Source organism: Dryobates pubescens, chromosome 38 (genome assembly GCF_014839835.1).
Source record: "Dryobates pubescens isolate bDryPub1 chromosome 38, bDryPub1.pri, whole genome shotgun sequence".
NCBI classification, from domain to species: domain Eukaryota; kingdom Metazoa; phylum Chordata; class Aves; order Piciformes; family Picidae; genus Dryobates; species Dryobates pubescens.
In genome coordinates this window covers 295,056-401,455 of record NC_071649.1, presented here as the reverse complement: position 1 = coordinate 401,455, position 106,400 = coordinate 295,056, and the positions used below count along the sequence as shown (strand labels likewise).

Below are 106,400 nucleotides of genomic sequence, written 5' to 3'. Positions count from 1 at the left end.
ACAGATCAGATTCTTGCAGATCAGATTCTTGATTACTTGCTGTAGTTTTCAAAAGCAAAACCAAGGAGACAAACCTCTTCTTGGATTTTTAAAGCACTCTTTTGCAAACAGCTGAAATCACAAAAAGCTTGCAGAGTGCAGTGACTGAGCTACATATGCTGAATGCATGCTGCTGCTTTGAAACAAGAACCCAAAGAAACTTCAACCCTTCCAAGATGACTTGAAATAAATAAACCCTAACAAAAAAAAAAACCAAACACACAGCACAAGAAGTAAAGGGAGTATGATGCATTGATCAGTCCTGTGTTTGGGCTGGCTTTACACAGAGGGTGAAATCACACAGAATCACAGAATGTTAGGTGCTGGAAGGGACCTCCAAACCTCATCCAGTCCAACCTCCCTGCAAGAGCAGGGTCACCTAGGGCAGATCACACAGGAACACGTCCAGGCAGGTCTTGAATATCTCCAGAGAGGGAGACTCCACAAATATTTGTTTCTATTTTGGTTACCTGCAAAGAGGAGTCCTTGCTGTCTGCTGTTTAATGACCACCAGCAGCTTTGTGCCAACAAACCCCATCTTTTATTGGATAGTGACATTTGCTGCCCACCTTCATCCAGGTGACCTTCACATTAATCTCTGGTTCTCCTTGCAGAACCTGGATCAAGACAGGGACATTCCTGGCAACTCCTTGCTGGCTCTCAGGCTGAGAGGAGCAGATTGGGAGGAGGCTGCCAACAACGATGCCTCTTCTGCACAATTAAACAGGATGAAGCTGTCTTCCAGAGTAAAGGATAAGTGTGCAGTTCAGCTTTTTGTTTAGGGAGTGATTGTGGTAGCCTAAGGACTCTGAAAACAAACCAACCAGCTTGGTTTTCACCTTTTCATCATTATTTGTATTTAATATACTTACATTCCCCTCATCTACCTTTCTACACAACTGAGGAGAGGATGCAAGCTGGCTTTCTGAGGAACTCTGATGTAAAAAGGCAGGTTTAAGAATGAGTCAGCTTTGTGTCACTCAAATGTCTATCCATTCTCTTTGACATTTCAGTAGCTCTCTATGCACCATCAGTCATTGCTTAGAAACTCTTATTCAGCTAAAATGACACCTTTGGTCAGCTGACATTTTGACAATTGCAGGGTTTTTTTGGGTCTATATTAATACAATTGTCTTGTCCTTTCTCATCAGCATGTTTCAAAGCCCTCTTTCAAAAGAGGAGTGGTGTTACCCACTGTAGCTTGGTGCATGGGGGAGGAGGCTTTGTTCCAGGTGACAGAGGAGGAAGCCACCCAGGCTGGATGAGCCCTGGTCCCAGGATCTGGATTCCTGAGCCCATTGCTTAAAAGTGAGCTCTTCCTTGCACCCCATTCAGCAAAACTGCTCAGAGCACAGCTTTCAGCTTGGCTGCTCATCCAGCCCACACACTGAGTAGCTTTATTGGTGGGAGGACTGGAAGAGGTTACTTGGGCCGAGAAAGAAGGGCAGCATTATGCCCAGGGGGAGCTCTGGCTGCACCAGGCACCCTGTGGACCGAAGGCACAGATGCACAGGCTGTGGGGCACAAAGCTGAGCAGGGGTGTGAAGCACCTCTGTGTTTTGTGTGCAAAAGAGGCTTTATGCTGGCCCCATTCCTGGCAGTACTGCACTGCACCTTAAGGTGCAGCCCTTTAATCCTGTGCATGAGCTTATTTGGTTGTCCCCCACCTTGGGGTGTGTGCTCAAGAGCCAGCCCGTGAGCTGCTGGCCAGCTCAGTGCCATTCCTCAACACCACTTTTTGCCCTGGACGTCTTTTATCTCACGGTCATTAAGAGCCTACACTTTACATTTTGCTTGCTGACCATCATTTTGGCCAGGCCAGCACAGGCAGACCTTTCCTGGTCTGGAAAGCAAAGTGTCTCAAAAGGACCCATTTATTCTTGCTGGCTGGAAGGGCCAGAGAGTAGGGCCAAGAGAAAAAGCACTGTGGTGTGCTGTTTGGTTTCCAGGTTAGCCTGCTCCCTTGACTGATGAACAGCTCAACAGCCCACAGTGCCATCAGTATCACAGCTGTGAGGACAATGTGCCATGCCAGTTTGGGAGTCACCTGCTGTTTGCTTTAGTGACATCTGTGAGGATTGGAAGCACCTGGCACTTGTAAATTGTCTTCCTCTTCCTTTCCAAACTAGGTCATGGATGGCTTTAGCCACTCCTTGCAGCAGTTGTTCCCAGCTGATTTGCTCAGTAAGGTTTGGAGTAGGAAGAATTTCTGGTCTGTTTTCTTGGGAAGGAAGACGCTTTCTTACTGCAGAGATTGTCTTCCACAGCTGCTCTCACTACTGCATCAATGCAGATCCTTGCATCAGTGCATTCCCAAAATGAACTCTGGTGGATATTTGTGTGCAGGAGTATTTGAGTGTGCTGCTCCTGCTTACTTCCAGTCTTGTAGCACGTGACAGGTCAGATAGAGGTGAGCTTCCACTTAAGATTTCTGTATTTAGGGTGATGAGAATAATGACACTAAAATACTTCTTCAGTTCTTCTCCAGCCCTTTCCTGCTGCATTTTGAGGCCTTGCCTGCTCTTTAGAGCCATGCCTAGATGCTGAGCAGGCACTTTGGTATTGGTAGCCTAAGGAAAACAAAAATCTTTCTGCTGAATGGTTGACATTCAGCAAAAAGACACACGAGAAGTATCTTCTGATGCACATTTTTCTGCTCTTTCTTTGGTGCTGATTTATTGGTTTTTTTTTTAGCTTTAAAAATTATTTTTATGCCAAAATCTGAACGTTGCTGTGAGAGTTTCTGTCCTGTTATGGAATGGAATAGAATAGAATTAACCAGGTTGAAAAAGACCTTTGAGATCATTAAGTCCAACCTTATCACCCAACACCATCTAATCAACTAAACCATGGCACCGAGCACCTCATCCAGGCTCTTCTTAAACACCTCCAGTGATGGTGACTCCATCCCCTCCCTGGGCAGCACATTCCAATGGCCAATCTCTCTTTCTGGGAAGAATTTCTTCCTAACATCCAGCTTGACCCTCCCCTGGCACAACTTGAGACTGTGTCCTCTTGTTCTGGTGCTGGTTGCCTGGGAGAAGAGATCAACCCCCACCTGGCTACAACCTCCCTTCAGCGAGTTGTAGACAGCAATAATGTCTGCCCTGAGCTTCCTCTTCTCCAGGCTAAGCAACCGCAGCTCCCTCAGCCTCTCCTCACAGAGCTGTGCTCCAGACCCCTCCCCAGCTTTGCTGCCCTTCTTTGGACACCTTCCAGCAACTCAACATCTTTCCTTTCCTTTCCTTTCCGTCTGGGCCTTTGATTAATATCATGCAGATCAGTGAGCAGCTACTGAGGCACCACACATTTGGTGTCTTGCTGTTATCAACTGCTTAGGGTTCTTTGTGTGGTTTCTAAGTTATGACAGACTCTTTCCACACAATCTCTGGTTTTACTATCTTTGGTTTTGCCAGACACATCTCCAGTGAATGAAAGCTGACTCACTGGGAACAGAGATCATTCACTTCAAATACGCTTTTAGCCAAGATGCTTCACATTTATTCACACATGCTGGAAAACTGGTTATTGCTTTTTATTAAAAAAAAAAACCAACCCAAACCAAACACTTTTATTCAAAAATATTGTAAACATTTTCTCTGTTAATTAAAATACAGACTTGCTCTCCTGAATTACACTGCTCAAGTAATTCAGAATGCTTCTATCTACACACACCTGCACGCAGGCGTGGGTGACAGCTTGGATACTCAAGAGAAAACACATCTGGAACACAATGTAATGCATCTGCTTGGTGTCTTTGTGCACACACAGAATATATTTTGTGTCCTTTTTCCTTAGTGGCACAGGATGTGTCCTGGCCCTGAGATGAAACACTTGGCAGTAGCAGGCACTTTTAATAGCGTACTAAGAGTCGGAGCGAACAAGTCCTACACAGATCAGCTGCAGAATAAAGAACTCCAGTAATAGCTCTCCTTCTGGCATAAATGACTGTGTTTTCCAAATGCAGGTGCTGATGACAAGCATCTCTCTCCTCTGCCCCTCCATGTAGGCCAACCTCTGTCTCAGACTCACAGAAACATTCAGGTTGGAAGAGACCCTCAGGATCACCAAGTCCAACTGAGAACCCTACAAGGTTCCCCCCTGAACCATATCCCCAAGCACCACATCCAGAAACACACCCAGGGTTGGTGACTCAACCACCTCCCTGGACAGCCCATTCCAATGCCTGACCACTCTTTCTGTGGAAAATATTTTCCTTAATGTTCAGTCTAAACCTGCCCAGTCTCAACACTGTGAGAAGGAAGCAGTGTGGCACAGTGCTTTGTGGAGAGCTCCTGTTACTTCTGAGCAGTGATTTGTAGGCTCAGCAGAAAACCTGCATGTCCAGCTCCCACTTTTCACATCTAGGAGACCTTCTGTCATGCTGTTCAGAAATTCTAGAGGCAGAAATCAAAGCTGGCAGTAGCTTATTGTTAAATGCATTTGCTTAGCTTTGCAAAGGTCCTGCTTTTTTGAGTTTGCTTGCTGGCGAGTTCAGTGGCTGGGCTGAAATGTGTTATAGGGCATCTTGATCCCCCGTGGACTGTGTGTGGAATGAACTGGTAGACTCAGTGTGGTAAGTGATGTGAGCACCACACCACTTGCAAACTTCTCCAGGTAACCTCCAGTTCTTAAAAAGCATCTTCAGGTACTTCTTAAATTTTTCCCCCATGAAGAAGTAGATGACGGGGTTGAGGCAACAGTGAAAAAGGCCAAGGATTTCTGTTACCTGGGAAGCATAATCCAGATTCCTGCTCATTTCACAGTCTCTGATGACTCCCATCATCTCCAGCAGTTGTAAGAAAAGAACAATGTTGTAAGGAGTCCAAAAGAAGAAGAACACAACCATGACAGCAAAGATCATCCTCACAGCCTTGTTCTTTTTCTCATTTCGACAGTGAACTAATGTCTTAACGATCATAGAGTAGCAAAACGTCATCACCATGGAAGGGATGAGGAGCCCCAGAATGTTGATTTCCAAAGTGGAGAAAAGTTTCCATGCTGTGAAATTGCCTGGATATCTCTGCTTGCAGGTGGTATAATTGTGTTCATCAAAAGATTCTCTGAAGACAAGCTCTGGAGCTGAGGCTGAGAGAGCTACCAGCCACACAACAAGGCTGGTGATCAAGCCATGGAAGGCAGTCCTTGCTTTCAAAGAAAACACTGCACGAACAATTGCCAGGTATCTGTCTATGCTCATCAGCATAATGAAGAAGATGCCACTGTAAAACCCAACCAGGTAGAGCCATGAAATGACTTTACACCAGGGAGTTCCAAAAACCCATTGGTCTATGGTGAAGTAAGACCAGAAGGGCAAGGATACAACAAAGAGCAAATCTGAGATGGCGAGGTTGAGCAGATAGACGTCAGTCATGCCCTTCAGCCGCTTGTATTTGAAGAGGACCACCATGACCAGGAGGTTTCCTAAGAGCCCAACCAGGAATACCAAAGTGTAGAGAACAGGCAGGAAGGAGGCTGCAAACCTCTTGACATTATCCTTGCTGCATGGTTTTGGAGCATCATTGTAGTTATCGTAATAGTCATAGAAAGTGGAGGTTTCAACCTCAGGGGACTCTGTACTTGAAGAGCTCATGGTTTTTTTTAACCCAGTTCCTGAGAAGGAAAGAATATAGAAAGGCTTGGTGTGGTTAGTCTGCAAGCCAGGATCACTGGTACTGAATGACTTGCAGCTCCAGCACACTTCTCAAGCACACTCACAAAATGTTGGATCTCTAAGCATGCACGTGCTTAGTCCTTTTGCAGCCCTGCAGCCTGGATGTCAAGCATGCAGAACACTGTGTCAGGGAGGAAAGCAAATAGGAATGAGAGAAATGGATCAAGAAATCAAATCAGAGAAAAGAATGCTGTGTGAAAGTAAGTAAAAAGCAAAGCCACAATTCACAGCAGGCAGGATTTCACCCACCCTTCCAATCAGACAAAGGTCACCAGGAGAAGATGACAATAATGCATCTGACTGTAATTTCTGATGAAATTACACTTTCTGAGAGCTGGCATGAGTTTTCAGTAAGTGCTGTATTCAGTGGCTAAATGACTAACAGGAATTTGTCCTTTTTAGTGTGTATGTTCTTGTCTAGTAGGCAAAGACACAATTCTAAGTGACGTTGCTCCAAGGTAAGAGGCACAGTGCAGATATATTGCTAATGTCTTACCTTGTGTGTTATTCACATCAAAGCCAGTGTCTCTTTTTAGTTTTTAGCTTAACATATCTTGTTCTAAGCTTGAGTTATGCCCTTCCCCTTTGTCTTTATGAATGGAAAGCAGAAGAAAAGTGAGGATTTGCACCTGAATTGCAAGTCAAAGGAGCAAAAGCATGGGACACCAGTGGTCTAGAGGCGACAGCTTTGCAACAACTGCACCCGGACAAACCTAGTCTAGGTTCAGCATGCACTTAGCTATTTAAAACTGAAAGCATGTGCTCCTAGAATACGTGTGCACTCACTTCTGGTGATGCAGGGCTTCTTAAAACAGCTTCTAAAATAACCTGAACCTCAAGAAACGGTAAATGCAAAGGTAAATGCACTCACACACCTGAGCGTACAGGATGCACAACTGCCCCAGCAATTCCATTTGGTGAGTTTTACCTGTTCTCCTCCTTTCTTGTCGGATGATCTTGAAAGGCTTCTTTGCTCTGAGGGTGCAGAATCACTTGCTGGTCTCCAGGTAGCTCTGCCAGGGAGGTGCTGCTCACACAGAGCTATCCAGCAGCTGCAAAAAGCAGATGTCACAGGGGAGCTGTGACTCGCACCGGAAACTTTGTACTTCCTTACTGATTTTATCACAAGTGCTTCTTCTCTCCTCTCTCTTCAGCAGAGGTGGTCCCTGAAACCCAGAAATAAAATGAAATGCAAAGTTTCCACTGAGAGCCTGATAACCGAGTTAAAGCAGCTTCATCTTACATAACAGTCATTGAAATGGAGCTAAGGAGCTCTCATTCAACTGAGACCTCTTTCTGTCTTATGGGTTGGAAAATGCATCTTGAGCTCAGAAAAGAAAAATAATCTGAGGATCATCTGTAGTGAGCAAAGAGGAGGAAGGCACTTGGTGGGTGTGTGGGAGGTGTGCTTGTAGTCTCTGGCTGCCAGGTAACTGATTTTGCAAGTTGCACTTTGTGATTGTACAGCTCTGCTTTTCTACAGATTTAGTGTGGGGAAGGCTCCTCTGACTCACTGCTGTTTGATCTTCCTACTTACCTTGCTAAGAAAAGAAATGAAAGCATGTTAATTCCTGCTACCTTTTCTACTGAGTTTTATACACAGCAATTCTACCTCCTACCACTGGCCTGGCACAGGTGGTAACAGTGGTCAAAATATCAAATAAGCAGCAGGATGGGTGCTGTGGCAGTTTTAGGCTATGCCTTTAAAAGTTAGCTGCAGATTTGGAGCAGAAAAGTGGGAAAATGTAAACAATTCACTATTGGGTGTAAAAAGGAGCACAAAAGATTATTCTAAATGAATTTCATTGGCTAGAATGTGTGGGATGGAGGCAGATGGACCCAAATAATCTCACACATTCCACTTCATTCTCATTCTTTTTCTTTTCTCCTTTGGTTCTAGCTGCTGTGGCTGTTACTGCTGGGGAGATAACGTTGGCCTCACTGTGTGTGTGGTGTGAGGGCAGAGGGTGCTGAGGATTACTGTGGTTCTTGTTACAGCAGGAAGCTTAGCAGCTCCTGTGGCTTTCTCCTGAGAGTGTAGTAGGCCCTTTCTTGTCTTTTGGGGGATCCTAGGAAAGGAGAAGAGAGGACATATGCTAGAGAAATAGGATGTGTTCGCAGCTGTGCTAGCAGCTGGCAAATGCTGCTCTCCTCTACATCCTCGAAGAGACCAGCGAAGCAGAAGTAAAAGCCAGCTCTCAACAGGGGAGGCAGCTTGCTTGTTAGCAGGAGAAACTGGTAGTAGAAAGAATCCTAGATCTCAGCCCAGGAGAGGTTAGATGTTTTCTCATTCAATCTCTAGTGTTATTCCAGACACAAATGTTCACTGATGCTGTTTGCTGCTGTCCCATAGGCCTCTGCTATTGTTACTCTGCCCAATAACTTACTGGTGGCTGAAATGTTTCTTCCATAAAAGCTTGGGCTGAAGACAGCATGAGAACTGGGATCCACTGCTTTCATGTTTCACTAGAGTAAAACAATTGTATGGGAAGCAGCTTCTCAGTCACCTTTCACAAGCTGCCTCTTTGTAGACTTTTAACTCCAGAGATGTTCCTCCAGTGCAGGTTGTTGCTCTGCAGGTCCTGTCTATCATCTTCTCAGTTTGCTAGCAGCCCTCCAAAGATGTGAGCATCAACTGAGGAGGCCACACTCTGGTACCAGATTCATCAGCTCTGCTCACAGAAACTAGTAGTAATTCCTCTTGCTGCTCTCCTGTCTAAGGGTTTCACTAATCTGTTCATTGCCATGGCATTGTCCCAGGGGCTTGAGGTTAGGTCTTCTCCCACAGTAACAGCGACAATGTATTTCCCTAAGCACATGCTTGCCCTGCTCCATAGGCATTGTTCTTTCTTACCTCAATTAATCACCATGCCTCTGCATGCTTGCCTTGTCCTGCTCCTTATCTTTTACTCCATCAAACTAAGTATCTCCTCTGAGCCTCAGTAGTGGTGGCTTTTCTTGATTTCCAGATGAAGTAGTGAATAGAATTGAATCCAGATACAATCTGTCTTCTACCCAGTGAATAGAACTGAAGCCAGATATAGTTTCTCTTCAACCCAGTCAACAGAACTGAATCCAGATATAGTTTCTCTTCTACCCAGTGAACAGAATTGAATCCAGAAACTCTCTCTCTTCTACCCTGTAAGAACCCTTTCTGTCTACGGGATGATTTCACATATCAGCAGCCCTTTGAGGTCTGTTGGCCTGTCCTTAGCACACATGCCACACTTCAGATATGCTTCTAGTCTTTCAATCATAATGTTAGCAGGGACTGAGTCTTCAGCCTTATGACTGCCAGTTTCATGTGGTGCTAGCCGTAGGAGGGACCATAGGAAAGACCTGTCTGGCACATTGCCTTTTGCTTAGTCTTTCCTTGGAAGACTTTCAAGTAGAAAATGCATCCTAAGCAGCTTGTTTTTATGTCTGCTTGCTGTCTTCTTAAGCTGCTGACTGTACCAATCATGGTGAAGATCACTCAGCTGCAGTGCTGATCACATTAGCATGCTGCTGAGATAACATAGCGGAAATGATAGCTGAGCCCAGCACAGCCAGTAACCTTCCCAGCCCAAACCAGAATGCTGGTCATGATGAGGCTGTGCCTGAGTCTGAATGGCAGCTGTGTGAGAAATGGCAGCCTGAAAACACCAAGAGAGAAATGCAAGGTCCAAGAACAGTGCAAAAACATAAGGATAAATTCTTCCAGCAGCAGAAGAGTGAGCCGGTTGCAGAATGGAGAAGTGGTTGAGTGATGTTGTTTGAAGTGGTTAACATGGGGAAGCAGGCCAGGCCAGCAAGATAGAAATGTGGCCCTTCTACGTCTGATCAACTTCTTTATTCAGTGCTTAGGCTGCCAAGGCATGGTAACAGCAGAGGAGTTTCAAAGTTTGCAATAGAAGGATGTCACACAAAAAAGGACAGAGACCTTTGGTGAGGAAACCAGCTTGCAGTACAAGAAATTCATAGATCCTTGGATCCTGATGGTTACTTGGCTGGTGGACAAGGACTATGAAGACTAGTTGCTGATCAGAGCAGGACCCTGCTGGAAGAAGTTGAAGGCTAATTTCTGTGAATTTCTTGCACTGTTTGTCCAGCAGTGCCAATGCAGCATCCTGTGTGATAGCTGCTCGATGGACACTGTCATCCTGCTGCTTACAGCCTTGGTGGACTCTGTGGTCAGGGCATTTAGACACACAAGCACTTTGGCAGCAATGAACCTACTGACAGCAATTACAAGTGTATATCTGAACTTTGATGTCAACAAGCACAGTGCTCAAAGAATACATAAGGTGGGGAAGAAGAGAGTAAGTGGCAAGAAGACCAATTACAGGCTTGGGCAGCCAGAGGGAAAAAGGAAGCAGTACAAACGTGTCTAGAGGCACAGAACATGATGAATGCTATTTGCAAAGGGACACTTCTAAACCATTACCATGATGTGATGCCCAAGACCTGAGCAACTTGCCCTGAAGAAATGGGCAGCTGGATTTAAACACACCCAGATGCTTTTTTAAAAGTAACAACTCCTTACAACTCCTTACCCAAGGTACTTTATGACAAGCAAGCTGAAGCGTGGAGGAAACAAAGGCTGGGACTGCAAGGAATTTAGAGCAGGAAAGACCTTGTTTCCAGAATGGATTTCTTTCCTAGCAGATTGAAGGATTGAATTGTGCCCATGCCTCTGGACAAGGATCGTGAAGAAGCAGTTCAAACCACAAAGCTTTTGGTTCAGAGGTGTGAGGATGTGTTGTCAGCTCAAGACTTTGAATCTTCATCGCAGTCTGTTCATACCATACCCTCTGCTTGTAGGAGCAGCTGGGGAATTCCTTTCTAAAAGATTGCATAGTCATTGAGGAGATGAAGAAGTTCATCTCAAAGGAGGAGGAGGGAAGTTTGGGGTGAGTACTGTCCAGCTGAAAAGGTTCATGAGTTTCTTCCTGCCGAGTAAGCTACACAAACATACTGCAGTAGCTCACAGATAGCTTGTGGGGCTGAGCAGGCAAATTCCTGAAGGACTGGGAGTGCACAACCACTCTTCTATTAAAGAGTGCTGAAGGAGATGGAGGAGCACAAAGTGATGCCCATGACAGTGCTCTCAGCGAGATTATCCTCACAATGGGTAGAGAAGCAGCTGGAATTCATCCTCCAGTGGGCAGAGGTAAATAAAGCAAAATAAATTCTGTCAGTGGAAGAGAAGGAAATCCAATGGAAAGCTTGCCCCCAAGTTGCTGCACACTTCATTATGCTGCTTCCTCAGCTCTTTGGCAAAGTATTCAACAGATGCACAAAAAGCAGCAAGGCTTCTGCAGGTTCCTCAGCATTATGACTTAGATGTTTATGCTACAAGAGAGACTTCTAGAGAAGTATTTGGATACCTTGCTGAGAGATGTAAAAGACATTGTGACTAAACAGTCTAACTTCCTCTAAGGCTTCCTATATCCATTACTGTGTGCAGTGAAGAAATTGCCATCAGTGGCCAAGCAGATCATGCCTGAACTCAGCTGACACAGGAGTTGATGGGACAGCTTAACCAGATACTAGATGGCTTCTGGCAAAAGGAAGAAGGATTTTGTATAGATAGAGAAGGGATTTCCAGGATACACTCTGAGTACCAGCATCTCATAACACCAAGGATCTGACCAAGTGGAATCTGTATGATGAGATTTTAGGGCTGCTGGTGTTGGAAATGGGAGGTGGGAGTTTGCCTGTTCTAGTCATAGAATCATACAATGGTTTGGGTTGGAAAGGACCTCCAAAAGTCATCCAGTCCAACCCCCTCTGCAGTCAGCAGGGACATCCTCCACTAGATCAGGTTGCCCAAAGCCCTGTTGAGCCTCACCTTGAACATCTCCATGGATGGGACCCCAACCACCTCCCTGGGCAGCCTGTTCCAGTGTTCTACTAATGATCCTGCCAGCTCTCCAGTGCATGGTTTTTGTTTTTCTTCTGTGGCAATTAGCTGTATTTTTGGAACATTCTCCCAGGGAGACTTTTTTTTTGCATTAAGAACAGAGCTGAGATGTTTCAGTCAGTTTCCTCCACTATAAGAAAAAAGATGCAAGAGAAAAGGCCTTTATGATCCTCTGGGACTGGCTGCTGGTTTTTGGAAAGCTCTGCTGCTACCAGTAGGAAAGTAGGGCAGCAAAGACTCTTTGTCAGGGCATGTGTGTGCAGCTGGGATAGGGTGGAGAAGCAATTCTGGCCCACAGTGTCATGTAGAGCAGCAGCTGTGTTGCAGAAGCCTGCCACAGCAATGTGTTTCATGCCTCATCAGCAAATGGGAAGGTCTTTGTATGGAGCCTGAGCAAGAGCATGTCTCCAGAAAGAGGAATGAATGCTCAGCCACAAAAAGAGAAGAAGAGTTGTGGCTACAGATGATGAAAAATTAGGATGTTTGAACCCCAGTGAATGAAGCTAAAAAAAAAACCACCACCCCAAAACCATCTGCCAATTCTTGGAAACAGACCCAAAGAAAAAACATCTCTGAGCAAATGAGATGATGCAGAAAATGGATGAAAGCTGCTGCTGTGAGGAAAGCTCCTGCAGTGGCCTGGAGAGCGAAAGGAAGTAACTTCCTGAAGGAAGAGCGAAAGGGAGTAACTATTACTATAGTCAGTAGTAGGGGAGCTTTGAGGTCTCCTCCTAACATGGCAGCTTGTCTTTTTTCAGCTCCTCCTTGGAGAAGAACTTGGCAGAGACTAACAGAATGGGGATGGCTGGAGACTGTGTGGTTAAGAGGAAAGGGGGAAGAGGTCTCGGTGAAATGTAGAGGATGTTGCTGTAAGCTAATGGCTTGGCAGGGGAAGGGGAGAGGAGAGAAGTCATCTTACCTGTTACTATCTAGTAAAGAGGTATGTGGTACTGACCAAATCACAAGAGTGCAGAGAGGTGAACCAAACCTGATCAGCCTGAATGGGAGGAGATGAACCTTTTATCTGGGATGGGGAGGAGAGGGCACATTCAAACCAACTGAAGGGAACGTAATAAAAGCAGAACAACCCAAGCCAGGAAAACCTTGCTTCTCACAGAAAGATGATTTCAGCCACCCCCATTTTTCACTTTCTATGGAAAGTCTTGTCTTAAGTCACTTGCTCTTCTAGAAGATGCACAAGAGTCTCACCCAAGGAAGGACTGCAGGTAGACATTTAGCTAACCCACTAGCTAGGCTGTGAGGTACCACTGATACCCCAGTGCACCATCTCTTCCCTCTGATATCAGTGTTGGCCATGGATAGGTGATTTCAAAGTGTTTGTTAGAGAAGTCCTTACACAGGAGAGGCTGACATGGAAGAGAGGCAGATGATTTACTGACATGGTCTAGTCCATGTGGTGGTGTTAGGTCATAGGCTGATGATCTCAGAGGTCTATTCCAGCCTCAATAATTTTGTGATGGTGACTAAAGATAGCTAATTGCTGCAAAAAAATCAATCTGTTGACTGATTGTGTGGATCACAGCAGGATCCAGGCTGCCAAAGTCACAGCTGGACAAACCTTTCTCAGTTGTTCTCTCCATCACATGGCCAGCTCCCCCTTGCATGGTCAGCCCTTATGTAGCTCTTCTGCAGTTGAAATGAATTGGAATTGCAGTTTGCACATTGATAGTTCTCTCCTTGCTTGTTGGCAAAGTGTTTCTGCCTCCTCTCCACTGTGAAGTTCTTTTCCTCATAGTTTTCCAGATTCCCTGAGCACTAAAGAAGGAAAGGGGATGAATTGCCTGCTTTTGGAGACAGCCACTGTCTCCACTGTTGTGATTGGATTTTCCTTACTTTTCATGCGTACTTTTCGTGCTCTGTATTTGTTCATCAGTGACTGCAGTGGCTGGTCTGGGGTGTCCTCCTTTACCATGGAAGACTTCTAAGTCTGACAGTTTAATGATGCCACCCTCTGGTGCAAATGAAAGGAGGAATTGACACAAAAAATGAGGAGAATAAATGATGGAGGGAGCTTCAGGACAGAAGGTTTGGCATGAGCAAGAGTGATTACAGACAGTGAGAGGTCATGGTGACTTGTCTGAATGTGACTTGATGTGTAAACTCTGCCCAGTGCATTCAGTGTTGTCTTTATGGTACTTGTGTTTTGTTCATCCCTGCACTGTAGCTTCCTAAAACCTGAGCTGCCAGGAGGGGCTGGAGAGCAGGGACCAGCAGCAGGACCAAGAAAAAACAGCTGAACAAGAGACCAGGTGATGGGGAGCTTTAATGATTCAAATGGGGGCTGACAGCTGATCAGCTGGCAGCAACGCAAGGATACCTATTTACTAAGATAGGTCTCCATACCTGGTCAAATTTCAGACTGCTCTAATACTCCCACTTACAAAACAGGCAAAAGCAGCTTTGAGTCTCCTCAGGCACCTTTGTTCCAGGGCAGAGAAAATGTGTTGGTGAAGGTCTTTTGCATCTACTGTAAGGTCTAGCAAAATGTCCTTGGGAGGTGCTAAAAACTGTGATTCCTGTGCTTGCTTGCCCCATTCCCCAACCCTGAGTGGGTTTAGGCACTATTTCTTGAGGCCCTTCCAGTGGTTCCTCACTGCCATGTGCTCTGGCATCTATATTGCTCAGCAACTGCCTGGGGCACAGGGGCTGTGGCTAAAGTTGGTGCAGCAGCCTGCTCCAGGTGCCTCTTAGACAAACCATGGCCTTCAAGTTGGCTCCTACCTGGTTGGAGCCTGGAAAGAGAACTGAAGCTGCAGCTCAGAGGTTAAAGCAGTTCTTACAGGTAAGGAACTGTGCTGTTATAGCAACACTCAGAGAAGCAGTATTGCAGGGGTGCCACGAGAGGGAACTCTTTGCCAGCAGATGCGTGGAGCTCTGGAGCCCTCCACTCCTGTGCTTCCTCAGCTTCCTGGGTGTCTTCTAGTGAATCCTGGAAACCATGGCCATTGCAAACTGAACTGCTGGGTTGCATTTTCATGTATAACATGTTTATGAGCCAAAGGCAAACTTCCTGTGGGAGACAGGCAGCTTCTCTCAGTTGCCTGCATCATCCTGGAGTATAGACCTGCTGGGCTGCAGCTCAGTGTGGAGCAGTGACAAATGCATGTAAATTACAAGAGACCTAAAATCTTAGTGGAATGGAAAACAGGCTGCTCCACTTCCAGCTGCAGTTGACACGTGGACAATATCCTCTGTATAGTGAAAAAGCTGTGTCAGAGTCCTTGCTTACATTAATTTACTGAATATATCTCAATATATTGAAATCATAGAATCATAGAATTGTTAGGGCTGGAAGGCACCCCAAGGATCATCCAGTTCCAATCCCCCTGCCATGGCCAGGGACACCTCACACTACAGCAGGTTGCTCACAGCCACAGCCAGCCTGGCCTTCAAAACCTCCAGGGATGAGGCTGCCACCACCTCCCTGGGCAACCTCTTCCAGTCTCTCACCACCCTCATGGGGAAGAACTTCTTCCTAACATCCAATCTGAATCTACTCACTTCTAATTTTGCTCCATTTCCCCCAGTCCTATCACTCCCTGACACCCCAAAAAGCCCCTTCCCAGCTTTCTTGTAGCCTCGTTTAGACACTGGAAGGCCACAATTAGGTCTCCTCAGAGCCTTATCCTCTCCAGACTGAATAGCCCCAACTCTCTCAGTCTATCCTCACAGGAGAGCAGCTCCAGCCCACTAATCATCTTTGTGGGCCTTCTCTGGACACCTTTCAGCACCTCCAGAGCCTTCCTGTAATAGGGGCTCCAGAACTGGACACAGGTGGGGTCTCAAATATATCCCAACATCTCACTAAATTCTCTATATTCACTAACTAAAGTCACTGTGCTGCTTTCTGCCAATCTCTAAGGGTTTGGCATTTTAGTAAATGCAAACTGTTCTCCACAAGCAAACCATTTCCCCCCCATGTCTACTGAGAGCTCTTTTACAGTGCAATATGTTAGCCATTGCCGTTTGTCTGTTGGATATCAGTGTAACAAACAAAATCATGCAGGAGCAGTTGGTGGATGGTTTTTTCCCATGCTGAAAATGATGTGTTAAGACTGACACTGCAAAACCCAGGTCCTGGGGTTGTGTGTATGTTGAAACCCAAGCTCTTAGAGTTGTTCCCAAGTGAATTAGGAAGTTCTTGTTAACAAAGGCAGCAGAATTATTGCCAACTTCAGCAGAAACTCTCTGTATGTGACAGGAGTCAGAGGCCATTCATTATTTGTGATAACTTGTTCTCAGTTTTAGCTTGGCTTACTTGGTTTGAATTTCAGAATGACAGCTCTGGAAGTCACAGGCTCTCATTAGAGTTCTGAGTGTCTAAGAGAGTAAAGAAACTGAAATGCAAGCAGCAAATCTATAGAATAGAATAGAATTAACCAGGATGGAAATGACCTTTGAGATCATCAAGTCAAACCTATCACCCAACATCATCTAATCAACTAAACCACAGCACCAAGTGCCTCATCCAGGCTCTTCTTAAACACCTCCAGGGATGGTGACTCCACCACCTCCCTGGGCAGCACATTCCAATGGCCAATCTCTCTTGCTGGGAAGAACTTCTTCCTACGATCCAGCCTGAACCTCTCCTGGCACAGCTTGAGACTGTGTCCTCTTGTTCTGGTGCTGGTTGCCTGGGAGCAGAGACCAACCCCCACCTGGCTACAACCTTCCTTCAGGTAGTTGTAGAGAGCAATAAAGTATCCTCTGAGCCTCCAGGCTAAGCAACCGCAGCTCCCTCAGCCTCTCCTCACAGGGCTGTGCTCCAGACCCCTCCCCAGCTCTAAATCCAAAGGGAATGTGTGGGTGGCAACTCCTGGTGCTGGTGTTGAAAACAACAGCTCACTGCAGAGCGATCTCCTGGGTCAGAGTGGTGCTCTCACTGCCTGCAGTTCCAAGGCTTTTGTACAAAACCCCAAGAGGTGAATGAAAAGAATTCAAATCAGCCATGATCATCTTAAAAATAAAGAAACATAAATCCTGGTACTTGGGGACTGGATGAGGCCTTGAGCACCTCACCTCGTTGAGAGGTGTCCATGCCCATGGCAGGGAGGTTGGAGTTGATGATCTCTGAAGTCCCTTCCAACCTGAGCCATTCTAGGATTTGAACAAGAGGGATTCACAATAGCACCTGACAAAAAGATACTGCTGTGCATGTATCTCACTGCAAGCAGTTTGGCTAAATATATACCTTGTTTCTTCCATTGGTAAGTGGAACATGAAGGACAGTTGTGAACCTGCTTGAGAAGGTTGGGATTCGGGTTTTATGAGTTCCTCAAACAGTAACCCAGCTGGGGAGAGATTTATGCCAAGTGTCATTGTGGTTCTCAAACAGGAAAGAAGTTGATCACCATGGACAAAATGAGATGCAAAGATAGCTCACCACCCCTCAAAACCCCAAAGCCCAATAACCCCATCCTCCAAAGGCACAGATTTCCTGACCTCTTTTTGTACAACCAAATACTCTTAGAATAGAATTAACCAGATGATCCAACCTGGCTGATTCTGTGATTCTGTGGATGAGTGTAATGTACAAAATGAGCAGAAAGCCAGGGAACTACACAGTGTTAGCTGTCATAAATCCCTGTGGATGCTGGCATGCTCCAGTACAGCAAAGCCTGCCTCAGCTGAACCCAGCCCTGCTGAAGTTTGTCACTGGTTGCCCTCAGAGCCCTGGTCTGTTCTGTGGAAGCTGAAGTTTATTTTAAGGGACAGTCATGACAGAACTCTTCCAGCTAATGCAGTCAAAATGAAGTTGTTGAGTTTGGTTTTCAGTGGATTTGCGAAGATTTACTACTTCTGCTCTGAGGAGACAGCTCCACAAACTATTTGTTGAAGAGCATAATGCCTAGAAACCCTCTCTGAAACTTTTAATGTCCTACAAGTGCTTCAATATTGAGCAATAAATGTTGCACATAGAAAATTAGGTTAGGCTGCACTTCGAGTCCTATGTCCAGTTCTGGGCCCCTCAGTGTAGGAAAGATGTTGAGTTGCTGGAAGGTGTCCAGAGAAGGGCAACAAAGCTGGGGAGGGGTTTGGAGCACAGCCCTGTGAGGAGAGGCTGAGGGGGCTGGGGTTGCTTAGCCTGGAGAAGAGGAGACTCAGGGGAGACCTTATTGCTCTCTACAACTACCTTAAGGGAGGTTGTAGACAGGCAGAGGTTGGTGTCTTCTCCCAGGCAACCAGCACCAGAACAAGAGGACACAGTCTCAAGCTGTGCCAGGGGAGGTTTAGGCTGGATGTTAGGAGGAAGTTCTACACAGAGAGAGAGATTGCCCATTGGAATGGGCTGCCTGAGGAGGTGGTGAAGTCCCCATCACTGGAGGTGTTCAGGATGAGACTTGACAGGATGCTTGGTTGCATGGTTTAGTTCATTAGGTGGTGTTGGATGATAAGTTGGACGCGATGACCTTGAAGGTCTGGTCTGGTCTATTCTATTCTATTCTATCTTCTATGTAATGATTTTCAAATACAGAAAAGTGGACAATGTTATGCTGCCAATCCTTGGAAGGCTTCCACTGCAGTGTGGCAAAACACAGACAGAAGTGCAGGTTATTGGAAGGGCCCTTGACTTGGAAGTGAAGGATTTTTGCAGATGCAATTTCACATGTTGCAGTGTGCAGAGTACCCAGGCCTGTCTGCACTGCCAAAGGGAGGTGCTGGAGCATGTCCAGAGAAGGCCCCCAAGGTTGATCAGAGGGCTGCAGCACCTCTCCTATGAGGACAGACTGAGAGAGATGGGGTTGATCAGTCTGGAGAAGAGAAGGCTCTAAGGAGACCTAATTGTGGCCTTCCAGTATCTTAAAGGGACCTACAAGAAAGCTGGGGAGGGGCTTTTTGGGGGTGTCAAGGAGTGATAGGACTGAGGGGAATGGAGCAAAACTAGAAATGGGTAGATTCAGATTGGATGTTAGGAAGAAGTTCTTCCCCATGAGGGTGGTGAGAGACTGGCACAGGTTGCCCAGAGAGGTGGTGGAAGCCTCATCCCTGGAGGTTTTGAAGGCCAGGCTGGATGTGGCTGTGAGCAACCTGCTGTAGTGTGAGGTGTCCCTGGCCATGGCAGGGGGGTTGGAACTGGCTGATCCTTGAGGCCCCTTCCAACCCTGACAATTCGATGATTCTCTGTGTGTGCTGGGATGTGCTGTGCTGGGGCTGGGTAGGCACTGGGGCTAGGCAGGAAAATACTCTTGTTTCCTAGAGTGCTGGCAGGAAGCTCTAGGCTTACACCTTCCCTTCTGAAGACAGCACATGGACCATATTGTAAAGTGCCTTTTACTCTTCCCACTCAGTAACTCGCCATGATCTGAACAATAAGGTAGCTAAAACGAGGGAGATTGCATCGCTCAGCCTGGCAATCCACCCTCCTCAGGCTGTGCTGCTGCAGATGACTTCTTGTTTAGTCTCAGAGTACCTTCCTCTTTCTTTCTGCACATCTTGGCATTTCTTAAAAAAACACCCCAAAACAGCCCAAACAAAACCATTGTAAAAATAACCACTTCTTAAAAATACCACTGGGGGAGGTGTGTGTGAGGGGTGGTGGTGGTAGGGGTGTTATAGGGACAGAGGAACTTGTTTTATCTCACTTGCTCAGGCAGGCTGAATGATGAGCAGTAACTTAATTTCAAGTGACACTTATGCTGCACCTGGTCTTAGACAGGAAGCTTGGAGCCTGGAAGTCCACTTATAGCTGGGATTTAACAAGTTGAGCATAAAGAATATATTTACACCTTGTATTCATGAGGCATTTTATGAAGGGGGACTGTAGAGTGTTCAGCAGCAAAAAAATGGAATCATTTTTGAATAGTAATGTTTGACTATTAATATTTTGAAGAATATTAATATTTTCCAATAATTTATTGATATTAATAATATTAATATTTAATTACTGCATGTGGAAAGTTGCTCCATGGAGAGGCTCTCCTCCAAGCTTTCTTACAAGCAAGGTGGTGCACAGGTCCTCAGAGAAAGCACCTCCTCCTCTCCCACTGACACTCTAGACTGTGTTGGGTGGAAAGTTTCATCAGATTTGCCAGCTCCAGCAATGTACAGAAATGGAGTCCCACTGGCATGGACTCATTTTGTAAAGCTGGTCCTTCATTTTTCCTTTTAAGATGATCTCAGCTTCATAGATGATAGGGTAGGGTAGGGTAGGGTAGGGTAGGGTAGGGTAGAATTAACCAGTTTGGAAATGACCTTTGAGATCATCAAGTCCAACCTATCATCCAACACCATCTAATCAACTAAACCATGGCACCAAGTGCCTCATCCAGGCTCTTCTTAAGCACTTCCAGGGATGGTGACTCCACCACCTCCCTGGGCAGCACATTCCAATGGCCAATCTCTCTCTCTATGAAGAATTTCTTTGTAACATCCAGCTTAAACCTCCTGTGGCACAGCTTGAGACTGTGTCCTCTTGTTCTGGTGCTGGGTGCCTGGGAGAACAGACCAACCCCCACCTGGCTACAACCTCCCTTCAGGGAGTTGTAGACAGCAAGAAGGTCTCCCCTGAGCCTCCTCTTCTCCAGGCTAAGCAACCCCAGCTCCCTCAGCCTCTCCTCACAGGGCTGTGCTCCAAACCCCTCCCCAGCTTTATTGCCTTTCTCTGGACATGTACAAGAGTTTCAATGTCCTTCCTAAGCTGAGGGGCCCAGAACTGGACACAGGACTCAAGGTGTGTCCTAACCAGTGCTGAGTCCAGGGCAGAATGACCTCCCTGCTCCTGCTGGCCACACTATTCCTGATGCAGGCCAGGATGCCATTGGCCTTCTTGTCCACCTGGGCACACTGCTGGCTCATGTTCAGCTGCTGTCAACCACTACTGCAGGTCCCTCTCTGCCTGGCTGCTCTCCAGCCACTCTGACCCCAGCCTGTAGCACTGCATGGGGTTGTTATGGCCAATCTGTAGAGCTCTGCACTTAGATGTGTTAAATCTCATGCCATTGGACATCTCATCCCATCTGCCCAGCCTGTGAAGGTCCCTCTGTCCCTCACAGTCCTTTTTCTGTCCATCTAAATGCAGTCCACAGTGCCAAGAAAAATCTTTACTCCTGCACTAGATGATGGTAGGAGCTTCCTAAGGAGGCCCCTGGGGAAGGACTCTCAGCTCTCTTGACATTTTCCACCCTCAGTGCATTGGCATTACGAGAGCAAAAAGGCTGTGTGGAGGCTGTGGAATGCACATGGCAAATGTGTCCTCTGGGACACATGAAATCTGGGTACACCTGGAGGTTTCCTGGGGAAATCAGCTGTGGTGGAGGAGGAGGCCACAACGTTTGAGGAAGGTTGTGGCAAGTGGTGGTTGTGTCCCAGGAGCTGTTGTCTATGATGGTACTGACACAGTTGGTGTTTACAACCTGTGAAGCACATCCTTACCATGCTCTGCAAACAATCCCCAGCTGGCCCATGCCATATGATTCATAGAATGCTTTGGGTTGGAAGGAACCTTAAAGATCATCTAGTTCCAATCCCCTGCTATGGGCAGGGACACCATGATCTTAAAGGTCCATTCTCTGCTTCTGTGATAGCCAGACTCAAAACTCCTGTTGTCCCAGTGTGTGCTGAAATCCTTTGCTCAAGCTGGCAGCCCTTCACTCAGCAGAGCACTTGGGGCTGTTTCACCAACCTCTGGTTTCCATGGCTCTTCCACAGCCGTGGAAATCAGGAGATGTGCTGCTGGCTTGGATCAGCTCCAGGTCAGGTCCCAGATCCTCCCTCTGATTATTGTGTGCTCTAGACACAGCGTGCAGTGCTGGCACTAGATGTGTGTTCACAAACAACTCTCTCCTCTTTTAACAGTGGAATTTTATTAGGTGTAGAAGCACAGGTAAAATATTTAATGCAAACCAGAGCCCCACAGTCATCTCCACATGGATACAGAGCATCAAAAATACAGCTGTTTGCTATCAAAAATTCCCCTTTGCTGCCAGCCAGCTGCCACTCACTCCAGAATGACTTTAGGTCTCTGTACATTTGTACCTCACATGCACACACTGACACACATTTCAGTGATGAAACTCTTTAACAGCTTCCCTGGCCTTTAGCTCTTCACCTCCTGCTCTAGGCACAGAGAGCTGCTTTGGCTTCTACTTTCCCTCTCCCTCCCTCTCCCAATCAAGTTCAGCCCCAACTTACTGCACTGATTTTGGGTTTAAAATCTTCTCTGGTTTTGAATAGTTAATGCTTTAACAAGAGGCATGCCAGCGATACAGGGCAGCTGTTAAGTCTCTTTGTGTAGGGGATGGCAGTCTCACATGGGTGGCTAGACCTGCAGAAGACATTGCCCCATCCCTTTCTTCTTCACAGAGCCTTTAAGACGAAGACAGAGCCGTCCTGGTCACTGGTGTTGAGGGTGATGTTGCTGTTCACCACGCTTTCTGCGTAGCTGGATGAAGAGGTGACCTGGTAGCGGCTGCAGGGGCCACAGAAGCACAGGCAGGGACAGTACTTCAAGCAGACACGGTGGAGGTATTTCCTGAATTTTTCCCCAGCAAAGGCATAGATCAGAGGGTTGAGACAGCAGTGACTGAAGGCAATGGTCTCGGTGAGGTGCATGGCGTAATCCAGTGATTTGATTTGGTTGCAGTTCGTGAAGAGCTCATAGTGCTTTAAAGTCTCTAGGAAAATCAGGACATTGTAGGGGGACCAAAAGAGAAAGAACACAATGACCACCACCAGGATCAGTTTTATGGCTCGTGCTTTCTTCTGGTTCTTGCAGGCCAGCAGGGTTCTGATGATCCCACAGTAGCAATAGCTGATGATACACACCGGGATGAAAAAGCCGACCATGTTCAGCTCCACATTGCAGAACACCAGCCAGATGTTCTCCAGCTCCTGGGGGAGGACAGGAACGCAGTCATTGTCCACCAGCTGGGAGAACACAAAATGTGGCACTGAAACTAAAACTGCTGTGGCCCACACTCCACAGCTGATAAGGAAGCCATGTTTCACCGTTCGGGACTTCAGGGAGAACGTCGCCCGGACGATGGCCAAGTACCTGTCAACGCTGATAACAGTGATAAAGAACATGCCCCCAAAGAAGCCAATGTAATACAGAGAGGAAACAGCTGTGCATGCAGTAGTCCCCAGGGTCCATCCATGCACCGTGTTGGAAGCCCAGAAGGGTAAGGAGATGACGAAGAGAAGGTCTGAGATAGCCAAGTTCAGGAGATAGATGTCAGTGATGCTTTTTTTACCGCCTTCTTTCACGATGGCCAAGATGACCATGAGGTTGCCTGTGAGGCCAAGAGCAAAGACTGCAATGTAAAAGATTGGCAGAAATATTTTGCCAAACTCCTGGATGTCAGTCTTATTGCAGGCAAAGGCGTGCTCATCGTAGCTGTACTCCGCTGTCGTTTCCGTCAGGGCTTCTGTCATGCTGAATCTGCTGGCTAGAGGCACCGTGGAAAGGGAAGAAAGAGTCATGTTAGAGGGAGGAGACACAGTACAACAACCCCATGCAGTGCTACAGGCTGGGGTCAGAGTGGCTGGAGAGCAGCCAGGCAGAAAGGGACCTGGGGGTACTGGTTGATAGTAGGCTGAACATGAGCCAGCAGTGTGCCCAGGTGGCCAAGAAGGCCAATGGCATCCTGGCCTGCATCAGGAATAGTGTGGCCAGCAGGAGCAGGGAAGTCATTCTGCCCTGTGCTCAACACTGGTTAGACCACACCTTGAGTCCTGTGTCCAGATCTGGGCTCCTCAGTTTAAGAAGGACATTGAGACACTTGAAGGTGTCCAGAGAAGGCCAATGAGGCTGGGGAGGGATCTGGAGCACAGCCCTGTGAGGAGAGGCTGAGGGAGCTGGGGTTGCTTAGCCTGGAGAAGAGGAGGCTCAGGGGAGACCTTCTTGTTGTCTACAACTCCCTGAAGGGAGGTTGTAGCCAGGTGGGGGTTGGTCTCTTCTCCCAGGCACCCAGCACCAGAACAAGAGGACACAGTCTCAAGCTGTGACAGGGCAGGTTTAGGCTGGATGTTAGGAAGAAATTCTTCCCAGAAATAGAGATTGGCCACTGGGATGTGCTGCCCAGGGAGATGGTGGAGTCACCATCACTGGAAGTGTTTAAGAAGAGCCTGGATGAGGCACTGGGTGCCATGGTATGGTTGATTAGATGGTGTTGGATGATAGGTTGGACTCAATGATATCTTTTCCACCCTGGTTAATAACCTGGTTAATTCCAATTGTAATTCTAATTCTGGGAGACCTCAGCACCTGCATGCCTTGGGATTTTTTGAGAGTTAGATTATGTGTGGAGGTGTGGTGGGTTGAAATTATCCCCCCAACTAATTTGAGTGGTTCACCTTCCAAAATAAAATTGCCAGGCCAGCTCAGGTGGAAGCAAATGAAGCTCTATTTACAAGCACAACTACAATCCAGAAACATGAACTGCAATGAATATGTACAAAATAGACAATATTTACAATTTATAAACAGCACAAGAACCTCCCTGGACAAAACCAGAGGGTTGCTAATAGCCTCCCCCTCTCCATCCCCTTCTCCTTGTACAAGAGAAAAAAGAAAGAGAAAAGCAGAGAGTAATTTGTTAGTACTTAGCCACAAGAAGAACACAGCCCAGGTCAGCAACAGCCAAGCTAAAGCTACCAGCCAGTATCTCCTAGAGCTAAGAGCCCAGAAAGAGAGAGAAATAGTTTATACAACTAACTTTATGTTAGTTGTATTATCAGAGCAATGTGGTTATTTAGAGCTTATCCTTATTTTCCCTTTTACATCCAGTGGTAATTTACTTACATTCTACCACTCTGTACTCAAGATCTGAGGAAAACTCCCTCCCTAGGCATCAGCCTCAGACTGCCACAGGAGGTGATGGTAGTTGCTAACAAAATGCTGCTGGTGCATGTGCTCCCCTGCAAATCAGCTCTTGAGGATGAGAGGAAATAGCTGAGAATTTCAAGGGCTGTCCAATGAGCCTTGCTGAGGGGAAGAGCAGCAGAAGCAAAGCAACAGCCAACTGAGCCCTGCAGGCAGTGCATTGCAGTGAAACACAGCGCCTCTCCTAGCCTGTTGGGCAGTGCTTGGCAGGAAATGATACCCCACACATAGCTGCTGATCAGCATTTGGTGCCTCTCAACACACCTAGAGCACAGTCTCACCCCACGTATTAACCCCAGAGAGGATGTGTGGTAAGATAGGCAGCTTGGCCAGGTCTGCGACAATGCTTGCTGATGTTGGGGGAGCAAAGCATGCACTGGGACGACCTTTGGGAGCAAGCATGTCTTTGATGGTAAAAATAATGATCACAATAATGATCACCATGATCAAGAGAAGAGAAACTCTCTTAACCCTGTTCCTCAAGCTCTGAAGCACTTCATGACTGCTCCTGCCTTGGCCATGAGGTAGTCAGAGGCTTGTTAGCTTGGAGGCTGCACCCAAAAAAATTTGAGGTGTAGATGTGTGACCTCTGGGCTCACTAGATGGCACATCTGATAGCTCAGGGCACTCATCAGTTCTTCTGTACTCCCTTGGGATGTGCTGGTCAAGTCTTTGCAGAGATTTCTCTTTGCAGGGAACCAAAATCCCCAGAGGTGTGCAGATGTTGCAGCATTTGGTCTGCTCCCTGCAGGAGAGCTCCTTGGCCTGCTCCTGGGCTCTGCTTCTTGGGATAGAGAGCTTGTGACTACCCATTACTTGCTCTTGTGGTATGAAATGAAGCACATTTAAGTGTCATGTGCTGTGCAGAAGCCCAGGGAGATGACAACATGGCCAAAGCAGCCTGTTAAAGCAGAGGCTGAAAGGAAAGGTCAGTGATAACAAGACTATAACCCACAACCTCTTGGCCACAGCATCACAGTCTCTTACAGGACCTGCTGTTGGCTGGAAAGAATGGACTCAGTTCAGTGAGCATGAGATGTCTCTAACAGAGGTCTTTACATATCCTGTGAGAGGTGTTTACATCTCCTGTCAGTGGGAGATGCAGTCAACACAGCCAATGAAGCACAGTGCATCTGATCCAACACAGGTCAGGCCAGATCTGCTTTTAGACAAGACAGACTGCTCTCCACACTGCTGACTACTCCTGACCATAAAGAGAGCATGGGCACATTGCTCAGTGGTGTATAACTAAGTGGTTGGAATTCCAGCCTGCATGTCCCCATTTCACTCCTAGCGATAGTTTTTATAGCCTCTGTTTAAGCCTTGCAAGACTAAGCATGGACACTAACCATGTCCCAAGGTGTGGAACAGTCCTCACCCAAGCCATGTCATATGCCATGATGGTAACTACACCAAACTTCTCCACTGGTGGCTGCTGGGACCATACTGATGTTTTCTGCTAATGCCTCATTGCCAGAGTGTCATTTGTGGTGTGGGCCATGAAGTTCTGGCCTCTTACGCTGTAGTCTTTTCGCACAGAGGCTTTTTTTTCCCTCCGTGTGTGCTAGTTTGAAATGCAGGCTCTCCATTTCATAATACCTTTTTATTCTGAAAGTTCAAAGCCTACAAGTGCCTGAAACATTTAAATGAGAAGTGGCCACAGTCATTAGAAAACAAACTGTGGTTTTGCACAGGAACAGAGGGCTAGAAGGAGGACTGTCTCGCTGTGGGTAGTTTCGGAGCCTGGGCACAGCATGGGGCAGGCTGTTTGCGCCTGGCAGGCACACCCACGGGCTGAGTGGCTCTTGAAGTGACTTTCCCCCTGAACTGACTGCTGAGTCTGCCTGCAAAGTCTGTCCAGCCCCTTGCTTGCAGCTGAGTTTAATTCTCCAGCTTCTGGAGATATGGTATGTGACACCAACAGCGTTAAAGGTGATGAATAGGAGATACCTAGGTGCTGGGGCAGAAGCTGACAGCAATTGCAAACATGATGCTGATTTTCTGTTGGTGAGATGGCTGATTGGAGTTGCCTACAGATAGATAGGACAGGTTCCTCATCCCTTCATGTGTCTGTCCTGTCAGTACTCTACATACCCTGTTGAGGGATACAGAAATGAGCAGGAAGCATCATGCATCATCCCAGCAGCCCATCATGTTGTGCCTTCCCAACCTGATGTTTTCTTTCTTAGCTGCTGAGTCTAAAACTATGCAGCAGATGGCTTTAAAATGAGGTGTTAGGATAGGTGAAGTTTCGTGTGAGTTGCTACACCAGCCCACACAGTTCCTTGCCACCGAGCTCATCTGCAGATCACCGGAGCTCCGGTGGGCTGTGGGCTGCTGTGCTCCACGGCCGGTTCGTAACGGATGCACTGCTGTGTGGTAGCTGAGGGCTACCAAGACGATTGGTATGGTGCATGAGATGACAGAGAACTGGGTTTGATCAGCCTCAGCAAGAGACCTCTCAAGGGGAATCTAGTGAGAAGGTGTAAAGGTGAAGCAGACAGCTTTCCTCAGACATAAGATGCAAAGGCCATGGGAAGTTATTACTTACTACAGGGGAAAACAATTTCACTGTGATGGTGCTCAGAGTGGAGCAGGGAGGTTGTGGGATCTCTGTCACCTAGAGATACTTGAAACTTGGCCAGCCCTGCTCTGACCTCTGGAAGTCCCATCCTAACTTCATGACTGCAACAATGCCAGGCAGAGGCTACAATGCCTCTGCCAAGTGGCCCAGCTGCTTCCCTGCCATGTAAGCTCCTCTTTCAGACAGGTCTTTCCTGATGTGACCAAGCAGAAATCTCATCATACACAGAAAGAAAAACTAATTGGTGCCTGCTTGTAGCCCATGGTCCCTTCCTTAATTCATGTCTACAAAGGCACCTTGTTCCTCTGGAGAGTTTCCATGTGTCTGTATAAGCTGCTGCCTTCTTGGGCACAGGAGGATTTCACATGTGGAAGGCAATGTAGGTCCCACCACAGGGTAGCCCTCAAGTCTGGCAGACTTCTGCACAGGCTGAGCCCACTGGCATTGCCTGGAGAAGAAGCTGGGCATGGGAGAATGTTTGCACAGAGGTGCAAGATATAGTCCTGGCTTTACTGGAATAAAGAGGAGCATCCCTTGGGCTGGGATGTTTCCTGAAGTAACTTTTCAGTCAGGAAATCTTCTCTAGCTCACTAATGGAAGTTGTTCACTTATACAGCAGGAACTTATTTCCTGGATGGGTGGTTGCAAAGCCCATAGTACCTATGCCAATGAGAAGGGCAAGATCCTGCCTCACACATCCAGGGGCAAGTGAGAACTGCAGTAAGCAAAATGACTTTGCCATCCCAAACTGCTGGCACAGGCTGTGGCTTGTTCACTGCCTAGCTCCTAGATTTGGTGTGTGAGTGTCCTCCCACTGCCACTCATCCTGCACATGCAGTGCCACCAGTTCCTTTTGAATATTTACCTTCTCTGCTACCACTTTGCTCAGCTTAAGCTGATGTTACCCAACAAGTGGGCTGCAAGCTCCAGAGGCCTTCCAAAACCCAGCTCACATCATAATGTGATGAAATTTTATTGCACACTGGAGTGAAGAAACGTAGCTCTGCCCAGCCTCCATCCTTGCCTGCCAGGTACCCTCTGTCAGCCTCACAAAGCCCACCACAGAGCCTGGTAGAATCTTCTCACTGGCAGCTCCAGCCCAATTCTCTCTCTTTTATCTTATGATAAATGTTCACTTCAAGGACAAAGTGAACTGAAGAGCCAAGAGGACACTGAAGAAGGACTGCAGGGCTGTAAGCTCCCTTCAGCAGACGTTTTCCCTTGCTGAGCAAAGGAAATAGTAGATTCACTTCTGCTTCTCATGGAACTGCTCAACCCCTTTGCTCCCTCTCCAGATTTCCCCAGCAGTTTTTGCTCCCCACAAACACTTCTGCTTTTAATCATGTTTATAACTCTCTCAAAGTCTGCAGTCTGCAGGACCAGCCCCACTGTTTCTCAACCCAACCATTCCCAGTGACCATATGTGCTGTATGTAATACACAGGGAAGTGAAATTATGAGAGGTGCAAAAACTCCTCTAAGCAACAGAAGCTGCATTTCAGCCTTCAAACAGCACTGGCATCAGACTGGATGACACAAGAGCCAAATCCTCCTTATATAGAATAGAATAGAATAGAATAGAATAGAATAGAATAGAATAGAATAGAATAGAATAGAATAGAATAGAATAGAATAGAATTAACCAGGTTGGAAAAGACCTTTGAGATCATCAAGTCCAACCTAGCACCCAGCACCATCTCATCAACTAAACCATGGCACCAAGTGCCTCAGCCAGCCTCCTCTTAAGCATCTCCAGTGATGGTGACTCCACCACCTCCCTGGGCAGCACATTCCAATGGCCAATCTCTCTTTCTGTGAAGAACTTCTTATGCATTTGATCTTTCCAGTTGGCACTTCAGCCAAGTGCCACCTTACAAGCTTCACTGCCAAGAAAAGGGCTCTGTGAGCACTTTGCTTCTCTGTGATGTCTCTGTGGTCACCAAATGAAAAGAAGCTAGGGTTTGGAGCACCTCTGAGGAGACCTAATAGCAGCCTGCCAGTACCTGAAGGGGGCTACAAGGATGGAGAGACTGTTTATGAAGGCCTGTAGGGATAGGATGAGGGACAATGGCTTCAAACTGGAGAAGATTTAGATTGGATGTTAGGAACAAGTTCTGCACCATGAAGGTAGTAGAACAGGTTGCTCAGGGAGGTGGTTGGGGCCCCATCCCTGGAGATATTCAAGGTGAGGCTCAGCAAGGCTCTGAGCAACCTGATCTAGTGGAGGATGTTCCTGCTGACTGCAGGGGGGTTGCACTAAATGACCTCTGGAGGTCCCTTCCAAGCCAGACCATTCTGTGAAAAGAACCAAAGCCTCTGTCAGAGGGTCATGCTTCAGCTTTGCACAGTACCCTGAAAGAAGCCTTCAAGCCTCAGGAGATATTCACACCTGAGTCATCATTTCTGGGCATGGCTGACTTGCACATTCTTCTCACATTTTCTGCCCATGCTGAGCAGGCCAGAACTGCACACTGGTGATTCAGCTGGCCCAGGGAAGCTGCAGGCTTTGTAGGAACCCCTGTGAAAACCTACAGGCTCAGGGGTGTCCTTCTCACATTTGATCTCAGCTGCCACCACCCTGCCCAAATATAAATGCTGCTGCTTTTCACAGTTGCAGCTACACCCATCTGCTTCTTGCTGACCTGCGATTCTCAGCAAGATCATAGTCATGGCCTTGGGTACCTCCACTTGAAATGTTGTAACTGCTGGTGGCACCTCTAACACATGAAGAAAAAGAGAGGTTTAGGGGAATTAACCAGAACTGGGTGGAAACTAGCAGGAGAGATGCAAGTCTTAATAGTGCTCTGGATGAAACTCTTCACCAGCCTGGTTCCAGGCAGCTACCATACGATCACCAGACTGCTACAGACATCTCTAAACATGATTTGGATGATACCCAAGACAAAACTTAGGCTTGCAGGCAATGCACTGACCAGAGATGGGGGCCAGTTTCTATTTCTGCACCCAAATGGTGTGCACTTAGCTTATCTTTCAGAGCAGGTGGCTCCATTCCTAGGGTCTCTGCCATTGCTTGGGATCATGTCAGATAACTGAAGTCAAAAGCAGGCCCAGCCCAGCAGATGCTGTTACTTGAAATGTTAAATATCAGTCATTTACTCCAGCCTGAAGTGGGGACATGTTCTCCCCAGTCCATCTCTACAGCTGCTGGAAGCAGCTGGCACAATGCCATCCTTGGAAAGTAGGAAGCAAGGTGAAAGAGCTGCTGTAAACTGCCCTTGAACTTGGGAAAAATAACCTTTGAACAGTGAAGGCTACTGCTTTAGAGAAGAGAAGCTTTAATTTGAAGATCTGATGCAATTGCAAGGCTGAGAGAGGACACTGCACAGGAGAGCTGGAGCTTTGACTTGCACTGCCTGCTTATGGGACTGAAACATCTCTCCAGCCCAAAGCAACACAAGCCCAGCAAAGCATTACAATGGGATTTGGGTCAGGTAGCTGTCAGATCTGAATAGAATAGAATAGAATTAACCAGGATGGAAATGACCTTTGAGATCATCAAGTCCAACCTATCACCCAGAACCACCTAATCAACTAAACCATGGCACCAAGTGCCTCAGCCAGACTCTTCCTAAACACCTCCAGTGATGGGGACTCCACCACCTCCCTGGGCAGCACATTCCAATGGCCAATCTTGTTTTCTGTGAAGAATTTCTTCCTAACACAGGACTCAAGTTGTGTCCTAACCAGTGTTGAGCACAGGGCAGAATGACTTCCCTGCTCCTGCTGGCCACACTATTCCTGATGCAGGCCAGGATGCCATTGGCTTTCCTGGCCACCTGGGCACACTGCTGGCTCATGTTCAGCCAGCCAGCTGTGGAGGAAGCATCACCAAAGTAGGAATACTGCTTGTTAAAGGCCTGTGGGAATGCCAAGCTTAAAGCCAAAACCTCTTCAGTATTTTCATCACTGGTCTGTGAGCAATGTGGGAGTCAGAGCTGGCAAGGGGAAGTGATAAAGGACATCGATTCAGGTAGATGTGAGTAATCTGGGGCTTCTTGGATGATTCATGATGGCTTTAATGTACCCAATGTGACTGCTTGGGAGTTAAATAACAGAGACCATGTCTCAAGATTGAAGGCACATCTGCTGGGAAAGCTGGCTGCTGAAACAGGCAGAATCTGACACCCAGCTCCCAGCCAGATATCCCAGGAAGAAAATGCAACCCCTGGTTGCTTAGAGAGGTGCTCAGTGGGAAGGAAGAAAGGAGGGATGACTTTACCATTGCAGAGCTTGAGAGTGGGGCTGTGGGCAAACTTGGAGAACACTTAATTGCCCTCTTACTTGTGTTAATCATCTTCCTAATTCAGCCCTCCCATAAACCAATGCATGGAAATTCAAGCCAGAAACATGCCATGACTGAAGGTCTCTGCCATGTGAAGGTCTCAGTCTGAGAAACTGGCTCAGGCCAGAGCAGCTCAGTGGCAGGGGAGTAATGGGTGAAACTCTACAGCTCTTTGATGAGCAGGGAGGCAGAGAAATTGGGGCAAGCTCATCTTAACAACCACTCTGTTTTGGTAATAAACAACTGAAAAAGCCACACTGTACTTTCCCTAGGTGCTTCACCAGCACTAGCTAGCTCAAATCCCAGGAGGGAGTCAAAGGTACAAAAGCATGATGCTGACAATTAGGGCATTGAAGGGGCTCTAAATAAAGGACCCTGAAGTGGAAGCTGATCAAACCACTGCTGAATAAGATAAATAAAAGCCTGAATATTGCAGAGGCCTGTGGTCCCTTTGCAAAGGCATTTTGCTCAAAGAGATTTGAGAAAATGCCCTTTCCCTGAACCACTTCTGCACTCAACCAGAAGCAGGCACTTAGAAGCTAAATCAGAAGCTGGAGCTGAGCACCATGTGAATCTACAAACTTAAACCAGTAGTTTTGAGTAAAAAAACCCCAACAAACATTTAAAAAGATCAGAGGCTTGGATCATGGAGGGCAAGAGGGGATAGTATAGAGCCCAAAGTCCCCAGGATCTCTGTCACCTTCACCTATAGCACTGGAAAGTACTTTCTCAAAAGTGCCCCATGCTCACCTGGAGATAACTGCAGGGCAGCAAGTAACCAGGGCACAAGCTTCAGCTTAAGCCATTGCATCAAAATTAGGGGTACACTGATTTATAAAGAAAACACAGACCCATGGACTTGATTCTGTCTCTGCTGGTGGCAAGGGCTTCAGTGCCTGTGCTTGAGAGCAGCCACAGAGGTGGTACTTGGAACAAGGTCTTGCTCTGTCAGTGCCTGGTGCAGCTGACTGAGCCAGTGGCCTCGTATAGGCTGGTGTTGCCACTCTTGCAGCAAAGTGGGCACAGGGGACTAAACCCTGATGCCCTGGGTGAATCCTGAACCTAGCCACATGCCTTTGTTCTGGTTTTGTCACCTTGCCAGGAAGACTTCCTGTGAGCTGTCCAGGAGGGACAGCAGCAACGCAGCCACGTGTGATTTGCTGGGGGCCTGTGGCAAACCCCTGGCAGCTCATCCCTGTGGGTGCTGAGGTGGTTGCTGGGTGTATTTATAGCAAAAGCTGTTAAGAAGCAGCTTTCAGTGGTTTCAGCTCCTTCCTTAGATGCTGGGCTGGACAAAGTCCCTCTGAGGCTGACATGGTGGCCTTGCAGAGAGTTGGTGGCCGCACACTGGGAGTGGAGCAGGGAATAGGCTCAGGTTTTGGGACACATAAAGACCCCAGAGCAAGTGAAGGTAGAGATGTCATGTCAAGCATTCCCCTTGATTCAAATCATGCTTCTGAATGGGAGCTAAGCACTGGAGGGGGGCTTCTGAAAAATCATAGAATCATAGAATTGTCAGGGTTGGAAGGGACCTCAAGGATCAGCCAGTTCCCCCTGCCACAAGCAGGGACACCTCACACTACAGCAGGTTGCTCACAGCCACTTCCAGCCTGGCTGCAAAAACCTCCAGGGATGAGGCTTCCACCACCTCCCTGGGCAACCTGTGCCAGTGTCTCACCACCCTCATGGGGAACAACTTCTTCCTAACATCCAATCTCAATCTACCCATTTCTATGTTTGTTCCATTCCCCCTAGTCCTATCACTCCCTGACACCCTCAAATGTCCCTCCCCAGCTTTCTTGTAGCCCCCTTCAGATATGGAAGGCCACAATTAGGTCTCCTCAGAACCTTCTCTTCTCCACACTGAACAACCCCAACTCCCTCAGTCTGTCCTCACAGCAGAGCAGCTCCAGCCCTCTGCTCATCCTCGTGGCCCTTCTCTGGACACCTTCCAGCCCCTCCAGATCCTTCCTGTAATAGGGGCTCCAGAACTAGACACAGTGCTCCAGGTGGGGTCTCACCAGAGCAGAGGGGGAGAATCATCTCCCCCCACCTGCTGGCTATGCTTCTCTTGATGCAGCCCAGGCTCTGGTTTGCTTTCTGGGCTGCAGGAATACCACAAGGCATTGGTCTGAACCTCTGGTAGTCAAAGTACCTTTAGAAATCTGGCCCTAAGGAGGTCAGAGCCTTAAATACCCATGTCAGAAATGATACATTTAGGAAATGGGAGCTTACAACATGGTTCAGACTCCTGTGTGTCCCCTGGACCTTAAAACTGAGGTTCAAAACATCACTGAAATAGTTCTGAAATATTCACCTGCGACTCTCAGGCTCATGAGTTTAAGATCTTGATCGTATGACCAGATCCAAGAGTCCTCTGCGGAGCCTCTGCAAGCTGAGATGGTTTCCAGGCAGTGTCCTGCCCCCAGGGGCTGGCCAGGGGCTGGGAAATTAGGGAGAGAGTCTTGAGAGTCAAAGAGCAGTATTTATTTCTGTCCTTCTAGGTGCCCTCCCAAGAGCTCTCTGTGGAGCACTGGTGTTTGGGGTTGTCACCTGGCTGGATGGTGACTGCCAGGATCAGGATTTTCTTGGACATTTTGTTTCACAGGTATTTCCTTCAGCCTGTCAGAGCCCTTCTTTGTCTCTTCTGCTTGCACAGCTGCTCCTGACACTCTAGCTTGTTTTACATGCACAGCTGAGCATTTGTTTGGTGCTTTCTCTTACCTGCTCCTCCTCAGTATTTCTTTTTTCCCAGGCCTTTCCTTCTTGAGTGGCCTTCTAATGTCTGTGGTATTTTCTGTTGAAGGGACAGTGAAAGCAGATGATTGTTTCTCACTGGGTGCACTGTTTGTGCCTGTTTATGGTTACCACTCGCTCCATCCTCTCCCCACCTCTATCATGGTGCCTGTTTACTTCCTGCCCTGAGTTAGTGTTATTATGTTATTAAGCAGCTCATATTGCTGAGGCATCCTGAAGAAATCTGAGAAGGGTCTCTAGAGATGGGAGATCTCTTAATGGGAGGTCATCATCTCCATCATTTCAGAGAGCAGCACACATTAGCCCTTCTTGACTGCACCCAGATGAGATTGAAGTCCCGGAGCCGCCAGCCCTTTCCTGGGAAGATCACATTCACTATGTGATTTTCTCTTCATTTACTATGTGTTCTCCTCTGTCTTCAGCCTCTCCCTTTTGGACTTATCCTGTGCTGCCCAAACCCTCCTCATTCGTTGCAGTTGCTGTCTGTTATCCTGTCCCCTGGCTCCCTGCCTCTATGCAGGGTTTGCCCCACCGGAAGCAGGACTTTGGAAGCAGCATTTCTGGATCTGTGTTTGTATCACACAAGCACTTAACGTGATTGCTGCCACCCAGACGTCTCACCCGAAGCAGCAGACATCTTTGTGCCACATCCTTGCCCTGGAAGGATGAGTCACAGAGAGATGCAGCAATGTGTTCAGACAGAAAGTTGAGTTTTCAAGTGTTTTGAATTTGTTCTGCCATTCTCTTGCTGGTGTGTCCCCACCAGCCACTTTCCCAGGCGGTCTGTGTTGGGCTGCCCGTCAGTGTCAGCGATGCTTGAGCTGTTGGCTCACTGACCAAAACTAACAGCAAGAAATGCTGGGGAGCTGTGAAGTCCCTGCAGATATCTATCAATAAAACCCAAAGCCACATCTAATGAGGTAGAAGGGCAGCAGTTTCATGGCCTGTGCTGCTGAGCTAATGCTGCACACTAGTCAGCAATCTGCAGTTGGCTTTAACCTTGAGGACTTCTAGCCAGGGTGAGTATTTCTCTTACCACCAGATGCTACCAATAATTGGGCACCAAGTGCAATTTCTCTGCCCTTGGTCCACTTTGCTTAATAAAAGCATTCCCCTTTCTGCTTTCACAACTTGTAAACATTACCCATGTCATCTTTACCCAAATCTAATACAATTTAGATTCCAAGCACTAAGCAGTGAAGAGTTTCCTTAAGTTCATGAGACACTATTCCTGGTCATCATGCTCTGTCAAATCATAGGTAAAATAAAATTGTCTCTTACCTTAATTCATAGCTGCCTTCAAAACCAATGTTTTCTTCAAGCAGAGCCTGTTTAGATGTCAATGTATATTTCCTCTTCTCTAATGCTCATGCCTGCCCAAGGAAACATGTGAACTATGGCAGGGCAGCTTCCTGGGCTGAGCTTCAGGGCTGAGCTGAGAAAGTATTAATGTGCTCTGCTCTGGTCCTGCTGGTGCCTTGTGAAACTCTGAGGCAGCCACTCAGAGGGGCAGAAGTGCTTGCAGAGGACAGGACTTGCACATGAAGCAGAAGTGCCTGAGAAGCCTCACACTCAGTGTGTAAAAGCTCTCACCCCCTTGGCTCTCCCTAGCCTGTGCAGAAGGAGATATTTTTGAGTGGAACACAGTGATGCAGTGGATAGAAATACAAATCTGGGATCTTGGATGGTGAGGATGCAGGATGCAGCACAGAGGTGATCTTAGAAGCACAGGCTTGATCGAAGAAAGAAGTTCTTCCCAGGAAGAGAGATTGCCCATTGGAATGGGCTGCCCAGGGAGGGGCTGGGGTTGGCATCCCTGGAGCTGTTTAAGAGGCTGGATGAAGCACTTAGTGCCATGGCCTAGTTGATTAGATAGGGTTGGACTTGATGATCTTGGAGGTCTCTTGCAACCTGGTTGGTTCTGTGGTGAAGAGGTACAGGATGAGAAAAGATGGGGCACAGACTGGAACTGGGGACCCCCCCAAGCTGTACACAACTTACTGATGGTCAGTGAAAAAAATACAGACCTGGAGCTGGCAAAGCTGAGCTTAGTGGTAACAGCCAGAACAAAGGTAGTATCTAACACACATAAGGGACACTGCATATAGGAAATTGGGTGTAACATGAGGTTGCTGGCCAGCAAAAATACAGAAGCATGTTAGGAAACACAAAACCAACCCAAAACAGATGCTAGAGGGTTAGCTAGCACTGAAACTACTGGCAGCTGGGAAATGCCCAGGCATTTCCCAGGGGAGCAGGGAGAGAGGCTCAGAAGCCACCCACATGGTAGCTGGGACTGAGAGTGACACCTGGGATGTTCACACCACAGACATCCTGCTTGTGGGGACAAGCTTGAGCAAGAGAGAAAGGCTGCCTGCAGCGCTGCTGCAGAGCCTATGGCAGGACATCCTCTGGTGCCTGTGCTGCCTGGTGCAGACACAGCAGCACAGAGCACTCTTGGAGTCACTGATGCTTCCTGGACCTATGGCACAGGTGGCTTCAGCCTCTTCCTGGGGTCAGGCTTTGTTCCCAGCTGGGGATGCCAGCGGGCATCTCTGCTTGCAGCTCACTGAGCTGCACTCCAGGCTCCTCTTATTGGGGGAAGCATTGTCCAGAATACCTGAGACATCAATGGACATCAGTGGCACAAACCACTGGCATCTCCTGCACCGGGGAGTGACATAGCCAAACATTCCTTTCAGGGTGATCATGGCAGTGCCCTGCATGGCAGTGGGAAGCCCTGTCTGAAGGCAGCACAGGAACAAAGCTAATTAGTCACCAGCCCTGGTGAGAGAAGGCAGGAAAAGGAGGAGGCAGGTGCCCAAAGTCTGCTGAGAGGGCTGCAGCTGGAGCTGGGGAGCCAGCCTGTAGGCAGGACAGTGCCTGTGCTTTGGTGCCACTCCTGCTGGCAGCATGGCCCAGGCCTGGATGATGCCCCTTTCTCACCTGCCCACTCCTTGGCCTTAATGGGGCACTTACAGTGTTACAGTGGAGGGGAAATGTGAGATAAACATTTGTGAACTGTTTCTTCTGGACAGAGCCCCAGCAAGAAACATCCTACAGGCACTGCAGACCTAAAGCTGCTGGGTTACAGCAGGGTCCTGATCTGCAGCAGGGCAGCAGGCATCATCCTGGGAATCCTTTTGGCTTAGGTCTAGAGCAGGAAAATGCTTCTCTTAACCACAAATTTCACCCCTTGAGCACCCGAGGTGTACTTGGCCGCAGCAGTGCAGCGAGAGGGGTAGTGCTGGGTGGAAAGGCACTCACAGCTCCAGCTCTGCCTCCCAGGGCTCACCAGCAGCACCTTTCCTGCAGCAGTGGCAAGGCCATCAGCTAATCTGCCTAACAGATCAGAACATTGGCTTGTTCCTGTGCTCTGGTGTGGCCACACCACTGTGCACCACGAGTCGTATCCTGTTCTGTCACTTGCTAGTCGGGTTGGTCCCTGCTGCTGGGCAGCCACAGTGACCTGTGGATCCCTGTCAAGCCCTGTGGGATCCTCCTGTGGCACAATGCATGCAGGGCACGTGCTCCACTGCCCTGGTCACAGGCAGATCATCTGGAGTGTTGTCACTCTGGGGTGATGCTGTTCAGAGCTGCTGTGGAGAGGTGTGCACTCCACAGCCCCAGCTCTGTTGGCTCTGGCATGGTGGTGGGCTTGCTACCCAGTGTGGTCACTGGACATGATCCAGGGTGGAGGGTTCCCTCCCACACTGGCAGTGTCTCAAAGCATCATTTGGCTCTGCAGAGACACTTGTGTCTTTCAGCAGAGTTACTGACACCTTTCCTTTCCTTTCCTTGTCTCTCAGCATCTGGGAAAACTGGGGGCATGATAACACCCCAGCATGAGGCACAGGAGCAGAAGGAACCATGGGTCACCCACAGAAACATTCTACACTTAAAGCCAGCAGTGCCTGGGCACCCCAGCTGCAACCACACCTGAGCAGGGACTAGTCTACACCTGGACTGGTGCAGGTAATTTTTGCCTCCCCACCTTTTTAATGAAGAATAAATGTGGCAGCCCCGGGTTGCTGAAAAGCCATCAGAGATGGGTTGTCTCCTTCAGTCCCTCTGTGACAGTGACATGAAGGCTCCCTCTGCTGGGTCTTCCTACAGAGTGAGACATGGAAATCATCCCTGCAGAAATGTGTGTGATTAGTGGTTCTGCTTCCCCTCCTCATTCATCTTCAGGCTTATTTTAAGCCAGCAAAACTCCTCCTTCTCCAGAACCTGGAGACTGCTGCTCCTGACAAGGTGTCATGCTGGAGGAGCTCTTTGGCCACTGTTGTTGCAGTCCTCACTTTGCTTGGGAAAAAAAATGAAAGTGTCCATTGTAGCTCCATGGAGAGAGCTCAGCTCTGTGCAGAAACATTTCAGGCACATCCCTTGTTTTTGTCAGCCCTGTTACAGCTGTTAGGCTCACTGCTGTGAAGAATCATTTAAACATGTTTTTACTGTCTTCAAAGCAAAGCACGATGCAAACTGCCATGCTTAAAAGTCAGAACTAATTCTGGCAACAAAATATAGACCCATAGAATTGCTAGGATTGGAAGGGACCTCAAGGATCAGCCAGTTCCAAGCCCCCTGCCATGGGCAGGGACACCTCACACTACAGCAGGTTGCTCAGAGCCACATCCAGCCTGGCCTTATAAACCTCCAGGGATGAGGCTGCCACCACCTCCCTGGGCAACCTGTGCCAGTGTCTCACCACCCTCATGGGGAAGAACTTCTTCCTAACATCCAATCTGAATCTACCCATTTCTATATTTGTTCCATTCCCCCTAGTCTTATCACTCCCTGACACCCTAAAAAGTCCCACACCAGCTTCTTTGTAGCCCACTTCAGATACTGGAAGGCCACAATAGGGTCTCCTCGGAGCCTTCTCTTGGAGGAGACCTTTGACATCCCCATAAGTGCTTGGGTACCTACCTGGTGACACCCAGCACAGCAGAAACATGCCAAGGGAAACCAGCTGAAGGGGGTTTTCCAAAAGGACATTTATCTCCCAGCCAGCTTCTTTATATGATCAATGATGATGCCTTTGGTTTATATGGAAAAGTTTTGGTAGTGGGGTGGTTTCTGTGAGAAGATGCAAACAGCTTCCCACATGTTGGAAGCACCAAATTCCAGCAAGCTCCAAGATGGACCCACTGCTGGTCAAAGCTGAGTCCACCAGTAATGCCTCTGTGATAATGTCAGAGAGGGTAACAAATGCTGTGCAAGAGCAGCCAGGAGAGAGGAGTAAGAATATGTGAAACAACTCTGCAGAAACCAAGGTCAGAGAAGCAGGAGAGGGAGGAGATGCTCCAGGTGCCAGAGCAAAGGTTCCCCTGCAGCTCCTGGTGAAGACCATGATGAGGCAATTGTCCCACATGGAGGTCCATAGTGGAGCAAGAGGTGTGCTGGGAAATGAGGCACCAGGATCCTTTTCCCCATGAGTCAGCAGGCAGAGTAAGTGAAGGAAACATAAGACAGTCAATCCCCTGAGGAGGGAACTGCATAATGAGAAAGGAGCCTCCAAAAGAGAAGAGGGAGTCCCTAATGGGGAGCTTCTGCCAGCCTCTGTGATACATTTTCTCAAGGAGGTGTTTCCCCTCTTTCTAAAGGGGCTGTCAAGCAGCAGTGCAAGCAAACAATAGCAGGTGGCTTGTGCATGTGGCTACTGCTGTGCCCAGGATTGTATTTCTAGGACTGGACTGTGACGTGTCTGCATGTGCCAACCCTCACTTGGCCAGGGCATGGCAAGCTGGCAGGCCAGATTCTCAGAAAAGCAGCTTGTGGAAGCCTCTGGGTGCTCCTCCCAGCCTCCTCATGCTTCACTGATAAGAAATGGTTGGCTCTGCAGATGCAGTGCAGACAGCCTCAGGGCTGATGTGGGTCTAAGCCAGAAGCAGCTCCTTTCAGCACCTCGCTCCTCCAATGTTTTGGAAGCTCAGCCTTCCTCTGCTTCGGGCCCAGGATGCAGAAGACCAAGTGGAAACATCAGTGGTAAGAAAGCACCAGAGATAAAGTTGTGTTTTTGAACACCAGTCTCCACAAGATGCTTGATTGTGGGGTTGTGGGAAGATATGAAGACTACTGTCCTGGTTTGAGCTACAGCAGAACCAATTCTCTGTTCAGGGATTTTACTTTTTGGTTAAGTCTCTTCCACGTGGTGGCATTTTCTGAAGTTAGTGACAGGTTTTCAGACAGTATCTGCTTCTAGAAGTGATGTTTGTAGCTGCTATCAAGGGTAAGTATGCAGAAAGGTATGGAGGCCAAGGTAGATTGTGTGAACCATGCTGGAGTGCAGCAAGTGAAGGGGTCTAGAGTCAATAAAAGGGTGGAACTTGCAAGCAGGAGAGGACAGGTGACCCTATCATGTGCAGTATAAAGCCAAGGACCACGAGGGTCAAATTCACTTCTGCAATGGCTGGTATCTGAGGAGGATTCTCTCTGTTCTGCCTCTGGTCTTGAGCAATGCGTTCTCGAATCCAGTCCCAGACTCCAACTTCTGGATCCAGTTCCTGTCTGCTGCTAAGTCCAGTCTGGGACTACCCCAGTGCCCGATGGATCGATCGATCGATCCACCCACCTATGTATGTTTATGCTCACCCGTAAGTCTCTCTCTTGTTTCTCTTCCCCTTTGGGAAGGAAGAGGAGTGAACAGACACTTTCTGTCATTCCTTTAGTGCCCTGCCTCAGCCCCCGACAGCCCCCACTAGGAACCGCCGCCCGTGGCTCGGCACCACGCAGCCGACCGCGGCGGCCGCCGGGGGCGGGCGCGCGGCACGCAGAGGGTCAGGAGCGTGCGCATGCGCCGGGCGCGCGCGCGGCGGGGCCGCTGGGATTGGGCAGCGCCGCGCGCGGCGGTCGGGGCCGCGGCGCTCAGTGGCTGCGGCGCGGGGATGCCCGGGCGCGAGGCTGAGGTACTGCCTCGTAACGGGGCCGGGGGGTGCTGCGGACCCCGGGCCCGCCTCGCTCGCTCTGCTGGCGGCCGCCAGAGGACAGCGCCTGGCGGGCCGGGGGGGGCTCGCTGCTCTCACCTTTCCTTCCGTCGTGGTGCCCGGCGGGCCTCGGGGCAGCTCTGCCGGCGGGCCCGGGCCTTGGCGGGCGGCCGTTAGCCTGGCCGCGCAGCGGGGCTGCAGGGTCGTGACGGGGTTTTTAGAGGGGTCTGAAAGTCGGCGGTGGAAGGCAGGCCTGTGCAGCTCACTCCCGAAACCACCATGCTGCAAAAAAAGCTGCTTCAGCGTGATTCTGTGCCAGGTGGCAGAGGAACTGCAGAGGTTCTCCATTAACAGAACTGCTATATGTGTTTAAAAAAGAATAAGACTCTCCACCCTGCTGTGCGGTTTGTGTCGCCAGCCTTATCACCCTGCAGGTGGCAGCCGGCGTGGGCAGGACTTGATCTTGGAGGTCTCTTCCAACCTGCTAGATTATAAGCCAGGGCTTAGCTGAGCAGGTTGTGCTGTGCTTTGGGTGCCTTTGAGCCGGGTTTGGGTGGTTGCCAGCTTTAAGGCAAAGCCCCACTAGTGCCTGCGGCACGGGAGGACCTTGCTGCGCGATGGGGAGGAAGGGCTGAAGATGCTGCCAGCAGGCTGCTGAGAGGAGGTGGATGAGTTTAGGACTAAGGATGTGGTAAAGGGGCACCCGAGCCAAAAAGTAAAATTACTAAATAATAAGGCCAGTAAAAAGACCAAAAAACAAAAATAAAAATTGATCAGGCTCTGAAAAGGTCTGAAAAAGCTTTCTGTGCCCTGAGAAGCAGCCCTTAGTATCTGGGGTCAACTCATCTTCCTATCCTATAACACACAATGTATCAGCTGCTGTATTTCCTCTTCACCCATTTTTAATTAAATGACCATTTGAAGTTCTCTTCTTTCTCCTCCAGATGCATCCAGTCCTAAAGGCCTTTGTGTGTGGCTCCATCAGTGGGACTTGCTCCACGCTCCTCTTCCAACCCCTTGACCTGCTGAAAACCCGCCTGCAAACACTGCAGCCTGCTGTGAATGGGTGAGAGTGGGGACATGGGGCATGTGGGGGTGCTCCACTGTAGGCTTCTGCCTGATTTGCTGGCTGGGACTTGGAGTTCAGGGTTGTAATTTGGATACTGAGAGCCTTTCTGAGGTAGGAGATGTGTTTTTATGGCATGGGGAAGCATTGATAATCTTGCTGCGGAAGAGAGAGAACGTCTGCTTCTGTGAATGCTGCTTTAATGTGGCCTCAGCATTTGTATTTGTCTCAGAAACTGGTGTCTGCTGCAATGACTGCCTGAAAAACTCTGTGCAGCTGTCACAACTTTCCCATGTGTGCAGCTTCTCCTGCTAGCTCAGTGTAGTCAAACACAATTAAGTCTGTTGCTGCTAGCAAAGGGGGTGAGCAACTACAAATTGCTAATGAGAGAGGCCTCTAATGTGTGTTATATGTGCTGGGGAAGCAGAAAGGGATGGGAACGCCCTGGAAAGAGTGAGTTGCGAAAGAGCCTCTTGGAGGTGCTGGGGTAATGCACAGAGACATGAGTGAAAGAGAGTACAGAGAGCAGAAGCAGGTCACCTCTGCAGTTGCTGTCTTGTCTGCCGTTCAGGTCCGGTCGTGCTGGGATGGTTACTCTGCTCTTCAGGGTTGTTCGTACTGAGAGTCTTCTGGGGCTCTGGAAAGGTGTCTCTCCAGTAAGTGGCTGTTTTAACCCTGACTTCTAAAAATCACTAGATAAACAAACATACTGTTTACTGCTAGCTCTGGCTGTCTGAGTGTAAATAGCCAACTCTTGTATAATCATGAGTGAAGCTGTGTGATTTAGTCCTATTCTGAGGAGTTAATGTGGTGAATTCCACTCATCTGGTCATGGCAGTCCCTGGGGTTTTGCAGCCCTGAGCAGCTGAACTCTTGAACACTTTGCAAATGTGGGGTGGCAGCTGCACTAGCAGTGTTTTGTCTTGGGGTGTCTTAGTGTAGGAAACTGCCTTTGAGGAATGTGTTAAATCCTGGCATAGTTTGAACCAATTGGCTCCCAGTGCTGTAAATTATTTTTACCTCAGCATGTTAACTTCAGTGGTTTTGTTGTTGTGTTTCACAAGGCTTCCTGTCAAGTTGAACGGCCTCTGAGCTGCTCTGTAGTACTTTTTGTCTGATGTATGCCTTTTATTGTTCTTCTGCTTCTGTTTCTTCTGAAGTCCTTTGCAAGATGCATTCCTGGGGTTGGGATTTACTTCAGCACTTTGTACATGATGAAGCAAAAGCTTCTGGTGGACCGTTCACCCACAGCCCTGGAGTCTGTCTTTCTGGGTGCCACTGCTCGTGCAGTTTCTGGGATCTGCATGCTGCCAGTGACTGTAGTGAAGACCCGATACGAGGTGAGTGTGACTTGGTAGGGAGTTCCCTCTTAGCGATGTTCCACACCTTCCTTCTGATGAGAAAGACATTCCAGCTGGAGAAGGCTGTGACTGCTTGACTAGAGCCAGGAGTGTAATCTTGATTTCATCCTGCTTCACACATAGTGCAGGAAATACATTCCTGATGTTCAGGCAAGTCTCTTCTCCCAGGCAACCATCAACCAGAACAAGAGGACACAGTCTCAAGCTGCACCAGGGGAGGATGAGGCTGGATGTTAGGAAGAAGTTCTTCACAGAAAGAGAGATTGGCCACTGGGATGTGCTGCCCAGGGAGGGGGTGGAGTCCCCATCCCTGGAGGTGTTTAGGAAGAGCCTGGCTGAGGCACTTGGTGCCATGGTTTAGTTGCTTGGATGGTGTTGGATGATAGGTTGGACTCGATGATCTCAGAGGTCTTTTCCAACCTGGTTTATTTTATTCTGTTATATGATGAAGCAGAATTCACCTTGATGCTTTAACATTTCAGTTGTATTAATGTTTGTGTAACACCTTCCACATTTGACCTTCCTGGAGGACTATTTTCAAGGCTCAGGTAGAGGAGATCCATTCCTTTGACCTCAGGGTGTGTGTAGGGCTCTTTGACTTGTGCCTGGCATGTGGATGTCTAACTATTGCCTACCCTTGCAGAGTGGAAGATTTGGCTATGGGAGTGTATATGGAGCTCTGAAGAATATCTATCAGACAGAAGGGGCTCGTGGCATGTTCAGTGGGCTCACTGCCACGCTGCTGCGGGATGCTCCCTTCTCTGGCATCTACCTGATGTTCTACACACAGACCAAAAAGCTTACACCTCAGGGTAAGGCTGAACGTTGGGGGCTGTAATGGCAAATGTTTCTTTTCTGGCATCTTTCTCTGCAGCTGACTGCCTGCATGCTCTGCTTAGTGCCCTCTCACTCGGTAGGTCAATGAGTCTTTTGTATAGCTTTGGTGGGACATTCCTATTGTCCTGAGGAGACCTGTAGGCCTGCAGCTCAGGCCACTGTCAGAAATTGGCCCCAGGTTTATTGATTGTCTTTATGAAGATGGATACACAAGGTGGGTTAGCAAACAGTTGTAAGAGTGGGTAGGTGTTTCTGGCAGTGCTTTCTGCTGCTGGTTGTCTGATCAGTGTCCATTAAACTGAGGCTTCTTTAAAGTTGGAACTGGCTGGGCCAACATAGAATCATAGAGTGAATAAGGTTGGAAAAGACCTCAGAGATCATCAAGTCCAACCTATCACCCAACACCTCATGACTAACTAAACCATGACTTCAAGTGCCATGTCCAATCCCTTTTTGAACACCTCCAGGGACTTTCAAATTCTGTTCCCCAGCCAATGAGGCTATTTAATAATGCTGACTATGGACTGGTAACCACTTTTCCCCTTGAAAGCTTTCTCTGCCTTGCCTGGATTTTAACTTCTCTCAGACCTTGATGTTGATGTAATCATTCAGCAGCTTTATGCTTTGTCCCCGGCCTGTTTTGTGTCTGAGTTCATTCCCTTTGCTCTGTTGCAGACCAGCTGGATCCGGTGCTCATGCCCTTGTTGAATTTTGGCAGTGGGATCTTTGCAGGCATCTTGGCCTCCCTGGCAACACAGCCTGCTGATGTCATCAAAACACACATGCAGCTGTCCCCCAACAAGTACCACAGGACAAGCCAAGCCGCTGCCTTCATCTACAAGGTGAGCTGAAGCCCTTCTGATACGCACAATCACAGCCTCGCTTCTGCTCTCCCTGCCTGCAGCACAGCTACAGTATGGTTTTGCCTTGTAAAGGAAGTGGACAAATGTGACTGCTTTGTAGGCTCTTGCAGTCAGCCAGTCAGTGTCAGTATTTTCAGAAGCTGAAGTGGGTCATGCTGTGGAAGAGTGAGGCTGAATCTCTTGTCGCTGGTTTGTGTGCACTAGTGACTGGAAAGTGCTCTGGTTGTCTGATAGCAGTTGGGAGCTTTAGCTCATTCCTTGCTTTTCCTAATAATTAGAGGGGCTGTTGCCACTACTTAGCTGTTTCTTGCCCCTCTTGAATAGATTACAAGGCAGTGAACTTGCTCCCTGATGATTCTTGCCATTCTTCAGTCCTCCATCTGTCTTCACAAAATGAGAGCTGATGGGGAATTGGAGAGCAGGCTCGGAGTGCTGGAGCCCAATGGTTGGCGTATTCCAGCCAGCATCTCTGTACACAGACCTGCTTCATGTTGCAGGCTGGTGAAACTGGTTTCACTTCAATTCTGTCTGTTATGTATTGATTCTTACATGGGGAGTGATGGAAAGGGCTTAGCTGACTTCATCTTAACTTCATTTCTGCTTAGCTTAGTATGTAGGCTTGGAGGAGCTGTAGTGCAGCTGCTGCCACCTTTTGCTTTATCGATGTAGGACATCTGTGTTTACAACACTGGGGTAGAAGGTTTCTTTAGTGTGCAGCATGAAATGCCAGTTTTGGATACAAATGACCTATAAAACAACTCTTTCCCCATTGAGCACTAAAAGAGAAATAATTGCCCCAATCTGTATCCCAGGAATGGGATACAAAGCTCACCTTTCCCTTCCTGCCCTCAGAAGGGTGGATCTTGGCAGGTTTGCTGTGTTTCCATGTTGAAATCTCTTCTTAAGCAGGAATCTGTTTATTTATGCATGGATTTGTTGTGCATGGTGCATGTTTCTCCTATCAGAAGGTTGTTTCTTACTTCAGTACTCGCACATGTCAGGTTTTACAGAATAGCTAAGTGACTTCTGTAAATATGAAGCTCTAAAACAAGACAGGTCATTTTCCTGGAATGTCTTGACATTGTAACACCCTCACCTTCTCTTTATTGGGCTTTGGTGTGGCTTTCCCCATCCTGACATTCCCTTCTCCTTTCATTGCTCTTCCTGCTTTCCTGGGTACCCCTGCAGTAGCGCAGTGCTACAAGTTCTTCCTCAGCAGCAAATGCCATTTAAACCTGGGTCGGAGAAACTGATCTAGGTCTGAGCTGAAATACGTCCTGTGCTGCTCCATGTAGGAAATGATGATGAGAAATTAAACCACTGGAGGCAGATTGTGATGGATTGTCCTTTGTTTGTCTCCTGTGGCAGGACTTTGGGTTGGTCGGCTTCTTCCGAGGGGGCGTGCCCCGTGCCCTCAGGCGGACTCTGATGGCAGCAATGGCTTGGACAGTGTATGAACAGATGATGGAAAAAATGGGCTTGAAATCCTGACTGAGTTGCACAAGAAATGTCCAGCTTCACTCCTCCTTCTGCTTGCTGTGATCAACTGGCACTAGGAAGTTCCCAGTTCCACAGAGGAAAAAGCCTTGCTCGGCCTGGCAGCAGAAAGCTTGTCTGAGATGGGGGCTTAGGCCTTTGGGCAAATAGGGGAAAGAAGGATCATTTGTTCAGTGCATTCCAGAACTGTGCTTGCAGACTGCCACAGCAAGTGGCAGGCTTGCCATGGACTGGTAACTATGCTGAGAGAAAAGCCCCTTTGGAAAATAGCTGTGCTCACCGCTGTAGGCAACGAGGCATTGCTGAGCAGAAGTGTTTGAGGAGAAAACAGTGACTGCAGACCCTTGGCTGTTCCTTGCTGATCTATGCAACACCCCACTGTGGTGTAGATCCTCCTTCCTCATGTTATGTTCTCACAGGGCGATGTTGCAGACCCTGGTGGGAGGCTGAATGTGTCTCTCAATGCAGGAGTGGGTGGAAGAGAAATGAAGTGCTAAAGGCAAGTTAGGAACATGGTGTCTGTCATCACACTTGCACTGGGCATGATAGCAGAGAAGGTAACTGGAACCTCCCTGCAGTGTCCTGTTACTATGTAATTGAGCATCTTAGCACTCTTGACGTGTGCTTCTGCCTCTACAGCAGCATTTGCACAGGAATTAAGAAGTACAAGGCACTTTAGAGTTGATTGCTACCAAAGTTCTACTTGTTTCCTGAAAAATGTTTTTCCTGCTGGCCTGACCACTGTCAGGAACACTCAAGTATTATTGTTAGCATTAATCCTGTTGCACTGGAGACTTACTTGCTTCCTATTGCTCACTTGTCAATTCCTGATCAACACCTGCAGTGCGAGTTGGTCCTTAGAGGTATCTGCTACGGTCATAGCTCATAATGCATAAATGTATAATGGAACTAGATAGAGATGCACTTCAGATTTCCCATAAAAGCTGCTGCTGTTTGCATGTGGAGACCCTTGGGGTTTGGAGAGAAAAGGCTGCTCTTTTCTGTAAGCATCTTTTGAAGCTGGAGACCCATGAGTGTTTGGTAAGGAGCTTTAATTCTCTTTGGGCTCCACACAGGCCCTCCACAGTTTCCCAGCTGATTGTTTTCTCTTAGCACATTTCAGTATTCCTGGGTTTAGACTTCGTCAAGTACTGTTTTCATCTACTGTGCCTTCCTCATTCCTAGTTACACAGACCTCATAGTGTGTGCTGTCCTAACTTCAGTGCAGCCTGCTCCCCTCTTCACTTGTGCCTCTGTCTGAGCTGGCTGCATTAGGACTCCGGTGGCTCTGTTGGCATTGCCACAAAGCTGGAAGTGTGTATCCTGTTCTGCAGTGTGTTTGTCAGAAAAGGCCCTTTGGCTTTTGTTTGCTTAAATGTGGAGGGATCTTAAGAGTTCACTTCAGAAACAGCAGATACCTGTAAATGCAGAGACATGATGCTACAGCGGTACGAACAACCATCACTGTCTACCTGCTCATGATATTTGGAGTGGAGTTTGCACAGTCACTGCCCGCTCTGGCAACCTCCTGAGCACAAGAGGAGAGGGGATGTGGCTTGTAAAAGAGATTCTTTACCAGATTCCAGTTCCAAGAAAGTTTGGTGACTGACAGGAAAGTGAAGTCCGAGTAAAGTGTAAGGTGATGAGTTGGAGGCTTGCAAGGGTGCTGCCTATGGTGGGACACTGGTGCTGTGCACAGTGCTGGTGCCTGCAAGAATGCTGGTGGAGGGTCCTGTGTGCACATCAGTGTGCTGATAATAGAGCACTGCATCAAATCATTCCATGTTGTATCTGAGAAGCTGCCAGATTCCCTGTGCTGCTTCTCAGGGTCAGGCGTGTGAGCACATTATTTGCTAAATACTAAACATGAACAACTTCTTTTGTTGTCCATTCAGCCTTCGTGGCTTGAACTCATGAAAGCAGAGGAACCAGTGCTAACTGCACTCCCTGCTGTTCCCCTGAGCACTGCAGGCACAGAGAGCTGAGTAAACAAGTCTAAGCTTGCTGACCTGCCACAGTAAGGTGGCAACGACATGTTACTCGTGAGTCTTTTATTCCCTTGTGCAGCTGTTGATCATCCTAGGCTGTGGCAGTGAAGAGCTGTGTATGGTGTCACCTGCAAGATACTTGGAATATTTTGCTTCCTGATGCAGCAATGGCAAAGCAGCACGCAGCCTGTGCAGACAAACTTGGGATCTTAAGAATGAGGGAGCAAAGAATGCCAGGTCCTGAATCAAATAACATCCTGATCAGAAACCTGAAATGCAGGAGCACTTCAGTGGCTTTTATGCCCTATACTCTTGCCTGGTCAAGTAACAAAGGAAGAATGAGAGAGTTTATTCCAGCATTTTGAAGTCTACCATTTTATTTTCAATTTACTTTAAAAAAATCTGGATTCAGGCCCAGAGCAGTGTTGGTTTTTCTTTTGGGAAGGTTCTTCCATTTCCCTTACTTGTGGAGAGTGAGGAGGCTCTTTGTTGTTGCAGCAGAGTGAAAAATGTGTGCTTTGGAGTTGTGAATTGTGAACTGCACTGTGATTCATCAGCCCTAGGTGCTGCAAATGCAAAAACTTCTCTGCCTGTGAGCTGGGGAGAGCAAGTTTTGCAGTGCAGATGTGTTGTTTGCTTTTCTTCATCATTTCTTTTGTCTGCCTCTCATTTGAGGGAAGGCTGAAGTTCTGTCTTCTGAAGGCTTTATCACATAGTTAGGCACAATGCTATTTGCCAGCTCTCATCCTTAAGCATGTTTCACCCTTTGCCCCTCTTCCAAAACATTCTGAAGTGATTGATTGAAATTACTTCTTGACAGCTATAGCAAGTCAAGAAAAACAAGTATGTGGACTTGGAAGTTGAGATACATTGCCCTTGAGGTTATGTTGCTTCTAATTAACAACAAATGGTCAATTTACAACCTAAATGCAAAGCAATCAAATAGAAGATCACCTGGATCACCTACCTGGATCAAGCCAGCAATTCAACACTAACAATCTTGGCAGATCATTTCTTTGCTTGGACTCCAGGGAAGGTGATGTGATCCTTTCTATATATGGCAGGGTTGTGGTTAGGTTTCTCTCAGGACAATTTCCATTGCTGGCAATGCCCTACTAGTGAACATGCTTTGGCTGCTTGCCCCTGCAGCTCAGGTGTAACTGCACAACTGGTTAACAAGTTGAGGCATTGGTATTTAAGGGAGCTGTAAGGGCAGAAGAGAGTTTATGATCAAATACACAGGAGAATTGATGATTGAATATGTTTGTTTATTTTTTAGAAACTGGACACTTCCATTCTTCCTGTGCCCATGATTTTTCCTTGTTTGTTTCTTGTGCTATTTAAGCAGAACTGGAGCTTTGGAACGTTGCAGGTTTGAGTATTGTGAGTGTTTATGTGACTATATATATAGTATTTATTGAGAAGATGCGTTTTATGTTTCCATTAAAAACTGGTTGCCAAAGTGAACTACATGTTCATTAGTGTTCATAAGAAAGGAACCCCCAAACCAATCAAACCCACAAGGGATGGGATGGGATGGAAGAAAGGCTTAAGAAAGCAACAAGAAGTTTCCCAAGAGAAGAGGACTACTGGCTGAGCTCAGAGCCTGTATAAAGCAATGTATGTTCCTTATTCCATGGGTTATAATATACACATGCTGTGCTGGTACAACCTCATCTGCTTTACTTCAATGGTGAAACCACACAGCAATAGGGAATCTAGTGTTTTTCACAGCTTCCTCTCCCTGCCTGCTGTGTGTAAAGACTGATAGAAAGGCCATCTCCACACTAGCTGGTGAAAGACTGTCTTTAGGACAGTGGGGCTTTGAGCACTCTGGGGACAAACTGTTTTTCATCTGCCAAACAAGCCTTTGCTGCTCGGGCAGTCTGATCTCCACAGAGGACCAGACATGGTGCCTGGGACATAATCCTCTGTTGGTGCAAGGTGACACTGGATTTGCTGGTGTCTCCCCTTGCTTGCCACAGGATGGTCTTGGGATTCTGCAGCAAGCAGGTTGTGCAATCAAAACATCAATGTTGATACTGAGATGTGCATTTTCTAGATCTGCAGCTCCCAAACCTCATCTCTTTTCAGATGTTGCCTGGATGACACCCTACACAGAACATGGAGTTATCTGTAACAGACAGTCCTGGCATGCAGCCTTGTGCCAGCTGCCCCTGAACCTTGGGCCTTGTGCAGGTACCTGATAGCAAGTCAGGCTGGTGATAGCACTCATGCAGGGCTGGCTCCCCAGAGCTCTCCTGCTGCCCTGAGAACCACCTCTGGCACACAAAGTGTTTCTGATTGAGCTGCAGACAGCTGTCTAGAGAGCTGCCTAGAGAGATAGCAGACAAGCTCCCTCATCCTCTTGAATAGTGCAGGGTGGGAAAGATAGAAAAAACAGTTTAAAGGCACTGTCCTTATAATAAATATAATAAACATTTTCACTTCACTTGCTTTTCAACTTTTTAGCAGGTTATGTGCCATGCACGATCAGGACACCAGAACTGAGCAGGAAGCATTCTTCACCTCACACACACATGTATGTGTACATTTACAAACTCCATGGGGAGCACTTGGAAGAGGAATCTCTTCTACCATTGCATCTGCTTTCCCAGTCTCCAGCTGATTTTCCATGCTGCATGGTTCTTCAGTTTCTGATTTTATCACTATAAAATGCTTTGAGATTGAAAAACACCAAAAAACCCCACCAAAGGACAGAACCCCCCAAACCAGTAAGGGGTTGAGATAAGATGCCCACAACTCTTGTGACAGATGTGCTCCAAAGATAGAATTGTTCAACTAGAAAGGAGGGGATAGATTGTGCTGATTATGCTATCAAAACCCACAGAACTAACGACAAGCCTTTGAAACACAGGCTAACATGCAACCGACAAGCAAGCAGGGTACTGTCCAGCTGCACTGGAGGTAGACCGATCCCCTCTTCGCTTTCTGGAGGGCCCAGCTCCAGCGGTGCCCCAGCATCTCCTGGATGACACCCACTCACGCGTTAAGTGGGGACGACACCCCCAAACATTCAAGCGCTCATCGCCGGACCCATCCTGGCAGCAGCAGCAGCACCCCTCCAGCTATCGGAAGGCACTTCCACCTCGGAAAGCTCTTTCGGCACCGTCCCCAGGCGAGGGGCGGGGCAGAGGCGGAACCCCGTGTGGGGATGCCCGGGACGCCCCGCTCTGAGGCGGGCCCGGCGCAGGCCGCGCTTCCGGCCCGGCCCCGGCGGCCAGGGGCCTCCTTCCGTGGCAAGCGGCGCAGCGCCGCTCCCCATTGGCTGGCGGTGCGCTATATAGGCCTCACGCGGCGGCTGCCTTCCCTTTCGTTCCGCGCCTGCCCGAGCCTCCACACGGCGTTGCCAGCGTGAGTCCGGGCCCGGGCCGCGGCCATGTGTTCCCCTGTGGGGCTGACGGCGGCGCCCCTGCCCGCCCCCTGCTCGCCCCTTGCCTGCCCCCTCGCCTGCCCCTTCGCCGCCGTGCTGCTTGCCGGGCCGGGCAGAGCCGAGCTGAGCCGCGGGGAGGGCTGAGGCCTGCGGGATGAGCGGGGAGTGAGGCGGCCAAGATGGCGGCCGGGGCCGGTGGCGGGCGCCGGGGCCCTGGCCCTCGTGGGGCGAGGGAAGGTGGGAGTCCGCCTGGCTGAGCACCGTGCTTGTACCTGCAGGTTCCCTGTCGTTGCTTCCAAAGGGAACCCGTCACAATGTCCGGAGGTCTCGATGTCCTACAGATGAAGGAGGAGGATGTCCTCAAATTCCTTGCTGCGGGGACCCACCTGGGAGGCACCAACCTCGACTTCCAGATGGAACAGTACATATACAAAAGGAAGAGCGATGGTAAATCCCCTGGGGTGGGTGGCTCGGCTTGGGCAGCGGGGATTTTGCGGATACAGCAGAGAAAGGGCAGGGAAGTGTTAATACTTGAGCTCTCCTAGTAGCTCATTCATGGCGAGAAAGCTGCAGGCGTCTTTACGAATTAAATCGTGTTACTTGGAATCAGCCTAAATGAAGTTAGGGATGGAAAAAGAAAGAAGGTGCTTATTTTATCGTTTCCCATCTAAAGTATTAGGTTTTGCCTGCTGTGCTCATTTCACTGTCAAGATGAAAGCCAGAGTGCAGAGGTGTTCTCACATGTTTCTGATAGCTTTAAACTTACTGCATTGCCACACTTCTAATTTTTATTTCCTGTACAAGTTACAAATTTGTGCCTGTCTAAAATTGCCACATAATGAGAGATGGCTTTCAGAGGTCAGTAAATGACAGCTGGATTTGGGCACTTGTGCTGGTGCTTGACTGCAGTAATAAAATGGGCTTTAATGTCTCAGTAGTGATTTCTGCTGTTTGCATTGTTCTTAAATTTGTGCTTCAACCTATGGAAAAAATTAGAACAGAATAGAATTAACCAGCTTGGAAAAGACCTGAGAGATGATCGAGTCCAGCCTATCACCTAACGCCATCTAATCAACTAAACCATGGCACCAAGTGCCTCATCCAGGCTCTTCCTCAACACTTCCAGGGATGGTGACTCCACCACCTCCCTGGGCAGCACATTCCAATGGCCAATCTCTCTTGCTGGGAAGAATTTCTTCCTAACATCCAGCCTAAACCTCCCCCGGCACAGCTTGAGACTGTGTCCTCTTGTTCTGGTGCTGGTTGCCTGGAAGAAGAGACCAACCCCCACCTGGCTACAATCTCCCTTCAGGTATCCCATAGCAAGCCCTGCTTCGTGGAAGTATGCTACAGGAAGACCATATGGGGGGATTCTCCTTGCAATAGCTCTCCACTAACCAGCATTTTGCAGTAAGCAAAGCCAGGTGGCAAATGGAATGATTGTAGGTTGGTATCCTGGTTTAGGGTCTTGTGTTTGTTGTTTGCTCCAAAGCCTTTTGTGACCAACAGGTATTTACATCATCAATCTGAAGAGGACCTGGGAGAAGCTGCTGCTGGCAGCCCGTGCCATCGTTGCCATTGAGAACCCAGCTGACGTGAGCGTCATTTCCTCCAGAAACACTGGGCAGGTATGAGAGTTTATTGGTCACGAGGCTTGGGCTCTCATGCCTGCTGATGGCAACTTGATTGTAAAAAGGTGTAACGCATTTTGGCTCTAGGAACACTGTCTTGGATGGATGTTTTTTAAAGTGTTGCTCTTGCAGTGTAGAACAGCTCAGTTGAAACCCAGTTCCCATTTCTGCAGTTTCAAGGCATTTGATGACTACTATTTCTTTCATAGCCTTTGGATTCATACCCTTTGGATATCCTGTTGGATTTCAGGCATGTTGGTGGTCAGTCCCCTGGTGCCCCCTCCAGTAATTTTGTGAGTCATTTGCTCTGCTTTTTGGGGACAGTAAGTGCCTGATGAAAAAGTGACTATTTGCTCTAGTACTGAGCAAAGTATAACTAGCATATTTTAAACTTTGCCTTGAGATTTTTGGCCAAAAAAAATGCTACAGAAGGGGACACAAACGTTAAATAAAACCTAACTAGCCACTGGAATTTTTCTGTGATGTTTGTTTCTTTGAACTAATGATGTGATGGCAAAAGCCTTCAGGGAACTTGTGAGCTCCACACAGGGTGGACCTGCGAAGGAAACGCTTAAGATTCAGGCTTTGGGAAAAGGGTGGCTATACATAGTGAAAGTTCCTGTAGACTTGACCTCTGCACACTGTTAAAGCTTGATGCTGAGGCCAGTTCCTGGCCGATGAGCTCTCAAGTGTCGGAAGTGTGCTACAGCAACCAGGGCAGGGTTTTCGCTAACACCAGGAGAGGAGCTCCCTCTATGACTGGAGTTTGATAGTAGGCCCTGCCACATGCCCCAGCAGCTGAAAGCTGTTGCAGGTGGGTGAGAACTGTCAGCTGCAACCTGAACAGACTCAGTTTGTGCGTGTGTGTTAACTGTTGAACTGCTAATGTTACACTGCTGAATCAAAAAAAAGGCATGTAGAAATAATGGAAGAAAATTGGCTTTGCTTTTTTCATCAGCTGTTTGTGTTATCCCCCTCTTGTGATGTGAGGGTGAGACTAGAGAGAATCGTAGAGTCAGAGAATCCATGAGGTTGGAAAAGACCTCAAAGATCATCAAGTCCTACCTGTCACCCAACACCTCATGAGTACTAAACCATGGCAGCAAGTGCCATGTCCGGTCCCCTCTTGAACACCTTGGGGACGGTGACTCCACCACCTCCCTGGGCAGCACATTCTAATGGCTAACAGCTCACTCTGTGAAGAGCTTTATCCTCACCTCCAGCCTAAACCTCCCCTGGTGCAGCTTGAGACTCTGTCCTCTTGTTCTGGTGCTGGTTGCCTGGGAGAAGAGACCAACCCCCACCTGGCTACAACCTCCCTTAGGTAGTTGTAGAGAGCAATAGGGTCTCTCCTGAGCCTCCTCTTCTCCAGGCTAAACAATCCCAGCTCCCTCAGCCTCTCCTTGTAGGGCATGTATTCCAGACCCCTCCCCAGCCTCGTTGCCCTTCTCTGGACACATTCAAGAGTCTCAGTGTCCTTCTTAAATTGAGGGAAGAAGGAGCTTGAGGATGAGACTATAGAGCTTGCAAACAATTTCAGGGATAAAAAGCGTGTGGTTTCCCCCCCCCCATCTCCTGCCTTCCTGTGTTGCTGCTGGGTATCGTGGGTTTAACTGCTGGTGCCAATGTAGCTATTTCCAGAAACATTTTTACTTCACCTCATTCTGAGTGCAGAGCTGCTGGCAGCCCTGATTTCCCAGGAATTGAAACAGACAGTCCAGTTAAGTTCTGTTGGGTGTTCTGGGTGACTTGGCTGAAGCGCTGGGTTTGTGCCTCACCTTTTGCCTGCTCCACTTTGCAGCGTGCTGTCCTGAAGTTTGCTGCTGCCACCGGGGCCACTCCTATTGCCGGGCGTTTCACCCCCGGTACCTTCACAAACCAGATCCAAGCAGCGTTCCGTGAGCCGCGGCTCCTGGTCGTTACCGACCCCCGGGCCGACCACCAGCCCCTGACTGAGGCATCCTACGTCAACATCCCCACCATTGCCCTGTGCAACACCGACTCCCCGCTGCGCTATGTGGACATTGCCATTCCCTGCAACAACAAGGTAAAGTAAAATACAATTAACCAGGTTGCAAAAGACCTCAGAGATCATCAAGTCCAACCTGTCACCCAGCACCATCTAATCAACTAACCCAAGGCACCAAGTGCCTCAGCCAGGCCTCCTAAACACTTCCAGTGATGGTGACTCCACCACCTCCCTGGGCAGCACATTCCAATGGCCAATCTCTCTTTCTGGGAAGAATTTCTTCCTAACATCCAGCCTAAACTTCCCCTGGTGCAGCTTGAGACTGTCCTCTTGTTCTGGTGCGGGTTGCCTGGGAGAAGAGACCAACCCCCACCTGGCTACAGCCTCCCTTCAGGGAGTTGTAGAGAGCAATAGGGTCTCCTGAGCCTCCTCCAGGCTAAGCAACCCCAACTCCCTCAGCCTCTCACCGGGCTTGTGCTCCAAGGGCCCTGCTCTGGCACTCACAGCACACTGCAGCTTGCAAGGTGAATGTGTTCTGCAGGGCAGGCTTGGCTTCTATTTTGTATGTCTCCCAAGGTGACAAACCAGTTCAGGCTTCTTGCAAGCAAGCAGGTGGTGGGGAGAGAAGGGATGATCTGCACACAGTTGGAGCTTGGAGCTGAGGCCAGTTCTGGCCGAGGAACTCTCAAGTGTAGGACGTGTGCTATAGTAACCTGGCAGAATCTTTTGACTCCATGAGGGTCTTTGTGGCCCAAGGACTGGAGTTTCATAATCGTTCTTGCCACAGTTTCAGTACAAATGAAAGATAAAGTGAGTTGATGAAGAAACTGCTCTGAAATGTTACCTTGCCAGAAACAGTCTCTAACGTGAAGTTCAGGGAGATGGAAAATTATTTCTGGCTTCTAGGTATCATTCACTGAAACTAGTGTAAGCGAAGTCCGAGTGTGTGTCAGATCTGTGTGCTCATTTGCTCAAGTTTTCTGTTTCTTCTAGCCTGAGCAGAATGCCTCTTTGGACAAGGTGCATGTGGGGTAGTGAGCAGTATGAAACCCCATAGCAGGGGAATTACTTCAGGCTCTGTTGTATAAAGAAAATTCAAATGCTGGTGACTGAAATGCACGGATTCATTTCTGCAGAGCCCTGAAAAAGTTTCCCTTTCATGAGTCTGGGCTTGAGCAAGTAATGTCTTGCCAAGCAGGAACCTGGGGTTGGGTGGAAATCAGTTGTTTGCTCTTTGAAAGCCAGGTGTGTTCAGAGGTGTATCCTTTGCAGCCAGTCTTCCTTACCTTTCTGCCTTGCAGGGAGCCCACTCCGTGGGGCTGATGTGGTGGATGCTGGCTCGGGAGGTCCTGCGTATGCGTGGCACCATCTCCCGGGAGCACCCCTGGGAAGTCATGCCTGACCTGTACTTCTACAGGGATCCTGAGGAGGTAGGAGAGCTGGGGCAGCAAGGGTATCTCCATGAGATATCTTGCTTGTGCTCCTGCCCCATGGTCCTGCGTGCCTGCTGGTCAGGACAGGATTTGTCAATAGAGAGTCATGGAGTGGTCTGGGTTGGAAGGGACCTCCAAAGGTCATCTAGTCCACCCCCCATATAATTACACTTCATGCCTAGAAGGGGCGGTTGGTTAATTGGATTGTCTGGTACATGACAGTGAAGGTGGGGAGGCGTCTCTGGGAGGCTTAGACTGTGCTCTTGTGTTGCAGATTGAAAAGGAGGAGCAGGCAGCTGCAGAGAAGGCGGTTACGAAGGAGGAGTTCCAGACCGAATGGACGGCCCCAGCCCCAGAGTTCACTGCTCCTCCTCAGCCGGAGGTTGCAGATTGGTCTGAGGGAGTGCAGGTCCCATCGGTGCCCATCCAGCAGTTCCCCACAGGTCAGTCTGGGGAGGGATATCTGTGGGAAGTTGGGAGTGTGGTGGTAAAGGGGTGGGGAGAGCTGGGGTGCACTCAGGGTTCTTGTCTTTGTCATTGCAGAGGACTGGAGCGCCCAGCCTGCCACCGAGGACTGGTCAGCAGCTCCCACGGCCCAGGCCACTGAGTGGGTTGGCACTGCCACAGAGTGGTCTTAACTTCAGTCAGTCCCAGTGTACTGCGAGAGAAATAAAGACTCTGTAAAACACACCCTGCTTGGTGCTGCTCTTTTAAGCTTGGTGGTGGGTGACGTGTCAGTGGCTTGAGGAATGCAGTCTTTGGCCCCCAGGGTGGGAGGCTTTGTAAATTGCTGTTTCATCCAGCTTGGAACTGGGGTGCTGCGGGCTCTGGCCCTGCCAGCAGCAGCCCCTCAGATGGGTGAAGCTGGCCTCACTTGGGACTTACTGTATGAGGCAGGGGCATGCAGTTGGTTGGTGGTCTGGCTGCAGGGTGTGGGGACAAGAGCCCTTGAGTGAGAGCGGCTTCCCTCATGGAACGCCAGTTGGAGCATCTGTGCTACCGAGTCCTTCCTCACTTAGACAGTCCTCAAGCACCAGCATCCTGGTGCAGATAGAGTAAAGCACATGGTAAATCTGCAGCTGCCCTGAATTTGACACTCCAAAGCAAGTATGGTGAACTACCTGGGCACAGACGAATGCTGTCATCCTGAATACAAGAGCAGATGAAGGTTTTTCTACAGATCTGCCTCATTTTTGCTGCTGGACCAAGCAGCTGCTAAGGCATTTCTCGACTGCCCTGCAGCTGCCAGGGAGACTGTCTTGCCTTTAGCCTCGTGGGTTTGAGAACCTCACCTGCATTGAGTCTGAGTGACAGGTAAAGGTAGAACCGTGTTACAGCTATTTGCATCGACAGCAATGAGGAACATCCTTGGTTATCTCTTTTTTTCTACTGCCCACCTTCCAAAGCCTGTTGTTCATACCTCTTCCTTTATACATTCAGTAGGCACTGATGAATAAAACCACACAATGAAGATTTGCTATTTTGTTATCTCTAGTTCAAAGCTTAAAACCTCAGTTTATGAAGTGCTCCTGAAGCCTGAGGTTTAATTAGTGCGGCTCCCGTGACAGTCCTCAGTATGTCTGCATGTTTGGTTCACTGCCTGCTAGCTCGTTCTTACTAGGACTGTTCAAGTATGAATAAAATGTCCTCTAAAGGGTATGGGATGCATCTTTGAAGTCATGGCTCCCTAGCCCTGCTTTGAAGGTCAGAGAAACCTGTCTTGGCCGAGATGTTTGTTCATTTCAAATGCTGTTGCACTAAAGCCAGAAGGGTTCCTTGTGTGGAGTCCTGCAGTATTTCACCAGTGCAGAGGAAGAAAATGGCCTGAAGCAGGTCTGTGCATGCAGGTCAGGGTTAGATTTGGGTTATGCCAAGCTGAGAGCTCAGTGTGGGAAGAAGCAGGGCATGTGGCCAAACTCAGCTGCCCTGCTCTGAGGGCAATCACATCAAAGGCTGGGACATCGTTTGCCATGGGCAGGGTCTCCAGCACTGCTCACTCCTGCTCCTTGGATGGAAGCAGGGCACAACCTGGGAAGCTGCTGTGGAGCTGTTCTTCCCCTGTGATGCTGCTTTTGTTAGCATTGCCTGAGAAGCTGGTTCTGGTCCTACCTCACCTGTGGAGAGCCAAGTGGACGCTAAGAGAGAAGGGTGTTTACCTTTTGGGTCTGAACTAGGTCAGCGCAACCAGGCCAGCCTTTGGCACTCTCAGAAGGAAACATGTCAACAAAAGAAGCTTTCTGGGGGCAGGGGAAGAGCCCTGAGCATCGCTGCTGCTGCCTGGCAGCTGTCCAGGGGTTGATGGTGCTGGTCACAGCTGCAAAATGTCCAAGTCCAGATCATTTAACCTGAGGGAGAGCAGGGTTAGACTGGATCTGAGGAAGATGTTCTTCAGTAGGAGGGTGGTGAGACTCTGGAACAGGCTGCCCAGGGAGGCTGCGGCTGCCCCTTCCCTGGGGGTGTTGAAGGCCAGGTTGGATGGAGTCTTGAGCAGCTGAGTCTAGTTGAGAGGTGTCCCTGCCCGTGGTGGGGAGGTCAGAGCAGATGATCTCTCTGATCCCTTCCAACCTGAGCCTTTCAGTGATTTCCAGGATCCCAGTAGATGGGGCTGTTACTCCTGGTTTGTCCTTGCTTTGGCTGCTGCTCCAGCGTGGCCAGAAACCAGGACAGAGCAGGCACTGGGCAAGGGAAGGATGGTCAAAAGCTGCTTTGTAAGCACACTTGGGCCTTTCAGGGTGACTCTCGGTGGTGGAAGATCTTCCACCCCTCCTGTCCCTGCTGCTGTTCAGTGCTGTAGGAGAGACAATATCATTGCAAATCCCCTGGGTACAGGGACCAGAGAGGACAAGAGGAAATGTCTTCGAGCTGCACCAGGAGAGGTTTAGGTTGGACACCAGGAAAACTTTTTTCACTGAAAGGGTTCTCAAGCCCTGAAGCAGGCTGCCCAGGGAAGTGTTGGAGTCACCATCTTGGGAGGCATTTAAAAGCTGTGTGGATGTGGTGATAAGGGACATGGTTTAGTGGTGACCTGGCAGTGCTGGGTTAGGGTTTGGCCTGGATCTTTTCCAGTTTAAGTGATTCTGTAACTAGTGGAGATGTCTTCAGTGCCAGCCTCCATCTCTTGCAGTCAGAGCAGAGCTGGTCCAGCCAGTGCCTGCTTTGCCTTTTGCCTTGGCTTTTTGATTTCCCTGTAGCCAGGTGGTGCCCTCTCACAGGGCTCAGAAAACTCTTCTTGTGAAAAAAAAACACAGACCTTGCTTTATTTTTTCCCCTCTGTGTGTCTGATGGCTAAACTTGTTGCCTCCATGCTCAGCTGCAAACCTTGAACTTGTTTTTGATTTCCCTAAGGTACCAAGGTGGGTTGCTGCTAGTTTCCACTGCAGAGAAACATAGCACTCCTAGCTGGAGGTGCCTTGGACACTTCCTAGCTCATCTGTCCTGCCTGGCTTGTTGGTTCCAGCATTGCCAGAACCTTCTGCCTGCCACTGCCATAGCTCACAATTGACTGCACCTGTTGGCTTTGCTTAAACAGGGCAAAATAAGCAGCACGTGTGGAGGGGGTCTCAGAGCCTGCACCATTTTCCCGCCCTTGGAGCTCACAATTGACTGCACCTGTTGGCTTTGCTTAAACAGGACAAAATAAGCAGCACGTGTGGAGGGGGTCTCAGAGCCTGCACCATTTTCCCCTCACTTTTTTTGCTGTTAAAAGCTCTAATTCAAGAGGCCAACAAGACAAAAATACCCCAATCCCACCCCCCAAAAAAAACCCCACACCACCCCAAAGCTAGACAAAAGCCAACCCCCCCCCCCCCCTCCACAGCTGCTGCTTTTTCCAGTGGAGGCTCCTTCAAGGCTGCTGCCAGCTGGGTAAGTTTTTAAGAGCACCAGGTGTGAGGAGCTGGAGCAGTTCCTCCCCTTTGCTCACAAGAACTGGTCTGGGGTAGGAGTGGTCGTGCTGTTGGCTTTTCTCCTTGTTGGAGTGCTGCAGACAGCCAGTGGTTCTTTGTCAGCTCCTTCAGGCTAGCTCCTAGTTTTTCTGATTTCAAGGGTTCAACCCTTTGAGAAGTCTTGGGATGAGTTTGAATTTTGTCTGCCTGAGTATGGCTTAGATTCCTCCTGGGCAGTTCCTGCGCTTCGTTTTAGGTTTCGTTTTCCTTCTGTGGAAGGTGCAGGTTTGTGCTTCTGTTTCCCAGTGAGCACTGGGATTTCTTGAACCACACCTTGAAGGCAGAAGCAGGGGCTTCGTTAGGATTTCAAATTTGAGCCTTGAGATAGGAGATTCTGCAAGTTATCAGCACTGCACAGTGCCCAGGTGGGATGAGTACTGTGGAGCCATACTTCGTGGAGACAAGGTGGTCTGTGCTGGCTCACTCCCTGTGGAATCCAGGAGGTGGAGGTTGCTCCATTCAGGTAAGTGTCAAACCTTTGCATTTATTTAATTGTGATTTATGAACCTTGAGAAGCCTTCTCCCACTGCCAGAGCAGTGGGTTGTGTCTGTTTGGTAGGCACTTGTGTTAGAGCACCCCTCAGGTGGTAGCAGCCTGGGAAAGGCTTGGTGTGCACAGGTTCCTCCTTGGGACGTGAGGGCTGCTGTAAGACTCTGCTCTCTTCTGGGACTGTGACTTTGTGATGAACATCGTGGGGCTCTCATTAGCAAAAGAGCATTGCAACATAAACCAGGGAGGGAAATAATGAGTGCCTCCTGTGGGGCAATGTAAACCGGAGGGGAACAGCACAGGGACCAGCTGCCTCCTTCCTTGCACAGGCTGAGGTGAGATTATCAGTTGTGGTGGCTGCCTGAGCAGCATGTTGCTGGAACCATAGGGACCCCAGTGGCGAGTGTGTGGCTGGTGCAGCTCTCTGCTTTAAGTGCTGCCCAGGCCAAAGTCCAGCCTCAACTCCTCTATTCCATCCATGTGCACCCCCCTTACATTTTTAGGTGGCTATTTGTTTTTAATCCTGGGCTTTGTGTTGGAGGAGTGCTGTGAGCAGGGTGTGTCTGGTTCATCATGCCCCATGAAGTGGTGGATAAGCAGCTCAACTATGCCTTGGCTTTGGTGGCACCGTGGTAGTGGTGTGTACGTAGCTGGTGACTTGTCCTGTTCCAGAATAAACAGATTAGCTCTTCAGAGCCAGCAAAAGGTCTTCAAAGCTGCTTTCCCCTCTGTGATAGTGGTGTGGGGTGTCAGAAGGGGCTGAAAGGGCATCTGCCTGAGCTTGTGCTTTCCCTGGAGGTGGGTTACAGCAAATTCCTGACACTTCTGCACAAGGCAGCTCTGTCTATCAATTGATGCTTGGGGCAAAGGTGGAGGTTCCCCCGCTCCTCTCCACCTGGTTTAAATAAATCTGATAGCAACCTTCATATTTTGGAGATCTCGAACATCTGCTTAGGCACTGAATTATTTGCTGCTGTTATCCCCAAACCCCTGGCAGTCCCACGTGTGTGCAATGTTGTTTAATTAGAGCAAGGTTTGGAGCTTTTGCAGAAGCCTTGGTTCCCCTAGATAAGCTTTGCTTTGAGGGAGGGAGAATGGAGAAGAGAGAGGACACAGAGGCGGCGGGGCTGCGGCCGGGCGGCGGCGGGGCTGCGGCCGGGCGGCGGCGGGGCTGCGGCCGGGCGGCGGCGGGGCTGCGGCCGGGCGGCGGCGGGGCTGCTGCCTCCCTGCTCCCTCCGTTTTAGGAAGGTTCCACCTCGTGCTAACTTGATCTGCGCTCCTGATCACTGATGGCTTGCCCATCCTCAAACAGCCCAAGTAGCAGTGCTGTGCTGCTCTGCTTGGATTTATTTTATCTGCAACTGATCTGAAGTGATTTCTTCTCCCTCCCATGCTGCCTGGAGAGAGGTGGCATTGGCAGTTTCTGCAAAGGCTGCTTGGTTCCCACCAGAGGTGGTGGTCTCACCTCTGTTCCTGCTTTAACATCCTGCAGCTGATTCCTTGCAAAACTTTCATTGCTTGTGTGCAGCAGTGGTGAGCACAGTGTGTCCTTAGCCCTGTGATGGCCCTGAGCAGGATGCAGGGCTGCTGAGTTTCTAACCTATACACTTGCTCTGTCTGAAGGCAAACCCTCCTGATTCCCCAGATCTGGGAGCCGGCTGTAGTGGTGCTAAAGCCCTCTCCAGTTCTCTTGGCCACGAGACTCCAGGGAGCACAACTGAGCTCAGTCCTGTGGGCTCTTATATCCAGCCAGCAGTCTCCTGCCTGGTTCTGGACCCTGGGAAGTGGAGGAGCCCCTCTGTGGTTGCCTCTTTCCTCCTCTTGCTGCTCTACCACTCTTGGGTGGCATTTGCCCCTCTGGCCTTTTCTTGGGTATTTGGTGCTGATAGACACAAAGCTTTTTCCTGCTGGAAAATGACATGTGTCTAGCTGACCCTGTGCAGCTGAGGGCTCTTGTTCCTCCACCTGGATGCTGGCAAACACATCCCCTTGCCTCAGTGCTTTCCAGTTTTGCTGTCAGTCATGAAGGAGTGGTGCAGAAAAGAGTATCAGTCCCAAAGCACTTTGAACCCCTCTCATCTTTCTCTCAGTGCCTATGGACATACATCCTCAAACTGTCTCCCATCTTGGGAGACCTTAGTGGCCTCCATTTGCTGAGTGCATGGAGGAGGTGGTAGTCCTGGGTAGCACCAGTTGGTGCCAATTTAATCTTTACAAACAGCCTTCACCACTGTGTTTGACTTTTTATAGACAGGTGAACTAAAGGGGTGCCAGGGAGTTGGGACCTGTGATTGGAAGAGAATAGCAGCACAGAGCAGTAGATGAAGGGACTGAGAGCAGAGAAGGACTTGGGAGTGCTGCTGAATGAAAAGCTGGAAATGAGTGAGCAACGTGTGCTTACAGCCAGGAAAGACAACCATAACCTGAGCTGCACCAAAAGCAGCCTGGCCAGCAGGTTGAGGGAGGGGATTCTGTCCCTCTGCTCTGGTAAGACCTCACCTACAGTGGTGTGTCCAGCTCTGGAGTCCTCAGCACAGGAAAAACATGAACCTGTTGGAGCATGGTCCAGAGGAGGCTCTGTGCTGGAGCACCTCTGCTGAGAGAACAGGCTGAGAGAGTTGGGGTTGTTCAGCCTGGAGAGGAGAAGGCTCTGGGGGGACCTTAGTGCAGCCTTTCAGTATTTGAAGGGCACCTATAAGAAAGCTGAGGACAGCCTTTTTAGCAGGGCTGTTGTGACAGGACAGGGGGAGATGGTTTTAGGGTGGTAGAGGGGAGATACAGACTAGATAGAAGGAAGACATCTTTTACACTGGGGGTGGTGAAACCCTGGGCCAGGTTTCCCAGAGAGGTGCTAGATGCCCCATCCCTGGAGATGTTCCAGGTTAGGTTGGATGGGGGCTCTGAGCAACCTGATCTAGTGAAGCATGGCCCTGCTCACAGCAGTGGGGTTAGCCTAGATGACCTTTCCAAACCAAACTGTTCTATGATTCTATGAACAACTGCAGAAGAGACAAAGCCTGCCTGTGCTGGCTTGCTGCAGCAGTCCACTGAAAACAGGAGGCTGAGTTCTGATTCAGCAGTGCTGACAACATTGTGTGAGAAATGGGCTGGCATCTACACATCCACTGTTTCCAGAGCTGCTCTTTTCCCCCAGGGTAAAACTGTGTCTGAGCATTTGTGAGTGATAAAGCCTTGGCTGCAGATGAAACTGGGCTGCCACCTGCCAGAGGACAAGCTGCTGCCTTAGGGCTTAGGCAAGTGGCAGGACAAGTGTGATGGAGAGAAAAATCCCTGTGGCTGTCAGGCTGGAGAGCTGGGGACATTGCATTCATTATGGATCCAAATGGAGGATCACTCTTTGAAGCCTTTTGGTGAGCAATTTCATTTGGTTTTTGATATTTTGTTTTGGTCAGGGCATTGCTGCTGTGAGGAGAACTTGGCTTACAGGTGCAGTGGCCTCAGACTTCAAAGGTCCCCATCTGACCTGCTGCAGTGGCAGAAAAAGCCCCTGGTGCTCCCCCATATACTCAGGAAGATGGGTCTGAGCATGCTGGGCTGCAAAGAGGACTTCCAGGGGCCAAGTCAGAGGCCCAGGGGATATTAGACTGAGTCTTAGTGCATCTTCACCAGAGTGGAAGCCACTGCGGTGCTCCTGGCGCTGGCAGAACTGCTGCCTGGCTGGGGTGGGATCAGCTGCAAAAATATCAGTCTCCATTGCCAGGGATTTTCCCTGGGCATGGGGAAGTGGCCTTTGGTTGTCTTCCTTGAGCTCGTTTGCTGGTGAAGGTTTCTCAGGGCAGTTCTTGGCAGGTGCTGGAGCCAGTGCAGCTTATGGCCCCTGTCCATGGCTCTTGCCCTCGGCTGTGCTGGGCGGTGTTACTGAGTTAGGAGTCAGTCTAGGGGTTGAAGTAACGATGGATCTCTAGTCAACAGACTGAGGTAAGAGGAGCAGACTGAGAACCCAGAGAAGGTGGAGGCACACACAGTAGAGCTGAAACAAAAAGGTAACAGTTTGGAATAGGTAGACTGGAGGGAAGCTATCACATGCAGCTGACAAAACCTCTTCTTTGCTGGTCTGGTGGGAGTCTTCTGCTCCTTAATAGCAGCTGCCATGGAGCTGGACAGAGTCAGCCACTTATTTTAAAGATTATTTTAATTCCTCAGGCAGAGGCACAGCTGGAATGAGAGGGAAGCTCACACTGCTGTTATTAGCTGAAGAAGCCTTTGAAGGGAGCGAGAAGCACTCACACCACAGCGAGCTCACCAGGCTGCTGCCCATGGCCACAGGGCTGCATCCTGTATGGAGCAGCTCAGCAGTGCCAAGGCTGATTTTTCATCCTGCCTGCCTCCCCTTTCCTTCTTGAGAAAAATCAGCACAACCAAGGTACCACTGAGCTTCTGCACAGAGCTGCTTTAGACAGTATTGGATAGATACAGATCACCAGGAGTGGGTAACCAACACACAGGGTATTTGTTTCCTACTCAAGCTGCAGTAGCTCATGCATACCTCTAGCTCCCTGTCAAACAGGAGCATCATCGTGGGGCATATGGAGCAGCCTGTGAGTACCATGGCTGCCCTCTGCCCCTTCCAGGGACTGTTCCCAGTGGCTGCCTCCAGGGCCTCAGCTGGCCAGGGTACGGTGCCCGGACCCCCAGCATCGGTGGCTGTGTCACAAATCTCTGTGGTGGTGGTGGGGACAGTGCTGCTCCTCTCCCACCAGTCCTGGGGCTGCCATTCAGGGCTGCTGGTTTGCCTTGCTTCCCACCAGGGCTGGTCCTACCAGGAGGCTCCATGTTCTTGTCTAGAATAAAGATCAGGAAGGTTATTTTCTGGTGAGCAGGCACTGGCTTTCTGCCTCTCCCCAGTGGCTGCTCTTCCTTCTCCATCCAATAATCCAAGTAGCTGAGGGTTTATGTTTGAGCATCTGGGTGAAGAAACTGTAAGTAAGATGATTAGCACCTGGCCAGCAGCTAAGATGTGTGTCTACTGCCCAAGTCCTCTTTGCAAGATCTGGTAGCCCTACCAGCTATGCCAAGTGGTGGTCATAGGTAACGGCTGATTCGAGCCTTTGCTTTCAATGCTGCCAGCACAATTTCTATTTAAATGAATGCCCTGGTGTGGTGGGTTGAGCACCTGGCTCTGCTCTGGGAGGAATCTGTGCTGGGTTGGTCTGAACTTTAATCACCACCACTGGAGGTGTTCAGGAGGAGACTTGATAGGGTGCTTGGTTGCATGGTTTAGTTGATTAGGTGGTGTTGGATGATAGGTTGGACATGATGATCTTGAAGGTCTCTTCCAACCTGGTTTGTTCTATTCTATTCTAAATAGGAGAGGTCAGGAAAGGGCTGGATCAGACCAAACCTGGAGGATCTCTGTGCCTTGAGAGTGCCTGGGTGAGCTGGTGCCAACATTTAGGTTGGAAAAGGCGTTTAAGATCCTTGAGTCCAATTGTGAGTGCTTTCTTCATCATCTTTCAGGCCAGCCACGGACCCCCTTAGCACAGCTTGCAGCATGCATTAGCCCTAAGACCAACCCAGCTCTGTAAAAAGCTGCTGTCTGGTTTGTCACAAAAAAGGGAGGGTTTAGACTCCATCCAAGGAAGACGTTTTTTACATTGGGAGTGGTGCAGCACTGGAATAAGCTGCCCAGAGAGGTGGCAGATGTCCCATCCTTGGGGGAATCCCTGGGACACAACCAGCCAAGGTCAGGTTGGATGAGCTCAGAGCAACCTCATCTAGCTGAGGCTGTCCCTGCTCACTGCAGGGGGTTGGACTACATGACCTTTGGAGGTCCCTTCTAACCCAAGCCTGTCCATGATTTCCACAATCTTGATGGCAAGAGAAGCCTTGGCAGGAGGATTGAGGGGAGACTGTTTAGTTGTTTGTCTTTTACCTTCTGCTTGTTTGGGGTGAGTTTCCCTCTTTGGACTTGGTGTAAGCAAATCCTCCATATCCTGCAGCACAGGGCTGGTGCTGGCTTTGTTATTTCTCTTGTTTTTCTCCTCTTCACGTTGCTGCAACAAACCAGCAGGGTGAGTTTGAAGATGCAGATGGACCCCTGGTGTCATGGGGTTGGCCTGGCTAAGTGTTTGTTGGTGTGAATACAACGTCTTTGCTAACTTCAAGGTGCTGAACCCTTGGAGACCATGGGTTTTAGGCAAAGAAAGTACATCCCAGGCGGGGCCCAGAGCCTGGGAAGCCACAGCTCTGCTCCTGTTAGGGCAAAGCACTCGCTGCTAATGTGGGTCAGGTCCTCCAGGCCGCCTAATTTGTATTAGTTCAGGGGTGTCTGCATTAGGGTCCTCTCCTATTTCTACATGGCATGAGGTCCAAATCCTAGCATGCTAATTCAGATCATTGCACCTGCCTTTGCCCAGCTGCATGGCAGAGGCAGGCAGCAGCCTCCTTTGTGAAGAGCTTCAAGGAGTGCTAAGAAATGTTGTTGCCATGTTGTTAGTTATGGCTCTTCAACTTGTACAAAATCTGCCTGTGCTTTTGATAGGCTTCCTTGGGAAGTCTCAGGCTCCAAAGCATCACTTGAACTATGCAGTAACTTCCTTTTTGTAGGGGGGAAGCAAGGTTATGGGGAAAACTGAGTGTAGTTTGGATGCATGAAAAAGGAGTCTGCTATGGGACACAACCAACCTCTGCAGTTAGCCATTCAGTGCCATCAGAGAGGATTGAACAGGCATAAAAGGCATCTTCTCCTTGTGTCACTGCCACCACTGCAGTTTAAAAGCCTGTGCTGCACAACAAATTCCAAGTGTAAGGGGTTTCAAAGGCCAGCTCTTACCATCTGCATTTTCTTCTTCAGCTCCGTGTTGGCGCGCTGGTAGGCTTCGGCCACAGCGTTTAGGTAGTAGATGGCAAGGCTGCAAAAGCAAACGTGGTTGGTTTTGTCTCTCTCTTAGGGGGGAGAGAAAGTCTCACCAGGAGGGAACATTCAACACCTGCTTTCCCCACCAGTGGTCTCTGAACCTCCTTAAGAGGCTCAAGGTTTAGCTAGAACTCGGGCTGCCTCGTGGCACGGTCAATGAAGATGGGTTGGGCTGGTCCAGTAACTCAGCTCTGCTCAACACTTTCCTAGGGCTGTGGCTCCCCTGAGAGATGACTGTCTGGAAATCACAGGTGCCTAATACCCTCTAAAGGCCACACAAGCAGTGTGATGCTGGGAGGTTTGGTATCTCTCTGTTTGCAAAGGTGATTGGGACAGAGACAAAATGATGTCTCGAGGCGAGGTGGGAGGTCTGTGGTATGGGAATAGCCCAGACTGGGAAGGGGATGTTAAAACGTGTCTCGTCAGCAGGTACACTGGATTTGTGCTGGTCCCTTTCCTGGAGGTCAGTGAGGGAAAGGGCAGGAGACTGTCACTGGGAAAAATAAAAATTATTTTCAAAGGTCTACTGCTCTCCTACCACCTTTGGGGGGATTGCACCAAAGCCCCAGGAGCTTGACCTGCAGCCCTTTTGTAAAGGTCATCCATTTGGGGTGGGTTAGCTCTGCAGTCCCCTCTTGTATTGGTGGCAGCATCTGGTAATGCTGCTGTGAAGCCCACAGGAACAGAGCTAATAACTCGGTAAGCTGCTTGGCCATAGCAGGGCTGCAGTGTGAGGCTTCTTGTCTCCTGCCTGTGTCTGATCTGCTGCTTCCAGATACAGAATCTGTCTGCACAAGTCACAGCCTCTGATCATCCTTATTTAGGTTAAACTGAGTTTGTAGTATGAAGCAGGTTGTGTGCTGTCTGATTGGGATTTTTCCCTAGGTATTTCTTAGAGAAGCTTTCTGACATGGGAGCTTGTGTTTGGTTTTTATTTGAAGGGCATTATCTCCAGTGTAACCCATTCAGGGTGATGGATCACAGTGCCCTGGAGCCCCCATCTGCAATCTGGGTGCATGCCCAAACACAAGTCAGAGCAGGCAAGCATATGGAATACCCTTCCCAACCTGACTCCCACTGTTTAGTCTGGGGAGTTCAGAGCTGCCTATAAAAATTTGGCCACAGCTCTCCCACTGATTATTTTTGTTAGCTGTGGAAACCTTGATAGCTGTGGTGTGCCAAAATATGTTCCTTCATAAAAGGGAAATTAAGGAAATAAGGGAACTGTGCTGGTCCTGGTGCTGCTGAAGGGATTTAAGTGTTGTTTCAGAGCTGAAATGATCAGACAGCACAGAAACAAATCCCAGAGGCATTATTTGGAAAGAGAAAGTGGAAAAACAACCAACCAACCCCTCCCAAACAAACAAACCCCCAAACAAAAACCCAACCCAACCAACACACCCCAAAGCAAACCAACCCCAAACGAAGCCAAACTAAACCCCAAATAAACCAAAACAAAAACCCCAAACACCCTCAGCCAACCCAACCAAAGCAACTCCCAACCCCCCAGCCCTCCCTCCCTGTTTCTGGAATGTGTGACTCTGGCTTGCCCTGGCTTGGCAGCGCTGTAATTGCCACCATCTGTGCCACAAATTGTTTCTTCCAAAAGGCACCAGGCTGAGATTGTCCATTTATTTCCTGCTGGCTCCTGAAAGTTTTCCATATGGAAGCTTGTGAGAGTGTTGATTTCTATCAGGCCTTGGCCAGCAAAGCTTCATCTACAAGGTTGTGCTTAATTGGGTCAGGTAATTAAGTTTCAGGAAGTTGTGTTGGGCTTAGGACAAGGGGACAGGGAGCAGGTGCCTGCCCTAATCCAGGCTGCTGCTGCAGCAGGAGATGTATGAAGCCCTTGCTAACTTCCCAAAGGCTTTGGTTTGGTTTGGTTTTTTGCCAAGCCTCCTCCCACCCTGTGGTAGTTTTAGGCTATGCCTTTAAAACTTAAGTGCAGATTTCAAGCAGAGAAGTAGAAAAATATAAAATAATCACTGTTGGGTGTAAAAAGGGAAAATAAAAGATTACTCTAAACAAATCCATTGGACAAATGTCTGGGGTAAGAGAAGCTGCAGCATAACAGGCAACCAACACCAGAACAAGAGGACACAGTCTCAAGCTGCACCAGGGGAAGTTTAGGCTGGAGGTGAGGAGAAAGTTCTTCACAGACAGAGTTGTTAGCCATTGGGATGTGCTGCCCAGGGAGGTGGTGGAGTCACCATCCCTGGAGGTGTTCAAGAGGGGATTGGATGTGGCACTTGGTGCCATGGTTTAGTCATGAGGTCTTGGGTGACAGGTTGGACTTGATGATCTTTGATGTCTATTCCAACCTTATTGATTCTATGGTTCTGTAACATTTCCTCACATTTCACTTCCGTTCCCATTCCCTCTCTCTTCTCCTCCCATCTTGGCTGTTCTGCTTTCCCTGAGAGAAGATAACACTTCTGGCTGACCTTGAGATAAGATTAACACTGCTTTCTCCCAGCTTCTGTATCTCTCTCTTGGTACAAGGGGGCCTGGGAGGTTTGTGGTAGGGGAGGGAAGGCAGTGGAGCAGCTTCCCTGGTCTTGTGACTTGGGGGGGGGCAGGGGGGCACGCTTCTGTGTTGTTTGCTACCTGTAAATATCTGCATAATATTGTAACTCCTGTCTGATCTGCCCATGTTCACTGCATTCCATCACAGTGCAGTTTTTGCAGGGTTCTACACACTGGCCACAATAACCACATGCAGTGCTACAGGCTGGGGTCAGAGTGGCTGGAGAGCAGCCAGGCAGAGAGGGACCTGGGGGTGCTGGTTGATAGTAGGCTGAACATGAGCCAGCAGTGTGCCCAGGCAGCTAAGAGGGCCAGTGGCATCCTGGCCTGGATCAGGAACAGTGTGGCCAGCAGGAGCAGGGAGGTCATTCTGCCCTCTGCTCAGCACTGGTTAGGCCACACCTTGAGTCCTGTGTCCAGTTCTGGGCTTCTCAGTTTAGGAAAGATGTTGAGTTGCTGGAAGGTGTCCAGAGAAGGGCAACAAAGCTGGGGAGGGGGTTGGAGCACAGCCCTGTGGGAAGAGACTGAGGGAGCTGGGGTTGCTTAGCCTGGAGAAGAGGAGGCTCAGAGGAGACCTTCTTGCATCTACAACTCCCTGAAGGGAGATTGTAGCCAGGAGGGGGCTGGTCTGTTCTCCCAGGCACCCAGTACCAGGACAAGAGGACACAGTCTCAAGGGGTGCCAGGGGAGGTTTAGGCTGGATGTTAGGAAGAAGTTCTTCCCATAAAGAGAGATTGGCCATTGGAATGTGCTGCCCAGGGAGGTGGTGGAGTCACCATCAGTGGAGGTGTTTAAAAAGAGCCTGGCTGAGGCACTTGGTGCCATGGTTTAGTTGATTAGATGTTGTTGGGTGATAGGTTGGACTTGATGATCTCTGAGGTCTTTTTCAGCCTGGTTAATTTTTTCTGTTCTAAATACAGCTTCATTTGCTTCTAACTGAGTTGGTCTGGCTCAAAAGTTAATGCTGGGGGAAGCTTCAACCCACCACACACCCCCAATCCAGAGATGGAATTTTGCAAGGCAGACTTACACCATGAGCAGGATTGCAGGAATGATCAGCCCCGGGTTTGCCACGTAGCTGAAGATCTTGGCAACAAAAAGTGGGAAATCAAGCTCAATGGTCTCTTGAATGACTTCATACATCCTCTTCTTTCCACTGGGGAGAGGAGCAGCTGGTTAAGGTGTGTGGCCACTTGCTGGAGGACAATATAGCTCCTAATCTGGGGCAGAGGAGGCTCCATGTCAACATCAGGAAAAACTTCCCTGTGAGGGTGCCAGAGCCCTGGAGCAGGCTGCCCAGAGAGGTTGTGGAGTCTCCTTCTCTGGAGACTTTCCAAACCCACCTGGATGTGTTCCTGGGTGACCTGCTCTGGGTGACCCTGCTTTAGCACGGGGGTGGACTGGATGATCTTTGGAGGTTGCTACCAACCCCTGGCATGCTGTGATTCTGTAATCTGAAGCTTCTAAGTAGCACATTTCCTTCAGTGAACATCAGCTTGGGGTTGGCCACCAAAACACCTTCATTTTAAGTCACCTACTGGTCCATCCCTTGATGATCAGAATAATCTTTGCTAGGCCTGCTTGCCTCTGGAATGGACAGATTTATTTCCATGTCTGGCAATGTTGTGAGTCCTATTTGCCCTTCTGAATTGTATAACCCCCTGGAGACTGCAGTAACCCCACGTTTCCAATCAATATCTTGTTAAAGATGGTCTTTTTCTGGTCGAGATGACTTCCCATATGCAAATTGTGGCTTTCTGAGATAATCAGCCAACTTGAAGAGCTGCTGAGTAATGACAAAAATAGCAAGCTGTGATTATTGCCTAATAGGAAACTCAGTGAAAGAGTCATTTCGAACCGAACTGATGGAGCAAATGAGAGCATTCTCTATGAAAGGAGAGCAGAGCTGGAAAAGGCTGGGTTATGCAACTGACCTTCCTCACTCCCCAGCAGCTCTGGGCCTGTGAATTCAACCTTTCCTCATCTTTAGACTTGTTGCTTCCTAGGATCTTGCAGGGTTTTGTTCAGAATTCCTCTCCAGGACTCGGTCCTGATGAGTCAGTGAAGACACTTAGCTAAAGGGTATCTCAACTTCATCAGCTCCTCACCAGGACTGTCCTGACGAGACTCAGTAAAGACACTTAGCTAAAGGATGTCCCAACTTCATGGACTCCTTCAAGCCCAGGAGAGCTGAGCTTTCAGTTTGTGCCAAGGGTCTGAATCAGCCTGAGTGGCTGTTAAGGGATTGATTTGGAACAGAGATAGCTCTTTCGCCTTGCAGATTACTCATCACCAAATGACAGTGTAGGTGCAACAAGTTTCCTGTCACATCTCCTGACGTTGCTCATTGACACCTTTCCTGTCACAGAACTGAGGGAATTTTGGTCTCCTGCCTTCTCCCCTGAGTGTTTCAGCTTTCTGTTGTTCTCCATTAGCAAGTGGTTAGACTAAACCACTGCATCTACAAGAACAATTTGTTCCAAGCTGACTCCTTGCTGAGTCACCCACAGCAGGCCCAGGCAATGGCTTTACTCAATCAAAGCTGACTTTATTGGCACCTTAATTTGATCCAGTGGATGCGTCTGTGCAGGGCTGAGTCTGTCCCAGTTAAAACCCAAGAGAGATGTTTTAAAAATGTGCTTAAACAAAAAAAATAGGCAGCTGCAGCTCTGCAGGCTGAGACCTACCCAGTTCCTCCTGTTTTCCAACAAAGTTCCATGTGTAAAATGTGCCTTGTGCTGTGGGAGCTCTTGGCTCTATGGAAGGTCTTAGATTGAGACTTTGGACCCATTTTTCACCCACAGTATTGCCAGGGAGCTTTAGGGGTGCTCCCACTGCTGTTGGCTGGTTTTGGTGGCTTGGTTTTTATGTTCCCAGTGTGCTGCAACCGGCTGCCCCCCCCTCCGGCTGCCCCCCGATGCTTTCATTAGTGTGTGCTGGGAAAACACCAGAAATCAAGCACAAGCCCTGCGAGGAGAGGCTGAGGGAGCTGGGGTTGCTTAGCCTGGAGAAGAGGAGGCTCAGGGGAGACCTCATTGCTCTCTGCAACTACCTGAAGGGAGGTTGTAGCCAGGTGGGGGTTGGTCTCTTCTCCCAGGCAACTAGCACCAGAACAAGAGGACACAGTCTCAAGCTGTGCCAGGGGAAGTTTAGGCTGGATGTTAGGAAGAAGTTCTTCCCAGAAAGAGTAATTGGCTCTTAGAATGGAGGGAGGTGGTGGAGTCACCGTCCCTGGAGGTGTTCAAGAAAGGATTGTATGTGGCACTTGAAGCCATGGTTTAGTTAGTCATGAGGTGTTAGGTAATAGGTTGGACTTGATGATTTCTGAGGTCTTTTCCAACCTTATTGATTCTATGCAGTGGAGGAGGCAAACCAGATGAGTTTGCAGAGCCTGCTGGACAAAGGGAGAACTGGAGCTACTCTGAGAGCTCCTGTCTGCCAGTTTGCACCCCACAGCTGGGCATGGCCCATTGCCTCACATAGCTAAGGATTTACCCAGATGGAGGGTGGAGGCATTTCACCATCTTTGCCTTCTGACTTCATAAAAACAATGCCATGTATCAGAAGATAAAAAGGCCTCTTTGCTGTTTCACACAATCACAGAATGTTCTGGGTTGGAAGGGACCTCCAAAGGTCATCCAGTCCAACCACCCTGCAGTGAGCAGGAACATCCCTTACTAGGTCAGGTTGCCCAGAGCCCTGTTGAGCCTCACCTTGATTGTCTCCAGGGATGGGGCTCTAAATGCATCCCTGGGCAACCTGTTCCAGTGTTCCACCATCTTCATGGTGCAGAACTTGTTCCTTACATCCAACCTAAGTCTCTCCCTCTCTAGTATGAATGCATTGCCCTTTGTCCTATTCCTACAGGCCTTTGTAAACAGTCTCTCTCCATCCTTCCTGTACCCTCCTTCAGGTACTGGCTGGCTGGTATTATGTCTCCCTGGAGCCTTCTCTTCTCCAGGATGAACATCTCCAGCTCCCTCAGCCTGTCCTTGTAGCAGAGGTGCTCCAGCCCCCTGATCATTTTCAAGGTCCTCCTCTGGACCTGCTCCATCAGGTCCATGTCCTTGCTGCATTGAGGGCTCCAGACCTGGCTGCAGTACTCCAGCTGAGCTCTCACCAGAGCAGAGCAGAGGGGCAGGTTTCAGCAGTACCTGAAAGGTCCGCAGTCAAAGGAGGGAGGCAAGGACATGATGGTGTAAGCCACAGGCAGGAGGCTGAGGAACAGGATCAACAGCAAAAGTCCCATGTAGAAGTTATTAGATTTGGAGGCTTTGAAGACTCGTGCATGAGGAACATTGCTGCTCATCACAGCCCAGCACTGGAAGTACATGGAGGTCAGTAGGCGCAGCACGTTGATGCCCACGAGGCCTGGGGCATAGAAGGAGCCCATCCTGAAAAGCAGAGGAAGACAAGGTCTGGCTTGTTGGCTGGGTTTTTTGTTGTGGTTTTTTTTTTTTTGGCACATTGGAAGGTCTTTAATTTTCAGAAGAAAGAAAACAGTGGTTCATATGGTGGCAAGCTGCATGGGGAAAGAAAGGACTAGGTGGTGTTGGTCGAGGTACCTGCTGTGGTTTGCCACTGGGTGTAAGGATAAATCTGATGGGGGAACTGGAGTTGGTTGCTTAGCCTGCAGAAGGACTAAAGGGACAGACTGAGGCAGTTGTAGTTGTTCAGTCTGGAGAAGAGAATGCTCTGAGGAGACCTAATTGTGGCCTTCCAGGATCTGAAGGAGTCTATAAGAAAGCTGGGGAGGGACTGTTGAGGGTGTCAGGGAGTGATAGGACTGGGGGGAATGGAGCAAAACTAGAAATGGGTAGATTGAGATTGGATGTTAGGAAGAAGCTCTTCCCCATGAGGGTGGTGAGACACTGGCACAGGTTGCCCAGGGAGATGGTGGAAGCTTCATCCCTGGAGGTTTTGAAGGCCAGGCTGGCTGTGGCTCTGAGCAAGCTGCTGTAGTGTGAGGTGTCCCTGCCCATGGCAGGGGGGTTGGAACTGAATGATCCTTGACACCCCTTCCAACCCTGGCAGTTCTATGATTCTGTAAATGAAACAGCTGAAAGATTCCACAATAATTCATCAGCTTCTCATCTGAAGACTTAAGAATCCTTGTCTAGGAGAACCAGGTAATGACCCTGTGACACCAGAGTTAGCCTGGAATCAGCAATAAAAAGGAGAAAAGCACATAGGTCCTAAAAGTAATAGAAAGCTCCACGTTTGAACTCTTCTTCTTCTTGTTTGGTTTAAGAAACAAACAGAATCACAACAACAGAACCCAAACCATCACAGAAACCTGCCAAGCAAAATAAACCCAAGAATATTTACAACACAACCAACAGGTGCAGAAAAGATAACACTGGAAAGTTTGGAGGATGTTAACTGTAGCAGTAAAAGCCAATTCAGAGCCTGAATTTCTCCTGTGGCTCTTGATCATGCCAAATCACAGAGAGCCAATGGAATCCTGGGGTGCATCAAGAAAAGTGTGTCCAGAGGTCTAGGGAGGTTCTTCTATTCCTCTACTCTGCCCTGGTGAGACCACACCTGCAATACTGTGTTCAGTTCTGGGCTCCCCAGTTCAAGAGGGGCAGAGACCTGCTGGAGAGAGTCCAACAGAGAGCCACAAGGATGATTAGGGGACTTGAGCATCTCCCCTGTGAAGAGAGACTGAGAGCCCTGGGGCTGCTTAGTCTTGAGAAGACTGAGAGGGGATCTGATCAATGTCTATCAATAGTTGAGGGTTGGGTGTCAAGTGGAGAGGTCCAGGCTCTCTTGGGTGGTGCACAGCAATGGGACAAGAAACACCAGGTGCAAGCTTGAACAAAGAAGATTTCACCTCACCATGAAGAGAAACTTCTCTACAGTGAGGGTGACAGAGCCCTGGAGCAGGCTGCCCAGAGAGGTTGTGGAGTCTCCGTCTCTATAGACTTTCCCAACCCACCTGGATGCATTCCTGTGCAGACTACCCTGGGTGATGCTGCTCTGGCAGGGAGGTTGGACTGGATGATCACTGGAGCTCCTTTCCAACCTCTAATGTACTGTGAGACTGTGCTACCCCTGTGCTCCCAGAGGAGAAGCAGGCTGCATCTGTGTTAGGGTATGGTAACCATGCATTGAGATCTGAGACCTCTCACTGGTTTCAAGGAAAGGTTTTTCAGTTTGTGGCAAAAATCATTTGGTGCTGGCTTGGAAAATGTCAAATATTGCATCCAGTTTTGGGGCCCTCTCTTCAATAAAGTCATTGAGTGTGTACGAGTAAGAGCAAGAAAGCTGGGGAAGAGCCTGGAGAACAGATCTGCTGAGGAGAGGCTGAGGGAACTGGAGTTGTTTAGCCTGCAGAAAAGGTTCAGGGGGGACCTCCTCACTCTCTACAACTACCTGAAAGGAGGCTGGAGTGAGGTGGAGGTTGGTCTTTTCTCCCAACTGATAGGACAAGAGGAAATGGCCTCAGGGTGTGCAAAGGGATGTTTAGATTATACCTAAGGAAAAATTTCATCACCAAAAGTGTTGTCAAGTGCTGGCAGAGGCTGCCTAGGGAAGTGGTTGAGTTGCCATCCCTGGAGGGATTTAAAAGACACAAATGTAGTGCTGAGAGAGACAGGGTTTAGTGGTGGACTTGGCAGTGCTGGGTTAATGGTTGGACTTGATCATCTTGAAAGTCTTTTCCAGGCTAAAGGATTCTGTGATTCTATGAATGCAGCCAGCAGGGAGACACTCCCTGGAACAGAATACAGAATTAACCAGGTTGGAAAAGACCTCAGAGATCACAGAGTCCAACCTATTATCCAACACCATCTAATCAACTAAACCATGGCACCAGGTGCCTCATCCAGGCTCTTTTTAAACACCTCCAGTGATGGGGACTCCACCACCTCCCTGGGCAGCACATTCCAATGGCCAATCTCTCTCCCTGTGAAGAATTTCTTCCTAACATCCAGCCTAAACCTGCAGAGCTGTTGTACTAGGGCAGAAATCAGCAATTAAAGACAAAAGCAGCCTTGCTCCCTGAGGAGCTTAAGGGAGCTTTGTGGTGTTGCCTATTGCCTCTGGTGCTGCCAGAGCAGCTCCTGTTTGCCCTTTCTAGGGGTACTCTTGGGACATGCCCTTCCTGCCCACCCTCCTCTTGCTGGCTCTGTGCCTACCCTTGTATTCTCTTCTGTCAGACTAATGTGGGTTGAAAGGGACCCTAAAGATCATGTAGTTCCATCCCCCTGCCATCAGCAGGGCACCTTCCTTTCCATTATGGAAAGGTGCCCTCAGAACCCTTTCTCTCTCATGCCCCAGCACATGGACCATCTAATGCACTGGAAAAAGTGGAAGTGGGGCAGGATTTGGCCAGCTGACCTCTGCCACTGCTACATCTCTTGGACAAGTAAGGCAGCATTTGTAAATGTCCATTTTTGTAGAATCACAGAATTGTCAGGGTTGGAAGGGACCTCAAGGATCAGTCAGTTCCAACCCCACTGCCATGGGCAGGGACACCTCACACTAGCTCAGGTTGCTTAGAGCCACATCCAGCCTGGCCTTCAAAACCTCCAGGGATGGGATGTAGTCAAGAACAGACAGGCAAACTATCAGGGAAACCAAAGTGTTACTCTAGCTGGCTTGGAAACTTTCTAACACCTCCTACAGGTTTTCTAAACAATGCAGAAAGCAACCAAACAGCACAAAAGGGCAGTATCTTACCAAATCATCCCTTGGTTGAAGACCAAACCCAGAACGTTGCCACTGATGTCAAACTCAGCATAGGATGGCTGCATGGGGAAAGAAAGGAGAAGGTGGTGTTGGTAGAGGTACCTGCTGTGGTTTGTCACTGGGTGTAAGGATAAACCTGATGGGGGAACTGGGGTTGGTTGCTTAGCCTGCAGAAAGGGAGGCTCAGGCACAGAGTGAGAGTTGGGGCAGTTCAGTCTGGAGAAGAGAAGGCTCTGAGGAGACCTAATTGTGACCTTCCAGTATCTTAAGGGGGCTACAAGAAAGCTGGGGAGGGACTTTTGAGGGTGTCAGGGAGTGATAGGACTGGGGGGAATGGAGCAAAAGTGGAAATGGGTAGATTCAGATTGGATGTTAGGAAGAAGTTCTTCCCCATGAGGGTGGTGAGACACTGGCACAGGTTGCCCAGGGAGGTGGTGGAAGCCTCATTCCTGGAGGTTTTGAAGGGCAGGCTGGATGTGGCTGTGAGCAAGCTGCTGTAGTGTGAGGTGTCCCTGGCCATGGCAGGGGGGTTGGAACTGGCTGATCCTTGAGGTCCCTTCCAACCCTTATAATTCTCTGATTCCTTCTCACTCTCTTCCAACTACCTGAAAGAAGGTTGTAGCGAGGTGGGGGTTGGTCTCTTGTCCCAAGTAACAAGCAATAGGGCAAGAAAAAACAGCCTCAAGTTACACCAAGGGTGCTCTAAGTTGGAAATTTTTTCCAAATGATTTTCCCCAAAGGGTTCTCAAGCCCTGGGCCAGGGCTGCCCAGGGAAATGGTGGAGTAACCAACCCTGGTGCTGTACAAGAGCTCTGGTGCTGAGGGACATGGATTAGCAGTGACCTAGCAGCATTGTGCTGACTGTGGGCCATTATGATCTCAAAGGCCTCTTCCAACCAAAATGTTCCTATGATTCTGTAAGCATGCTTCATCAAAGCTGGCATGAAAAGATTTCTGGGGTGGTTCCTGCTGTGTGTGCAGTGTTTGAATGACCAGCAGCAGAGTGGTGAAAGGAAAACTGGAGCATCATGCTGTGGGCTGCTGCTTCTCTTTTGGCTTGCTGAAAACTGGAAAGATCCATGGAGGTGCTTCTAGTTGCTCCATATTTCTCTCTCCTTGCTAATATAAAGCCAGCTGTGAGCAAAGGAGCTGTGGCACAGAGCACAGGCTTTACACTCCAGCTGCTGTCTGGCTGTGAACTTACAGCTCCACTTGGGTAAAATGCTGACTGTTTAAACAGTGATAATCACAGAATTATTTGGGCTAGAAAAGACCTCTGAGATCATGAAGTCCAGCCTGTGACCTAACACCACAACATAATGATGAGCTGGAGAGCAAATGCTGCACCAGATGTAACCAAACCTCCAGACCTTGTAGCAGCAGGCTGCTGAAGAACAGAAACAGAGGGCAAAGGGAGAGAAATATGAGGCAATGTAGGACCTGATGGGTGTCTGGTGGCATTTTGCTCTGTGCTAGCCATTAGTCAAGATACTGCTTCACAACTTGTCTGGTATGGGTGCTAGGGGTGGCAAGTCCAGAAGAGGCAGGTCTAGCAGTGGCTAGACAGTGTTTGTTGTTTTAGAAAGCACTACTCTGCCAGATTTGCCTCTGCTGAAGCCACTCTTTCTTCTGCATATACTTACGTTTGTGCACACAAAACTCGGATTCTTCTGGGATAGAACTGTTAGATCCAGAGAAGTGATGCAGAGACTACCTACACCAATTAAAACAAGATCATAGGACCATTGGAAGTGTTCAATCTGTTTTTCATAGAATCAACCAGGTTGGAAAAGACCTCAGAGATCATCAAGTCCAACCTATTACCTAATATCTAACACCTCATGACAGCTAAACCATGGCTCCAAGTGCCATATCCAATCCCTTTTTGAACACCTCCAGGGATGGTGACTCCACCACCTCCCTGGGCAGCACATTCCAATGGCCAATCTCTCTCTATGGGAAGAACTTCCTCCTCACCTCCAGCCTAAGCCTCCCCTGGCACAGCTTGAGACTGTGTCTTCTTGTTCTGGTGCTGCTTGCCTGGGAGAAGAGACCAACCCCCACCTGGCTACAACCTCCTTTTTGTAGGATATGACCAAGTGGCTCTAAATTCCTTCTGCCTTCTCTTTGACTTACAAATCCAGCCTCTAGGTCCCAGCACCAGCAGTAATTCACAAATCTGACGAAGCAAGCTCGGATGAAGTCTCCCACCAGGATGGTTATGTATGTCACCAGGATGTCAGACACGGTCAGCCTTACAAACTCCTGCAGTTTAAAACAAGGAATAAACACTCAGCTCCTAGAATTCCAGTAGTGCATTCAGATCTGCTGGACACACTCCTCTTAATGCACCCCCAGGATCCCATTAGCCTTCTAGGCCACCAGGGCACATTGCTGGCCCATGGAGAACTTGTTGCCCACCAGCACTTCCAGGTCCTTCTCCACAGGGCTGCCCTCTAGCAGATCACCTCCCAGACTGTACTGGTGCAGTTTATTCTTCCTTCCCAGTTCCAGAACTCTGCACTTGTCCTTCTTGAACCTCATTAGGTTCCTCGTTGCCCAGCTCTCAGTCTGTCCAAGTCTCTGAACAGCAGCACAGCCTTCAGGTGCCTCAGCCAAGCCTCCCTGTGACTCCTGAGGAAACTGCTGAAATGAGCTGTGAGGAAGTGTAGAGAAGGGGAGATGTGCAAGACAAGAAGGGAAAGACTTGTAGGATGGAGATAGCTGGTGCCTCAAGGATTAAAAAGGAAGAACAAAGGTTTAGAAGTCTGAGGTGGGGGGAAAGCAGGGATCTGGAGGATGACAGCTTGGCTGCACTGAGGATCAGCCCCTTCCAAGGAGTGACAGCTGGTGATCTTTGCCCACTTGACTCAAAAACCACTTGGCTAGTGCAGACCCAGTGGGTGTACTCAGTAGTGCAGGGCCTTCTGGTTTGGTGAGGTCCAGCTGTCTGTATCAGCCGATAAATAATTGCTGTTGCTTTTGAAGCTGTGTGTGGTTGGGCTGCAGAACTTCTTGGTGCAAGGTGAAGGTTGCAGGGAAGGGTTCATAGGGTGAAGCAGGGAAGGGTTCATAGGGTGAAACATGGAAGACATGAAGGCCATCCTGCATGCATTTCAGGGGTCTTATTTTGCCTAATTCTGCTCCTGTCCCATGGCCACATGATGTGTTAGAGGTTGGGATGTGTCAGGAGAACAGCTTTCAGCTGGGGACTTCACTATCATGGCTGGAGAACTCTGGCCGAGGACTTGCATTGCTGTGGTGCTGCCATGTGAGAGCTGGGGAGGGAGATGTCATTTGCAAGGAAAACGTCAATCAGCCCCCTTTCCCCCACACCCCCCTTCCTCCTCCATAATGCCCTGCAAAGCATCCCAGAGACTTAATGCACAACAGATTTCTCACAATGCCAACAGTTGTCTCCCAGCAGGGTCCCCTGGGCACATCCGCGGGATCGAGGGGAGGTGGGGTGGCAGCGCTGCCGTTCCTCAGGGAGGAGTTGTGGTGGCCAAGCAGTGTCCAGTGTGTGATGTTCTTCACCACATCCTCTTCAGCTAGCTGCAATGAAGAGACCCCCACCCACCCCCAACCCCCAGCCAAAATCAGCAGTAAGCAAAGGTTCCACAGGAGATGCTGGGAGAGGCCCAAGGCATCGTGTTCCCTCCTCCTCCCTACCACCCTTCACCTAAGCATCTGCTTACATCTGCAGTGCTGGCAGTTGCCAAGAGCAGGGGAGCAGCACCCCTCGCAGACTGCAAGCAGATTGGGGCACGGTGAGTTTTGGGGAGCTGGCAGCCTGCTTGTGGGGGAGCCAGACCTTCTTCATGTCTGCTGTGTGCAGAGGAAGCCTCCACCCAGTCCTCTTCCCTCACTTGCTTCGTAATTTTCCAAGGCAGTGCAAAGTGCTCTGATTCCTCCAGTGCTTCTCAGCTAAAAACACTGATTTTTTTAAAAATGTATTTCCCCCCCCCCGTGACTCATTTAGACATTGATCCTTTCCTGCAGTTATCTGCCTGCAGCATGCCACCAGGGTAATGTGAAACAGGGGAAGAGGATTATAAACTCCATCCTCAGGATCTGCAGTAATAGCAAATGGTGTCAGATGGTGGGGGGGAAGTCAAATTACTCTAACATGTCATGCTTAGAGGAGGTAATCACCACTCTTTTCAGGGCTGTGAGGAGGGCATGAAGACTCTTTGGAAACTCCTCTGCTTGGTGAGTCTCCTGCAGTGCTGTGGACAGTGCTCAAGAGGGTTGGTGATGGGGGAAGATGAAAAGGGAACGATTGCTCCCCACTGGCTGCGGGGATGGGTTGTACCTCACGCCCTGCTCTGGAAACTGCTAGTGAAGGTGGCTCTTTTGGCTCAGCTCTTACTTTTTCGTTGACATCATCCATCAAGGCCAAGAGAAACGTGTAGAGGTTCCCAAGGAAGAGAGCAAAGATGCGCCCCAGCTGCCACTTCAGCCCGATGCGGGGATGGTAATTTTCTAGGGCAGCTATGGTCTCAAACAGCGGAGGGCAAAACATGCCCAGCAAGGACATCACGATCTCAACCTGCCACACAAGCAAAATGAGGTTACCACTAACAGTAGCTGTGTTACTGGGAGCAGGGTGGGGGCTGCCAGCAAGTGGTTGGAGATGTCTGAGGGGTTTTTTAAAGGAGGAGACATTGAAGCGAGCTCAGCATCTGGCTTTGCTTAGCATGCAGGCAGCGCAGTATCAGACTTCAGGACTGGGCTGCGTGGCTCGCTCTTGCAGGAGCACTTTTGCTGTTATCTCAAAGGGATGAGCTCTAAAGAATTTGTTCCCTCTCAGTCCAGACTCATGAATATTTACACTCCTCCAGTCCCTCGTAATACTGCTTGCATCAGCTCCCAGGCTCTTATTTTAGTTTCAGAGGAAGCGCAAGGCTTGGCTTGTGTGCATGGAGATAATTAGTTGCTGCTAATGCTTCTTTTCCGCGTTCAGCACCTTTGCTTTTGCAATGGGTGATTACAGATTTGAATGGCAGCACATCAAGCACTTGGGTTTGCAGCTGAAGAAAGTAGAGTCATAGAGGTTTGATGTTTATTTGGAAGAGACCTTTAAGTTCATCAAGTCCAACCGTTGTTTGGCTTTCTAAAGGCTGCTTTTAAGTCATTATCTCTCTTAGCATGTCCTAGGGGTGGTTTTGCTCCTCTGTGTGGTGCAAGGTGCTAGGGTGTACTGTGGTCTGTGAGGTCATTGGCCAGGCAGTGTTACATCAGGCATAACTTGCAGCCTCTCGTTTTTACAGCCCTGCAGCGCCCATTGTCCTGCAGAGAGCTGTGTCTGTACAGCTGTTGGCAGGCTCAGACTCACCCAGGCTCACTAAAATGAGCCTGCTCTGCTTTTCCAGAAGAGGGAACACTACCCACAACTGGATACATGCAGCCCTCAGTTTTACAAAATCCCAGAATGTTAGGAGCTGGAAAGGACCTCAAAAGCTCGTCCAGTCCAACTCCCCTGCCAGAGCAGGATCACCTAGAGCAGATCATGCAGGAACGCATCCAGGGGGGTCTTGAATATCTCCAGAGAGGGAGACTCACAACATCCCTGGGCAGCTTGTCCCAGAGTGATGGAGTTTACCATCAGGAAAGCCTTAGGCATAACTATTTTTTCATTTTAATAGCATTTTTTTCCTCTTTGGGAAAGTTCAGTGAATGAAACCAAAGCACTTGTGTGAGAAAATGCTCTCTTGCTGATGTTTTCTAAGGGACTTGTCAAAATGCATGGCCTCACATTTAATTTGGCTTTGATTGATGAACACATGGTAAGAGAATAATAATAGAATCATTTTGGCTGGAAGAGACCTTTAAGACCATCAAATGAAACCTTTCCACAGGATGAAACATTTTTTTTTTTTGGGGGGTGTGTGTGTATGAAGAGCTTCAAGGTTCGAATTCTTCATTCCAAAAGTGCAGGCAGGGAAAAATGTTGACAACTGAAATTTTTCTGGAGGTTCTAAAATCTGATTCCCATAATTCAAGATGGATGAAGAATCAGAGAATTGTTAGGGGTGGAAGGGACCTCAAGGAGCGTCCAGTTCCAACCCCCCTGCCATGGGCAGGGACACCTCACACTACAGCAGCTTGCTCACAGCCACAGCCAGCCTGGCTTTCAAAACCTCCAGGGATGAGGCTTCCACCATCTCCCTGGGCAACCTGTGCCAGTGTCTCACCACCCTCGTGGGGAAGAACTTCTTCCTAACATCCAATCTGAATCTACCCATTTCTAGTTTTGCTTCATCCCACCCCAGACCTTTCAGTCTCTGGCACCCTAAAAGGTCCCTCCCCAGCTTCCCTGTAGCCCCTTTCAGATACTGGAAGGCTATAATAAGGTCTAATCTAGCAGATTTGACTTGAGCTTTGTGTCTGATCATGACCATTGCCAACACCCAGAGAGATTCATAGTACAACAGCATTTGCAATATTGAATAAGCAACATGAGGTAGATGCTTTAGAACTGACTTTTAGAGCTGCCTTCTATTGTGACTTACTGTGAGAGTATTTTTAGCCTGGAGAAGAGGAGGCTCAGGGGAGACCTCATTGCATTTTACAATTACCTGAAGGGAGGTTGTAGCCAGGTGGGGGTTGGTCTCTTCTCCCAGGCAACCAGCACCAGAACAAGAGGACACAGTCTCAAGCTGTGCCAGGGGAGGTTTAGGCTAGAGGTGAGGAGAAAGTTCTTCCCAGAAAGCAAGATTGGCCACTGGAATGTGCTGCCCAGGGAGGTGGTGGAGTCACCATCCCTGGAGGTGTTCAAAAGGGGATGGGATGTGGCACTTGAAGCCATGGTTTAGTTAGTCATGAGGTGTTGGGTGGCAGGTTGGACTTGATGATCTCTGAGGTCTTTTCCAACCTTATTGATTCTATGATTTTTCCCCTCTCTGCAGCAGTTTTTAATCTGCCCTGGAAACTCTGAGTGAGACCAATGTGCTAGGTGCCATGGTTTAGTTGATTAGATAGTGTTGGATGATAGGTTGGACACGATGATCTTCAAGGTCTTTTCCAACCTGGTCTGGTCCATTCCATTCCATTCCATTCCATCTTATCCTTCCTGGCTAAAGCAAGTACAGAGGTACCGAAGGGGGGTTCTGGGCCCTTGTAGGGAAGCTCACTGCATTGGATGCTGTCCTCAAGCTATGTGATGAATTGTGCTGAGGTGCAGGGCAAGTTAACAGAGCAGGGAAATGGAAGCCACGTTCCCTTACCTCATTCCTCTCATACCACCCAACATTTTGCATTTTGGAAAACGTCTGGGAGCGTTTGACCACGAAATAGATGAGGTAGCCACTGCCACACAAGCAGCAGATGATGAGGAGGTTGGCCAGAACCCGTAGGAACCTCCTCAGGTGGATGTTCTCGTCCTTGTTGCTCTCCTGCTCATCGACAATCGACTCCTGAAAAAGCAGGGGTGCTCACAGGAGCCAACCACGTGTCTCACAGCACCCAGCCTCAGGCACCATCAGAATGTTTTCCTAAGCAATCTCACCCTCTTTTTTGCTACACTGAACTTCTGCTAAGGTCAAACTAAGCTTCATGCAGGAATCCCCATTAGACTGAAAGACCTCAAGTGGCAAACAGCCTGTCCTGTCCCAGGGGAATATGGTGGGGGAATTGTTCTCTGAAGTAAACAAGACTTTTCTTTTTTTAATCCTAAAAATGGGGCTAGGGTGACTGAGAGCACAGAGGCTGGAGCTGCTGTGGTTCAGTACAATGCCCTGTGCCTATGCACAGGAGCTGTACAGGTGCACAGGTCACCCTTCACACCCCTGCCAGGTTGTTAGGGGGATGGAAGGGACCTCCCAAGATCATTGAGTCCAACCCTCCTGCCAGAGCAGGACTATAGAATCTAGCACAGGTCACACAAGAATGCATCCAGATGGGTCTTCAAAGTCTCCAGAGAAGGAGACTCCACAACCTCTTTGGGCAGCCTGCTCCAGTGCTCTGTGACCCTCACAGTAAAGAAATTCTTCCTCACGTTGAGGTGGAAACTCCTGTGCTGTAGTTTCTATCCATTGCCCCTTGTCCTATCCCAGGGTATAACTGAGCAGAGCCTGTCCCCTCCCTCTTGACCCCCAGCTCTCAGATATTTGTAGGCATTAATCAGATCCCCTCTCAGTGTTCTCTCCAGACTAAACAGCCCCAGGTCTCTCAACCTCTCCTCATCAGGCAGTGCTCCAGTCCCCTAATCATCCTGGTAGCTCTCCCTTGGACTTGATCCAGCAGATCTCTGTCCCTCTTGAACTGGGGACCCCGATACTGTATGCAATATTCCAGGTGAGGGCTAGATGCTGAAGCAGGCAGACAAATGCCAGTTGGGGTTACCTTGAAGCTGGTGGTGATGGATGCAAACTTGTTGTCTGCTGTCTCTGGGTTGCCAATGAGGTAGTCCCAGCTGGTGAACATCTTCCAGCTGAAGATGAAGTTGTGGTCGTCGCCGTCGGCGGTGCTCTCGTTGGCGTTGCGCGCCATGCTGCGGGAGAACGTGTGCAGGCACAAGCTCAGAGGGGCTGCCACAGGGCCACCACCTCTCCTCCAGCTCTGCAAGCAGTGCTGGTGGCTTGGAATTGCTGATGGGGAGGGAAGGGGCAGGGTGGCTCTTCCTGGGGTTTAGATGCAACTGTCATAGAATTATAGAATCAATAAGGTTGGAAAAGGCCTCAGAGATCGAGTCCAACCTATCACCCAACACCTCATAACTAACTAAACCATGGCACCAAGTGCCACATCCAATCCCTTCCTGAACACCTCCAGTGATGGTGACTCCACCACCTCGCTGGGCAGCACATTCCAATGGCCAATCTCTCTTGCTGGGAAGAACTTTCTCCTCGCCTCCAGCCTAAACCTCCCCTGGCACAGCTTGAGACTGTGTCCTCTTGTTCTGGTGCTAGTTGCCTGGGAGAAGAGACCAACCCCCAGCTGGCTACAACCTCGCTTCAGGTAGTTGTAGAGAGCAAGAAGGTCTCCTTTGAGCCTCCTCTTCTCCAGGCTAAACAACCCCAGCTCCCTCAGCCTCTCCCCATAGGGCTGTGCTCCAGACCTCTCCTCAGCCTTGTTTGCCTGAAATGTGGGCTGTTGAACTCTGGGTTTAAGGAGGAGTGATCCATCAAGTGGGGCCTTCAGGTCATGTATTAAAAACAGCAATGTAGGGGAAAAAACTGTCAGGCTAAGGATTGCTTCCATCAGCTACTGCAAGAGCAAGGACTACTTCCTGTGCTTCTGGGCTCTAGAGTACCTGCGCTCGAGGCTACCAACCCCCTCCTGGTGTGCCCCAATGCAGCCACTGCAGTGTAAAGCTTTAATGAGACCTCAGTAGCAACACAATGCTGCAGCCGAAGAGCTTGCACTAAGGCATGCAGGGAGAGAGGAAGGATTATTCTTGTTAATCACCATAGCAGCAGTTAGAGCCTCTGCTCTTTCCTCTCTATTATTTGATCCCTGAAATCCTTCTGTAGCTCTCGCTGGAGTTCCTAGCACCGTCCCTCGAGGAAGGGAAGACAACAGATGCTGCAATTTCATGGCCAATATACAGCAAATCCCCATGTCCCACTCCAGCCAAAGGCTCAAGAGGTTCTTTCTGCTCTGCATCAACAGGGTCTGCTTCAGCAGCAATACAAATCCACAGGCTTATCCTTTCTTGCAAAGGAAGGGTGCCCTCCTTGGCATGGGGTGCCCTCCTTGGCATGGGGTGCCCTCCTTGGCATGGGGTGCCCTCCTTGGCATGGGGTGCCCTCCTTGGCATGGGGTGCCCTCCTTGGCATGGGGTGCCCTCCTTGGCATGGGGTGCCCTCCAAGCAGAGACCAGGGGTTAATTTTTCCAGTTTTGGCTTTGCAGAGACCATCTCAGCAGCAAAAAGTGCTTCAGCTGCTTCCCAGTTGCCCTGGGGATGCTACAGGGCCCTCACTGGTGGTTGGAGACAGTGCACCAGGGGGATGGAGGTTGGGGCCCTGCTTTAAAACACTGCTGGTTGGTTTGGGAATGCATCAAAAGTTCTACAAATACCTGAAAGGAGATTGTAGTGAGGTGGGGGGGGTCAGTCTCTTCTTCCAAGTACAGAGTGATAGAACAAAAAGAAACAGCCTCAAGTTGCTCCAAGGGAACATTAGGAAGAATTAGGAAGGTTGAACATTAGGAAGAATTTCTTCACTGAAAAGGTTGTCAAGCCCAAGCTGTGCCAGGAGAGGTTTAGGTTGGATATTGGGAAGAAAATCTTCAGCAAAAGGGTTGTCAAGCCCTGGAACAGGCTGCCCAGGGGAGCAGTGGAATCCCCATCCCTGGAGGGACTGAGAAGCTGTGTAGATGTGGTGCTGAGTGACACAGGTCAGTGGTGACCTGGCAGCACTGGGGTAACGGTTGAATGTAAAAGCCTTAAAGGTCTCTTCCAACCATAAGGAAGGATATTGAGGCACCTGAACCTGTCCAGAGAAGGGCAATGAGGCTGGGGAGAGGGCTGGAGCACAGCCCTGTGAGGAGAGGCTGAGGGAGCTGGGGTTGCTTAGCCTGGAGAAGAGGAGGCTCAGGGGAAACCTCATGGCTGTCTACAACTCCCTGAAGGGAGGTTGTAGCCAGCTGGGGATTGGTCTCTTCTCCCAGGCAACCGGCACCAGAACAAGAGGACACAATCTCAAGCTGTGCCAGGGGAGGTTTAGGCTTGAGGTGAGGATAAAGCTCTTCACAGAGTGAGTTGTTAGCCATTAGAATGTGCTGCCCAGGGAGGTGGTGGAGTCCTCGTCCCTGAGGTGTTCAAGAGGGGATTAGATGTGGCACTTGAAGCCATGGTTTAGTTAGTCATGAGGTGTTGGGTAATAGGTTGGAGTTGATGATCTCTGAGGTCTTTTCCAACCCTATTGATTCTATGATTCTGTGATAAGAATGCCATGATTCTAGAAGCAGCCTGGAAGTGTCTGGCTGTCTTCTGTACCCCTTGCATTTTTGCAATGAAAGGATGGGAAAAGGAGCCTTTGACATTTACTGTAAGCAAAATCCTCCTTCATGGACAAAATCCACCTGCCTGATGCACTTGTAGGAGTGGTGGAGGGCTGAGGAAAGGCTGAAGCGATCCAGAGAGGAGCAGGGCTGAAGAAGGAGGTAGGAGGAGGAGCCCATGGAGGAGATACACCTGGGTGGCTCTGGGGTGAGGGCAACAGCAGCCATACTTACGACCTGATCACGACCATCAGGCTGTAGCCAAACACACTGATCCCAACCATGAAGTAGGCCATTGGTAGCCTGTATTTTAACCAGCCAATTGTCCTCTGGTTGTTGTAGTAGCCATAAAAGAGTGCTGAGTATTTGATATAGCCCTGCAGGAAAAGAAAAGCCAAGGTCTGTGTGAGCTGTGCAGCTCTTCTACGGCAGGAAGGATTTTTCTGGTGAAAACTGAAGATTTAAACCAAGGGAAATCAATGTGGAAACATTTTTACTGTCTCAGCCTCCCCTGTTTGCTGCTCTGTCATGTTTAAGAGCCACTCTCCTGAGAGCTTAAACTCTGAAGAGAGGGAAGACAAGGGAGGGCGTGTGAGAAGGTGCTGGCTAAAAACTAAAGTGTGGGTTTTTTTCCCATCCCAACCCTCCCCAAAATACCTTCTTTCTGCTCCTTGTGGCTGTAGTCCACCTGCTTCTCTAAGCCAGTAACAAACACTCAGACCCTGGAGGAATGCTGTAGCAAAGTGTTCTCCCACTGTGATGGGAGACTTTGCCTTTCAACTCAGAGGCAGCTGATGCTTGGTACCCTGCAGATTGAGTTCCTTTTACTGGCTGCCACCTGCAGAGCAAATATAACTAAAGCCTAAAATCAAAGCATTACTTTCCTGGGGAAAGCAGAGCTCAGGCACAATATCAACAGCCTCATCTCAAGCAGATCCTTGTCTTGCTGTACAAACTGTTGGGCATGCAGTGAGTCTGCAGATCCTCCCCACTGAAATGTCTTTCTCTTTGTGTCATACCTCACCCAAGTTTGTGTGTATGGTTGCATGCTGCACTTTGTTTGCTTGTTCTCTTTCAGCTCCTAAGTTGAGTGTTAGAAGAAGTCTGGCCCCATCCTCTTGACCCTTTAGGTATTGATAAGATCCCCTTCCAAGCTTTCAGCATTAAATCTTTCTTGGTCTTTCTTCATAAGAGAGATGCTCCTGTCCTCTCATCTTCATAGAATCATAGAATCAATAAGGTTGGAAAAGACCTCAGAGATCATCAAGTCCAACCTATCACCCAACACCTCATGACTAACTCAACCATGGCTTCAAGTTCCACATCCAATCCCCTCTTGAACGCCTCCAGGGACAGTAGTTCTACCACCTCCCTGGGCAGCACATTCCAGTGGCCATTTACTCTTTCTGGGAAGGATTTTCTCCTCACCTCCAGCCTAAACCTCGCCTGGCATAGCTTGAGACTGTGTTCTCTTGTTCTGGTGCTGGTTGCCTGGGAGAAGAGTCTAACTCCCACCTGGCTCCAACCTCCCTTCAGGGAGTTGTAGAGAGCAAGAAGGTCTCCCCTGAGCCTCCTCTTCTCCAGGCTAAAGAACCCCAGCTCCCTCAGCCTCTCCTCATAGGGCTTGTGCTCATAGCCTCTACTGGGTGCTCTCCAGTAGTTCCTTGTCTCTCTTGAACTTGGGAATTCAGAAGTGGATGAAAAAATTAGAATGAAATAAAATTCAAGCAGCATGTCCAGCTGAGTTTCCCAAATCTCTAAGCCACAACCTTTCTGGGCCTCTCTTCTAATGTTTAATCAATTAGCTAAGCTCTCACAAAACAACAGATTATCCTTCCTAACCTAGTATAAAGCTTTGGTTCCCAGCCATTAGCTGCCTGTTTGCCCTGCCACAGGTACAGAACTCTGCCTGTCAGCAGCCAGCTCTGGGGCAATGCAGCAGGCCAGCGGCTGGCACACCACAGCCTGGCTGCCTGAGGCTTGTGGCTGAATGTGTGCTGGGGAGGTGTCACGGAAAAAAAATGCCTCATCAAATCTAAAGTTCCTGCAAGGTGCTGGTGAAGTTTTTTGTCTTCTCAGGCTGCAGTCCCAAACCTTTGTCTTTTTGATTCATCAAATGGTGAGGACTGAAAAATTAGTTTCTCTGCTCCCATCAGCCAGCACATTCTTTAAACTCCATTTGAGAGACATGGTGCCTGGTGTCCAAGGGAGATTCATCCCTTTCTGCCCCTCCAGAAATCCATGATATGACCTCCTTGCTGGCAGGACATGTGTTTCCCTGGCTCCTCTCTCTTGAAATGCATTTTTCAGGATCAGTGTTGACTCTTCATTTTGTGCCTGCTCTGAGATATGTTTCCCTCTTGCACATCTCCTCTGGAGCGTGCTGCAGTAAGCACCTATTTGTTTTCTAAAGGGCAAACCTCTGTGAAGAGCTTCATTTAACATCTTCTGCAGTGGGCATAGTGTACATCCTTGCCCTATAGCCAGGGATTGTTCCTTGGTGCGAAGCAGCAGAGGGGTGGGTTTGGGGATGGGGACCTACATGGCAGAGGGATTGAGAGGATCAAGCCCTCAGTGACAGCAGGAGTGTATAGTACCTAACCACTGGCAGTTCATGGTAGTCACAGAATATTAGGGGTTGGAAGTGACCTCCAGAGATCATTGAATCCAACCCCCCCTGCCAGAGCAGGGTCACCTAGGGCAGGCCACATAGGAACACACCCAGAAGGGTTTGGAATGTCTCCAGAGGAGACTCCACAACCTCTCTGGGCAGCCTGTTCCAGGGCTCCATTACCCTCACCATACAGAAGTGTCTCCTCGTGTTGAGGTGGAACCTCTTGTGCTCCACCTTGTATTCCTTGTCCTGTTGCTGGGCACCACCAAACAGAGCCTGGCACCTTCATCCTGACCCCCACCCCTCAGATATTGATAGACATTGATCAGATCCCCTCTCAGTCTTCTCTTCAGACTAGACAGCCCCAGGGCTCTCAGTCTTTCCTCACAGCAGAGATGTTCAAGCCCTGCAATCATCCTCACAGCCTCTCACGCAACAGTACAGCCCCATCCAAGAGCAAATTTCCTTGCTGACTTGTGTATGGCTTATGGTCTCCCAAACAAAACCAACTGATGGGTTTTTCTGAAAGCTTTCAGGATGCATTCAGCTGATCCCTTATGATTAGCATTTCTGTGCTTACCTCGAAGTCCCAAAGAACTGAGAAATCCATGGCTGTTGCTTGCTCAGCCCGGGGTACAGTTTTCCTTGGCATACTCCCATATGGCATTCCCATCAGGACCTGGGGAACATTCATAACAGTGATGCATGTGTAGCAGAACACACTGTGCAGGGGCAGTGCCACTTATTGTTTTCTTAATGAGTCCCTTTTGGTTTGCTTTTGGTTGGTTTCCCTTTCTGTTTATTTTAATAAAGATTTTTATTACTCAGCACCAGAGCAGCAGTTTTAAAGACTTAGAACTTAGGGGAGGTTTAGGCTGGAGGTGAGGAGAAAGTTCTTCCCAGAAAGAGTAATTGGCCTTTGGGATGTGCTGCCTAGGGAGGTGGTGGAGTCACCATCACTGGAGGTGTTCAAGAGGGGATTGGATGTGGCACTGGAGCCATGGTTTAGGTAGTCATAAGGTGTTGGGTGATAGGTTGGACTTGATGATCTCTGATTCTGACCTTATTGATTATATGATTTCACCCAAATCACAGAAGAAGCAAGGGATGAGGACTTCCCTCGCTCTGGTAGCATCCACAGGACAAGAAGTATTTTGCCAGGGAGCTGTGGCCCTCAATGAATAGCTCTGGGTTAAATGCCCTTAGTTTAGCAAGAAGTTCTTTGCTTGAACTTCATGGGTCTAAGGCACTAAGGGGATTAGCTTTATCTATTTACACAGGACTCCTCCTTTGAGACAAGTCAAGAGCACTGGGTTGAGCTTGCAGTCTGTTTTGTATTACACAGTCTTAAATTGAAAAATGACCTCAGTGTGAGGTGAAGGGCAGTTAGGTTTGGCCCAAAACCCTGTGACAGAATGATGAAAAGAGCAGTTTGCGTGGCACAGCCTCTCCTGATGACACCACACAAAGTAAGACTTGCAGCAATTCCAGAAGCTACTGGAATCCAAGCAGAGGACATCAAGACCAATGAAGAGTTAATGATCACAGGATGTCAGGGGTTGGAAAGGACCTCTGAAGACCATCCAGTCCAACCCCCCTGCCAGAGCAGGACTATAGAATCTAGCACAGGTCACACAGAAACACATCCAGATGGGTCTTGAAAGTCTCCGGAGAAGGAGACTCCACAACCTCTCTGGGCAGCCTGCTCCAGTGCTCTGTGACCCTCCCAGTGAAGAAGTTCCTCCTTACGTTGAGCTGGAGCTTCCTGTGCTGTAGTTTCTATCCATTGCCCCTTGTCTTATCCTAGGGTGCAAGTGAGCAGAGGCTGTCCCCTCCCTCTTGACCCCAGCCCTCAGATATTTGTAGGCATTGATCAGATCCCCTCTCGGTCTTCTCTCCAGACTGAACAGCCTCACGGCTCTCAGCATCTCCTCATAGCGAAGTGCTTCAGTCCCTTTAATCATCCTGGTAGATCCCTGACCCTCTTGAACTGGGGAGCCCAGAACTGGATGCAATATTCCAGGTGTGGCCTCACCAGGGCAAAGTAGAGGGAGAGGAGAACTTCCCTGGATCTGCTGGGCACACTCCTCTTAATGCACCCCAGGCCAATGGAGAGTTAATGATATATGTACAAGTAGACTGGTTGTTGCCTGTACCAAAACATCTCATTAGCATTCATAGCCTGGAAAGGTCCTAGCCTCTAACTGATCACTAATTTCTTAGGGCTAATTAATTTTAAAAGAATTTATGACTGGATGTTTATTGCCCAGCTACTCTCCACATCCTAACAGCTCAGCAGGCAAGGAGTACACATCTTTTAAAGATAAAGCAGCTCACTCTTCTGCCAGATGCATAGTTTCTACCCCAAGCCATTTGTATTGTTCAGTGCTAATGGTTTAATGTCTCTTCACCTGGAGAGGAAACTGAGCTGCTGCTTTCGAGAGCATGAGCAGCCCCATTAAGGAGAGAGAAGGGAAAGAAAAAGGCATGGTCCTCAGGAGAGACTCTGTGCTGCATTGCCCTCTATCAGGAACAGTGCGGCCAGCAGGAGCAGGGAAGTCATTCTGACCATGGACTCAGCACTGTTAGGCCACACCTTGAGTCCTGGGTCCAGTTCTGGGCCCCTCAGTTTAGGAAAGATGTTGAGTTGCTGGAAGGTGTCCAGAGAAGGGCAACAAAGCTGGGGAGGGGTCTGGAGCACAGCCCTGTGAAGAGAGGCTGAGGGAGCTGGGGTTGCTTAGCCTGGAGAAGAGGAGGCTCAGGGGAGACCTCCTTGCTCTCTACAACTCCCTGAAGGGAGGTTGTAGCCAGGAGGGGGTTGGTCTCTTTTCCCAGGCAACTGGCACCAGAACAAGAGGACACAGTCTCAAGCTGTGCCAGAGGAAGTTTAGGCTGGATGTTAGGAAGAAGTTCTTCCCAGCAAGGGAGATTGGCCACTGGAATGTGCTGCCCAGGGAGGTGGTGGAGCCACCATCACTGGAGGTGTTTAAGAAGAGCCTGGCTAAGGCACTTGGTGCCATGGTTGAGTTGATTAGATGGTGTTGGGTGATAGGTTGGACTCAATGATCTCAAAGGTCTTTTCCAACCTATTCTATTCTATTCTATTCTAGCCCCATAAAAATCTGCATTGATCAGAACAGATACCAGTGTCTACAGATGGCACAGCCTATAAAGACTACACTGAGTAATTTAGCAGGGGCTCTAATGGCTGTGTGAAAAGCATTTTCACTAAAGGATCATAGAAAGTGTGGTGAGGAGTGAGTTTTACTTCTCCAAGAGCAGCAAGAAATAGAAACACTAAAAATAAAGTGCTGCCTTTGTGAATCATCTGAATTAGGAGCACAGGAAAAGGATATTTCCTAAAGAAGTTTTAGTGAGAAATTGTTTGTTCCTTTCCCTGAGGACTACTCCTGTGGGGCTGTGCCCTTTGGAGGGTCCAAAATCTGAGTTTCTTAGTCACTTTTGGAGCACAGTCCTTTTCTTATGGCTCTCATAGAATAGAATAGAATTAATCAGGTTGGAAAAGACCTCTGAGATTATCAAGTCCAACCCAACACCATCTAATCACCTAAACCATGGCACCAAGTGCCTCATCCAGTCTCTTCTTAAACACTTCCAGTGATGGTGACTCCACCACCTCCCTGGGCAGCCCATTCATGGACCTAAGCTTGTACCTAGGACTCGCAGGTCACGACTTTCACCCTTAAATCAGGGGTTTGAGCTCCAGTTTGAGTTTCTGGATGGCCAGGATCCTTGATAGCATTGATACATTTCCTGGTTTTAATCCTGTGTCACTTAGAATCTTAGAATCAGTACGGTCGGAAAAGACCTCAGAGATCATCAAGTCCAACCTGTCACCCAACACCTCATGACTAACTAAACCATGGCTCCAAGTGCCACATCCAATCCCTTTTTGAACACCTCCAGGGATGGTGACTCCATCACCTCCCTGGGCAGCACATTCCAATGGCCAATCTCTCTTTCTGGGAAGAGCTTTCTCTTCACTCCCAGCCTAAACTTCCCTTGGTGCAGCTTGAGACTGTGTCCTCTTGTTCTGGTGCTGCTTGCCTGGGAGAAGAGACCAACCCCCTCCTGGCTCCAACCTCCCTTCAGGTAGTTGTAGAGAGCAATGAGGTCACCCCTGAGCCTCCTTTTCTCCAGGCTAAGCAACCCCAGCTCCCTCAGCCTCTCCTCACAGGGCTGTGCTCCAGCCCTCTCCCCAGCCTCATTGCCCTTCTCTGGACACATTCAAGTCTCCCAATGCCCTTCTGAAATCGAGTGGCCCAGAACTGGACACTTAACAGCCTTGTAAGCTGTCCTTTATTAACAGTTGTCCTCACCCTTTCCCTTTTTCTACAGCACTGTCTGTTTGTGCTGTCAGTTTCCCGTTCAGGTTAAGCAATGGGTAAGAGCTGACTGCCAGGAGGATGAAACACTTACCTCTGGAATTATAACGAGCCCAAAGATCAAGCCGAAGAGGACGAGGTTTACTCCGTACATCCACCGCAGGAATATGAAGTAGGAAGCGACCGAGGAGCCAAAGTGGCCTTAAACCAGAAGACACTTCATGGTTAGGAGTGTAGGAGGGTTAAACTGTCCTTAGCAAAGCCTGCACCCATTTCACAGAATTGTTAGGCTTGGAAGGGACCTCAAGGATCATCTAGTTCCAACCCCACAGGTCTCCCCAGGTGTTGCCCAAGACCCTCCCAACAGTACCCACTGGTGGTGGAGACAGCAAAGCCTGAGGCGTGTGTTCCTTGTTGCCACTGGTGCCTAGGGCAGGTGTAGGGACCCAGGGGGACAAGGGAGCTGAAGCATTGTTTGGATGAAGGCAAAGCTGTCTTACAAAGCATCTCATTGCCACTGCGTGGCGACTTCCACTTACTCTCCACTTCTTTTATCTTCATCTCCCAGGGTATGCACTGGGTTTTAAAATTGTCAAAGTCCCTCTTAAACTTCACCCATTTCTGAAACAAAACAACAAAGTGGTGAGCAGAGAAGTGCAAAGAGGGAGGCTGCTTCCTCTGCAGGGCTTTCTGAAGGGTTGGTACCATCACTAGGAGTGAGTGTAAAGCACAAAGCCAGACTCTGGTCTGGGTCTGATCTTCTTGACTCCTTCAGGACCTACCTTTGGTCCCAAAGCCTCCCACCCCAAGGAGTTAATATTTATTACCTGACTTTTAACCTTCCCAGGCTTTTGGAAAGCTGCAGCTATGATGTGAGTTTACCACATTGAACAGGGGTGAAAAACTCCGACCTAGCTCTGGGTTGGAAGGATTGATGCAGAACCAACTCCATCTAAACCAAAATGTAATTAGCTTGAATCCTTCCTCATCAGAGCAGCTGCTGAACTCCCATTGATTTCAGCATCTCAGGCTTGCCTCCCTTTTTCACTTCTCAGTGTAATCTCCATGACAACATGCAACTTGGCTACCAACTTAGCAGGGAGAGTGCTGGCTGTGTTGTATCTACTCATTATTGGGGAAGATGAAATTTTACAGGAGTCCAAGGGTCAGTGCAAGATTTTTGGCATGGCCTCTCTCCCTCCTAGGGGAACCTTGTCTCTTAGGTCAAAGTTTTGGTGACAGCAACCAGAAAGCTGTGGTGTTCCTCAGGAGAGGCTGAGGGACCTGGGGCTCTTTAGCCTGGAAAAGAGAAGACTTGGAGGGGCTTTAATAAATGTTTATAAATATCTGAGGGCTGAGGGTCAGGAGAGAGGGGACAGGCTCTGCTCAGTTGCTCCCTGTGATAGGACATCCATAGGTAATGGATGTAAGCTGCAGCACAGGAGGTTCCACCTCAACACAAGTGGAAACTTCTTTACTGTGAGGGTCACAGAGCACTGGAGCAGGCTGCCCAGAGAGGTTGTGGAGTCTCCTTCTCTGGAGACTTTGAAGACCCATCTGGATGTGTTCCTGCGTGACCTGAGCTGGGTTGTATGGTCCTGCTCTGGCAGGAGGGTTGGACTGGATGATCTTCAGAGGTCCCTTGCAGCCCCTGACATCCTGTGATCTTTGCTCCTGCAGCCACTCCTGTGCTTCAGGGAAGGTTGCAATGCCAGCCCAGGCATAGAATTTTAGAATAGTTTTGGTTGGAAGAGACTTTTCAGGTCAATGAGACCAGCTGTTAACCCAGCACTAAGCCATGTCCCTCAGCACCACATCTACACAGCCTTTAAATCCCCCCAGGGATGGTGACCCCACTGCTTCCCAGGGCAGCCTGGTCCAGGGCTTGACAACTCTTTTGCTGAAGATTTTTTTCCCAATATCCAACCTGAACCTCTCCTGGCACAACTTGAGGCCATTCTCCTCTTGTCCTGTTGCTTGTTACTTGGAAAAACAAACCAAGCCCTACCTCTCACCAACCTCCTTGCAGGTAGCTGTAGAGAGTGCTTGGGTCTCCCCTGACCTCTTTTTCTCAGGGGAGATTTCCTTCCACTCTTTCTGTAGCAGTTGTAGATTTGAAGCTGCCTGATATGCTTTAAAATATGGGCAGGACGTTTTACTCTCATTTCCTGGTGTCTTTCTGGGTTTTGGTTTGTTTTGCACCCCACCTCCAATACAGGTTACTAACCCCCACCAAAGCTGTGCTGAATGCAGTGTCAGGTACCCAAGCTCCTCCCTGCTGTCACTGTCACACTTACCTTTGCCATCATCATCTTATAGGCATACAACTTTTTGCCCTTCCCTTTTCCCAGAGCTCCTTCAAACTTCTCTACAAAAGCTTGAGCCTCCCTGGTAGGGAAATAAACAAGCAGGTTATTGGAACAGCAGAGGGGTCTTTAGCTTTCACTGCTGCCTGCACTGGTGGGAAAGCAGCCATGCTCATGACAAAGTGAGGGTTTGGTCTCTCTCCACATCTGGGGTTCTGGCTGCTGTCTGCTGAAGGTGGTGGTTGTGCCCCATAGAGTTTGAACAGCCACCCTGGGCTAGCTAAGAGGTCCCTAAAGCACTCCTGTTGAGGCAGAGGTGTGCCCTACTTGGCTGCAGACCAAAAGCTACACTGTTCATAGAATAAGAAATTCATTTAGGTTGGAAAAGACTTTCAAGATCATCAAGTGCAACCATTAATCCAGCACTGGTAAGTCTACCACTAAGCCATGTCCCTCAGCATCACCTCTACACAACTTCTAAACTCCTGCAGGGACGGTGACTCAACCATTTGCCTGGCAGCCTGTTGCAGGGCTTGAGAACCCTTTCAGTGAAGGAATTTCTCCTACTATCCAACCTAAGCCTCCCCTGGTGCAACATGAGACAGTTCTCTCTTGTCCTATTGCTTGTTACTTGGGAGAAGAGACCTGTTTAGTACTAGCTGTCTAGTCCAGCCCTTAACCCTGGCAAAATCACCTGAGACTTCATTTGAAAACCTAGAAGTGAGATTCCTGAGTCTTGAGACTCTGTTTCTCTCTCTTGCTGTTTCCTGTGCTGCAGAGCTTATCCTTTCTTGTTGCAGCATTGATTTTGTGAAGCCAAAAGAGCTAATTGAACATGAGCCAGCGGTGTGCCCAGGTCCTCAGGAGAGGCCAAGGACATCCTAGCCTCTATCAGGAAATAGTGTGGCCAGCAGGAGCAGGGAAGTCATTCTGCCCTGTGCTCAGCACTGGTTAGGCCACACCTGGAGTCCTGTGTCCAGTTCTGGGCCCCTCAGTTTAGGAAGGATGTTGAGTTGCTGGAAGATGTCCAGAGGAGAGCAACAAAGCTGGGGAGGAGTCTGGAGCACAGCCCTGTGAGGAGAGGCTGAGGGAGCTGGGGTTGCTTAGCCTGGAGAAGAGGAGGCTTAAGGGAGACCTTACTGCTCTCTACAACTTCCTGAAGGGAAGTTGTAGCCAGCTGGGGGTTGGTCTCTGCTCCCAGGCAACCAGCACCAGCACAAGAGGACACAGTCTCAAACTGCACCAGGGGAGGTTCAGGCTGGAGGTTAGGAAGAAGTTCTTCACAGAAAGAGAGATTGGCCATTGGAATGTGCTGCCCAGGGAGGTGGTGGAGTCACCATCACTGGAGGTGTTCAGATGGAGACTGGATGAGGCACTTGGTGCCATGGTTTAGTTGATTAGATGGTGTTGGGTGATAGGTTGGACTGGATGATCTCTGAGGTCTTTTCCAACCTGGTTAATTCTGTATTCTACTGATTGTAGCTCACGGAGCCTGCCTGGAGTACAAGGCAGCCAACAGTTTTGTTTGGGATTGTTAGCAAGTGGGAATGATTGCATGATTCAGGGATGAGATGAAAGGATGGAGGTCTGTTAGCAAACATGATCCCAGGCAGAATTTCAGCCAGGATCCTACAGCAAAGGGAAAAATCTGTCAGAAAGAAAACTGCTTTGGTGGTTGTCTTTTTTCCCCTTTCTCTTTTCTTGCAGAACTTTGGACTTTCAGGGTCATAAGATTTTATTTGTAATGAGCTCAGGCTTGTAGCATGTCTGTGAGATAGCAAAGCTGCTTTCATGCAGTCCCCAGACTTTGAAAAATAATTGGCAGTGCTCAAGGCTCCTGATTTTAATGGAAGATGCAGCAGGTCTTGGTCTTCAGGGGGGAGGGGTGGAACAGAGAAATGCAGACATGTGGTGACTGCCAACCTTCACAGCCTGATCATCTCTGAGCAACGTCTTTGCAAACATGGAGGTGGGCATTTCCTCACCCCTGTTGAATGGTGGGTTTTCATTTCCCTGCCCTGCACTGAGGGTTCTCTGCAGCCACCTGAGTTGTTTCCCCATTCAGTGTGGGATGGGTGGTAAGATTGTCATAGAATCATAGAATCAATAAGGTTGGAAAAGACCTCAGAGGTTATCAAGTCCAACCTATCACCCAACACCTCATAACTAACTAAACCATGGCTCCAAGTGCCACATCTAATCCCCTCTTGAACACCTCCAGGGAAGGTGACTCCACCACCTCCCTGGGCAGCACATTCCAATGGCCAATCTCTCTTGCTGGGAAGAACTTTCTCCTCACCTCCAGCCTAAACCTTGCCTGGCACAGCTTGAGACTGTGTCCTCTTGTTCTGATGCTGGTTGCCTGGGAGAAGAGACCAACCCCCTCCTGGCTACAACCTCCCTTCAGGTAGTTGTAGAGAGCAATAAGGTCTCCCCTGAGCCTCCTCTTCTCCAGGCTAAGCAACCCCAACTCCCTCATCATCTCCTCATAGGGCTGTGCTTCACACCTCTCCCCAGCCTTGTTGCCCTTCTCTGGTCACATTCAAGTGCCTCAATGTCCTTCTTATCTTTGCTCAGTAAACCTCTGCAAATACTTCTGTCACTTCTGTCTCAGGAGTGTGAGCTAAGAGGGCACTTTGCTGCTCTGATTTCTGTCTGACAATGGGCATGAATAAAGCAAACCCTGGCAGAGAGTTTGCTTTAACAAGCAGCCTGACAGCAGGGAGTCATTTGGTTTTAAATACAAGGCTAGAATGACCTGGCCGTTGGGTATCGGTTGAACAGATTTGCACCTGGTCTGCTCTTTGGTTACAGAGGCTGAAAATCAAATTCCACATTTTAAACTCTGACCATTTCCATCCAGACAGGCTGGCTGGGCTCTGCCCATCAGCTGTTCTGAGCCTGGCCTGTTGCAGCAGAGCAGCAAAGATGCAATTTGTAGGAAGCATCTGACGGTCAGGCAAGCCCCCAGGAGCCTGGGTTCCCAGGATGATGGGTACCTGAGGACTGAAAGCTTCTTCACCATCCTCCAGGGCTTGTTCCTCATGGTGGAAATCAGCTTTTTCTTTTGCTCAACTTGCTCCATCAGCATTGCAAGCTCTTCCTCTGACAGTGACTCCTCACCAGAGGAGTCAGAAGAAGTACTGGGAGAGACACAAAACAAAGGGCACAGAGGAGGAAAAACTTGCAGGGGTTAGAGGGAAGGTCTTGCTTGGGGTGGGTGCAGTGCCTCACAGCCCCCCACCTAGGTGTGATTCCAGCATGACCCCTTTGTGCTCAGGACAAGGCTGGCTCCAGCCAGGATAGCAAGGAGATGGTTGTACCCCACCGTAACCCATCCAACATTGTGCTTTGGACCATAGTTTGGCTACAGAAGCATTGCCTGGGGCAATCCAGCCGTCCATCTGGCTCTGGAGAAATGGGTTTTACACCTTCAGAAGGAAGTGGGAGATATGGGGAGAAGCAAAGAGTTGGGACAAGCAAGATTTAGAAGAGGAAGGGATCCATTTTAACCTGAACATTTGCATAGATCAACCAAAAAGTGTGCCCAGAGCTGAGCTGCTGAAGCTCTTTTGTTGGATGCAACTTTGCCACCCCCATCTGTAGGCACTCACTACATGCACAGATCTGATCCTGGCTGAGAAATGACAAGGACAGGCAGCCTTGGCAGCAGCGTGGCTGTGTGGCAGCTCACCCTGTCACTCCCCACCTTCGGATCTCTTCTGGTGGAGCTGTCACTTAGTCACGGTCTCTGGGTCTGACCCAGGCACCGCTGGCACGTCGTCACTGCTGCCAGGCTGACACAAGGCATCACAGTCAGGGACAGTTTCATTACCTGTTTTTCCTGTCTGTCCCCTCTTTGTTTTCCCCTTCCTTTCCATTCTTGCTTGTTTTCTTTTCTTTGTTTTCTGACTCCTTTTGATCTTTGGTAGGAGCCTTTTTGTCTCTCTGTCGGCTTCCTCCTCCTGCCTTTTTGCCATCTTTGTTTTCTCTCTGGTAGTTTTTTCTCTTAGAAGTTCCATTTTGCTGGCTACAGATGTCTTCCTCTTTGCTCTCTTCTTCTTCTTTGTATTTGTCTTGCTTTTTCCTTTCAAGCCTGCTTGTTCTCCTGGTTTCCCTAGGGGTTCGTTTCTTGGGTGTCTTCTTTGCTTTGTCTTCTGCAAGGGATGAAAACCAAATACTTTGTGCAATCCATGCTGGCAAAACAAAGACTCATGAGAGAAGGGCAAGCAGCCAGGACACGTGATGCAAACCCTAGCCAAATCAATGAGCAGATGCTTGTTGACCTCAGTGGGCTTTGCTTTATGCCCCGTGCAAGAGCCACATCCAAATCTTTGGTTACACAGCTCCCAGTTAAGAAACTTGAACTCATTTTGGCACATCAATGACTTTTATGTGACCATAAGAAAACTGGAAATTAGTCACAAAATGCAGAAAGCCACCCATCAGAGAGCACAGACAGGGATCTTCTCAACCTGGAAGCACACCAGAGCAGTGAAAAGAGAAACTGCAGGCAGTAGTGCAGTCTCTAGTTTGCTTGTTGTGCTGACCTTGAAAGCCAATTCGTTTTCAAGGCTGGAGATGAAGGTCTTCTGTTTACATAGAGAAAAGGCACAGCTGAGGCAGCAGAGAGTTTTGTTTCCCTGAGTTTTCTTTTAGATAGACAGGTCTGTATTCAGAGAAGAAAAAAAGCCCTGTCTCTGATGCATGTTTCACTGCAGGCTACAAACTCCTTTGTCCAGAAGTCAGGAGTACTTCCAGTTTGAAGGACTGCAATTGTCATGGCATAGCCTAAAACTACTCCAGGAATGGAGCTAGATTTAATTGCAGGACATTATGGAAAGGGGAAAAAACCTAATCATAACCCCCCCAAACTTCTCTATAGCTTTTACCACCAAGTAGATTAAAAGGAATAGTAAGTTTCCCAGAGTTGTTTCGAACAGAACAGAATAGCGTAGCGTAGAACAGAATAGAATTAACCAGATTGGAAAAGACCTCAGAGATCATCGAATCCTATCATCCAACACCATCTAATCAACTGAACCATGGCACCAAGTGTCTCATCCAGGCTCTTCCTAAACATCTCCAGTGATGGTGACTCCACCACCTCCCTGTGCAGCACATTCCAATGGCCAATCTCTCTTTCTATGAAGAACTTCTTCCTAACATCCAGCCTAAACCTCCCCTGGTGCAGCTTGAGACTGTGTCCTCTTGTTCTGGTGCTGGTTGCCTGGGAGATTAGACCGACCCCCACCTAGCTACAACCTCCCTTCAGGTAGTTGTAGACAGCAATGAGGTCTCCCCTGAGCCTCCTCTTCTCCAGGCTAAGCAACCCCAGCTCCCTCAGCCTCTCCTTCACAGGGCTGTGCTCCAGACCCCTCCCCAACGTTGTTGCCCTTCTCTGGACACCTTCCAGCAACTCAACATCTTTCCTAAACTGAGGAGCCCAGAACTGGACACAGGACTCAAGGTGTGGCCTAACCAGTGCTGAGTCCAGGGGCAGAATGACTTCCCTGCTCCTGGTGGCCACAATGTTCCTGATACAGGCCAGGGTGCCATTGGCCTTCTTGGCCACCTGGGCACACTGCTGGCTCATGTTGGCTCATGTTCAGCCTACTATCAACCACTACCCCCAGGCTCCTTTCTGCCTGGCTGTTTTGTTTTGTTTGGTTTGGGTGTTTTTTCTTTTTGGCTTCAGGCTATCCAAAATTTCTGGCTGACAAAATGAAAGTGTTCAGACAAAGAAAGAAAGAAACAAACTTGTGACTTTGGCATCGACTTGGAGGAAAATGGGAAGTGAAAATCCTGCTGGAATGGGATCCAGAGTGGAAAAAATGAGCAGCCTAAAAAAGCCAGGAAAACAGAACCAAAAAGAATTTGGCTATTTAGATTTTTGCTTTGATGAGAAGTTAGAAATTAAAAGCAAACAAATAGGTTTGGTAAGAAACAATTAGGATGTGGTTGTCACAGTTAGCGTTGGGAACGTGAAGGAGCTACGGACTCATTTCTCAGGAGCAATGCCCTGGGTAGGTTTTAGTCTGTATCTAATGGTCTGTCTCAGCTGAATTTCAGTTTGTGATCTAGAAGCACCTTCCCTCTTTGGCCAAATGTTCATTCTGAGCAGACAGCTCTCGTGGTTTTCATTTGCAGCCTATCGTGCCTTAGGCTAAACGTGGAACATCCATTTGCTACTCTTACTGCCTTGTTTGCCTGTTGGGAAAAGGTGCTTATGATTAAAAAAGACCTCCCATCCCAGTCATTTGTTAATTGCTTTCTCCTATTTTATGGATTGTACAGACACAGTTGTGAACCATTTTTGCAGTAGAGTCTACATTCACACCACCTATCCAGTGACATTATGACCTTACCTCTTAGCTATCTATCTATCTTTAGCCTCCTAACCCTACCACTTAAGTATTTCTCTGTATTTGCTACACACAGAGGGTTAAATATGGGTTTAATCCTGTCACTGGCTCTTCCTGGTTTCCATCACAGCCATCCCTTTTCATTTTTATCTTCTTGTGGCTGTGATTAATGAAGATACCCCCGTGTTATGGTCTGGGCAAGCATTACAGGGAGGGCAAGTGAGGACTTGGTGTGGTACAAAGCAGTCCCAGCCCTGCACAGAACTGTTTTACTGCAGTGCCTGGTTTTCTAGGGATGGCTGCCAAGGGATGTGGGCTCTGACAGCCTTCTACTTTAGGAGCCTGGATGGGAGGGGGCAGGCTGCTTAAGAACGGTAGCTTACATATTGCCATTGCAAGTCAAACCTCAAGGGAAAAATCAGCTTGCTTACAAGTAGCTCATGAAATGAGCAAGTCACAGAACAGAGGGGAGAAAGAAAAGGCATCACCTCTTGTATTTCAAACCAGGCTGCATATTTTTATCTCTACATTACCTTCACTCTCTGTGTCACTTTCCACTTGTCCATCAATCTCTATTCCGGCTGCAAGAGAAAGAACAAAGAGTCATTGCCGTTGTTGCTGGCATTTACACGCATGATGCTTTACACAGTTAGCCCTTACATGCCACCAAAGCCTGGCAGAGCATCCCTTGGGGATTATCCATCATATCCTCTTCTACCATGATGCTCTTGATGGTTGCTTTAGGTTGGCAGGTTGACAAAAGCTCCCTGCATGAGCACACTGAAGCTGCATGGTCTTTGAGATGTAAAATGCCATGCTTGGAAAGCCCTGAGGCAGCATTTGGTAACACCCAAACTGAAATGATCTTACAGTGATACCAACCATCTTCCATGATGACCTGCAAAGCACATTTCCTTTTCTTCCCCATGGCAGCCTCCTGTCTTGCCCAGACGCTGTAGCCGCTCTGCTGTGCGTGCACACCCGGCTCATGCACAGGTTACTCTCCCTTCCAGTGCCCATCTACTTATCTCCTTGGCATCAGGCAGGCACATCCAGCCGGCACTGACCTCTTGCTTGCGAGCCATGTGGGCAGGAAGGGGTGGGAGAGGCAGAGGAGACCCAGGCTCTGCCTCAGCCCACCCGAAGACTGCCTTCTGTTCCCTTCTCCCTGTGAAAGAGGCACCCGCAGGCATTACCTTACCTTTCATTACTTAACCAT

At 49.0% G+C, this 106,400-nt stretch overlaps 5 protein-coding genes, 2 non-coding genes and 1 pseudogene across 8 annotated transcripts; 5 read left to right on the top strand and 3 right to left on the bottom strand.

The window, feature by feature from the left end:
* Window positions 1–4,555: 4,555 nt before the first annotated feature.
* CCR4 (C-C motif chemokine receptor 4) lies at window positions 4,556–5,632 on the bottom strand. The gene has a single exon (XM_009904982.1). It carries the CDS (start codon window positions 5,630–5,632, stop codon window positions 4,556–4,558), a length of 1,077 nt encoding a protein of 358 aa, XP_009903284.1.
* Window positions 5,633–9,239: 3,607 nt separating this feature from the next.
* On the top strand, window positions 9,240–11,836 carry LOC104304263 (cohesin subunit SA-2-like; annotated as a pseudogene).
* Window positions 11,837–21,800: 9,964 nt separating this feature from the next.
* On the bottom strand, window positions 21,801–23,012 carry CX3CR1 (C-X3-C motif chemokine receptor 1). Its single transcript, XM_009904987.2, has one exon. It carries the CDS (start codon window positions 23,010–23,012, stop codon window positions 21,936–21,938), a length of 1,077 nt encoding a protein of 358 aa, XP_009903289.2. The 3' UTR covers window positions 21,801–21,935.
* A 16,965-nt stretch (window positions 23,013–39,977) lies between these two features.
* Window positions 39,978–47,088, top strand: SLC25A38 (solute carrier family 25 member 38). 2 transcript variants are annotated; one of them, XM_009904980.2, is made up of 7 exons: window positions 39,978–40,093; window positions 41,976–42,097; window positions 42,669–42,753; window positions 43,258–43,437; window positions 44,102–44,270; window positions 44,971–45,137; window positions 46,527–47,088. In XM_009904980.2, the coding sequence occupies exons 1-7, from the start codon at window positions 40,025–40,027 to the stop codon at window positions 46,647–46,649; spliced, it is 915 nt and encodes a 304-aa protein (XP_009903282.2). In that variant the 5' UTR covers window positions 39,978–40,024; the 3' UTR covers window positions 46,650–47,088. The 2 variants fall into 2 exon arrangements, with proteins under 2 accessions (XP_009903282.2, XP_054033126.1); XM_054177151.1 differs by lacking the exon at window positions 39,978–40,093 and adding an exon at window positions 40,924–41,013.
* Window positions 47,089–51,946: 4,858 nt separating this feature from the next.
* On the top strand, window positions 51,947–57,742 carry LOC104304256 (40S ribosomal protein SA). The gene is made up of 7 exons (XM_009904979.2): window positions 51,947–52,018; window positions 52,316–52,484; window positions 53,547–53,665; window positions 55,470–55,715; window positions 56,939–57,067; window positions 57,345–57,513; window positions 57,614–57,742. The coding sequence occupies exons 2-7, from the start codon at window positions 52,352–52,354 to the stop codon at window positions 57,706–57,708; spliced, it is 891 nt and encodes a 296-aa protein (XP_009903281.1). The 5' UTR covers window positions 51,947–52,018; window positions 52,316–52,351; the 3' UTR covers window positions 57,709–57,742.
* On the top strand, window positions 54,302–54,458 carry LOC128899039 (small nucleolar RNA SNORA62/SNORA6 family). Its single transcript, XR_008463044.1, has one exon. It is a non-coding gene; the product is annotated as a small nucleolar RNA SNORA62/SNORA6 family (small nucleolar RNA).
* LOC128899040 (small nucleolar RNA SNORA62/SNORA6 family) lies at window positions 56,272–56,426 on the top strand. Its single transcript, XR_008463045.1, has one exon. It is a non-coding gene; the product is annotated as a small nucleolar RNA SNORA62/SNORA6 family (small nucleolar RNA).
* Window positions 57,743–66,037: 8,295 nt separating the features above from the next.
* On the bottom strand, window positions 66,038–106,196 carry TMC2 (transmembrane channel like 2). The gene is made up of 20 exons (XM_054177086.1): window positions 106,064–106,196; window positions 105,715–105,762; window positions 102,652–102,973; window positions 101,816–101,959; window positions 98,808–98,898; window positions 97,050–97,131; window positions 96,605–96,711; window positions 92,745–92,843; window positions 89,785–89,927; window positions 86,949–87,096; window positions 85,832–86,020; window positions 82,975–83,154; window positions 82,005–82,157; window positions 80,739–80,867; window positions 78,594–78,661; window positions 75,062–75,301; window positions 71,938–72,063; window positions 68,298–68,376; window positions 67,398–67,518; window positions 66,038–66,306 (listed from the first exon to the last, which is right to left on the bottom strand). The coding sequence occupies exons 1-20, from the start codon at window positions 106,107–106,109 to the stop codon at window positions 66,038–66,040; spliced, it is 2,784 nt and encodes a 927-aa protein (XP_054033061.1). The 5' UTR covers window positions 106,110–106,196.
* Between the last annotated feature and the right edge of the window lie 204 nt (window positions 106,197–106,400).

Excerpts from the sequence above, each read along its gene's own strand:
- CCR4 (XM_009904982.1), bottom strand. The coding sequence starts at position 5,632 with ATGAGCTCTTCAAGTACAGAGTCCCCTGAGGTTGAAACCTCCACTTTC.
- TMC2 (XM_054177086.1), bottom strand. The coding sequence starts at position 106,109 with ATGGGGAAGAAAAGGAAATGTGCTTTGCAGGTCATCATGGAAGATG. Across the intron at positions 101,960-102,651 it reads GGGACAGACAGGAAAAACAG|TACTTCTTCTGACTCCTCTG; the intron begins GTAATGAAACTG and ends TGTCTCTCCCAG. Across the intron at positions 98,899-101,815 it reads AAGAAGCTTTCAGTCCTCAG|GGAGGCTCAAGCTTTTGTAG; the intron begins GTACCCATCATC and ends TTTCCCTACCAG.
- CX3CR1 (XM_009904987.2), bottom strand. The coding sequence starts at position 23,012 with ATGACAGAAGCCCTGACGGAAACGACAGCGGAGTACAGCTACGATGAG.
- LOC104304256 (XM_009904979.2), top strand. The coding sequence starts at position 52,352 with ATGTCCGGAGGTCTCGATGTCCTACAGATGAAGGAGGAGGATGTCCTC. Across the intron at positions 53,666-55,469 it reads CCTCCAGAAACACTGGGCAG|CGTGCTGTCCTGAAGTTTGC; the intron begins GTATGAGAGTTT and ends TCCACTTTGCAG. Across the intron at positions 55,716-56,938 it reads CCATTCCCTGCAACAACAAG|GGAGCCCACTCCGTGGGGCT; the intron begins GTAAAGTAAAAT and ends TCTGCCTTGCAG.
- SLC25A38 (XM_009904980.2), top strand. The coding sequence starts at position 40,025 with ATGTTTTGGAAGCTCAGCCTTCCTCTGCTTCGGGCCCAGGATGCAGAA. Across the intron at positions 42,098-42,668 it reads CTGCAGCCTGCTGTGAATGG|GTCCGGTCGTGCTGGGATGG; the intron begins GTGAGAGTGGGG and ends TCTGCCGTTCAG. Across the intron at positions 42,754-43,257 it reads TCTGGAAAGGTGTCTCTCCA|TCCTTTGCAAGATGCATTCC; the intron begins GTAAGTGGCTGT and ends TTTCTTCTGAAG.